The sequence below is a fragment of the Macaca nemestrina genome, chromosome 7, assembly GCF_043159975.1.
Source record: "Macaca nemestrina isolate mMacNem1 chromosome 7, mMacNem.hap1, whole genome shotgun sequence".
In the NCBI taxonomy this organism is placed as follows: Eukaryota; Metazoa; Chordata; class Mammalia; order Primates; family Cercopithecidae; genus Macaca; species Macaca nemestrina.
Window position 1 is genome coordinate 122722435 of NC_092131.1, and position 114817 is coordinate 122837251.

General features: G+C 47.3%; 2 protein-coding genes and 2 long non-coding RNA genes across 6 annotated transcripts; 1 reads left to right on the forward strand and 3 right to left on the reverse strand.

Moving 5' to 3' along the window:
- Positions 1–23680: 23680 nt before the first annotated feature.
- Positions 23681–88334, forward strand: LOC105493145 (acyl-CoA synthetase bubblegum family member 1). Of its 2 annotated transcripts, XM_011760608.2 has the most exons (15): positions 23681–23880; positions 48831–48935; positions 49951–50051; positions 64540–64760; positions 65247–65335; positions 65641–65761; positions 76480–76560; positions 76654–76803; positions 77120–77296; positions 78315–78496; positions 79469–79699; positions 80435–80652; positions 84912–85051; positions 85594–85837; positions 87877–88334. In XM_011760608.2, exons 1-15 carry the CDS (start codon positions 23750–23752, stop codon positions 87960–87962), a joined length of 2277 nt encoding a protein of 758 aa, XP_011758910.2. In that variant the 5' UTR covers positions 23681–23749; the 3' UTR covers positions 87963–88334. The 2 variants fall into 2 exon arrangements, with proteins under 2 accessions (XP_011758910.2, XP_011758912.2); XM_011760610.2 differs by lacking the exon at positions 48831–48935 and having other exon boundaries at positions 23683–23880.
- Positions 54742–76473, reverse strand: LOC139364412 (uncharacterized). Its single transcript, XR_011626301.1, has 3 exons — positions 76110–76473; positions 55342–55459; positions 54742–54876 (listed from the first exon to the last, which is right to left on the reverse strand). It is a non-coding gene; the product is annotated as an uncharacterized lncRNA (long non-coding RNA).
- On the reverse strand, positions 64074–65741 carry LOC139364411 (uncharacterized). Its single transcript, XR_011626300.1, has 3 exons — positions 65606–65741; positions 64979–65059; positions 64074–64230 (listed from the first exon to the last, which is right to left on the reverse strand). It is a non-coding gene; the product is annotated as an uncharacterized lncRNA (long non-coding RNA).
- Positions 88335–88867: 533 nt separating the features above from the next.
- LOC105493148 (isocitrate dehydrogenase (NAD(+)) 3 catalytic subunit alpha) lies at positions 88868–111706 on the reverse strand. Of its 2 annotated transcripts, none has more exons than XM_011760612.2 (11): positions 110600–110738; positions 104397–104459; positions 102020–102103; positions 99236–99350; positions 97670–97857; positions 97075–97208; positions 95847–95949; positions 95678–95742; positions 94249–94333; positions 93047–93199; positions 88868–90470 (listed from the first exon to the last, which is right to left on the reverse strand). In XM_011760612.2, the coding sequence occupies exons 1-11, from the start codon at positions 110624–110626 to the stop codon at positions 90387–90389; spliced, it is 1101 nt and encodes a 366-aa protein (XP_011758914.1). In that variant the 5' UTR covers positions 110627–110738; the 3' UTR covers positions 88868–90386. The 2 variants fall into 2 exon arrangements, with proteins under 2 accessions (XP_011758914.1, XP_070956951.1); XM_071100850.1 differs by lacking the exon at positions 110600–110738 and adding an exon at positions 111665–111706 and having other exon boundaries at positions 89778–90470.
- Between the last annotated feature and the right edge of the window lie 3111 nt (positions 111707–114817).

Consider the following 114817-nt stretch of genomic DNA (forward strand, 5'->3'; position numbering starts at 1 on the left):
TTTTTTTTTTTTTTTTTTTTGCAGGAACATATGTGCCTTATATAGTTAGAAAAGAAAACCATTTAAAATAAGCAGATTTGGATTCTCTGAAAACAAATCAGAGATGAAGAAACACTAGCCTCCACACAAAAGACCAGAAAATCCAGAGAGCCCATTGGATTTGCAAAAGCATGGCCCATGGCCCCTGGGTCTTCTCCGAGCGACTTGGCTTCAACTCCAGCAGTTTATCCAGCTGTTTCTCACGTGTCAAGATCCTTACCCATTTCCCATGTCCTCTCATACTGAGCTGAGTGCAGTGTGAAAGGCTGGACCTCCATTCAGCTCAGCAAGGCTCTCCCGGCACCTGCTGTTCATGCGAGGCAGTGGGAAACCACATGGGAGGGATGACAGGCCCCCAGGGCATTAGCCCAGGCCCCTCGCCAGGGGGCCATAGAGCAGCCCCCTCATGCTGCAATCCCTCCCCAACCCCCACTCTCTGGGCCTCATGGGCAGGGGCAGGCCTGAGGCCCCCCGCAGTCAGGTGAGGCTCTCAGGATACGGTCCCTGTGACCTGTAAAGGTGGGGTCTGCTTTCCCGGGGCTCCCTGCTTCCAACAGCTGGGGGCACTTTTCACTTCATCTTCCCATCCGCCCAGTAGGGTGGGCTTGGCCGCCTGCACTTTACTAGTAACAGAAGGAAGAGTGCGGGAGGTGCACTAACTTGCCCAAGTTCACCAACAACTAAAATGGGGACCTTGCCAGAATTCTAACCTGGACTGAGTGCTCCCAAGCCCACCATGTTCTTTCCAGTCCACCACACACCTGTCTCTGAGGCCAAGGTCAGATAATTGGGCCATTAGTAATGGAGCCAAATCATCGCATGACCACTCTAACAAGGAAGCAGGAAAACGTCTCCAGTTCCAACAAAGTCCTGGGCTCTCTCTCTTTCTGTCTTTCTCTTTAAAATAAGGACTCAGGTTAGCTACAGTTCCAGCATTCTGCTGAATTTCTGCAAAAATCATATAACTCACATATACACCCTTCCAATTCATGGATAGAGGAAACTGAGACCCAAAAACGGGCCACAACTTGCCCAGTGTGCACAGCATCATAGTCCAGGCACATTAAGGCTAGAACCTGGGCCTTCTAACACTAAGCCAATGCCTCCTACATCACATAGCCACCAAAATAACCCCTAACACTGTAGTACATTCATTAGTGATTTAAAAAATAAACATCACAATATAAGGTACCCAAAGAAAATGCACAATCCATATGTGTGTTGTACAATAAATTATTACAAAGCAGACACTCCTATTTAACCCCTGCCCTGAATCAGAAAGAAAACATTGCCAGCACTCCAGAAGGCCCCGTGCCATCTCCCAATCACTATGCCCTCCACCACCGCAGGGGAACCCTATCCCGACTTCCAGCATGCAGATTCATTTTGCCTCTTTGTGAACAATAAGTACACGGAGCCATGTAATAGATCTTTTGTATCTGGCTTCATTGGTTCAATATCAAGTTGGTGAGAATTATCAATGTTGCTGGGTTTCACGATGGCTCATTCATTCTCATTGCTGTTCAGCGTTCCCTTGTAGGAACATATCACACTTTAGCCACCCGTTCTCCTCTTGGTGGACGTTGGGGTTGCTTCTAGTTTGAGGCTATTATGGCTCTGCCACAAACATTCTGGGGTGTATATTTTAGCACATGTATGTTTATACTTCTCTTGGATATACTCTTGGGAGTGGAACTGGGGTATGGGCTGGGGGTGGTGCCTCTTACCTTCTCCCAGCACACTCCTCCCACCAGTGGAGAATCCTGCTTGGTGCTCTGAGAAACCCCAGGTGGCCCCCCACCCCTCACTCCTACGAGACCCTCAGGCAGCCCTGCTGAGAAGGGGCAGTGGACAGCCATAGCATAAATTTGCTGTAGCCACGTGGCTGCTGGGCTGGCTCTGGCACAGCTGTTGAAAAGTGCTCGCCTCTGAGCCCTTCAGATAAGTCTTTTCTCAATTATAAACAAAAGCTCTGCAGCTGCTGGTTAGGAACTGCTTCTGTTCAGGCTGCCAGTTAGTGATAATCTGCTCATCCTGCACCGTCCTCTATCCAGCGTGGCAGTTGGAGTGGCCTCCAATGATGCTATAGTCCCACCCAAGGCAGGGGCTGCACCTCTCTTTTGCACTATCTCCCCTTGGCCTAGCATGGTCCTGGCATGTAGAAAGCTTGGTAAATATTTGAATCCAACTTTCTAAAATGCCAGTCGTACAATGTTGCTTGAAGCCCCATTGCCCACATGGTGCTCAGGTAAAAGTGCTGTGTTAATTTCCTGTAACTGCTCTAGCAAATGACCACACTTAGTGGTTTGAAACAACACACACTTATCACACAGGTCAGAAATCCAAAGCAAGTCTCATTGAGCTAAAAATCAAGGTGTTCACAGGGCTGTGTTCCTCCTGTAGGATCTAGGGGATAGATAATCTGTCTCCTTGCTTTTTCAGCTTCTAGAAGCCACCTGCATTCCTTGGCTTATGGCCTCCTCCCTCCCTCCCTCCCTTCCTTCCTTCCTTCCTTCCTTCCTTCCTTTCTTCCTTCCCTTCTTCCTTCCTTCCCTCCCTCCCTCCCTCCCTTTGAGGTGGAGTCTCGCTCTGTCACCCAGGTTGGAGTGCAGTGATGTGGTCTAGTCTCACTGAAACCTCTGCCTCCCAACTTCAAGTGATTCTCCTGTCTCAGCCTCCCAAGTAGCCGAGATTACAGGCGTGCATCACCACACCCAGCTAATTTTCTTTGTATTTTTAGTAGAGACAGGGTTTCACCATGTTGGTCAGGCTGGTCTCGAACTCCTGACCTCAAATGATGTGCCTACCTCAGCCTCCAAAGTGCTGGGATTAGAGGCGTGAGCCACCGTGCCCAGTCACTCTTCTCCATCTTTAAAGTCAGCAATGTGGCATCTCCAAGTCTCCCTCTCTAACTCTGTGTTCATTGTCACATCTTCTCTCACTCTGAGCCTCCTGCCTCTGTTTTGTAAGGACTCTAGTGATTACCTTGTGCCCCACTGACAATCTAGGATACTCTTCCCGTATCAAAATCTTTAATCATACCTGCAAAATCTCTTTTGACACATAAGCTAACACATGCTCGAGTTTCTTCTTTTCCTTTCTTTCTCTTTTTTTTTTTTTTTTTTTTTTTTTTTTGAGACAGGGTCTCACTCTATCACCCAGGCTGGAGTGCAGTGGGGTGATCGTGGCTCAAGCGATCCTCCCACCTCACCCTTCCAAATACCCAGGACTACAGGTGCGCGCTATCACACCCAGCTCATTTTCTTTTCAAATTTTTTTGTTAAGACGGGGTCTCACTATATTTCCCCGCCTGGTCTTTAATTCCTGGGCTCAATCAATCTTCCCACCCTGGCCTCCCAAAGTGCTGGGATTACAGGTGTGAGCCACTGCACCCAGCCAAACATGGACATCTTTGGGGCCATAATTCTGCCTACCACAAGCCCCAAACTTTAGCCTGGCAGCAAGGCCTCAAGCCTATGAAACTGTGTTTCCCTCCACTCAATCCAGGTCTACACCCTCCTCTCCTGGCCTGGCACTGTCCTCCTTAGTCACTCTATGTGCCTTGCACTTTTCTACCTTTTCTCCTGAGTCCGCAGAGAGGGCTGATCAAAGCTAGAATTATCATGGCCCAAAACTCAGTGCCTTCAGTCTTGGCACCACTGACAAGTCACCTTCACCAGGAAGCCACTCCCAATCCTGCTGGTGAGAGTGGCCTCTTCTCAGTCCCACACACGGCTGGTGGCTCTGACAGGTGGTGTTGCTTGGGTGCAAAGCCTGGCTCTGTCATTTGCTGCCCCTGTGGCCACCTTAGGCAAGTTAATATCTGTGTGTCTTAGTGTCCTGGTCTATAAAAAATGATAATAGTAGTTTTGATAAGGTTGCGTGAGGATTGAATGAGAGAATGTGTATAAAATGCTTTAGCACAGAGCCTGGGACACAAGAAAAACTTGATATACAAAACAGTATTGTTTCATTCGCTGTTGATGTCTAAGGCTCACTTCCTAGCTGGAGTTCCTAGTAACTGCTTATAAGTACACCTGTATTATTCATCCCTGTGCCCCCAAGGTGTTCCCTGCAAATCATAGGTGCTTGTTAATTTGTGTTGGAGGGATGGAGGGATGGATGCATGGTCACATTTATTTTCATGCTCATCTATCTGAGTGTGGTCAGACCACGAGGTCAGCAGAGAAGCCAGGCTCCTGTGGCCCCAAGCTGAGCAGAAGTGGCAGTTTAGCTGAGAGTAGCAGGCAGTGAGGGAGTCTCCATGGACTATGTGAGGAAGTTGGGGGATGCAGGGATGTCTAGAAAGGCTTCCCAGAGGAGATAAATGTGGGAAGTTGGAGTGGGAGGAGGCAGTGGGGCGTCTGCCATCTCTACCTGGGCCTAGCCCTCAAAAGTAGCAACTCAAGGGCTCTCCCCACCCCCTCTCTCTCTCTGTGTCGCTCTCTTCAGCCTCCATGGCCCTGCAGTGTGAATGCTCTTTAACCGAGGTGGTGAGGCCCTGAAGGACGTCAGTTAGAGATGCTGATGGTTCCTGGGGATGGGACGACTCTTCTTGCCAAGGACCCTCCTGAGTCCGCAGAGAGGGCTGATCAAAGCTGACCCCAGCTGTTCCCAAGCAGCCAGGATGGCCGCTCTTCTCCCACCTGTGATAAGGGTTTTGCTCTACCTTCCTGGGAGTGGGGGCAGGGTCTGTCTGGGTTCTGCCTGAGAGAGACCCTCATAAAGAATGAAGCTCCCAAAGTCCTACCAGGCAAGGGTGGTCTATTGAAGTGATCAGATTCCTGTTTGGGAAAAGGGAAAAAAAAAAAAAAAAAAGCTTTTTTAGAGCCTTGGGTAACATGACAGAAAAGAGCACGAATTCATTCAGCTGTAACTGTGCCCTGCACAATGAGTTCCTCTGGGCTTCTTGAGAACAAGCAGAGAAAGCCCCATTCCCACGGTCAATGCAACCACCATGCACTCATCACCCTACGGCTGCACAGCCCTCCTCTGAGCTCCTGCCCCACCCTTGGCCCTGGAGGTAGAGGCCTGGGTCAGAGATCAGCCTGTGTAGGTTCTGAAACTGACTTACTATGGGACATTGGCATGCCCCAGCCCTCTCAGTGTCCCTATTTGCACAATGGAGGGTTATAATAATGCCTCCTGGCAGGACTGTCATGAAGCACACATGAAGCCTTGGAGGTGAATGTCTGGCATGGCTCTGGACACCAGTGTCACCTCCTTCCCCTCTCCTCCTTTGTTTTGAAAGTCCAGGAAGCAGCTCTCACACCTGAGTGCAAACTCACCTGGACACTCCTTTCTTCCCAGCAATTGCCCTCTGGACATCAACAAGGAGGGTGAGGGGAACACTCAGCTAGAATCTCAGAGGGCCCCATCCTGGCTCAGCTGAAGATGCTCCCCTAGCCTCCCATTTCCTGGCCTTAGAAGTCTGTCATTAAGACATGGGGTTTGAGCAGGGGATCAAGTTCTTCATGTTTGGCTGTTCAGCCCCTCAGTGAGCAGCACTGATCCACCCCAGCCTGTGCTGGCCCTGGCTTCTGGCTGTCTGGGCCATTTGCCAGGACTCCTGGGCCTTGGCTCCCCATTTCTAGCCACATCCGCTGCCCCAGGCAGAGGCTGGAGGGGTCCCCAGACTCAGAAAAGATACTGCTTTCTGAGGTTCCTGATGTTGGGTGTCTGTGCCAGAGGAAGCTATTCCCAGGTGTTCCCAGGCCAGCTCTCAGGCGCTGAGAAAGGAATTTGTATATCTCCTCCCCCTGCCACACCTCCTCTGTCCCTGTCTAATCCACAAGCCCTCTCCCTCGCCCTGGCCAAGTTATTTCCTCTCTCAGGGCCCCAGTTTTCTCATGTGTAAAAGGAAGGCAGAAGGCTAGAATTGTCTCTAAGCCCTTCCAGGTGTGATATTCACAGATCCCATCTGGGCTAAGTGCTCACTGGGTTTGTGTTCAATCAATGTAGTCATTTACAGGTGAGGAGACTGGGCTTCTGAGATGTGGAGGCCTCCCCCAGGGTCATGCAAGCTGGAACCAAGTCCTGTTGACTCTCAATCCAGTGTTCCTTCCCCAGCCTCAGGCCACTGCCCCAAGGTCAGGGGCAGCCAGCATGGGAGGTGCAGCCTGGGTAGCTGCGTGGCTCTGTCATTGATGAGAACCCTGGAGAAAGTCATTCAAATCTCCATTTTTTTCCCGATGAGCTGCCTCTGTCCCGATGTCCAGAACATTCTCAGGCCCCAGGGTACTAAAAACAGTGAACACTTTTTTTTTTCTTTTCTTTCTTTTCTTTTTTTTTTTTTGAAATGGGGTCTTACTCTGTCATCCAGGCTGAGTGCAGTGGCACAATCTCAGCTCACTGCAGCCTAAAACTCCCAGGCTCAAGCAATCTTTTCTCTTTCAACCTCCTGAGTAGCTGGGATTATTGGCACATGAAACCATGCCCAACTAATTTTTTTTTTTTTTTTTTTTTTTTTTTTTTTTTTTTTTTTGGTAGAGGCGAGGTCTCACTATGCTGCCTAGGCTGGTCTCAAGTTCCTGGACTCAAGGAAGTGCCAGGCCTCCCAAAGTGCCAGGATTACAGGTGTGAGCTACTGCACCCGACAATGAATTCTAACTTAATGCTTACCTACTGCTCTAAGTGCCTTCAGTAGACTTAACTCACTGCAACCTCATGAGCTAGGAATCATTATGACTCCATTTTACAAATGAGAAAACTAAAGCACAGAGAGGTTAAGTCATGTATCCAAGGTCAAACAGCTTCTAAGCATCTATCTCATCCCAGATGCTCTAGAAAACAGAGCCCAAGGCAAAGCTTATGTCCTAAGGCTTTACTGGAAGTGGAATTCTAGGGCACAAGAGTCAGGAAAAAAAAAAAGGAAATGAGGCAGAAAAGGAAGGAAAGCAAATAGAAGCTAGTTGCATTTCTGAGCTGTTCACAGTTGCACAAGGAAACATAGCTCTTTTCTATGTCATGTAGGTGACCCAGACAGGTCCTGTGCGCTGAACTTTGGACGATTCTGTTGAGGGGAGAAAGCCGGGGAACTTACCGGCTGTCTCCTTCCTATCCCCGGTCTCTCCACAGGAGGGAGCCAGTGCAGAGTGAGCTGTGAGATTCACTCCCTCATAAGGGAGGTGGAGAGAGGGTATCCTTCCCAGTGGCAGAGCACCCCGCCCCTTCCTATTTAGTTGTTAACCCTGTCCTGCATTGCACCCGTCATCTCATGGTCCGTTTTGTCTCTGCTGGTTTCAGTTAGGAGTTCTGCCCCCTGGCAATCGTGACTCTCCATTTTATAGAGGAGGAAACTGAGACTCAGGTGACTTGGCCTGGGTCATGGAGCTAATCCAAAAACGAGTGTGTTCCACCCCTGCCCTATATGGTGCAGATCTGGAGAATACGTGTCACGTGGCCCTTCATCCAGGTCTTTCCAGGTAAGAAAAGAAGGTGCCTCCTCTGCAGAGGTTGCCCAGACATCTGGGTTCCCTCCCTTCCTCCTTCTTCCCTAATGCTCCAAAGGGCTCCATCCTCCGTGATTTCCATTGCCCACTCCCAGTTCAGTCCTGGCACGTTAGACTCCTCTATGTGCTACATTCTTCTGCCCCTGCGCTCAGGAAAGCTCTGCCCTGGTGACCTATAGCTCAGAGAATCTGAGTCCCTGGGAGAAGAGTTTGAATCTCCAAAAATCTCTGGGTTTTACCTATTTTATTTTATTTTATTTATTTTTGAGACAGAGTCTCACTCTGTCACCCAGGCTGGAGTGCAGTGGCGTAACCTTGGCTCACTGCAATCTCCACCCCCCCCCCCCGGGTTCAAGCGATTCTCCTGCCTCAGCCTCCCGAGTAGCTTGGACTACAGGCACCCACCACCATGCCCAGCTAATTTTTGTATTTTTAGTAGACACAGGGCTTAACCACGTTGGTCAGACTGGCCTCGAACTCCTGACCTCAGGTTATCCTCCCACCTTGGCCTCCCAAAGTCGGGTTTTATCTAAAGCTGGTGGACACTCTGATCCCAGGACTCAAACCCCACCCACTCAATGTAGACAGGGCTGGAGGGGACACAAATGCAGAGCCTCAGTGCCTTCCGCAGCACAAGGGTCTCCTAACCAGGCCCCAGACCCGATGTCCAGAGCACACTGCAGTGGCTGACGGAGGCCTTCTAGGGGCAGAGGAGGAAGGATGGCTGTTTCTGGGGATGGAGGTGGTGGCGCAAGACCCCCGTCCTGTGGAGACCAGGGCGGGTGGGAGGCACTGCGGCCAGCAGGGGTCAGCAGAGGCCCATTGTTCTCCTGCTCCTCCTGCACCCAGAGACGACTGCAAGGCCTCAAGCCAGAGCCCCGGGTGCCCTATTTCGTAATTTAAAAAGAAAAAAAAAATTGTCTCCTGGTAATACATACATATGATAACAATAAAGTGGCCCAGAAAAGCTAATGCTGAAAACATACAGCAATGACGCTCCCACCCAAGCCTCCGGGATTTTTTTTTTTTTTTTGAGACGGAGTCGCTCTGTCGCCCAGGCTGGAGTGCAGTGGCGCGATCTCGGCTCACTGCAAACTCCGCCTCCCGGGTTCACGCTCCCGGCACATTTTAAAAACAAAAACAAAACACTTAATATCTCTTTGTTGTGGGAGGCAGGCTAATTGCTTGACCCCAGGAGTTGAAGACCAGCCCCAGAAACAAGATGAGCGCCAGCCAATCTCAGAAAGACAGGAAGGGAGGGAGGGAGGGAGGAAGGGAAGAAAAGGTAGTTTCATATTAATTTTGACATGCATTGGGAAATATCTGTATTTATATAACAAATCCTTCAATTGCTTAGAATAAAGCTATTTCATTTTTAAATTATAAAAGGGAGTTGAAAAATAGTAAATAATGTACAATACCCCAGAGGAAAGCAAATATGGCAAAACTCATGAAGGTGATAAAGAAATTGATTGGAAAATAGTGGTCTTGATTCTTTTTTTTTTTTTTTTTTTTTAAAGAGATGGAGTCTTACGCTGTCGCCCAGGCTGGATCACAGTGGCGTGATCTTGGCTCACTGCAACCTCCACCTCCTGGGTTCTAGCAATTCTCCTGCCTCAGCCTCCCGAGTAGCTAGGATTACAGGTGCACAGCACCATACCGGCTAATTTTTTGTATTTTAGTAGAGATGGGGTTTCACCGTGTTGCCCAGGCTGGTGTCAAATTCCTGAGCTCAGGCAGTCAACCTGCCTCGGCCTCCCAAAGTGCTAGGTGTGAGCCACTGCACCCGGCCAATTCTTGAAGTTGAAAACCAGTGAGGGTAGCAATCACTTCTATGATGGTAGAGGCTGGTGCAGAGGCATTTGGCCTTACACGCATAACAGGCACAAACTTCCACAATGAACAAACTCACGTGGGCAAAACTGCAGTTTTATTTTCTGTAACTCAATGAAAAAAAATTTTTTACAGCTCTCCACCCTTCCTCCTAATGGCAGGACATTTAATCTGTTCATTTTGAGAGACAGGACCTGCTGGATTTCCTAGGCCGACTAAGAATCCCTAAATCTAGCTGGGAAGGTGACCACATCCACTGTTAAGCACGGGGCTTGCAACTTAACTCACACCCCACCAATCAGGTAATAAAGAGAGCTCACTAAAATGCTAATTAGACAAAAACAGGAGGTAAAGAAATAGCCAATCATCTATCGCCTGAGAGCACAGCAGGAGGGACAATGATCGGGATATAAACCCAGGCATTGGAGCCAACAACAGCTACCCTCTTTGGGTCCCCTCCCTTTGTATGGGAGCTCTGTTTTCACTCTATTAAATTTTGCAATTGCACTCTCTTCTAGTCTGTGTTTGTTAGGGCCGTCCATGCCATCCCTCCGGATCCGGCAGGGTGTCCGCTGTGCTCCTGATCCAGCAAGGTGCCCATTGCCACCCCCGATAGGGTTAAAGGCTTGCTATTGTTTCTGCATGGCTAAGTGTCCAGGTTCATCCTAATTGAGCTGAACACTAGTCAGTGGGTTCCATGGTTCTCTTCCATGACCCACAGCTTCTAATAGAGCTATAACCCTCACCGCATGGCCCCAGATTCCATTCCTTGGAATCCGTGAGGCCGAGAACACCAGGTCAGAAAACACGAGGCTTGCCACCATCTTCGAAGCTCTGGGAGCAAGGACTCCCCGCCCCCACCATAACATTTTGGCGACCACAAAGGGACCTCCAAAGCGGTGAGTAATATTGGACCACTTTCACTTGCTATTCTGTCCTATCCTTCCTTAGAATTTGGAGGAGAATACCAGGCATATGTCGGCCGGTTAAAAATGATTATTGTGGCCACCAGACTTAAGACTCAGTTGTGAGGCTATCTGGGGAAGGGCTTTCTAACAACCCCCAATCCTTCTGGGTTGGGAACGTTGGTCTGCCTGGAGCAAGCTTCCACTTTCAATTTTCTTGGGGAAGCCGAGGGCCGACTAGAGGCAGAAAGCTGTCGTCCTGAACTCCCGGCATTAGCCAGTTGAGATCATGGCGCAGCCAGAAGTCTATTTGACAGTCACCCATGAGTGCACCCCTACCTTTTCTTCTGACCCATACCTCCTGGGTCCCCACCACAACTTTCTTGAAAGTGTAGCCCCAAAATTCTCCTTACCTCTGAATCTACTTCCTCTGATCCCTGCCTCTTAGGTAGTAATGGTTCAGGCTTTCATTTCCCTCTAGCAAGTTGTATCTCCAAAGGGATCTAAGGAAGCTCTATGCTGCATCCTTAGGCATCTAGGCTATAAACCCAGGGAGTCTTATCCCTGGTGTCCCTCCCGATTTAGGTTTACAGCTCTCAACATGGGCAGTTATGTGGTACCCATTCCCCACCACCCTTGCCAGGGCCCCAAGTTTGTAATGGCTAAGAAGAGGAGAGAGAGAGACCGAGGAGAGAGACAGAAGAGAGAGAGAGAGAAACACGGAGGAGAGAGAGACACACACATGGAGGAGAGAGAGAGAGGCATGGAGGAGAGAGAGAGACACACACATGGAGGAGAGAGAGAGAGGCACGGAGGAGAGAGAGAGAGATAACGAGGAAGTCAAAGAGAAAAAGATAGAAATAGTAAAAAAAAAAAAAAAAAAAGTGCCCTATTCCTTTAAAAGCCAGGGTAAATTTAAAACCTACAACTGATAATGAAGGTCCTCTCCGTTACCCTATAACACTCCAATACTACCTTGTTCTCACTGTAAACAAGGGCATAACCTAAAAACACTGAGAGCACTGACAACCCATAGCTTTCCTATCAAAAATCCTTAACCCAGTAACCAGCAGATGCATTCAATCTGTAGCGGCAACTGCTCTGCTAACAAAAGAAAGTAAAAAAGTAACTTTTAGAGGAAACCTCATTGTGAGCATACCGCACCAGCTCAGAATTATTCTAAGTCAAAAAAGCAAAAAGGTAGCTTACTAACTCAAAAATCTTAAAGTGTGGGGCTATTCTGTTAGAAAAAGGTAATTTAATACCAACCACTGATAATTCCCTTAACCCAGCAGATTTCCTAACAGGGGATTTAAATCTTATTTACCACACAGAGGTCCAACCAGACCTAGGAGGAACTCCCTTCAGGACAGGACCATAGATGGTTCCTCCCAGGTGATTGAGGAAAAAAACCACAATGGGTATTCAGTAATTGATACGGAGACTCCTGTGGAAGCAGAGTTAGAAATATTGCCTAATAATTGGTCTGCTCAAAAGTGCGAGCTGTTGGCACTCAGCCAAGCCTTAAAGTACTTATAAAATCAAAAAGACTATCTCAACCTTGACTCAAAAAGTTACTTACACCCTTTCTGAAGTGAATTTGCATCAGAACTGTTTATGGGAATGCATCTTGATGGGGCAGCTGGGTTGTTATGAAATACTCAGGAACCCAGCCCAGCTCTAGGACTCACCCCTGAGCACAAAGGCAATGTTGGGTACTCTGGTGAAGGACCACTGGAATCCAGCAGCCTGGACCACTTTCTTTGTGGTCAAATAAAGTGGGAAAAGGGGTGCAGGACTGCTACATCGGTGAGTGTAACTAATCCGATAAGCAGAGGTCCACAGGTGGTTACATACCCTGGAAAGAAATAAGCATTAGGACCATAGAGGACGCTCTAGGAGTAATGCTCATTGGAAAATGACTAGGGGTGCTGGCATCCCTATGTTCTTTTTTCAGATGGGAAATGTTCTCCCCAAGGCAAAAACACCCCTAGAATTGGGACCAATTTGACCCTCAGACGCTAAGAAACGACTTATATTCTTCTGCAGTACTGCCTGGCCACGATATCCTCTTCAAGGGGGAGAAACCTGGCCTCCTGAGGGAAGTATAAATTAATAACACCATCTTACAACTAGACCTCTTTTGTAGAAAAGAAGGCAAATGGATTGAAGTGCCATATGTACAATCTTTCTTTTCATTAAGAGACAACTTGCAATTATGTAAAAATGTGATTTATGCCCTACAGGAAGCCCTCAGAGTCTACCTCCCTACCATAGCGCCCCCCTGACTCCTTCCCCAACTAATAAGGACCCCCCTTCAACCCAAACGGTCCAAAAGGAGATAGTCAAAGGGGTAAACAGTGAACCCAAGAGTGCCAATATTCCCCGATTATGCCCCCTCCAAGCAGTGGGAGGAGGAGAATTCGGCCCAGTCAGAGTGCATGTACCTTTTTCTCTCTCAAACTTAAAGCAAATTAAAATAGGCCTAGGTAAATTATCAGATAACCCTGATGGCTATATTGATGTTTCACAAGGGTTAGGACAATCCTTTGATCTGACATGGAGAGATACAACGTTACTGCTAGATCAGACACTAACCCCAAATGAGAGAAGTGCCGCCATAATTGCAGCCTGAGAGTTTGGCAGGTCAATGACAGGATGACAACAGAGGAAAGAGAACAGTTCCCCACAGGCCAGGAGGCAGTTCCCAGTGTAGATCCTCACTGGGACACAGAATCAGAACAGGGAGATTGGTGCCGGAGACATTTGCTAAGTTGCGTGCTAGAAGGACTAAGGAAAACTAGGAAGAAGCCTATGAATTATTCAGTGATGTCCACTGTAACACAGGGAAAGGAAGAAAATCCTCCTGCCTTTCTGGAGAGACTAAGGAAGCTATTGAGGAAGCACACCTCCTTCTCACCTGACTCTATTGAAGGCCAACGAATCTTAAAGGTAAATTTATCACCCAGTCAGCTGCAGACATTAGAAAAACACTTCAAAAGTCCGCCTTAGGCCCAGAGCAAAACTTAGGAACCCTATTGAACTTGGCAACCTCGGTTTTTTATAACAGAGATTAGGAGGAGCAGGCAGAACGGGACGAACGGGATAAGAAAAGGCCACCGCTTTAGTCACGGCCCTCAGGCAAGCAGACTTTGGAGGCTCTGGAAAAGGGAAAAGCTGGGCAAATCAAATGCCTAATAGGACTTGCTTCCAGTGCAGTCTACAAGGACACTTTAAAAAAAGGGTTGTCCAAGTAGAAGTAAGCTGTACCCTTATCCATGCCCCTTATGTCAAGGGAATCACTGGAAGGCCCACTGCCCCAGGGGATGAAGGTCCTCTGAGCCAGAAGTCACTAAAAGTCCAGCAGCAGGACTGAGGGTGCCCAGGGCAAGTGCCAGCCCATGCCATCACCCTCACAGAGCCCCAGGTATGCTTGACCATTGAGGACCAGGAGGTTAACTGTCTCCTGGACACTGGCGTGGCCTTTTCAGTCCTACTCTCCTGTCCCGGACAACCGTGCTCCAGATCTGTCACTATCCGAGGAGTCCTATGACAGCCAGTCACTAGATACTTCTCCCAGACACTAAGGTGTGACTGGGGAATTTTACTCTTCTCACATGCTTTTCTAATTATTTCTGAAAGCATGTTTAGAAATGTCACTCCCTTGTTAGGGAGAGACATTCTAGCAAAAGCAGAGGCCATTGTACAACTGAACATAGGAGAAGGAACATCCATTTGTTGTCCCCTGTTTGAGGAAGAAATTAATCCTGAAGTCTGGGCAACAGAAGGACAATATGGACAAGCAAAGAATGCCCGTCCTGTTCAAGTTAAACTAAAAGATTCTGCCTCCTTTCCCTACCAAAGGCAGTACCCCCTTAGACCTGAGGCCCAATAAAGCCTCCAAAAGACTGTTAAGGACCTAAAAGTCCAAGGCCTAGTAAAACCATGCAATAGCCCCTGCAATACTCCAATATTAGGAGTACAGAAACCCAATGGACAGTGGAGGTTAGTGCAAGATCTCAGGACTATCAATGAGGCCGTTGTCCCTCTATACCCAGCTGTATCTAACCCTTATGTTCTGCTTTCCCAAATACCAGAGGAAGCAGAGTGGTTTACAGTCCTGGACCTTAAGGATGCCTTTTTCTGCATCCCTGTACATCCTGACTCTCAATTCTTGTTTGCCTTTGAAGATCCTTCGAACCCAACGTCTCAACTCACCTGGATTGTTTTACCCCAAGGGTTCAGGGATTGCCCCCATCTGTTTGGCCAGGCATTAGCCCAACACTTGAGCCAATTTTCATACCTGGACACTCTTGTCCTTCGGTACGTGGATGATTTACTTTTCGCCACCTGTTCAGAAACCTTGTGCCATCAAGCCACCCAAGCATTCTTAAATTTCCTCGCTACCTGTGGCTACAAGGTTTCCAAACCAAAGGCTCAGCTCTGCTCACAGCAGGTTAAATACTTAGGGCTAAAATTATCCAAAGGCACCAGGGCCCTCAGTGAGGAATTTATCCAGCCTATACTGGCTTATCCTTATCCCAAAACCCTAAAGCAACTAAGAGGGTTCCTTGGCATAACAGGTTTCTGCCGAATATGGATTCCCAGGTACGGCGAAATAGCCATGCCATTATATACACTAGTTAAGAAAACTCAGAAAGCCAATGCCCATTTAGTAAGATGGACACCTGAAGCAGAAGCAGCTTTCCAGGCCCTAAGGAAGGCCCTAACCCAAGCCCCAGTGTTAAGCTTGCCAATGGGGCAAGACTTTTCTTTATATGTCACAAAAAACAAAAACAAAAACAAAAACAAAAAAAACAGGAATAGCTCTAGGAGTCCTTACACAGGTCCAAGGGATGAGCTTGCAACCCGTGGCATACCTGAGTAAGGAAATTGATGTAGTGGCAAAGGGTGGCCTCACTATTTATGGGTAGTGGTGGCAGTAGCAGTCTTCGTATCTGAAGCAGTTAAAATAATACAGGGAAGAGATCTTACTGTGTGGACATCTCATGATGTAAACGGCATACTCGCTGCTAAAGGAGACTTGTGGCTGTCAGACAACCGTTTACTTAAATATCAGGCTCTATTACTTGAAGGGTCAGTGCTGTGACTGTGCACTTATGCAACTCTTTTTTTTTTTTTGAAATGGAGTCTCGCTCTGTCGCCCAGGCTGGAGTCCACTGGCACGATCTCGGCTTACTGCAAGCTCCATCTCCCAGGTTCATGCCATTCTCCTGCCTCAGCCTCCCGAGTAGCTGGCAATTCTTAACCCAACCACATTTCGTTCAGACAATAAAGAAAAGATAGAACATAACTGTCAACAGGTAGTTGCTCAAAGCTATGGCACTTGAGGGGACCTTTTAGAGGTTCCCTTGACTGATCCCGACCTCAGCTTGTATACTGACGAAAGTTCCTTTGTAGAAAAAAGACTTCAAGAAACAGGGTATGCAGTGGTCAGTGATAATGAAATACTTGAAAGTAATCCCCTTACTCCAGGAACTAGTGCTTAGCTGTCTGAACTAATAGCCCTCACTCGGGCACCAAAATTAGGAAAAGGAAAAAGGGTAAATATATATACAGACTCTAAGTATGCTGACCTAGTCCTCCATGCCCATGCAGCAATATGGAGAGAAAGAGAATTCCTAACTTCCGAGGAAACACCTATCAAACATCAAAAAGCCATTAGGAGATTATTATTGGCTGTACAGAAACCCAAAGAGGTGGCAGTCTTACACTGCGGGTTCATCAGAAAGGAAAGGGAAATAGAAGGGAACCGCCAAGTGGATATTGAAGCAAAAAGAGCCACAAGGCAGGACCTTCCATTAGAAATGCTTATAGAAGGACCCCTAGAATGGAGTAATCCCCTCTGGGAAACCAGGCCCCAGTACTCAGAAGAAGAAATAGAATGGGGAACCTCATGAGGACATAGTTTCCTCCTCTCAGGATGGCTAGCCACCAAGGAAGGAAAAATACTTTTGCCTGCAGCTAAACAATGAAGATTACTTAAAACTCTTCACCAAACCTTTCACTTAGGCATAAATAGCACCCATCAGATGGCCAAATCATTATTTACTGGACCAGGCCTTTTCAGAACTATCAAGCAGAGAGTCAGGGCCTGTGAAGTGTGCCAAAAAAATAACCCCCTGCCTTATTGCCAAGCTCCTTCAGGAGAACAAAGAACAGGCATTACCCAGGAGAAGACTGACAACTCGATTTTACCCACATGCCCAAATCTCAGGGATTTCAGTATCTACTAGTTTGGGTAGATACTTTCACTGGTTGGGCAGAGGCCTTCCCCTGTAGGACAGAAAAGGCCCAAGAGGTAATAAAGGCACTAGTTCATGAAATAATTCCCAGATTCGGACTTCCCCGAGGCTTACAGAGTGTCAATGGCCTCGCTTTCAAGGCTACAGTAACCCAGGGAGTATCCCAGACATTAGGTATACAATATCACTTACACTGGACCTAGAGGCCACAGTCCTCAGGGAAGGACAAAAAAATGAACAAAACACTCAAACGACATCTAAAAAAGCTAACTCAGGAAACCCACCTTGCATGGCCTGCTCTGTTGCCTATAGCCTTTACTAAGAATACAAAACTCTCCCCAAAAAGTAGGACTTAGCCCATACAAAATGCCATATGGATGGCCCTTCCTAACCCATGACCTGGTGCTTGACTGAGAGATGGCCAACTTAGTTGCAGACATCACCTCCTTAGCTAAATATCAACAAGTTCTTAAAACATTACAAGGAACCTGTCCCTGAGAAGAGGGAAAGGAACTATTCCACCCTGGTGACATGGTATGAGTCAAGTCCCTTCCCTCTAATTCCCCATCCCTAAATACATCCTGGGAAGGACCCTACCCAGTCATTTTATCTACCCAAACCATGGTTAAAAAGGCTGGAGTGGAGTCTTGGATACATCACACTGGAGTCAAATCCTGGATACTGCCAAAGAAACCCAAAAACCAGGAGACGATGCTAGCTTTTCCTGTGAACCTCTAGAGGATCTGCGCCTGCTCTTCAAGCAACAACTGGGAGGAAAGTAACTAAAATCATAAATCCCCATGGCCCTCCCTTATATTTTTCTCTATACTGTTCTCTTACCCCCTTTCACTCTCACTGTACCCTCTCCAGGCCGCTGTATGACCAGTAGCTCTCCTTACCAAGAATTTCTATGGAAAATGTGGCTTCCAGAAAATATTAATGCCCCATATATCTAAGGGAACCCCCACCTTCACTGCCCACACCCATATGCCCCACAGCTGCTATAACTCTGCCACGCTATACATGCATGCAAATACTCATTATTGGACAGGAAAAAGGATTAATCTTAGTTGTCCTGGAGGACTTGCAGCCACCGTCTGTTGGACTTACTTCACCCATACCGGTATGTCTGATGGGAGTGGAGTTCAAGATCAGGCAAGAGAAAAACACGTAAAGGAAGTACTCTCCCAACTGACCTGGGTACATAGCACGCCTAGCCCCTACAAAGGACTACAAAATCTCTCAAAACTACATGAAACCCTCCGTACCCATACTTGCCCGGTGAGCCTATTTAATACCACCTTCACTGGGCTCCATGAGGTCTCGGCCCAAAACCTTACTTACTGTTGGATGTGCCTCTCCCTGCTCTTCAGGCCATATATTTCAATCCCTGTACCTAAACAATGGAACAATTTCAGCACAAAAATAAACACCACTTCCGTTTCAGTAGGACCTCTTGTTTCCAATCTGGAAATAACCCATACCTCAAACCTCACCTGTGTAAAATTTAGCAATACTATAGACACAGCCAACTCCCAATACATCAGGTGGCTGACTCCTCCCACACAAATAGTCTGCCTACCCTCAGGAATATTTTTTGTCTGTGGTACCTCAGCCTATCATTGTTTGAATGGCTCTTCAGAATCTATGTGCTTCCCCTCGTTCTTAGTGCCACCTATGACCATCTACACTGGACAAGATTTATACAATCATGTTGTACCTAAGCCCTGCAACAAAAGAGTACCCATTCTTCCTTTTGCTATCAGAGCAGGAGTGCTAGGTGGACTAGGTACTGGCATTGGTGGTATCACAACCTCTACTCAGTTCTACTACAAACTATCTCAAGAACTAAACGGTGACATGGAATGGGTCGCCGACCCCTCCAGAGGAAATCTTAGCTACACAACCCCTACTATGCCCTAGTTCAGCAGGAGCAGTTAGAGTGGTAGTCGGCCACCTCCCCAACAGCACTTGGGTTTTCCTGTTGAGAGGGGGGACTGGGAGACAGGACTAGCTGGAGTTCCTAGGCCGACTAAGAATCTCTAAGCCTAGCTGGGAAGGTGACTGCATCCACCTTTAAACACGGGGCTTGCAACTTAGCTCACACCCGAAAAATCAGGTAATAAAGAGAGCTCGCTAAAATGCTAATTAGACAAAAAAAGGAGGTAAAGAAATAGCCAATCATCTATCGCCTGAGAGCACAGCAGGAGGGACAATGATCGGGATATAAACCCAGGCATTGGAACCAGCAACAGCTACCCTCTTTGGGTCCCCTCCCTTTGCATGGGAGCTCTGTTTTCATTCTATTAAATCTTGCAACTGCACTCTCTTCTGGTCTGTGTTTGTTATGGCTCAAGCTGAGCTTTCACTCACCATCCACCACTGCTGTTTGTCGCAGTCACAGACCCGCCACTGACTGCCATCCCTCCGGATCCAGCAGGGTGTCCACTGTGCTCCGGATCCAGCTAGGCGCCCTTTGCTGCTCCTGATCGGGCTAAAAGCTGCCATTATTCCTGCACGGCTAAGTGCCCGAGTTCGTCCTAATTGAGCTGAACACTAGTCACTGGTTCTCTTCCGTGACCCACAGCTTCTAATAGAGCTATAACACTCACCACATGGCCCCAGATTCCATTCCTTGGAATCCGTGAGGCCAAGAACCCCAGGTCAGAGAACATGAGGCTTGCCACCATCTTGGAAGGGGCCCGCCGCCATCTTAGGAGCTCTGGGAGCAAGAAGCCCCCGGTTAACAGTTTCACAAAAACTCTGTCATTTTCAAGTTTAAACTTAGTCAAGTCGTAGTGTCCCATTTCTAGGAATTTATCCTAGAGATAGACTAGCTCAAGTACGAACCACGCAAGGATAAGATTATTCATCGCAGCTTCATCTGTAACAGCAAAAGACTGAAAACAACCTAAATGTTCATCCTACAGAGCTGTTGAAATGCATCTCGGGCCAGCCCTTCCATGGAATGCTACACATACCCCCTAAAAAGAGAACCAGGAAGCTCTCCAGGCAAAAATATGAAAAGTTCTCCAGCAAATGTTGTCAAGCATAAGAAGATACGAAACTGTGTATGCCATATGTTAGCATTTGTATATATCCAAGATATTTCTAGAATGATGCAAAAAAAATTTTAACAGTGGTGGCTCTGGAGAAAAGAAATGAGTGAAGAATGGTGAGGAGAGGGACAGAAAAGTGGGAGGAAAATTTAATTTTTACTGTGAAGCCTTTTGTACCTTTCAAAACATTTTATTGAGGTAAAAATCACATAACATTAAATTCACTGTTTTAAAATGTAGGATTCATGGCTGGGCATGGTGGCTCACACCTATAATCCCAGTACCTTGGGAGGCTGAGAGAGAAGGATCCTTTGAGGCCAAGAGTTCAAGACTATCCTGGGAAATATAGCAAGACCTTGTCTCTACAAAAAAATTTAAAAATTAGCCAGGCATGGTGATACATGCCTGTAGTCCCAGTCACTTAGGAGGCTGAAGTGGGAGGATCACTGGACCCTGGGAGTTTGAGGCTGCAGCGAGCTACAGTCACACCACCGCATTCCAGCCTGAGCAACAGAATGAGATCCTGTCTCAAAATAAAAAAAAGAAAATGTACAATTCAGTGACATTTAGTACATTCACAGTGTTGTGCAACCATCATCTCTATCTAGATTCAAAACATGTTCATCACCCCAAAAGGAGACCCCATACTCATCAAGCAGTTAGTCCCCTTTGTACATTTTCATGTTCCACTGTATCAGTCAGGGTTCTGCAAAAAACAGATGGCCCCCTTAAAAGGGGCAGGTGAAGAACTTAATGAAGGGACAAAGAGGTGAGGACAGTGTTAAGGGAACCACAGGGGATGGTAAGGCAGCTGCAGGGAGCTAGACACTTCTGACCTGAAGGAGCTGGGGAGGAACTGCTCCCCCTGAGGCCAGAGCTGGCCGGAGGGGCTGCTGCTAGAAGGACAAGGATGCACCTGCTGCCAAAAGTGTGGCCAGCCAGGAGGGAAGGAGGAGAATAAAAACTCCAACCTTTCTTTCTCTCCACCTTCTGTCCTGCCACCACCTGGCATTGGCCTGACAACCAGAGGCCAGAGGCTGGGAGCCCAAGGGATGCTCACACAGGGCAGCTCTGGGGACAGAGCAAGGGGAGAGAGTAGAGAGGGAATCTGGGGCAAACAGAATAACTGGCATGTTGCTTGTCTTTATTTTTCAAAATGAAATGAGCCATTCAAAAAGTTCAGCTGAATCAGACTCCACTACGGCCTGACCTTTTCAGCACCATGTCCCAGCCTGGAACTTCTGTTGCTATGTTCCCTTTGTCCTGGTTGCCAGGTGGGGTCAGCCCTGTTCTCAGTGACTGCAGAATGACCATGTTCCCATCAGCCTCTGTTGCCAGCCCACCAACTTTCTCCTCCAGCAGCCACTTGACCCTCAGTTCACTGACTGCCCTGGCAAGGCAGTCTGCTAGGCCTTTTTGCTCTTAGTTCCTTGAAGCCATCTTTTCTCTGTGGCCTGTGCTGAGCACTCTGGGGGCCCTGTCGCTTTCTTGGGCCACCTCAGGTCCTTGTTATGCTCAGACCTGGAAGATCTGCCCAAGGAAGGTCTTCTTAAGGCCCTCCCCAGGGCCTTGCCTCTGTTTGAACTATCTTCCCCTTCTTGGTTCCCTGGATCTATAAGAATCTGAGGGAAGGGGAAGGAAGGGGTGTTGGGAATAAAATACTTACACATTTTTCCAAACCTTCCCAGGCTTTCATCTTGACCCAGGCTTTTGAACTTCAGAGCTGAGCATTCTATGTCTTTTTCTCTGATTATGGTTCTCCTCGGGTGGGGAGACACTGACTTGTCACTTACAGTGGTGTCTCACTGGATCCCTCCAATCAGCCCATGGGCAAAGGGCTCCCCATCACCTTCTCACGTCCAGTTGGAGCTGGTGGCCACTTTGGCCCACCCCAGGCCATCACCCTCATGATTCAAGCAGTTAAAACTGAGGCCAGGAGAGGGCAGAGATCTGCCCAAGATCATGGTGGAGGGCGAGTCAGTGGGAGATTCAGGCCTTGCAGCCGGACCCCAGACCTCCCGCTCAGTGTACCTTCAACAGCATTAGGAAGGTAGCATTTGGGGGCCTGTGGCCTGAGACCGCGAGTTTGATAGAAGGCAGCCCAGCTTTTTCTCAGTTACCTGCCTTCACCAGACAGCATCACCTGTGGCCCAGCTGGACCTATTTCTTCTTGGGGACATCTCATATGTATCCTCACTAACACCTCCTGTACACAATGTATATGGAATTGAATTGTGTCCCCAAGCAAATTCATGTCTACCCAGAGCCTCAGAATGTGATCTTTTTTGAAAATAGGGTCTCTGCAGATACAGTTAGTTAAGATGAAGTTCTATGGCATCAGGGAAGGCCCTACTCCAATGACCGGTGTCCATGTAAGAAGAGAAAATAGGAACATAGACTGCTATGGTTGGAAAATTTCCAACAAATTTCATATGTTGGAAACTTAACCTCAAAATTCTTATGTTGATTGGAGGTGGGGCCCTTGGGAGGTAATTAGGATTAGGTAAGGTCATCAGGGTGGGGTCCCATGTTGAAACTGGAAACTACAAGAGGAAGAGAGACCTGAGCTGGCACCACACTCTTGCCCTCTCACCATGTGATGCCCTCCACATTATGATATAGCAAGAAAACCCTCACCAGATGCCAGCACCTTAATATTGGACTTCCAGCCTCCAGAGCTTTAAGAAATCAATTTTTGTGTGTGTGTGTGTGTGTGTGTGTGTGTGTGTGTGTGTGTGTGTTGGTGTTTTTTTAAATTTGTTTGTTTTGTTTTTTGAGGCAGGGTCTCACTCTGGTTGCCCAGGCTGGAGTGCAGTGGTGCAATCATGGCTCACTACAGTCTCAACCTCCCAGACTTGAGTGATCATCCCACCTCAGCCTCCCAAGTGGCTGGGGCCACTGGCCCACACCACGGCGTGGAACCCAGCTAATTTTGTTTTATTTTTTGAAGATACAAAGTCTCACTATGTTGCTCAGGATGGTCTTGAACTCCTAGGCTCGAGCGATCCTCCCACCTTGGCTTTCCAAAGTGCTGAGATTAAAGGCATGAACTTCCATACCCAGCCTATTTTCATTATGAATTACCCAGTCTGAGGTATTCAGTGAGAGCAACAGAAAATGGACCAAGGCTTTGACACAGAGGAAAGACAGCCATGTGAGGACAGAGGCAGAGGCTGGAGAGATGCACATGCAAGCCAAGGAACACCCAGGATGGCCAGTGACCACCAGCAGCTGGGAGAGAGGCAAAGAAGAGTCTGCCCACAGCCCCTAGATGGAGTGTGGCCCTGCGCACATCTTCATTTCCAACATCTGGCCTCCAGAGCCATGAGAGAATATATTTCTGTTGTTGGAAGCCATCCAACTTGTGGAACTTTGTTACAGCAGCCCTGGGGAATGAATACATGGTCTTAAAGGTGAGACTTTTGGTATTCAGAAAAAGGCCTTGTCCTATGTGAATTTCCCATCTCTTTATGGCTGCCTGAAAACCCACCCGTAACATGCTTCCTTCCTTTAGAAGAAGGGGCAGGTCCCGGCTTCTATTCAGATGTCCTTGAAAAGTCACATTCCTCGGTTGCCTCTATCATGTCTTCAGTGCAAATGCTTCTATAGACCATGTGACAGTTCTCAGTGTTGGAAATGTCTCCCTCCTTCCGCCGGGGTGGGCTCCCTCCTCAGATCTCCAGCCTCCACGCAGGACCTGGGGGAGGTGGACTGAGTGGGTGAGATCCCTCCCAGGGCAGCATTCGGCAGACTGCAAGTCAAGAGTGCAGAGTGTATGCAGCCAGGGGTAGCAGCCACTTCAGGATCTGGGTCTGGATTTGTGCTGAGAACCACTATGGCCTTTTAAAGCCAGTGAGGAGGTTTTCTGGGGGCCCAGAAGCCCTGAGCCCATTGGCCAGACCTCCTGGGAGAAGCGGAGCAGATTTGCATCAAAAAGAACACTGGCTTCATTGAAATTCTCCTCATCTTGAGTGAAACAAAACCACAAAGAAGAGGAAAGTTTTAATTCTGAGAAACTTCACTGAGGAGCTTTTTTTTTTTTTTTTTTTTTAACTTCTAAAAATAGAGAGGAAATGAGCCTCTTTGGGTCACTCTAGTTGCCGCCTCCCCCCGCCCCATGCCTGCCCCCGCTGCCCACTCAAGGCCAGCCTCTCACAGTGGGTGACTGAGCTGTCTTCAGTGGAAGCCTGAGGCAGATGCCACGCAATTCTGGAGCTGGATACGGCTGCCCACACGGGGACCCCAGCATGCTGGACAGCAGAGAGACCCAACAGGAGAGCCGGCAGGACATGACTGTGGGGACCACCCAAGAAAAATTGAAAACCAGGTAAGTCGGTGGTTGGGTTTCTGCACACTGCACCTGTGGGCCGAGTTCTAGACTTTACTCTGCTGTGTGAACTTGGGCAAGTTGCTTCTCTCTCTGAGCCTCAGTTTCTTCACCTGGGAAATGAAGGGAAGGATCTGGGCAATCCGTAAGATGGAAGAAGAACCAGTCATTTGGAGGGTTACTTAGCATAGCCAAGAAAGGCTCATCAAAGAATGAGGCACATCCCAGGGGTATGAGCTGGGGCTGCAGTGGGAGACCCGTTGGATCTCAATTGGATGGAGGAGGAATTTTTTAGTCAAGAAGAACATTTCCCTGTCTTCTCAAGGGGGCCTTTTGCCTGCAGGTGTCAAAGACAGACAAGTTTTGTCGAGGAGCCAGAGGTTCTCGCTCCGGTTTGCTGTGTGACCTTGGCAAGTCCCTTTGCCCCTCTGGGCTGTAGCTTCCCTGTCTGAATATGAGTGCAGTGGCTGAGGTTTCCCTAAAGCCCTTCCACTGTGTATATTCCAGTGATCTGTGATTCAGAGGAAGCGGATTCAATGTGTCAGGCATTCACCAATGCCCACCCTGGCCCAGGCCCTATCCATCCAGGGAGTAGGGGATCCTGAGAAGATGGGACTCAGTCCCAGCCCTGGGATGCCCTGGTCAGGAGGCAGGAAGAAGGCAGGCACGCGCGCGCGCACACACACACACACACACACACACACACACACACAACACACACACTGTGATTTGTGTCCAGGAGGGGCACAGGCTAAGGGGCAGAGAGAGGGAGGCTTCTAACTGGGGCGCCTGAGATGGACCTTGACAGTCAGAGTGGAGACAAGAGCAGTCGGCAGAGAGAACGACCTAGCAAAGCAAGATAGGAAGTATGGGGATGGGAGAAGTCTAGATGGTGGGCGCATAGAACCGGGGAGGACAGGAGCTAAATGCCAGGGCCCGAGCCCTCTGTAGTAATGGGGAGGAAATGCCAGTGTCTGAGCTTCCAAGACTATGGCCACTGTCCTGATGGGAGGTTATGGGGAAGGAATATAGAAGGAAATGGGAACAGATGTTAACACACCTCAGAGATGCAGAGGCCCCTCCGAGGGCTGGCAGCTGGGCCGTGCCCTGGGTCTCCGGAGGACCCTGCTAAGCCAAAGTGGACTCCCGTTCTCCCAGAAGCAAGGACTCCTCCCTGCAAAGCCTCCAGGAGCATGAGGGCCAGCCCATCCCTGGGCATAGGTCAGACGCACAGAGGGTCAAAGGCCCCTGGAGGAAAGTTGGACTGACTTCCTCACCCTAGGGCAGATTCAGGATCTCCTCTGGGCCCTGGTATCCTGGCACTTCCACTCCTCCCTGGGGCTTGTGGGCTCAGAGAGCAGGAAGGCCAGGCGAGATGCTCAGAGGAGCACATCGAAATGTGTCCAGAGACCAGGCACAATGGCTCACGCCTGTAATCCCAGCACTTTGGGATGCTGAGTCGGGTGGATTGCCCGGGATCAGGAGTTCGAGACCAGCTTGCCCAATGTGATGAAACTCCGTCTCTACTAAAAATACAAAAATTAACCAGGTGGTGTTACGTGCCTGTAATCCCAGCTACTCAGGAGGCTGAGGCAGAAGAATCGCTTGAACCCGGGAGGTGCAGATTGCAGTGAGCCAAGACCGTGCCACTGCACTCCAGCCTGGGCCACAAGAGCAAAACTCCATCTCATAAAAAAAAAAAAAAAGGAAACAAATGTGTCCAGAGCAGGGGTAGACAGGCATGAGGACAGCCAGGGCCAGGGGAGCTCTTGAAAACAAAAATCAAGGTCTGCAGGATCTCAGGGTCTTCTGCTCGCTATGAGTGAGGGGCCAAGTGGGGCTCAGGAGCCCAGTGGCTTTGACGTCCATGTCTCAGGCCTATGGTGAATAGGGGTGGCAGAGGGTCCTGTGTGCCCTGCAAGGCTCACAGAGGCCCGGGCTTGTTTTGCAGACATCACTGAAGGAAGGTAGGCAAACTTGAGGCAGAACCCTAGGCTTGTGCAGAGGAGGACTCCCTCCTGAAAGGGTAAATGGGTCTTGGGACCCTGTGGGGAAAGAGAAAGGCTAAAAACCCAAGAGTTGGAGTGCCAGTTCGACTACTTTCTTGCTGAGTGACTTTGGATACATTGTTTAACCTCTCTGGGCCTCAATAGCATCCTCTGCGCAAATAAATATAAAATGCCTGAACTTCATTGACACTGCGGAAAAATTGGGTGGATTCCACCAACTGATATGTATGAAAATGTTTTCAAAGCACAAGAGTTACCCATCACGGGCATAGTAACCCTTATAGCGATATCCTGGAACGCTCTTAGCAGCAGGCTGGAGGGCACATGCCTTGGGTTCCAGTCCAGCTCTGCTCCTAACCCATTCTGTGACCCTTGGCAAGACACCTTCTCTGAGCCTCAGTTTCCCCATCTGTCAAACAGGGAAGCCAAACCTGCTCTGACATTCTTGCAGAGCAGCTGTGAGGAAAGAACTTAATTCTTGTTAAACATTGTTCTAAAGTCAGAGAGAGCCAGGTGCAGTGGCTCATGCCTGTAATTCTAGCACTTTGGAAGGCCAAGGAAGGAAGATTGCTTGAGTGCAGGAGTTCAAGACCAGTCTGGGCAACAAAGCAAGACCTTGTCTCTGCTAAAAATTTAAAAATTGGCCAGGCATGATGGTGTGCATCTGTAGTCCCAGCTACTCAGGAGGCTGAGGTGGGAGGATCACTGGAGCTCAGGAGTGTGAGGCTGCAATGAGCTATGGCCACTGCACTCTAGCCTGGACTACAGAGCAAGACTCTGTCTCAAAAAAAACAATAAAAATAAAAAATAGGCTGGGCACAATGGCTCACACCTGTAATTCCAGCACTTTGGTAGGGCAAAACAGGTGGATTGTTTAAGCCCAGAAGTTTAAGACCAGCCTGGGTAACATGGCGAAACCCCGTCTGTACGAAAAATACAAAAATTTGCTTAAAAAAATACAAAAAAGGCCGAGCACAGTGGCTCACGCCTGTAATCCCAGCACTTTGGGAGGCCAAGGTGGGCAGATCACCTGAGGTCGGGAGTTCGAGACCAGCCTGACCAAAATGGAGAAACTCCATCTCTACTAAAAAAATACAAAAAAAAAAAATTAGCCAAGCCTGGTGGCACATGCCTGTAATCCCAGCTACTCGAGAGGCTGAGGCAGGAGAACTGCTTGAACCTCGGAGGCAGAGGTTGTGGTGAGCTGAGATTGCACCATTGCACTCTAGCCTGGGCAACAAGAGTGAAACTCCGTCTCAAAAAAGGAAAAAAAAAAATTAGCCAAATGTGGTGGCACATACCTGTGGTCCCAGCTACTCAGAAGGCTGACGTGGGAGAATCAGTTGAGCCCGGGAGGTCAGGCTATGATGGCACCACTGCACTCCACTTGGGTGACACAGCAAGACCCTGTCTCAAAAAATAGGTAAATAAATAAGGCAGAGAGATCGTTGTTCTTGCCGCCACTGTGATGCCCCTTTCTGCTTCTCTGCTCCTCCAGGCCAACTCCAGGAGGGAAGGTGTATTAGTCTGTTTTCCCGCTGCTGATAAAGACATACCGGAGACAGGGAAGTTTACAAAAGAAAGAGGTTTATCGGACTTACAGTTCCATGTGGCTGGGGCGGCCTCACAATCATGGCAGAAGATGAAAGGCACGTCTCATATGGCAGCAGACAAGACAAGAGAGCTTGAGCAGAAAAACTCCCCCTTATAATGACCATCAGATCTCGTGTGACTTACTATAATGCGAACAGCATGGGAAAGACCTGCCCCCATGATGCAATTACCTCCCACCTGTTCTCTCTCACAACACATGGGAATTCAAGACGAGATTTGGGTGGGGACACAGCCAGACCATATCAGAAGGGCTCTATCTCAGACCTGCCCATTTGCCCTGACCTTGTGGCCATGGCAGCTGCTCCTGGGGAAAGGCGGGTCTGCATTCCTCCATAGCCTGAGAGGGGCTTATCTTCCCCCTGATTCCCAGTGTTGCAGAGGGGAAGACAGAATGTGGAAGAAAGGGGAGGCTGAGAGCCAGAGGAGAGCTTGCACCCTCCCCTGACCACGAGAGTTCCCTTTCCTGCCACACCAGTTGCAGGGCTGGATCCGAGTGATTGGGGCAGGTGTCCGGAGGAAACAGCCAGGCCGGGGCCAGGAGAGGCAAAACCAATGGGGCCTGAGCTGACACTGGCCCTGCTCTGGCAGCTTGTGTTCTGTGCCCTTGAGGCTGTGGCTGTAGACCATGTCCTCCATCAGGGACACCCCTTGAGCCTACCCAGGGCATGGGTCCCGACCCTGGGAAGCCCTCTGTCCAGTGGAGACACCAGTCTCCCTGAGCCTAAGGAAGCCCATTGTGGAGGAAGGGCTTGGGAAGGAACCTACGAAGAGGACAGTCCATCCTGGGTTTGAAAGGCTGTGGATGCCCGGATGGCAAGCAGGGCACTGTGCTGACCAAAGGCATGGTCGTGGAGATGTTACGAGTGGCCATCAGACTGGTCAGGTTGGGGCCCGGCTAACTCCTGTGCCTAGAGAGGTTGACGTGGCCAGACTCAACCTCTTGAGTTGAGTCAGCCAGGCCCAAAGGAGGAGGCACTCAGGAGCTCTGGGAGGGGTGCAAGCAGCAGAAGCCCAGGGAGAGCCTGGTTTGGGGTTTGTGAATCTAGCAGCAGTGAGTACAGGCTGGACTAGGGGTGAGGTGGAGGCAGGAGGCCAGGACTTGGGAGCTCCAAGGGTCCCATCTGGCCCAGGGAGGGCTGTCAGGCTCTGAACTGACCACACTCACTCTGGGCTCCTAGCTGACTCTCCCGGCACTGCCTACCCAAAGACTGGGTGCAGAGAGGAGCCCCCTAAGAGCCAGGGATGTGGAACAGTCACAGGAGGCAGCTACAAGCTGCGTGAGCAAGGCTGTTCCCATGGACAGAGTTTTCTCAGGATGACAGGGAGTGAGCTCTGTGTCTCTGGCGTGTGCTAGCCTAGGAGGGGCAATCGCAAGGCGAATGTCACTGAAAGAACACAGGTGTCCTTAAACATGGACTATCTGGGCTTTCTAGTGCTGAAATTCTTCCCACTCCCACTGCCCACTTCCCGTGATATTGAAACACAGTTGTTGTTTCATGTTTTGGTTTCTTTATTGTTTTTCTCTCTTTTTGATAAGAATACATTCATTTATTCAAAATTATTTATTGTAGAATAAGCAGGCATTGTGCTAAGCACTGAAGAATATAACAGAAAACAAAAACAAGTCTGTACCTTAAGGAGTTTGCATGCTCACAGGGAAGACAGACATTAACAAATAATTGTTCAATTAAACTGTAATTGTGACAGGTGCCATGAAGGAATAAAAAAAAAAAAAGGGAATATAATCAATGCCACTGAATTATACACTTAAAAATATTTCAATGGAAAATTTTATGTTATATGTATTTTACCACAATAAAAACATTTTTAAAAAATGTTGATAATTAAAAAAACAAAAAAAGACAGAGGGAATATAACGAAGATCTGACTTGGTCTTGAGGGTTGGTGCAGGCTCTCCTGGTAAAGCAGTATTTAAACTGAGACCTGAAACAGGAGTAGGAGTTGGTTAGGGGAAGAACTTTCTAGGAAATGGGTGCAGCATGTGCAAAGCCCCCAAGGTGGGATGGAGCTTGTAGTGTTCAAGAAACTAAAAGGCAGTGGGAACAGGGCAGATTTGGGACTATCATGTAAAAGCCACAGGAAATCAAAGTGCTGGTGTCAAGAGCCCAAGATCAAAGGGTCAGGCACATCCGTGGAAAGCGTGAGTCTCTAGGGCAAACGAACACTGGTCCTAGACTTCTGAGTACAGATCTGGATAACTTCCGGATGCAAGTCAGCCCAAGCCAGCTCTAGTCCTTGCAGGAGCTGCAGAGATTTTAGCCAGGGGCAGCAGAGCTCAAACTGACCTGAAATCAGGATCTGGGCCCAAAGCTAACTCACTGTCTCCAGGCAAGCCCCTGAATGGCAGAGTACCAGGCAAGCAGGTTTTTTAGGTCACTAAGTCCAACCCACTGTATTACAGTATTCACATATTATCAATCTACTCTGACTTGATTACCTCCAGGGAAGGGGAACTCACTACTTACCTCTTCATCCCTGCAAAATCACAGTTTCATCTAGGGCCAGTGGTGGTAGAAAAAAAATCCTATCTCACACTGGGTCCTATAAGAGACCCCTGGATCCCAGCTCTGGCCTCCTACCCAGACAATTCTGGCTTCTTGCAAGGGAGCCTGTGAGGAACACTTTAGAACAGGGCTGGGAAGGTCCTTTGGAAACTGTAAAGGTTGTGACCATGTGAAGGCTATCTAGGGCCTAGCTCAAACTCTGGTCCCAAACAGCTGTAAAATAAGAATTTAGATGTTAGCTGGGTGTGGAGGTGCGTGCATCTATAGTCCCAGCTACTCAGGAGGCTAAGGCAGGAGATCAGTCAATTAATCAGTCTTCACCCTCCTTTTCCCATAAGTAACCACTGTTCTGAACAGCCAGCGTTCCAGCTGTTCTTGAGGATGGCATGCATGGGATCACACAGAACATTACTTGTCTGACTCCTTGCACTCATCGAAATGTTTGTGAGATTGATCAGTATTGCTAAGTATCTCAGTAGTTCATTCATCTGTACGTTTAAGTAGAATTCCATTGTATGGCTATACTACAATTTTTTTATCCATTAATCTATTGATGGGCATTTGAGTTGTTTCCAGTTTGAAGATTTTGTGAATAAAGCTGCTATGAAATTCTTGTATAAGGTGTTTCTTTTTTTTTCCTTTGAGACTGAGTCTCGCTCTGTCACCCAGGCTGGGGTGCTCACTGCAAGCTCCGCCTCCCAGGTTTAAGCCATTCTCCTGCCTCAGCCTCCCGAGTAGCTGGGACTACAGGCGCCCACCACCTCGCCCGGCTAGTTGTTTGTATTTTTTAGTAGAGACGGGGTTTCACCGTGTTAGCCAGGATGGTCTCAATCTCCTGACCTCGTGATCCACCCGTCTCGGCCTCCCAAAGTGCTGGGATTACAGGCTTGAGCCACCGCGCCTGGCCTGTATAAGGTGTTTTTGTGGACATATGTTCTCATTTTCTTGGCTAAATCCCTAGGAATAGACTTACTGGGTCAGAAGATAGGTGTGTGCTTAAAGAAGCTGCCAGAAGTTTCCACATCTTTGTCAACACTGGGTATTGTTACTCTTTTTAGTTTCATTCTGGTGGGTGGATAGTGACATCTTGCTGTGGTTTTAACTTACATTTCCCTGATGGTCAGTGACATTGAGCATATTTTCATGTGCTTATTGGTTATTTCCATGTCTTCTTTTGTAAATTATCTTTTCAAATCTGTAGCTCATTTTGTAATTGGGTCCTTAATCCTTTTATTATTGATTTGTAGGCATTCTTTATATATTCTGGTTATATTTTGTCAGATACATGTATTACAAATATTTTTTCCCAGTTTGTGGCTTATCTTCATTTTCTAAATTGTGTGTCTTTTTTTTTTTTTTTTTCTGAGACAGGGTCTCGCTCTGTTGCCCAGGCTAGAGTGCAGTGGTGTGATATTGGCTCACTGCAGCCTCCGCCTCCTGGGTTCAAGCAATTCTTGTGCCTCAGCCTTTGAGCAGCTGGTTCTAAAGGCGTGTGGCACCATGCCCAGCTAAGTTTTGTATTTTTAGTACAGACCGGGTTTCACCATGTTGCCCAGTCTGGTCTTGAACTCCTGACCTCAAGTGATCCACCCACCTCGACCTCCCAAAGTGCTGGGATTACAGGTGTGAGCCACCACCCCTGGCCAATGGTGTGTCTTTTGATGAGCAAATTTTTTTTTTATTTAATAAAGCCCAATTTACCTAGTTTTTTTCTTCTATGGTTAGTGCTATTGTGCCCTCTCTAAGAAATCTTTGCTATTTCAAGGTCATATATACGTGTGTGTGTGTGTATATATATATATATATTTTTTTTTTTTTTCTATGTGTTCTACTATTTCCCACATTAAATTGCTTGGCTCCTTTATCTAAAATTTACCACATTTGTGTCAGCCTATTTCTGGATTTTCTTCCATTTAGCAATTATTTCTCTATATAATACCATACTGTTTTCATTCTATAGCTTTTTAAAAGTTTTTTTTTTTTAAGAGATGGGGTCTTGCTACATTGCCCAGGCTGGCCTTGAACTCCTGGCCTGAAGTGATCTTCCCACCTCGGCCTTCCAAAGTGCTGGGATGAACAGGCCAGAGCCACTGCACCTGGCCCACTACTACAGTCTTATACTAAATCTTGAAATCAGGTAGTGTTGGTCCTCTAACTTTGTGAATTGTTTCCCCCTACAAGATTGTTTTATCTATGCTAGGTGCAGTATGCAGCCTCTAAGATATTGCTCAATGATTCTTGCCCTCTGATATTCTTGACTTTTGAATTCTTGTGTAATCATCTACCCTAGAACATGGGCTGGATCTAGTGATTCATTTCTAACATAGAATATGGCAGAAGTGGTGGGATTTCTTTTTTTTTATTTCTATGTAATTTTTATTATGACCATAAAAATAACCCTGTAGTCAATAACAATTTAATTTTACATTTTAAAAGAACTAAAAGTGTATAATTACAAAAAGTGATGGGATTTCACTTCAGAGATTAGACTACAAAAATACTGTGGCTTTCATTTTGATTGCTCTCTTTCATTTTCTTTCTTGCTCACTCTAAGACAGACTTATGTGTAAGGACCTGAGGGAGACCTCTGGCCAACATTCAGGGAGGGATTGACAACAACCTGCAAAGAACTGAATCCTGCCAACAATCACGAGTCTGCTTTTGGAAGCTTATTCTCCTCCACTGAGCCTTCATATGAAGACTGCAGCCCTGGTTGACAGTTTGACAGTAACCCTAGGAGACACTTTGAGCCAGAGCTAGCCTATACCTAGATTCCTAACCCATAGAAATTGTGAGATAGTGTTTGTTTTTTATAAGCCACTACATTTTGGGATATTTGTTACATAATAATAGATTCCTAATATACTAGATCCTTTGTACTTCTATGTAAAATGTAGAATCATCTTGTCAGTTTACTAAAAAAAGACTGTTTGAAATTTGACTGGGAATAAATTGACTCTATATTTCAAATTGGATGAATCATCTGATCCATGAACATGGTATGCATTTCCATTAATTTAGGTCTTTGATTTGTCTCAACCATGTTTTATACCTTTCAGTGTAGATATCTTGCACATTTTTTTCTTAAACATTTCTAGAAATTTTATGTTTTTGTTGCTATGAGAACTAATTTATTTTATTTTTAAATTTATTTTTATTTATTTATTTATTTATTTTTTGAGACAGAGTTTCACTCTTGTTGCCCAGGTTGTAGTACAATGGTGTGATCTTGGCTCACTGCAACCTCTGCCTCCTAGGTTCAAGCAATTCTCATGCCTCAGCCTCCTAAGCAGCTGAAGTTACAGGTGCCCACCAACATGCCAGGCTAATTTTTTGTAATTTTAGTAGAGACGGGGTTTCACCATGTTGGCCAGGTTGGTCTCAAACTCCTGACTTCAGGTGATCCACCTGCCTTGGCCTCCCAAAGTGCTGGGATTACAGGTGTGTGCCACCGTGCCTAGCCAAAACTGTATTTTAAATTTAATTTTCTAGTCAGTTGCTGTTAGTATAAATATAACTGATTTTTAAATATTGACCATATATCCTGCAACCATACCAAATTTACTTATTAATTCTAACACCTTTTTTTGTAGATTCCCCTAAGACTTTTATGTTCAAAATTTTGGTATCTGTTAATAAAAAGTTTTACTTCTTCCTTTCCAGTCATTTTCCCTTTTAATTCTTGCCTTATTGCATCTTTTAGGATCTCCAAATGTAATGTTGAGTAGAGACAGTAAGAGTGGAGATTCTTCTTTTATTCCCAATATATTTAGCATTTACAGTGATCACCATTCCTTTCTGTAGATTCATGTTTCCATCAGGGCCAAGTCCCTTCAGCCTGAATACATTTCTTTTTTTTCTTTAAAAAAAAAAAAAAAAAGGAGCAACTTAACTGAGTGGTTCTGGCTCAGGTCTCTCATGATGTTTCAGTCCAGGTGTCAGCCAGGGTAACAGCCATCTGGAGTAGTAAGACCTGCTTTCAATCTCACTCATGAAGTTGTTGACAAACCTGTTTCTCACCGGATGTGTGAGTTTCCCACTGCACTATAACAATTACCACAAACTTGGTGGCTTAAGACAACAGATATTTATTCTTTCCCAGTTCTGGAAGACAGAAGTTCAAAATTGGTTTCAGTGGGCTAAAGTCAAGGTGTCAGGAGGACTGCTTTTCCTCCAGAGGCTCTACGGCAGAATCTGCTCCCTGCCTCTTCCAGCTCCTGGAGCTCCAGCATTCCACTCTTGTCTTGTAGTTGCACCACTCCCATCTCTGCCTCTGTGGTCACATTGTTTCTCTTCTGTGCATGTCAAATCTCTCTCTGCTCCCACTTGCAAGAATACATGTGATTGAATTTAGAGCCCAACTGGATAATACGAGGTAATCTTTCGGTCTCAAGATCCTTCATTTAATTACATCTTCAAATCTCTTCCAAGTTTTTGCCATTTAAGTTAATTTTAACAGCTTTCAACTTGCTGGGTCACATGGTAACACTATGTGGATAACTTTTGAGGGACATTTTCAATTTACCACGCTGGCTGTTAGCCAGAGACCTTAGTTCTTTACCAATGGGCCTCTCCATAAGCTCTTTGAGTGTCTGTGACATGGCAGCTGGTGGCTGAGGCTAGGGACAGGTCAAAGTCTTCTTTATCACATCTGGTGCCTGAAATAGGAAGACTCATTAAACTAGGATTTGGAATAGCTGGGCCCTTCAGTGTCTCTATTTTTTTTTTTTAATTTATTTTAATTTTTGGTTCTGTGGTACATGCGCAGATGTGCAGGTTTGTTACATAGGTAAATGTGTGCCGTGGTGGTTTGCTGTACCTATCAAACCAATACTTAAAACCTAGGTATTAAGCCCAGCATGCATTAGCTATTTTTCCTGATGTTGTTTCACCTCCCACCCCACCCCCTAATAGGCCCCAGTGCATGTTGTTCCCCTCCCTACGTCCATGTGCTCTCATTGTCCAGCGCCTCTATTTCTGTGTGGTTTCTTCACATGCTTGTTCATGTAGCATCACTCCAACATCACTCCAACATCACTTGTTCAAGGTAGCCAGACTTCTGATATGGTAGGTCAGGGATCCAAAAAGCATGTGCCCTGAGAGAGTCAGGTGGCAACTGCATTGCTTTTTATGACTTAGCCTTAGAAGTCATATAGGTTACTTCCCGTACATTGTGTTAGTTAGAAGCCAGTGATAAGGCCAGCCCAGATTCTAAGAGAGGGAAATGAGATTCTACCTATTGTTGGGACAAGTGTTAAATAATTTGCAGGTAAGATTTCAAGTAACCTCAGCAGTTTCCTGGTGACAAATCCTCCTATCTTCTATTTAAATAAAAATGTCATTTTTTCACCTTATTTTTTGAGGATATATTTACTGGAAAAGAATTCTGGTTTGATCATTTACTTATTTTAGCACTTTAAAATACTGTTACAATATCTTTTGGTCTTCATTGTTTCTTATGAAAAGTCAGTTATCATTTCTATCAGTTTCCTTTTATGTAATGTGTCCTCCCCACTCCATCCCACCTCACCTCTGCTTTGGTTGCTTTTAAAATATTATCTTTTTTAGATTATTATTTTGAGACAGGATCTCGCTGGGTCACCCAGGCTAGAGTGCAGTGGCATAAACCTGGCTCACTGCCTGGGCTCAAGTGATCTTCCTGCCTCAGCCTCCCAAGTAACTGTGACCACAGGCACCTGCCACCATGTCTGGCTAATTTTTTTTTATGATTTGTAGAGACAAGGTTTCACTGTGTTTCCCAGACTGGTCTTGAACTCCTGCCCTCAAGTGATTCTCCCACTTCAGCTTCCCAAAGTGCTGGAATTACAGGCGTGAGCCACCACATCCAGCCTAACAACCAATTTTAGAATATTTTCATTATCTTAAAAAAGGAACCCTATACCCATTAGTAGTTACTTCCTGTTTCTCCTCAATCCCCCCAGCTCTAAGAAACCACAAACCTACTACAGCTTGTCTCTATAGATTCACTTTTAAGACATTTCATTTAAGTGGACTAATATAATATATGATCTACTGTGACTGACTTCTTTCTCTTAACATAATGTTTTCAAGATTCATCCATGTCGTAGCGTTTATCAGTACTTCATTCTTTGTATGACCAAATAATATTCTATTATGTGGACATACCGCATTTTGTTTACCCGTTCCTCAATTGATGGACATTTGGGTTGTGTGGGTGGAAAAGAAAGAGATATCAGATTATTACTGTGTCTATGTAGAAAAGGTAGACATAAGAAACTCCATTTTGCCCTGTGCTCACAGAAACATGTGCTGTATTGAATCAAGGTTTAAGGGATTTAAGGCTGTGCAGGATGTGACTTGTTAACAATATGTTTGCAGACAGTATGCTTGGCAAAAGTCATCGCCATTCTCCATTCTTTATTAACCAGGGACACGATGCTCTGTGGAAAACTGCAGGCACCTCTGCCCAAGAAAGCCTGGGTATTGTCCAGGGTTTCCCCCCATTGAGACAGCCTGAGATATGGCCTCGTGGGAACGGAAAGACCTAACCATCCCCCAGCCCGACACACGTAAAGGGTCTGTGCTGAGGAGATAGTAGAAGAGGAAGACCTCTTGCAGTTGAGATAAGAGGAAGGCCTCTGTTTCCCGCACATCCCTGGGAACGGAATGTCTCGTGTAAAGTCGACTGTTCCTTCTATTCTGAGATAGGAGAAAACCGCCGAGTGGCTGGAGGAGAGATATGCTGGCAGCAATACTGCTCTGTTACTCTTTGGTACACTGAGATGTTTGGGTAAAGAGAAACATAAATCTAGCCTAAGTGCACATCTGGGCACAGTACCTTCCCTCGAACTTATTTATGACTATTTATGACGCAGATTCTGTTACTCACATGTTTTCCTGCTGATCTTCTCCCCACTATCACCCTGTTCACCCCATTCTGCCGCACTCCCCTTGCCTAGATAGTGAAAATAGTGATCAATAAATACTGAGGGAACTCAGAGACCGGTGCTGGTGCAGGTCCTTGCATGCTGAGTGTACGGGTCCCCTGGGCCCACTGTTCTTTCTCTTTGTCTCTGTGTCTTATTTCTTTTCTCAGTCTCTTATCCCTCCTGAGGAGAAATACTCACAGGTGTGGAGGGGCAGGCCCCCTTCAGGGTTGTTTTAATGTTTAGGCTATTATGAAAAGTGCTGCTGTGAACATTTATGTACAAGTTTTTTGGGTTTTGTTTTTTTGAGGTGGAGTCTCACTCTGTGGCCCAGGCTGTAGAGTGCAGTGGCGCGATCTCAGCTTACCGCAAGCTCCGCCTCCCGGGTTCACGCCATTCTCCTGCTTCAGCCTCCCCAGTAGCTGGGACTACAGGCGCCCGCCACCACGCCCCGCTAATTTTTTGTATTTTTAGTAGAGACGGGGTTTCACCGTGTTAGTCAGGATGGTCTCGATCTCCCGACTTTGTGATCCACCCGTCTCGGCCTCCCAAAGTGCTGGGATTACAGGTGTGAGCCACCGCACTGGGCTATGTACAAGTTTTTGTGTGAACATCTGTTTTCATTTCTCTTGGGTATATACAAAGGAGTGGAATTGCTGGATCATATGGTAACTCTATGCGTAACCTTTCGAGGAACTGCCAGATGGTATTCTAAAGTATCTGCATTCCCACCAGCAGTATAGGAGGGTTCTAATTTCTCCACATTCTTGCCAACACTGTTATTATCTTCTTATTCATAGCCATCCTACCAGGTATGAAGTGCTATCTAACTGTGATTTTGATTTGCATTTTGTGGTGGCTGATGATGTCAGGCATCTTTTAATGTGCTTGTTGTACATTTGCATATCTTCTTTGGAGAAATGTCTATTCAAATCCTTTGCTCAGTTTTAATTGGATTATTTGTCTTCTTATTGATTTGTATGAGTTCTTTATATATTCTAGATATAATTTCCTTATCACATGTATGATTTGCAAATGTTTTCTCCCATTCTGTGGGTTAACTTTTCACTTTCTTGGTGATGTCCTTTGAAGCACATCAGGTTTTAATTTTGATGAAGTCTAATTATTTGTTTTGTTTGTGTGCTTTTTCACCTTATCTAAAAAAGCTCACCTAACACAAGGTCACAAAGATTTATTAATATTTTCTTTTAATATTTTTACAGTTCTAGCATTTACGTTTACATCTTTGCTACATCTAAGGTAATTTTGTCTGTGGTATGAGGAAAGAATCGAACTTTATTTATTTATTTTTGGCATGTGTCCCAGCATTATTTGTTGAAAAGACAATTTTTTCCTATTGGATTGTCTTGGTAGCCTTCTTGAAAATCTGTTCACTGTAAATGTGAATTGATTTCTGAATTCTTAATTCTATTTAATTCACCTATATGTCTGTCCTTATGCCAGTACCTTATTGTCTTAATTACTGTAAGTTTTAAATACGTTTTCAAATCAGGAAGTGCAAATCCTTCAACTTTGTTCTTTTTCAAGAATGTTTTGACTATTTTAGGTCTCTTGAATCTTTTGTTTGTTTTTTGAGACACAGTCTCACTCTGTTACCCAGATTCTGGAGTGCAGTGGCGTGATCTCAGCTCACTGCATGCTCCGCCTTCCGGGTTCACGCCATTCTCCTGCCTCAACCTTCTGAGTAGCTGGGACTACAGGCCCCCGCCACCACGCCCGGCTAATTTTTTGTATTTTTAGTAGAGACAGAGTTTCACCGTGTTAGCCAGGAATGGTCTCGATCTCCTGACCTCGTGATCCACCTGCCTTAGCTTCTCAAAGTGCTGGGATTACAGGCATCAGCCATGGCGCCCAGCCAGGTCTCTTGAATTTTTATACAAATTTTAGGACTAGCTTGTCAATTTCTGCAAAGAAGCCAGCTAGGATTTTGATAAGAATTGTGTTGACCTGTGGATAAATTTGGAGAGCATTACCGTCTTAACAATATTAAGTCTCTTGATCATGAGACATCTTTCCATTTATTTAGGTCTTCCTTAATTTCATTCAACAATGTTTTGTGCTGTTCAAGTTAAAAACAGTTTTTTCTCTCTACCTTTTGGATTGAATAATTTCTACTATTTTGTCTTCAAGTTCACTTTTTTTTTTTTTTTTTTTGAGACAAAGCCTTACTCTGTCACCCAGGCTGGAATGTAGTGGCACAATCTTGGCTCACTGCAACCTCCCCTCCTAGGTTCAAGCGATTCTCCTTCCTCAACCTCCCAAGTAGCTGGGATCACAGGTACACACCACCATGCACAATAACCAAGTAAAAATACACGCACAATAACCAAGTATCTTAGCCACTCTGCTAAGCAATTCCAGTCAATTGCTTCCTAGGAAATCCTGTGTTGCTGAGCTGTATGGAGAGGTGCCAAGGACCTCATAGAGCTTCACCTAAATTTAGGCAGTGCATATGGTAGTGGTTAAGAAGATGCTGCTCAGTGCAGTGGCTCATGCCTGTAATCCCAGCACTTTGGGAGGCCGAGATGGGCAGATCACCTGAGGTCAGGAGTTCGAGACCAGCCTGGCCAACGTAGTGAAACCCCACCTCTACTAAAAATACAAAAATTAGCCAGTCATGATGGTGGGCACCTGTGATCCCAGCTATTTGGGAGGCTGAGGCAGGAGAATTGCTTAAACCTGGGAGGCAGAGGTTGCAGTGAGCCGAGATCGCGCCACTGCACTCCAGCCTAGGCAACAGAGCGATACTCCATCTCAAAAAAAAAAAAAAAGGAGATGCAATCTGAAGTTAGACTGCCTCGATTTGAAACTCAACCATCCCCATTACTAACTGTATAACCTTTAGCAAGTTACTTCATATCTCTATGCTTCCATTTCCCCATAAAATAGGGATTATAATTCAGCACCCACTTGATAGAGATAATCAAATGAATTAATTTGTGTAAAGCAATTGGAACAGTGCCTGGCACATACTAAGTGCCCATCAAATGTTAGTTCTCACTTTTTAAAAAGTGAACTAATATTCCCCTAAAAGGCCAGGCTCCTTCTGCTCTGTGCCCTTTGCCTGCCATGTTCAGAGCTGCCTCTTACTTATACAGGCTGTGGATGTGTTTCTTTATCTTCCTCTTTAAACCCTGGGCTCCTCCATGGCAGGGAGCAAGTCTGCGAGCCAGAACTAGCCCACTGCAGAGCACAATGTCCCCACTGGTGGAAGCCTCACCCCAGCTTCACCCCTACCCTCACCCCCACCCCCATAAAGTTCCTCTGGAGTCTGAGGAATAGGCAGGGTTCTTTCTTCTTCTCATCTACCTGGAAGTAAGGTAGAGAATCACCTATCATGAGAGCTGGGACTTATAGGCCGTCCCATCCACCCTTCCCCCATTTTACAGATGGGTTAAGTAAGGCCCTCCTAGGAGAGGAGTACCTAAAGTCACACTTGTGGTACTTCAAATAAAAATGACAAGCAATGGGGAGATGGTAATTTTCTAGTAGCCTTTGCTTTGGGCTGGAATTATGTCAGCTTTGAGCATCACACTGCCCTTCTTGTGGTGACCAAAACCACCAACTGGCCATTCTCTGTGTCTGTCATCAATACAACATATGAAAACACCTGGATTATGATTTAATATATGCACATTGTTTATATAAAACATTTTCCAAAAGGGTCTGATGGATGAATGGTTGGATGCAGGGGTTTAGAGGACCCTGAAGTGCCTCACTCTCTATACCTCTCCATTCTTTGTCCCTATCCTGCTCCACCCCAGTCACCCAATAGGCCTGAGACTATTGGGTATGGCTGGCTTATTAGGAGCATAAACTCTGGAACCCACTTGCCCAAGTTTATATTCTGACTCTGCTAACCAAAGGACCTTGGCAATTTCCATAATTTTTCTGTATCTCAGTTTCCTCATCTGTAAATCGAGGGTGGTGATAGTACCTCATTGGGCTGTTACAAAGATTGCATGTGTAAGCTGCATGAAACATTGCCTGACACGCAGTGCTGGGTATGTGTTAGTCACTAGCTAGTACTGTGATTATTCCTGTCTGGTTTTCTTCTGCCCCCTTGGGCCTGGGAGCCTGGCAATACCCAACTTTGCAGCCTTGTCCCTACCTGATGCAGCAGGATTCCAGCCTAGAGCCCTAGATGACCAGTCAAGATAGAAAATGACAAGGCCCTTTATCTGTGACATCTGACGAAACAGAGTCCTGGAAAGAACCAGGGACTTGCCCAAGGTCACAAAACTGAAACAGAGCCTGGGCTAGAAGCCAGATGTTCTGATGTTCTGGTGCCCAAAGAACTTTGTCTTGGGTACAGCCAGGCTGCTTACCAACTCCTTTAGGGCTCTGGAGTGGAACTTGATGTCTGACACATTTATTTGTATACAGCAGGCTGTGGGATTTGGCATGACAGAGTTGGACACTATGAGCACTGCCAATTGGGTAAGAAGTGAGCTGGCTGGGCTGCCCCACCCACCCAGGCAGGAGCCAAGGTGGAGCTGAGATGAGCCTTGGGGACTGAGGCCTCTCAGCAAACACACTTCCACTGGGGTCTTGGGCTGGGGGCTTCAGTCAGTCAAGGGCTCCAGGGTACCTGCTCCAAATATGTTCTTTCTGGTGGATTCAAGGGGATATATCTTAAACCACCCCTGCCCTCAACCTTTCTGAAAGATTATACGTCCCTAGCAGATCTCTGCTCACCCAAAACCCCACCCATGTGAGCTGGAAAACCAAGACTGGGGATGGTCTACAGCCCACGTCTATCACCTTGGCCTTGACTCCTCTCCTCCGCACTAGCCTCCCACACTGTCTCCCATGAAATAATCAGACCTTTACTCCTTGCTAGCTTTCTTCCTTTAACATCATTATACCCCCTCCCCAAGCCTGGGCCCAGCAACCCTGCAAAGAATGCATTTTTGTTAATCGATCCCATCATCTCTAAATCTTTGAAGCAGGGACCATTTCCATTTTTGTCACTTTACCCCTTCGTCCCATGCAACATCTGGCACAGAAGAGGTGCTAAATCAATACTCATAGAAGGAGGGAGGATCCTCAGGGAACTGTCAGTCACTGGGGCAGGGAGAAATCAATTCCAACTTTGGGAATAAGGGCTTACTAATATTTTTATTTCATGACAGGCCATTATGTTTTTTAAAAAAACAATATCCAGTTTCTAAATGCTAAGTACCTTGGGAGGAGATCAGCCAGGGCAGCTCCAGGAAGAAGCATGAGGGCTGAGGTCCCTCCCAGAGGAGGTGAGGTCTGAAGAGTGTCATAGGCGGCTCTACCACAGCAGGTCAGCTACTGGGGTTTGTAAGGAGACGAAAAGAGTAGGTAACACATTTCCCAAGCCTTTCTAACCTTGGAATGAGCCATGTGCTGGCGTAATAACTGTTGAGGTTTCCTTCCTTTTTTTTCTTTCTTTTGTTTATTTCTTTCTTTCTGTCTTTCTTTCAAGTTTCGCTCTTTTCGCCCAGGCTGGAGTGCAATGGCACAATCTCGGCTCACTGGAACCTCTGACACCCAGGTTCAAGCAATTTTCCTGCCTCAGCCTCCCAAGTAGCAGGGATTACAGGCATGCACCACCACGCCCAGCTAATTTTGTATTTTTAGTAAAGACAGGGTTTCACCATGTTGGCCAGGCTGGTCTCAAACTCTTGACCTCAGGTGATCTGCCCGCCTCGGCCTCCCAAAATGCTGGGATTACAAGCATGAGCCACCAAGCCCGGCCACTGTTGAGATTTTCAAACCTCATCAATTTGGACACTGTGATTCCAGAGCTAGCCTTGAAGGACATTTGAGGACATTTCTGTTGTCATTCTCTACCAACGTCAAGTATCAGTGACAACTCCATTCATTAACATCATGGCTCAGCCCTCACCAGAAGAGAGGGAGGGGGAGAAGAGAAACAAGTTCATCTTTAACTCTTCAGGACAAAGGAGAGGTCTGAATTCCTTCCTGGGATTCAGTAGGATTGGGGTTGTTAGTATAGCATAGGCTTCCAAAGTCCCATGAGAACGTAAAACAGCAAGAGAGCATTGGGGGTACAAAGTGCCTTGATGGGGGTCTATGGGAGGGCTCCCAGCAGCTTCTCAAAAGGGTTCCTAATGCATCAGAGGCTCAGGACCAGTACTTGAGTCAAACTGTCAGGGTGTCTTGAAGTGGCAACAGGCAAGAATTGCTGAGATGGAATTGAAATTTGGTGAAGGGTAGAATTCTCTTGAAGTTAGAGTGCTGGCATTGACCTACCAGTTTAGGGTAGCAATATGACAGTCATTTGCCATCTGACAGGTGGAGGACCTTGAACAACCCCTGTCCCAATTGCTGCCTCTGTGCCCTGCCCCTTGGCCTTAAAATTAGGGCTGAGGCTGGGTGTGGTGACTCACGCCTGTAATCCCAGAACTTTGGGAGGCCGAGGTGGGCAGATCTCTTGAGGTCAGGAGTTCCAGACCAGCCTAGCCAACATGGCCAAAATCCCATCTCTACTAAAAATACAAAAATTAGCCAAGTGTGGTGGTGCACACCTGTAATCCCAGCTACTCAGGAGGCTGAGGCAGGAGAATCATTTAAAACTAGGAGACGGAGTCTGAAAGAAGCCGAGATTGGGTCACTGCACTCCAGCCTAGGCAACCGAGTGAGACTTTGTCTCAAATAATAATAATAATAATAATTAGGGCTTAAAATTTCCCCCTAACACTGACTAGGGCTGCCTCCATTTGTTCACCTCACCTAACCCCCACTCATGCCAGAGGCAGTTTGGAATTTGGGAGTTGTAGCTTGCAGGTAATAATTAAAGATGAGGGAGTATGTGAGCTCTGTAAGGGGGAAAGGGGGCTGAGAGGTGGGCAGATCAACAGGGACAGCCCCCAGGAAACTCCAGGAAGCAGGAAGGTGCTGGTGGGGGCTGGCTGCTGCCACAGACTGGCTAGTCCCTGTAGTGAAGGACGAGGTAGAGGGTGAAGGGGGTATTAGAAGGCACAGGGCAAGATGCAGGGATATTTGTAACCATGGAATAGGGGCTCTCCAGAGGGAATGGGGGGAGCTGGGGTGGTTAGCTGAGTTTTATGACATGCACATACTGGGTAAACCTTGTGTACATAGCATCTTGGCTTCAGAGCTGGCCATGGAGACCCCTGTTCACAATGCTGGCTCTGCCTTTTGCTGCCTGGGCAACACTGAGCAAGTTTAGTGTTCTATCATCTCTTTTGGAAAATGTGACTATTAATAAAACCTACATTGCAGGACCATGGAGAGAATGGGAGAAGCCAACCCAAGGCACTCAGCATAGTACATGTGCTTAGTAAAGAAAAGTAAAGAACCAAACCAAACAAAAAGACGCACTTCTCACCCAGCCCTGGGGGACCCAGTGGCAGGAGCCATGTCTCCCAAGGCTCTGCCAAGGATGACTGCCAAAAAACTGTGTCTCTTGCCTGCAATGGCAGGTCCTTGTCCTGCCTCCCGCCCTTCTTACGTAAGAGCCACACAGGTGGGCAGCTGGGTCCCTTGCCATGTAGGTCAGAGGTATCTGGGGCCACACCTCGACTGCAGCCCTAAGGCAGGCTGGGGCGGGTCCCCACTCATGCCCAACCCCACTGCCTCATCACCCGGAACCTAGGGCACCCACAGCCTCTGGCTCCCATACTCAGCATGCTTTAGCTGAGGGAGCAGAAGGGATGCTGAGCCCTGTGCCTGCCAGGTGCAAGAAGGAGGAACGTGAGCACCCTGGGGCAGCCAGACCCCCAGGCACACCCTCTACCGTGAGTCCTCTATGGGGGTCCTCAGGCTGGGAATTGGGAATTAGGAGAGAGCTGCCAGAGGCCCGATCTTTGAGGTGAGGCAGTCCATGCAGACTAAAGAGAAGCAGGGGACGCGGAGTCCGCCACACAGGGTGATGGGGAAGCCAGCGTGAATCGCCATTGCAGACTATATTGTTGCTATTGGGAGCACCAGGCTGTTCACAGGCCTGTGTGACTAGCACTATGGGGTTTGGAGGAGGCGTTGTTCTGGGGTTGTTAGGATATGGGGAACTAGTTAGGCAACACCTTCCATGGAGAACATTCTCCAGCCATTGGGGAGTCAGTTCTGCTTTGCCCACCGAGCAGAGAGAGGTGAGAACTACCAGAAGTGACAGAAAGGCTGGTGAATGGTAGCCAGAAGTCTCTGCAAAGCAGGAGTCCTGGAGATTTTAGCTATTTGTTAATTAGTTGGCCATGGGGAATGGAGACCACATCCCCAAGGCAGCCACCTGCTACAAGGTTTTCTCCTTTGAATCTGAAGGTGTGGGCTTATGAGGCCAGGCTGTAAATTACAGCCAGGTGTCCCACCCCAGGAGCAGATGAGTCATGGCCAGGAAAGAGGGCAGCTGTCCCCTCGCCTAGCCAGGCTGCCAGCGGTGACTCACGCTGTATCTCTGTTGCAGGGCGGTCCGGTGGAGCTGGGCCTCTCTGGGGCTGCTGTGGCTCTCCCGGGGGGACTCCGTGACACGTTCTCTGAGGTTCTGGCTCTCTCCTGGGCGAGCTCACAGATTGCAGCCACCCCCCAGGCACCATGCCAGAGGTGTTCCTGCTCAGGTCTGCCAGCTCCATTATGAGGACCGTGTAAGGAACAAGGAGCCCACCTTCCCCCGCCTCCCGGCCCCCAGCCAGTCTCCCAGCGAAAGTAGTTGGCACGGAACCTGGACCCCCAGACTTGGGTTTAGGGTTTTTTCATTCTGTCGGTCACCCTCTCAATCTTGCCAAGTTATCTTTTTCTTCTTGTGCCCCCAAAGGTCCATGAAAGCTCATGAGTAATAATGATGAGAGCTGACTACGTACTAAGCACTTCTTATATATCACCTTCTTGCAATAGCCACAGGATATGGGCAGAAAACCGAGGGCCAGAGAGGATCCGTGACTCGGCCACACAGCTAGTAAAGTGAGTTGTGCCCAAGTAGGCAGACAGACTGGTGAACTTTGATGCTATCCTGTTTCAAGAAAGCATTCATTGAGCACCTACTTCATACACAACAGTGGCCTGGCTGCTAAAGGCTGAGCGAGAAGAAAGGGCAACAGAAATAAATAGGAAACGGATCCTCATCCATGAAGTGTTCACATGGGAAATGAGGGCCCTCCTCAATTTATGTGTCTCACACATAGCGACAACTTGAGAAGGTTTAGGTCCAACCAATATGTGCTGAGCTCCAACAGTGAGTACTCATGGCCAGAGGACAGAGCTGAATCAGAAGTGGCCCCAGCTCTCAAGCCATGTGTGACCATCGAAACCCAAACCTGAGTGTCCAAGGTCCATAGGGGTGAGAGGGTGTTGGGGAAATCTCGGAGGGCTTCCTGGAAGAGGAGCTGAAGGAGGCTTGGGAGGCTCTGTGTGCAGATGGTTCCCATCAGCTCCTCTGGCAAGGTAGGAGTAAGGAGACACCAATCCACCAAGAGATGGTTAAGAGAAAGGCACAGTGCAGACGCTCCCAGGCTCTTCTGCCCCCCACATACATCTTACATCATATTTGCTCAAACATGCCCTTTGTTTTCTTGTTCCCATGCTGCTGGGTAGGTGCTCATAAAGTGTTTTTGTTTTCTGTGAAAGAAAGGAGAGCAAGGCAATGAGCTTAAAGTGTGCTTATGTGAGCTGAGGTCAGAGAATGAATCCTTGTTCTCATCTGGGTGAAAGAGGGCCACCCTTGTGGGCTCTTCTTCCTCTTGGAGATTCAAAATGCAAACAGAAGCCAGTCAGCCTCCTCAGGCCATTCTCCCACCATTATTGTCATTCAATCATGTTAGGTGACTTTTGCCAACCTCTGGAGTACTGCCTTCCAGAAGGAGCATAATTTTCCAGAATGACAGGAATAATATGTTAATCACCTTCGGCATGCTTATGATGATCATGATGACAGTAATATCAACTCACCTGTAGAATCATTTATGGCCACCTGTCGTTCCTAGAATAGCAGGAAGAATTAGGAGTAGGGCCCAAAATGTTTTTGAGGAGTCAAGATAGAGTAGGGGCAGATCCCCAAACCTCAGCTTCTTTTCTTCAAGGAAAACGTGATAGGTTCCATTGTGGAACATGTCCCCCGATATAACCTACAGTTCTAATGAGCTTGGCTGTTTTCTATTCTGCTACAAAAAGAAATGGCAATGTAGGAGTGAGATGAATTGCTAGAAGCCAGCATACTGAAAGTAGCAAGAAGTGACTGCTAGTCACAGAGGAGAGGATGAAAAACTAAAAAATGGCCGAGCATGGTGGCTCACGCCTGTAATCCCAGTATTTTAGGAAGCCAAGGTGGGAGGATTGCTTGAGCCCAGGAGTTGGAGACCAGCCTTGGCAACATAACAAGACCCTGTCTCTACAAAAAATACAAAAATTAGCCAGGTTTGGTGGTGCGGGCCTGTAGTCCCAGCTACTCAGGAAGCTGAGATGAGAGGACTGCTTGAGCCTAGGAGTTTGAGGTTGCAGTGAGTGGTGACTGTGCCCCTGCACTCCAGCCTGGGCAACAGAGCAAGACCCTGTCTGCAAAATATAAATAAATACATATATACAAAACAAAAACTGAAAGACGACCATTACCAACAACAACGAGGGTGAGACAGCAGTCACAATGAGGAGAGGCAGATGGCCTGAGCAGTTTCACTTGTTTCTGTGTGGCAGGTCAGGTCAGGAAAGCCTGTTACTGGTTATAACCCTGAGTGAGCAGGAAGTTACTGGAGGTTTAGCATATTCTATTGTGGATGACATCTCCTCAAAGGGACTACCTCTCAAGGCCCCCATTAAGGAAAAGATCAGGCTTAATTCATTTGGAAAATTAGGTTTTGACATTCTCTTAATCATGTGCCCCAAATTCTGTAAGCATAGGGCATAGAGAGTTGAATCAGTGCCTTGGACCAGCCACAGGGATAAGCAAGATGTTCTTGTTAAACTGATACGGGCAGAGGGCCAGGGTCCACCCTCTCATTGACCATGGCTGCTGGACAAGATCAGTGTCTGAGCAACAAGAAATTTGACACTGCACTGGGTGCTGGCCCTCCAGGAAAAGGCACCCACTCACAGCAAGAAGGTGCTGCCAACAGCCTCAACCTCCCTATAAACAGAAGGTTCTAATCACAATAAGTGCGCTTGACCCTTGACTTCCTTCGGTGGCTGTCTTTTCATTTAGTCTTTGTGTAGCTATTTTAAAACCAGAACCAGTTTACACTAATTTTCTGTGGGGAGAGAAGTGCTGCTCATACCTTTTGATTCGGAGGATTTAAAAACAGGTTTGTTTGTGAGGAAGCAGTTCAGATGGTGGGACATTACAGCCAAGGACAGCCTCCTGCCTGGCTGATGTGGAGGTGGCTGCCCAGCTGGTGATCTCAGAGGCTAATTAGAGCTGCTAACTCTAACCTGGGGTGCTGTCCACCGTCTTCTGAGGACACAGGCCGAGATGGGGCAGGGACATCAACCAAGTTCACAGTCTTCCCCAGATGATCACAGTGTGGGCCCCTGAGCCTAGCAGTGTACGTGTCCCTCGTTTGCCTGAACCCAGAGCTCAGGGGCTGTTTGGTAACATTGCAGCCCAAAGTGGAGGCAGCTTCTATCTGGCTATCCCAGAGAGCTGTAACCAAGGATCCAAAGTCAGGAGGACGAGTTCTGCAGCATTCAGGCGCCTTTGTCTGCCCGGCACAAGAGACCTCGCCCCAGAAGCATGCGTTGCCATCTCTTCAGTTTTTCCACAACCTCCCTGGAGCGGGTCGCCATAGCAATGGAAGGGCTGCTCCAGCCCTGTGGCCCAGGCCTTGCTCACAAATATCCCAAGAGCGGCGCCACCTCGGTTCCCCAATCATCCCCCTTCTCCCCATTGCCCTCCCTTCCTAACCTTCTGATATCTTTCACTTTAAAACCTATCTCAGGTTCTTAAACAGACTGCTGCCAGGTGGGCCTGGGTGTGTTCACAAACTTAGTTTTGTTCGGAACCTGCAGTGCCGACAAGGAGTAAGGCTGAATGTGAGAAGCAGGTAATTGGCCCAGCTTCCTGGGAACTGGGCAGGTACGGGGCTGGCCCCACCCTGACTGACAGACAGACAGGACTCCCTGGAGCCAGGGTCCTTCCCTCAGGGACACCATGACCAGCTGCACAGGTTGCATGCTGCACAACTCCAGTGGATTCTGTTTACATATTTGTTGACCGTGAAATATGTCTCTGGAGTTGTGTAATCTTGCTGCAGTCCTGAAGTGTGTACTGAAATCCATCTGCTCAGCCATGTAGGAGGTTGAGGTCTGGCCAGGTGAGCCCTGAGGAAAAATGATGCTGAAGGGCAGTCAGGCTGAAATGATAATGAAAGCCCGGAAACCCATGAAACTCGGGCTGGCCAGAAGGGTAGACCCTTTAGCCAGGGTCACTGAGCCTGGGAGGCAAAGGGGATCTGGGTCAGGGGTGAAGGTACAAATCCCTGGGCCTCAGGTCTCCCTGGACCTGTTCCTGTCTTCTCCATGGAAGAGGGGAGGCCCTCACTGGGGGCCGGAATAGGGACCCCTGAGAGCACTATGAGCACCTGCAGCCCCACTCAGATTTTTTGGCCATGGGTGGGGACTGGTGGGTCCAGGGAATGACAGGTGGGGGCAGCCCCACCCCAAAAGTCTGCCCTCTCCAGGAGTGGTGTTCAGAATCCTCCAGCGCAGACCTCAGCCCCTTCCTCAACCAGATGGGGGTGCTGAGACCCTGAGAGAGGCATAAACTTGCCCAGGGTCACACCAGGAAGTAGAGCACAGAAGGCCTTGAATTCCCTTTCTCCCAAACCCTCAGAGCCTACAGGGAGGCTGGGTGGGGGCAGGGTTAGCCCCTACAACCACTGGGGTCTTGTCCCCTGACCCACTGGGGTCTCCTCTGTGGATGGCCCCAGCATTTGTGGGAGACAGAGGTGCCAGTGTCCCCCTGGGTGTGCTGAGATGGGTGCCAGGCCAGAGTCCCTGAGCCCAGGCCAGTCCCCCACGTTCTAATGAATGTTTTTCCTGGTCCCCTCACCACCCCAGCTCACTGACTGACAGGCAGCCACTCTCCAAAGAGTCCCTGAACCATGCTCTCAAGCTCTCAGTGCCAGAGAAGGTGAATAATGCCCAGTGGGATGCTCCAGGTAAGCCAGCTGGGGGTTGCCGGGCGGGGCAGGGCGGGAAACTGCACTGTGCTGGGTATGTTGGAGGGGTGGGTGGTGTGGGGGACCACCACACAGAACCGTGGGAAGGGGCAGCTGGGGATCTTGCTGGTCTCCACGCTCCCAGGGACTCCACCAAGCCCCTTCCTTCATGGCCACCATCAGGGCCAGGCGTGATGGAAAGGAATGGGGGTGGGGGGTGGGGAGATTTCTTCTTCAAGAAAGTTGGGAAGAAGAGAGGCCAGAGATAGAGACGGGTAGGACATCATCTGGGGCCAGGCCTTGGGAACTTGTATCTCTAGCACAGGGTTGCTGAGGGACAGGAGAAAGCCCAGATAAGCAATGCCTTGGGATTTTTGGCCTGGTTAACTGGGGCAAGGGGCAGGCAGACAGGTGCAGACTAGAAAGGTTTGTTTTGGAGGCTTGAAACATTACATATTATTTTCTTGATCTTCACCATCAAATAATTGTGCTTTAAGGAAGGCAGAGTTATTTACTCTGACTCTGAAGAGTCATCAAAATGATAACAATAATACAGCTTTTGTGCACTTTTATTGGCTGCACAACAACATTGTGACAACAACAGAAATTTAAAAACAAAAAGAAAACAATAGGTACCCAGCACAGAGGGTCAGTGCCGCCAGGTCAGCTGCCCCTCTCCCAGGCCGAGTGTCTTGGGTGGCTTTGGCAGGGATCTGGCCTGAACTGTGGGGGTGGGTGTTTCCTCTCATGCCCCCCACCCTCGCCTCAGAGATAAAGGAGAAGGGACTGGGCCAAGAAGAGGATCAACTGGTTTCTGAGAATGGTTTGAAAGACACCGGGGAGAGGCCAGGAACAGGGCCAGCTGGGTCCAGGGAGCCTCCCATGCTCATCCTCCCAGGATTCCAAGGCATCTCGCTGACTTGCTGAGCCACGTGGAGCAGGTCCCACCAGCTCGCTTAGGCTCAGACACCCCAGACTTTATAATCCCTTCTCTGGGGTGCTCAAAGAGCAGGTGTTGGCACCAGGGGCCTGGGCCACAGAAAAACCCTGGAGCTCAGCAAGTCCTGAGCATGAGTGATGGCACTGGCATTCCTGCAATTCAAGGGGCAGGAAGAGAGCCAGCGTGGGGGAGGCTCCGTGTCCCTTGGAGCCCCAGAAAAGCATCTGGCATCCCCAGGGAGAAACACATAATCCCCAGCCCTGTGGGCCTCAATGCCTTCATCTGAATGGCTATCGTCTGACAGCCTTGCAGCAGCAGACACGCAGCATGGGCAGGTTTTAAACAAGCAGGGAGGGAGTCCCAGAGAGGGTGCCTTCAGACAGGGCTGGAGTAGAGGCATCTGAGCAGCCAGAGGCCAGATGGGGGGCAGGGAGAAGGCCCTGAGTTTAATGGCGAGGCAGGGCCTGGGTGGGCAACTGCAGGGGAGGCGACAAGGCCATCACGATCTAGTGTATCAGGAATTTGGGAAGCTGACAGGGACGGCCAAGGTAGACATGCCCCAGGATCCTCCATCCTGTGTGCTGGGCTGTGAGGGAGACTGAGATGGACAATCTTCTTTCCTGCCCTCAAAGAACCCCCAGTCTGAGGGCAGACAGGTCCTCTGTAAAGGGCAGGGACAGGCTGAGGAAGGAGGGCTGCTCTCTGGGAGCTGTGGGGCCAAAGTGGGCCTCCTGCATTAGAAGGACCTCCAGCTGTCCTCAGAACCGCAAGCTCCCTCTAGGCCTAGAGGTCTGGACTGAGTGCTCTGCCTTTGGGAGTTCAGCTTCCAGGGCTGGTGACAAGGAGAAAGGGGCGGTTTGGGAGGGGCTAAGAAGGAACCACGGTTGTCAGCAGGCACCCAGAGCGGAGGCCACCGAGGGATCCCAGGTGCTTCCCAGGGCAGTGCTGAGCAGGCATCATGGGCTCCCACAGACCTGGCTCGGGGGCCATGCTCTGCCCAGCACCCTCTCCTGCAGCCCTGGTGTCCTTGGGGGTGGAGGAGGAGCCTTTGCGCTAGAGTGTGGATGAGTTCCAGTTTCTCATGGATGGAGTGTCCACCGCGTGCCAGGCCTGGAGCAGAGCTTGGACTCTTTCTCATTGACTCCCCAGAAGCTTGGGAGCCCTGGGCGCTAGTCTCTGTGCAAGAAGGGGGATTGGGCACAGATTGGGAGGGGTCTTGGGCACAGATTGGGAGGGGTCTTGAAGCTGCCCTTTGACAAAGCACTTTTGATAAGATTGAGAAAAGGCAGCTATCCCTATCAAAGACTGTTGGGGAGGAGGGATTCGTGGGATTAGGAGAGCTGAAAGTCCTCCTTCCCCACACAGTTGTGCCCTGAATAAGAAGATCCAAGTCCTGTGCTAAGAGACTTTCTTGTATTCTTTCATTTTATCTTCATATCAGCAGCAGGGAAAGCATATGTATCATTCCCATTTGGTAGAGGAAATGGAGCTCAGAGAGGGTTAGTGATTTTCTCAGAGTCACACAACCGGTAAGAGGCGGAACTCTTAACTGGCCACACTGCCTCTTTGGGACCTAGATGGCATCACACAGTCTGGTTTTCCAGGTCTGGCCCTCCCAGGTCTGGCCAGCCCCTGCCTCCCTTCCATCTAACTGCAGCCCCTGGCAGCCCCTCTGGGGAGCTCTTGGAGTCTTGTACACAGGAATCAGGGTTCACTCTGGAGCCCTCGGAGGCTCCCAGATCTCTTTGAGCTCCCAAAAAGTTTGAAGTCCTGAGCTCTGGTCCCCAGGCTGAGCTCTGAGCTGCCCTGATGGCTGTACTCACAGGGAGCAGCTGCACAAAGTCCGGCCACAGACACACTGGAATCTGACCTTCACACAAAGGCAGCCTTGTGCTGGGCCCTGGAGACACATGACTTTTTACTTGCTAGGCCTCTCTATATTAAGCATGAAGCCCAGCTGGAGAAGGGCAGCATCAAGACCAAAGAGAGGGAAGGGCACCCGGGGTGAGCAGTTGCTGGGGATGAAACTACTGGAGGTGCTGGCCAGGGCTGGCTCCCCACCCGCTTTCTCCCTAGGAAACTCCCACATGCACTAAGGAGATTTTGAGATTGGGAAGCTAGGTGCTCAGCCCCACTTGTCTCCAGTCCAGTGAAGCCCTTTGTGGGTCAAGGGATTTGCTGGGCCTCCCTCGGTTTGTCACTCCCACCCTTCTCAAACGTCGCAAGGGGTGGTGTTTCAGGCTGGAGCTATGAGCTAGGGAGCCGGAAAGAAGCCCGATACAACCCTTGTCCTCAAGAAGCTCACAGTTTGAGGCCGGGTAGCAGGAGGAGGCCATTGGGATAGTGGAAGGCAGAGGACCTACCTGTCCCGGCAGCCTCTGATGGGGGTGGGAGTGGGGGCCAGCAGGAAAGCTTTCCAAGGCTCAGAGGAAATGCATGCCGGTGATTCCTTCTCCGTGATATGGAAACAGGTAATCCTGGCCCTGCCAGCCGAAACGAGTGGAATCTCTGGGGGTCCTTAGAGAAACATTTTCCACAGGGGTCAAGGCACCCACCCAGCCCCTGCCTGGACAGCCTCAGACACTGCCTGGGTGTCCCCTCCTGGGACCCTGCCATGTGGAACAGGTCTGGGGCAGGTCAGCCCAGGGCTTCTGGCTGGGATGCCCGACTTCTTGCTCAGACCTAGCTTCTCTCCAGTGGATGGAAACCCAGCCTGAGGTCTCCTGCACGTCTCCTGAGCGTGCTCACCTTTACAGGGGCAGGTAAAGCCCATCTTGGGTCCCTTACCCTGGTGGTCCAGGCCTGGACAAGTGGAATCCTAGAGGCAGGATTAAAAAGCTAAAATAATGACCATGGAGGAGCGTATAGAGAATATCTTGTCTACCCCAATTGTAATTCAGATGGGGAAACTGAGGCCCAGGGAGACCAGGGGTCTGCCCAGGGTTACTCTGCTGTGGTGGCCAGAACTCAGAGCTCTTGAGTCCCCGTCGAGAAGGCTGGGAGTGGCAGCTGCAGGGACCCTCTCCCCTCGGGCACAGAGGAACTACTGAACAGCTGACAGACCCTTCTGTGATAGGTCTTGTCCTCATCTCTCTGCATGTCCTGGGGCCAGTGTGGCCTCTTCCTCTTCTGTATCCCCAAGAGTGTCTTGCACTGGGCTGGCCCTCAGCTCAGGGTCCCGTGTTGGAGAGAGGGCCCCTCCTGGGGCTGGTCTCTGCCTGGCCTTTGGAGGAAGGCCTTTGGGGTCGGTGCCCTGCAGGACCATTCTCGGAGAGAGATCTGTTCTAGGTCTGAGATCCACCTCTTCCTCAGGACCAGTTATTCCTCCATCTGCACAATAAGCTACTTTCCTGCAGCCTTTCCCACAGACCACAGAAAACAGCCCCAGCCTCCTGCTCTCTCCTGTTGCGTTGTTCTCCTTCCCGGCTAATTGAGTGACTGCCTTTGCTCTTTAGACGCCTTTATTCCAGAACCCCAGAGAACACAGCTCCCTGCCTGCCCAGTGGCCCCCAGCATAAAGGGTGGATGGATAAGATACAAGCCAGGGTCAGGCCAAGACAAGTGGCAGAGGGAGGAAGGGGGAGAGGGAGAGGGAGGTGGCAGAGAGTACCAGCCTTGCCTGGGAAAGCCCACCCCCGGCTCTCAGCTGACTTGGCACTTGGTGGGCGGGCAGTGTGCTGGTGGTGCTGCCTTGGCAGCAGGCTGTGAGCTTTCTGGGGTCTCCACTGTGCTCTGGATCTAGTCATTGGTTGCCTTTTGGAGTCAGCTGCTGCTGGGATCTGGATGCCTTGCTGGGCAACAGAGACCTTGATTGTGTCCTGGCCTCATTCTTGGCTGATAGTGCAGCAGTGATCTTAGTTTGGGACAGAGCTGATAGTTGCACCCCTGTTGATGGGGCACAAAGGGGAGATGAGGACTATGTTAAGGACTGGCAATCATCCTGATTTCCTAAGTCCCTCCTACCCACAGGAAACCACCTTCAGAGAGGCAGGCTGAGAGGTGCCACAGCAGACCTGGGCCCACTCATATCCCTCCCTCATGCTTGGTTCTGAGCTGCCCAGAATGTGGCAGAGTCAGGGGACTGGGGCACACTCTCCACCCCCGCACCATCCAGGGGAGAGTAGATTTTGGACTCCCAAGCTTCCATTCACTGAACAGCCTGCCAGCTACTGACATAAGGCAGCTGCCGGAACCAACTGAGGCCTAGTCCCAACTCTGCCCTTAACTCTGCCATGACCTTGGCCATCCCTGCCCACTCTGGGACTCAGTTTTCTCATCTGTAAAAGGACCATCTACCTCTGATATGCTGCGTGTGGGAACTCCCTGCCCCAGCTTCCCAAGATGACCCACCTGGCTGAGGTCTCTGCCTGTATTCCTGATGCAGCTAGAAGCATCACATGTTCAATGTGATTTATTCTTTCAGCAAACACTTATTGCAAGGTCAGTGCTTGCATCAGAAGCTCAGAGTCTAGGTACAAAGGGGAGAGAGAGATGTCTTGAATACCTACAATGTGCTAAGCCTTTTTTTTTTTTTTTTTTTTTTTTTTTTTGAGACGGAGTCTCGCTGTGTCTCCCAGGCTGGAGTGCAGTGGCGTGATCTCGGCTCACTGCAAGCTCCGCCTCCCGGGTTCACGCCATTCTCCCGCCTCAGCCTCCCAAGTAGGTGAGACTACAGGCGCCCGCCACCACGCCCGGCTAGTTTTTTGTATTTTTAGTAGAGACGGGGTTTCACCATGTTAGCCAGGATAGTCTCGATCTCCTGACCTCGTGATCCACCCGCCTCGGCCTCCCAAAGTGCTGGGATTACAGGCTTGAGCCACCGCGCCCGGCCGCTAAGCCTTTTAATACTAATACGTTAACACAGATCTTTTCAGTGTGGTCTATGCATTTCCGTATGCACATTTTTTGGTCCTCTTTTCACTCAGTGTTATACTGTGAACATTTCCACATGTCATTAAATATTCTTTTAGTACTTTATTTTAATGACTGCATAGGAATCCATGATATGGCTCTACCATAATGAACCGAATAGGAGACCAGTCCCCTGTTGGACATTTGGGTTGTTTCCAATGGCTTTGCTAATAGATACGGAGCTGTACAGATATCCATCTCCACATTCTCGCTGTACATGTCTATGATTGCTTCCCTTGAGTAACTTCCGGAAAGTATGATTGCTAAGTGCAAGGATGTTTCTGTTTTAAACCTTTGGATATATATTGCCAGTTGTCCCCAAGAAAGTTGTACCAGTTCATGTTCTGCACTGCACTGCACCTTCCAGACAGTGGATATTGTCTATTTGCCTGATTGTATCTTTGTTGCTTCAGGTTCTTTCCTTTTAGGAGAAACCCAGGGAGAGAGGGAGGTTAGGAGATGAGTTCAGATGGCTTCAGGAGATGTGGGTTATTGTGAGGAAAGGCAGGGAAGAAAAGAAGCTTAGAAAGAGGCTAGGAGGAGGTCAGGAGTGGTGGCTCACGCCTGTAATCCCACCACTTTGGGAGGCTGAGGTGGGCAGATCACGAGGTCAGGAGATCAAGACCAGCCTGGCCAACATGGTGATACCCTGTCTCTACTAAAATACAAAAAATTAGCTGGGCATGGTGCTGCACGCCTGTAGTCCCAGCTACTCGGGAGGCTGAGGCAGGGGAATCACTTAAACCCAGGAGGCAGGGGTTGCAGTGAACCAAGATCGTGCCGCAGCACTCCAACCTGGCGACAGAGCAAGACTCTGTCTCAAAAAAAAAGAAAAAATAGTAATAGTAATAGGAAAGAAAATAAAAGAAAAAAGAAAGAGGTAGCAGGGAATGGGAAGAATGGACCTTCCTGGCTCCCTGCTCAGGTGACAACCAGCATTGTTGCAATTCAGCTCCTCCCTGCCTTGCTGCCACCACCTGCTTCTGTGCACTGCACTCACTATGCTGTGACTTCCACCACCCCATTATCTCAGCTTGGCTATCCTGATCTCTGCAAGTCACTTCCAAACTCTGCAACAGAGAGGCTCTAATTGTCTGTCACCACCTACAGGGAGCACTCCCACTGAGCAATGCTCCCGCAGGCAACCTTACGTGCCTCTGGCCAGGGCTTGCAGCTCCAGCCTCATGCATGTGGTCAGGGTCGCAGGGCCAGTGTCCAAGGCTCAACAGCTGTGGGCAACCCTTTCTGACTGTTCTGTCCTGCATTTGGCACACCTTGCCAGTAGCTAAAACCCAGGCCCAGCCCTTCTAAGTCATTGTCCAGAGACTTCTCCTTCTTCTATAGAGAGGGATATTGGCAGAGGACACAGTGTGAGCAGAGCCCACAAGTGGGAACACATGGATGTGAGAAGATGGGGGAGGATTGTGCAACCCAGGGTAGGAGACGCATCTGTCTTCCCTTCTTTCAGCTCTCAAGGGCGGGAGTGAGCTTGGCAGCTGGCACCCAAGGCTGAGGCCACTGAACTGTAGTGGGCCCAGGTCAGAAGGACACTGAGCAGGGCAGGCCCTACCTAGGTCTCTCAGGGGTGCAGGATGGGAAAGCAGGCTGGTGTGTCCCGCTGGAGGAGATACCTGCTCTGTGAGCCTGCTTAAGCACAACGTGTCCTGCCTCCTCATTGGCCACCCTGGGGGGCAAGGGTGAGGTAGGGGAGAGATGAAGGCCTGGGTCCTCCAGACACAGTCACTGGGTCTCCAGCCCTCCTGGGACTAGGGTTGGGCAGAGGTCAGCTCGTTCTTCCCAAAGAAGAGGGCCCTGGCCTCTGCTCGGGGCTAGGTTGCTGCTGGTAGCCAGGACTCAGAGAGGAGGGAACCTGACTTCCAGAGCTCCAAGCTGGTGGAAGAAGCAGCCCCGACCATGACCCCATCCTCCATTAGGCTCAAGGATGGAAGTCTTTAGTGAGGAGGCAACGCATAGTCCTTGAAGGGTGGTAAAGTATGGACGTGTGAGGAGGGAAGGGCATTGCAGGCAGAGTCACAGCACGGGCAAAGACACAGAGACGGGAAACCAAAGGGAACTGGGAGCAGTTCAGGTTGGCTCTAAGGAAAGGTGTGTGTTGAGGCTGGGAAAGGTAAGCGAGCCCCTTGGGGAGGGCCTGCCTTAGAAGCCATGGTATAGACATCTCCCTGTGGTCAATGAGAGTTGTTGGGGGCTTTTGAGCAGGTCAGACCTGGGTTTAGCAAGGTCACTCTGGGAACCTCAGGAAGGTGGGAAAAGGCTGGCGGCTGGAGGTCATGGCTGCCCAAGATCACCCAGCCTGAGTCTGGCACAGGACTTGGCGGGAGACATGATAGTCCTTTCCCAGAGGAAATGGGAGATGTGGTGCCGGGGTCTTCCTTGAAGTTCACCATGAGAGGCAGCACCCCCATGGGAACAGAGCAGACTTGGGTATGGAACTGTGGGGGTCTGGATGCCAGCTCTGCCACTCAACTCTTTTGGGAGATGACAGTGGTGATGGTCAAAGAATGACATGGCACATGGCAGGGGCTCAGTAAGCAGTAAGCAAGAGATGATGGGGGCCTCAGTGAGGCCAGGGGCAGCCCCTTTCCCACCAGGATCTCCTCTTCCAGTTGGTCTAGGGGCTCAGACAGGCCCTGCTGGCTCAGCTGAGCTTGTGCAGAGAAAGGGCTGGGTCACGCAGCTGGCTAGGAGGCCTTGTCACCCTTCCCAAGAGTGACAAGGGGTCCTCCAGGGCCAGGGCTCTTGTCCCTGTCAGGAAACAGCTGGGCTAATAGGAGACTGACCTTGCAGATCTATGAACCTTCCTTCCCTTCCCATGCCTCATTCCCCCCTTCCAAGAAGGATGTGAGATGACCTGACACAAAAGCACAGGCTCCATGGAAGAAGAAACAGGAAAAAGAACCATGTAGCTGATGAGAGAGGAGAAATTAGGTGAAGAAATCTGTCCAAAATGTCCATCAAGATTTTAAACACTCTTTTCCCTTGATCCGGTAAACCTCCTTCTAATAATCTAAACGTAAAAAGAGGGCTGGAGGCTGGATATCACTTGAGCATCCTTCAGTGGAGAGTGGCAGAGTCAATTATGATAGGGCCCAACCGTGCAGTACGACACAGCCACACAGCATGCACACAATAGGGCAGGCATGCTAACATTAAAGATGGATGATTTGGCTAATGGCTAGGTTTGATTTGAGTCATATGATTTAAAACATACATTTGACTGGATGCAGTGACTCACACCTATAATCCCAACACTTTGGGAGGCCAAGGTAGGAAGATTGCTTGAGACTAGGAGTTCAAGACCAGCCTGGGCAACATAGCAAGACCTTGTCTCTACTAAAATTTAAAAAAAAAAAAAAAAAAATTAGCTGGGAATGGTGGCATGCACCTAGGGTCCCAGTTATTTAGGAGGCTAAGGTGGCAGGATCATTTGAGCCCAGGAATTGGGAGCTCCAATGACCTGTGATCACGCCTCCGCACTCCAGCTTGGGCAACAGAGCAAGACTTTGTCTCAAAAAAAAATTAAATTAAAATTATTAAATTTATTTAAAACACACCCAGATTTCTGGTAACTTTTGGTCTCCATTCCTACTGGGTACTAAATCCTAGAGTTGAGGAGCGGCCACCCCATTTGGATGAAGTATGAATTCTTCCACCTCCACAGTCCCCTTTGGATGGCAACCACTCCTTGCTGCCTCCTTGATACTGAGGCTGCAGTCGGTACGATTATCATTGCCCTTGCACTGCAGCTTTTCTTTCTTTTTAAAAAACTTTACTTTTTAAATTGACAAAAATTGTACACATTTATTGTGTACAATATGTTGTTTTAAAATATGTATACATTGTGGAATGGCTAAATCGATCTAATTAGAATACACATTACTTTACATACTTCACAAGCGTGAGCCACTGCACTTGGCCTGTAGTTTTTCATATAATGCAAAAATATGGTCAGGCACAGTGGCTTATGCCTGTAATCCTAGCACTTTGGGAGGCCAAGGCTGGAGGATCATTTGAACTCGGGAGTTTGATACCAGCCTGGGCAACATGGCTAACCCCTCCGTCTCTACCAAAAATGCAAAAAATTAGCTGGGCTTAGTGCTGCACACCTATGGTCTCAGCTACTCAGGAGACTGAGATTGGAGGATCTTTTGAGCCCTGGGTGACAGAGTGAGACCCTGTCCCCCGCCGACCCCGGCAAAAAAAAAAAAAAGAAAAGAAAAGAAAAGAAAAATATTGCACTGTTCCATGTCTCTATCAAAAGCAGAGAAACAAAAGGTGGACTCCAAGGTCCATGTGTCTCAAGGAAAGTAAGAGGGAGCTCATTTCTTCCTGGAAAAGAAGACTGCCTCTGGTTTCACTTGCAAATCCTGGGGCACTTCATTCATTTATTATGTATTACAATACATTATTTACTATGATGCTGATACACTACCCACCTGGTCCCAGGAGCATTTTGGGTTTGCTACAGGTGATTAATACATTAATAACATGACCTCCCCCCTCTGCCACCTTATTTTTCATAAAAAGCAATTGCAACAACAAAATAAAACCTAAGTCCTTGCATGTGTATTTGTAGAAAGAGGGCCTATCACTTTTTCTGTCATAGACTGCTAAATTGTTTTGTATTTCTTGGAACAAGTATGCACATTTTTGTCATTAAAAAGAGATTATAGGCCAGGCACGGTGGTTCATGCCTGTAATACCAGCACTTTGGGGGACCGAGGCAGGCAGATGACCTGAGGTCAGGAGTTCGAGACCAGCCTGGCCAACGTGGCAAAACCCCATCTCTACTAAAAATACAAAAATTAGCCAGGCATGGTGGCACGCGCCTGTAATCCCAGCTACTCAGAAGGCTGAGGCAGGAGAGTTACTTGAACCCAGGAGGCAGAGGTTGCAGTGAGCCAAGATCGTGCCACTGCATTCTAGCCCGGGTGACAGAGTGAGACTTTGTCTCAAAAACAAAAAAAGAGATTATAGTGGCTGGGCATGGCGGCTCACGCCTGTCATCCCAGCACTTTGGGAGGCCAAGGCAGGCTGATCACTTGAGGCCAGGAGTTCGAGACCAGCCTGGCCAACACAGTGAAACCCTGTCTCCACCAAAAAATACAAAAAAATTAGCCAGGCATGGTGGTACATGACTGTAGTCCCAGCTACTCGGGAGGCTGAGACAGGAGAATTGCTTGAAACCAGGAGGTGGAGGTTGCAGTGAGCCGAGATAGCACCACTGCACTCCAGGCTGGTCAATATAGTGAGTGAGACTCCATGTCAAAAAAAAAAAAAAAAAAAAGGAAAGAAAGAAAGAAAAAAGAAAAAAGAGAGAGATTATAAATGCTCAAGTTAAAACGTTTGGCTAGGAGATCCCAAGACTCACCTCTGCTCTTCTTGGCAACCTGGGTGAACAGGTGAATACAGAGGAGCGTGAGCTTCTAGAGGTGAAAGTCACCTTTTCTCTGGTCCAGGCCTAGGAGGAATCTCCGCCAGGGGAGGGAAGAGAAGTAATAACCACTGAGTGGCAACTGGATGCCAGGCCCTGGGCATGCTCTGAGGGCCATTGCACAGGACCCTTGCACCACTTTGTGGGGGGGTCAACATTCTCTCTCTATATATATATTTTTGACAGAGTCTTGCTCTATCACCCAGGCTGGAGGGCAGCGGTGTGATCTCAGCTCACTGCAACCTCCACCTCCCAGGTTCAAGCAATTCTCATGCCTCAACTTCCCAAGTAGCTGGGATTACAGGTGTGCACCACCATGACCAGCAAATTTTTGTATTTTTAGTAGAGACAGGGTTTCACCATGTTGCTCAGGCTGGTCTTTAACTCCTGGCCTCAAGCGATCTGCTCGCTTCGGCCTCCCAAAGTGCTAGGATTATAGGCATGAGCCACCATGCCCGGCCCTCTGTGTTTTTCTTAAGTAGCTTTATTGAGCTATAACTTATATGCCATGAAATTTACCCATTTTAAGTGCACAATTTGATTATTTTTAGCAAGTTTATGGAGTTGCAAAACATCCCCACAATCCAATGTTGGGACATTGCCATCACCCCAAAAAGATCTCCTGTGCTTATTCCATGGTCACTCCCCACTCCCACCTCTAGCCTGGGGCAACCACTAATCTGCTACTATCTTTTCTGCCTTTCCTTTTTCGTACCTGGCTTCTTTCATTGAACATGTTTTTGAGTTTCATCCATGTTGTAGCCTCTATCCGTACTTTATTCCTTTTTTATCTATTTTTAATTTATTATTTAATTTGATTTTTTTTTTTTTGAGTCAGAGTCTCACTCTGTTGCCCAGGCTGGAGTGCAGTGGTGCGATCATGGCTCACTGCAGCCTTGACCTCCCACACTCAAACGATCCTCCCACTTCAGCCTCCCAAGTAGCTGGGAATACAGGCACACACCACCATGCCCTGCTAATTTTTATTTTTTGAAGAGATGGGGTCTCACTATGTTGCCCTGGCTGGTCTTGAACTCCTGGGCTCAAGTGATCCGCCCGCCTTGGTGTCCTCATGTGTTTACAGGTGTGAGCCACTGCCCCAGGCCACTTTGGTCCTTTTCAGAGCTGAATAGCATGCTACTCTCTGACCACATTTTGTTTTTCACTTACAAGTCAGTGGACATTTGGATTGTTTCAATTTTTTGACTCATAAACAATGCTGTGAAGAACATCCATATGTAAGTCTCCGTGGGGGACATGTGTTTTTATTTCTCTTGGGTAGATACCTAAGAGTGCAGTTGCTGGATCGCGCTGTAGTTTTATGTTTAACTCTTTAAGAAACTGCTAACCTGTTTTCCTACATGGCTGTACCATCTCATTCCCACCAGCACTGTATGAGGGCTTCTGTGTCCCCATGTCCTCGCCAACCCCTCACATTTGCAGGTGATGAAGATGCGGCTGACAGAACGGTTTGTTAGGTCAAACAGCACACAGAGGCAAAATTAAGGTTTTTGAACCCAGGTGTACCTGACTTTCTGGTCTGGGCATGGACTTTAGCAAAATGCAACAGTTAGAGGCTCTGAAGAGGCAGATCAGCAGGATCCACCATGCTGGCATCCCGGGATATGGGGCAAGGCTTGGAGAGGGCTGAGGAGTGATTGGACAGGGCTCAGTAGCCCTTGGCTCACGCCACTACTTGAGGGCTCGGGGCTCCTGCATGGCCAGTGGCAGAGGCGTTCATCCCAGGAGGTCTTGGCCTCTGCCATACATAAGATCTTCTCTCTGGCACCCTCCCCTGCCCCGCCTGCATTTCCTGCAGGCTGCCATGTATCCCGTTTGGGTCTGGATATGTCCTTGTCATCCCCACTTCTGGTGCTCCACAGGAGGAGGAATGGGCTTTCCTGTCCCAGCCCCCAGATCTTTACCTCTTTCTGCCAACCTCAGAGTCTGCATGCAACCTAAGAGTGTCAAAGAGGAGGAACAAGCTCATCTTGTTCATCTGTCTGCCTCAGGGAAGGACCGGTGACAGGACAATGGGCGAGGTGGGTCTGGCCAGCAGGTGGCAGAGCAGCCCACGTGTCCTGGCCAGCCCTCATCCCTTCCCACCATCATCATGGAACCACCACCTTTGCCCCAAGGAAAGGAGGTCTCACGGGACCAAAAGGTCCAGACCACCCATTCAAGCTTCGTTTGCAAATTTGGAAAAAAAGAGGAAGAAGGAAAACGTGCATTTATGGAGCACCAGCCATAGGTCAAAGCTTCTTCATATACACCCTTTCTCTTGATTCTCATGTCCACCCTGAGAACTGAGTCCTCATCTTTCCCCTGAAACCGATTCAGTGGTTCAGTGGCTTGCCCAAGTCTTGCATACTAAGTAGTAAACCTCTGTTCCCACCCACCACACACGGAGTAAGCCTCCGACTCTTAAAGGCGGGGTGGTACCCCCGACAATGTCCTAAGTGTGAGCTGTGGGATCAGGTACACCTAAATTCAAATCCTGACCCTGCACTTTCTCGATGTGTGATCTTGGGTACATGACTGAAACTCTCTGAGTTGCAGCTGCCCCATCTGTGCAATGGAGCTCTCCAAACCCATGCTGTGAAGACTAAATGAGACACCTCATTTGTGAGGGAGAGTGAGCAAAGACTGTTGTTATTTCCCGAGACTGGGAGACTGGAGAGCAGGGCTGATGGTTTTCAGGCTCCTCCAGACTCTCGAGAGGGTCGTTCTCTTTGGTGCTTTGACCTTCTGTCTAGTTGGGTCTGTCCCCAGCCGGTTCACAGGAGGGCAGGGAAAGCCAGACACCCTGAAGGAGATCTGGAGTTCTGGAGATCTGACAGTTCCACTGTCCAACCTTGGGAGGCAAATTCCAGCTGGGATAAAAGAAGGAACAGAGTGTCTAGGACTTCCGTCTTTCCTCCAGTTATTTCCTCTCATCTTCTTTGCTGCATCCCTAAACTTTGCTCTTCCTTCAAGGCTGAGTCAGACCTCCTCCTCTAGGCGGTCTCCCAGCCTACCCCAGCCTACCCCAGCCTACCCTTGCCTGCCAGCCTCAAGGCCCAGTATCCAAGGCATTTTCAGCACCAGAAGGACTGCGAGCTCCGCCCAGGGCAGGACAAGGGTCCCCTGGGGAAAACCTCAGGCTGGCGTGATCCAAGCTGTGGTCTCCCCCCACCCCGCAGAGGAGGCACTGTGGACGACTCGGGCCGATGGGCGAGTGCGCCTACGCATAGACCCCAGCTGCCCACAGCTTCCCTACACTGTGCATCGGATGTTCTACGAGGCCCTGGACAAGTACGGGGACTTCAGCGCTCTGGGTTTCAAGTGCCAGGACAAGTGGGAGCACATCTCCTACTCCCAATACTACCTGCTCGCCCGCAGAGCCGCCAAGGGCTTCCTGAAGGTAAGGGGGCCCTTCATGGCAAGGCCTTGCCCCTCCCCAGATGTGCCTGCCAGCTCTGGGCCTCACAGGCCTCCTCTCCAACTGCCCACTGGGCAAGGCTCTTAGGAACAATAACTATAAAAGCCATCACTGTGCGTGGAGCTGATACTCCACGCTGGGCCGCGTACTAAGCTTTTATTTGCTGAGCCCCTACCATGTGCCAAGCACTTGATACTCACTTTTCATTTGTGATCACATTCAGGGCAGGCTGGAAGTCCAGTGTGCTGGGCTGAGGGACCGGACAGACTCCTTGGGAAGGCCTTGGGAGGGGCAGGGAGGGCTGTTCAGTGACCAACCCCTTCTCCTCCAAGGAGATTCTCTGACTGAGGGGACCCTGGGAGGGTGGAGCCTGCCGGGTCCCCTGCAGTCTCGGTGGGGGCTCTGAGAGGGGCATGAGGGTCCCAGTCCCTGCCTGGCTGACCTGGCCTGTCTGCCTTTGGCCTGGAGCTCGGCCTGGAGCGGGCCCACAGTGTGGCCATCCTCGGCTTCAACTCCCCGGAGTGGTTCTTCTCGGCAGTGGGCACAGTATTTGCAGGGTGAGTGGCGGGGGCAGGGACGGGGTCTCCAGTGGGTTGGCGGTGGGTAGAGGGTAGGGGAGGGTCCTTATCTCTTTTTAGCAGCCCCCACCCATTCCCCACCATCATGCCTCCTCCCTGGGGCCTTCTGGTGGACCTGCATCTGGCGCCCTCTCTGCAGGGGCAGAGGTGTTGAGGTGCCTTGGGAGCCCCTCCTGCCAGGCTATGGGAGCTCTCTGGGTCTGGGGGCTACAGATGTGGGGGTGGGGGAAGGGGGTGGCCCCTCTGCACCTCCCCTAAGGTGAATCTTCCTGGGTCTCCTACAGTGGCATCGTCACCGGCATCTACACCACCAGCTCCCCCGAGGCCTGCCAGTACATTGCTTATGACTGCTGCGCCAATGTCATCATGGTCGACACGCAGAAGCAGCTGGAAAAGATCCTGAAGGTTTGGGGAAGGGGCAGTGGGCATGCGGTCAGAGGCTGGGTATCTCCATGCGCCTTCACTTCAACTCACACAGGACCTTCCTGCCCTCCATCCAGAGTGTCCTCATCCTCAACAGCAACCCTCTAACTCACACACAGCAAGCAAGGCAGGGCAACAGCTATTTATCCATTTGACAGGCAAGGAAATGGAGGCTTAAGGGACATGCCCCAGAAGTGGTGATAAAGCCTTGGATAGGACTCCTGTCCAGCCACGGCCTCCCAAGGCTTTCTCTTTGGGACAGGATCTCCCCTAAGGGAGAGCAAGAGCTGTGGGGGCCGGGGTCCTCCGGCAGTGGAAGGGTTATGTGCAGGTGAGTGGCTTAGGGCTCTGACATCTTGAGCACTCGAGTCTAGATGAGAAACGGGGTGATGGGGGTGGCGAGGGCTGCCACAGGGTGAGGGTTGAGCCAAGTCAGAGACAGTGAGGGCAGAGCAGGAGCTCAGAGTGCCTCTAGAGCCAGCAGGGTCTTTTCCGGAGTGTTGATGATGCCTCCTGATCTAAGGCCCACCCCTGACTGGCTCTGTCCCCTCATGCACCATACTGGGGTGTGGTAGTCTGGGGACACCTCTGTGTCTCAGCTGAACCCAACAGGCTTTGAGGCGTTCAAGGGCTCCCTGCATCCCAAAGGAGGCCCCAGAGACTGACTTGTTGGCTTGCCTCTGATTCTGGAGATGTCACCTGGGCCACAGCTTCCATCTGTACCTGAGGGTGGGACAAATGGTCTCCAACCTTCCATGACTATGGGATCTGGATCCCCAGAGGTGCCAGAGCAGATGCCTACCCTCATTTCTAGTGGAGAAGTTTCCTGAAGCCTGAAAGAGAAAAGCAAGTGGGGCCAGTGGTTCCCAGCAGGGCAGTGCCAGAATCCTTGGGGGAGACCCAGGCTGCAGCCCAGACCCTTGAGGCAGAACCTCTTGGAGGGCTTTGTGACTTTGAAAATAGCCAAATCAGAGTGACTTTGAAAATAGCCTCAGCTGAGGCTGTGGGCAGCCCAGGCCAAGAATTTCTGGCTCACAGCAAAATAAAATGAAGCCCCAGGAAGACCTCAGAGCTGCCCTGGCTGGATGAACAAAGGCCTCTGAGCAGGGTTTAAACCCAGAGGTGGTGTAGAGAAGCAGGTGAACACACACACTTGGGCTGGACCTGCCAGAGCTCAAATGCAGTGTGGCCTAGGGGAGGATGGTGACAGGCGCAGAGGTCAACTGGAAGGGCTGGTGTAAAGGTAACTCTTAGACCAGCGTCTGGCTCTTGGTGGGCGCCTGCGTTCATTTGCCAAGGCTACTGGAACGGGGTGGCTTCTGGGGTTGGCTGGCGATCTTTGTGCTCCTTGGCTTGTAGACACATCACCCAGGCCTCTACCTTCATCCTCACCTGGCATTCTCCCAGTGTCTTCACATTGTCGTCCTTCTGTATCTGTCTCTGTGTCCCAATTTCCCATTTCTATCAGGACACCAGGAATATTGGATTCGAGCCCACCTTAATGACTTTGTTTTAATTTCATTATCTCCCTAAAGACCCTGTCTCCAAATAAGGTCACACTTAGAGGTACCAGGGGTGAGGACTTTGGGATATCTCTTTGTGGGCATGGGGACACAATTCAAGCCATGGCAGCACCATATAAGTGCTTTTAAATCATCACGTTGTCATAGTCTTCACTTGTAAGACAAGAAAGAAAGGGGTTCTGTCTAAGACTTAGGGAGTTTTCAGAACCTGGAGGGACTGGAAAAGGCATTCCATCCAACACCTACCCTCTGTCCATTTCACACATGAAGAAACAGACCCAGAGTGGAAAAGGAGAGTCCCAGGTGGTGGCACCACAGCCCACAGTAGCAGTGGATAGAAACTGTTCATGGCACACTGGCTCCACTGAGTGCCCTGCAGACATTGCAGCAGCCCGAGAGATGGGTCTTCTCACTCATTTTACAGGCAAGGAAACCAAGGGCCAGAGCAGTGAAGTATGGCTTCCATCCCTGGCAGGTGGCAGTTGAGTGACTCTGTGCTGCAGCTTCTTAAGAGGACGCCATAAGAACCATTTGTGAGAGAAATCAAGGGGACCACATCTCTCCACAAAGCATCATTTATGGAGAGCTTATAAAGTGCCAGAGCCTGCTCTGAATACCCTAAATCAGCAACTGAGGCAGAGCGAGCCCCTCCTCTTCCAGCGAGGACAAGAAGGAAATATATAGCTGTGGCCAGCTCCTTACAGCCCTTGGAGGCCAGAGGCACTGTGAGACAAGGCTGAGGGAGGCCCCCACTCCCATTAATGTCTGGGCTGGGAATGTCAGCAACCTTAGGGTTTCAACCCTCAGCCTATGGCAGCAGGGCTGGCTTCAAAGGGGTGTGGCCCATGCTTCACCTCACACAAAGTCCGAGTTTACGAAATTCTCTTTCTTTTCCTTCCTTCTCTTCTCTTCTCCTCTCCTCTCCTTTCCTCTCTTTTCTCTTCTTTTCTTTTCTTTTTCTTTTTTCTTTTCTTTTCTTTCTGGCAGAGTCTCACTGTGCCACCCAGGCTAAAGTGAAGTAGCTCAATCATAGCTCACTGCAGCCTTGATATCCTGGGCTCAAGTGATCCTCTCACCTCAGCCTCCCAAGTAGCTGGAACTACAGGCATGGGGCTCTACACCTGGCTAATTTTGTGTAGAGATGAGGTCTTGCTCTGTTGCCCAGGCTGGTCTCAAACACCTGGCTTCAAGCAATCCTGTCTTAGCCTCCCAAAGTGCTGGGCTTACAGGCATGAACCACCTCACCCAGCCTTGAAACTCTTAATAAGGTTTGAACAAGGGGTCCCACATTTGCATTTTGCACCTGGCCAGTTCTGCCTTCGGGTTCCAGACCCCTCCAAGGGTTTGCTCCAGTCCATGAGAGTGTACCCAGTTTTATCCCATTTTAGGATTATTTTGAAACCCCTTTTTTAAATGGGCACTTGGGCCTACTTGTGTTTTACTCAGAAGGATGTATCAAATGGGCCCACTTCCTGAATGAGGGGCTTGTCTTGCCTCCGTGGGGGATCCTTTCCTGTCTCAGCTCCTTTTGACCTTGTGTTTTCAGGATCTCGCATTCTGAACATCTCCATCCTGTCTGACTTGAATCAATACTTGAGATTGGTTTGGATTATGCCACCTAAGATGAATTGCTCAGAGAGAATGAGAAGCGCCTTCTCCTTTGGCTCCTGGCAGGGATGCTCTGTCGCTGGCCCTTCCAGGCACCTTGGCCTTGCTGTGACTCAATTTCTTCAGGTTTGGCGGCTTCATAGACCCCCGTGACGTGGAGGCAAAGGGGTCATTGGACTAGTTCCTGAGCTCCACTCCTCACAGCCCCACCGAAGCACTGATCCAGCCTCTCCCAGGACAGGCTTAAGATTTGCTTGAGGGCCGGGCTGGCAGATGCCTGAGCTACCTGTACCACTTGTACCCAGTAGTCATCCCTTCTCAGCCTCACCTGAGGGAGTCACACTGGCCCCACCATTCCCTCTCTTATCAGAATCCGGGGTAGGAAGGGTGGAAGACATTAAAAAGCCTCCCCACCCAGCAGGTTTTGCCAGGCCCCTCAGGGAGGCCAACCCCCTGTGTAAGTTGTTGGTCTAATCCAAATACCATCTCCCATCCCCATTTTGCAGTTGAAGAAACTGAGGTCCAGAGTTAGGAAATGACCACCCCAGGTCAATATTTAAAAGAAAGCTTGGTTTTTTAAATGTTTGAGACAAAGTCTCACTTTGTCACCAAGGCTGGAGTGCAGTAGCATGATCATGGCTCACTGCAGCCTCGACCTCCTGGACTCAAGCAATCCTCCCACCTCAGCCTCCTGAGTAGCTGGGACAACAGGTGCCTGCAGCACCATTCCTGGCTAACTTTTGTACTTTTTCTTTAGAGAGACAGGGTCTCACTATGTTGCCCAGGCTGGTCTCAAATTTCTGGCTCAAGCAATCCAAAATCCTGGAATTACAGGCATGAGACACCATGCTTGGTAATATGGTTAGGCTTTGTGTCTCCACCCAAATCTCATCTTGAATTGTAATCTCCAGATATTTAGGGAGCGACCTGGTGGGAAGTGATTGGATTATGGGGGTGGTTCCCCCGTACTGTTCTCATGATAGTGAGTGAATTCTCATGAGATCTGATGACTTTATAAATGGTAGTTTTTCCTGCACTAATACACACTCGCTCTCTTTCTCCTACCGCCATGTAAGACATGCTCGCTTCCCCTTCTGCCATGATTGTAAGTTTTCTGAGGCTTCCCCGGCCATGCAGAACTGTGAGCCAATTAAACCTCTTTTCTTTGTAAATTACCCAGTCTTGGCCAGTATCTTTATAGCAGTGTGAGAACATACTAATACACCTGGCATAAAATAAAATTTGTATTATGAAAGTTTTCAAACAAAAAAGTAGAGAGAATCCCCATATATCTATCATCAGATCCAATCATTGTCAATGTGTTTTCATCACACTTGCTTCTTCAATTCACCTTTTTGCTGAAGTGTGTGAAGGAAAATCTCTGATATCATGTCACTTCATTATCTGAATACTTTAATATGCATCTCTAAAAAATATGAAATAAGCTCTTTCTCAAATAAGCTCTGTAACTTTATCACACCTAGCACAAGTAAAATAATTCTATCATATCATCTAATACACATATGATGTCTGTTTTCCAATTTTTTGTTGTATTAGACACATATGACATAAAAACATACCATCTTAACCATTTTTAAGTGTCCAGTGGTAAGTGCATTCAGATTGTTGTACAATCTCCACCACCATTCATCTCCAGAACTCTTGTCATCTTACAAAACTGAAATGTTGTACTCATTAAACAACTCCCTATTCCCTCCTGGCAACCATCATTCTACTTTCTGTCTCTATACCCACGATGTCATCGCATCATTGGTTTATTTGAATCAGGATCTAAACCAGGCCCACGTGTTGCATGTGGTGGTGTCTCTTAAGTGTCTTCTAATTTAGAACAAAGCTCTACCCTTGACCAGTGTGGTCCCCAAATTAGCATCATCTGGGAACTTAGAAATGCAAATTCTCAGGCTTCACGCCAGTCTCACTGAATCATAAACTTAGTGTGGTTGTGCCCAGCATTCACATTTAACAAGCCCTCTGGCGATTATGACGCACATTCAGGTGTGAGAACTTCTGCCATAGACCCTGCAGTAACTAGGCAAGTCATCTTGTACAGGGTCTCATGTTCTGTGGTTGTCTGACTGCTTGCTTTTGCTATCAATTAACTTGTCCCTCTAACTTCTGTATTTCCTGTTAGATCTAAAGGCTTGATGCATTTCAGATTGGACTTTTTTGGCAAGAACACCCCATAGGTGGTACCATGTCCTTCATAGAGCACCTATGCTCAAGAGGCACATGATGATAGGCAGTACCACTTTCAGTGATGTTGGGCTTCAGGTCATGACCACCTTCTCTTCTTCCACTGTGAAATTCCCCATCAACCTTTCTCCTAATGGTTTTAGCATCCCTTGATGATGTTTGCCTGAATTAATTATTTTATTAGGGGTAGCAAAATATTGATTTTCTAATTCATTGGCTGGAATTCTCCAAAGAAAGTACTTTCCCTCATTACCTGGGGCTCTTTGGTACTTGAGACACTCTGTTTGTACAGAGTAGGTGTGATAGAATAATGATCAATTTTGGTGAATGTTCCATGCATATTTGAAAGAATGTGTACTCTGCAGTTGTTGGCTAGAAGGTTCTACAAATGTTAATTAAATCAAGTTGGTTGATAGTGTTTTAATTTTGTCTTCCGTGTCTCTGTTGATTTTCTGTCTTCTTGCTCTATCAAATACTAAGAAAGGGAATGTGGAAATCTCCAATTATTATTGTAGACTTATCTATTTTTCCTTCCAGTTCTATTAGGTTTTGCTTTATGTATTTTGGAGCTCTGTTATTAGGCATATACATGTTTAGATTATTATGTTTTCTTGATAAATTAACCCTTTATCATTAAGAAATGTCCCTCCTTATCCCTGGTAATAATTCTTGTTCCAAAACTACTGTGCCTCAAATTAATGTAGGCACTCCAGGTTTCTGATAATTAATGTTTGCATGTATATATTTTTGTATTCTTTTAATTTTAACCTATCTGTGTCTTTATATTTAAAGTGAGTTTCTCATAGACAGCACATAGTTGAGTCTTGCCTTTTATCCAATCTGACAAAATTATGTATAAATCCACCATTTGGCTATTTTTTTTATTTGTCCCATCTATTCTTTGTCCCTTTTCTTTTCTTTCCTGACTTTTTTGCATTTTTTATCTTGTTTTGCTTTGGTATTCCATTTGATCTCCACTGGCTTATTAGTTATCCTTTATTACTATATCAGTGTTTGCTCTGATTTTACAATGTGCATCTTTAACTTATCACAGTGTACTCTCAAATATAGCAGTTCCCATGAAATGTGGAACCGTACAACAGTATACTTCCACTTCCCCTCCCATCCTTTCAGCTGTTGTCATCCATTTTACTTCTATAGAGGTTATAAACCCCACAAACATTGTTATTACTCTTGCTTTCAACAGTTGAGTATCTTTCTTTCTTTTTTCTTTTTTTTTTAAGACAGGGTCTCACTCTGTCACCCAGACTGGAGTGCAATGGTGCAATCATGGCTCACTGCAGCCTCAACCTCCTGGGCTCAAGCAATCCTCCCACCTCAGCCTCCCAAGTAGCTGGGACTACGGCCATGTGAGGCTGCAGTGAGCCGTGATTGCAACACTACACTCCAGCCTGGGTGACAGAGTTAGACCCTGTCTTAAAAACAAAAAAAAAAAAAAAAGAAAAAGAAAAAGAAATAATGAAAGACACTCAACTGTTGAAATCAAGAGTAATACCAATGTATTGTGGGGTTTATAACCTCTATAGAAGTAAAATGGATGACAACAGCTGAATTTTTGTATTTTTTGTAGAGACAGAGTCTTGCTATGTTACCCAGGCTGGTCTCAAATTCCTGGGCTCAAGCAATTTGCCTACCTCGGCCTCCCAAAGTACTAATATTACAGGCATGAGCCACTGCACCCAGCCCAGATGGGTATCTTTCAGAGAAATTTTTAAAGAAGGAAATAATATGTTTCATATTTACCCACATTTTTTGCCATTTCTGATACTCTGTCTTCCTTTATGTAGATCCAAGTTTTTATCTGATATCATCTTTTCAGCCTTAAGAACTTTTCTTTAATATTTCTTATAGTACAGGTCTGATGGCAATACATTCTCTCAGCTTATCTTTGTCTGAAAAGGTGCTTGTTTTTCTGCTCATTTTTTAAGAGTCATTTTATCTGATTTAGATTTATGGGTTCACAGGGCTTTTTTTTTTTTTTTTTCTTTCAGCACTTTAAAGATTTCATTTCAATGTTTTCCATTTGCATCTGGTTTTTTTTTTTGAGACGGCGTCTTGCTCTATCACTCAGGCTGGAGTGCGGTGGCATGATCTCGGTTCACTGCAACCTCCGCCTCTCGGGTTCACACCATTCTCCTGCCTCATCCTCCCGAGTAGCTGGGACTACAGGCGCCCACCACCACGCCCAGCTAATTTTTTGTATTTTTTAGTAGAGACGGGGTTTCACCGTGTTAGCCAGGATGGTCTCAATCTCCTGACCTCATGATTGCCTGCCTCGGCCTCCCAAAGTGCTGGGATTACAGGCGTGAGCCACTGCACCCAGCCCATTTACATCATTTCTAACAAGAAGTCTGTGATATCTTATTTTCGTTCCTCTCCACATAGTGTTTTGTTTTTCTGGCTGCTTTTAAGATTTTTTTCCTTTTTCGCTGATTTTCAGCAATTTGGTTATGTTGTATCTTAAGGTGGTTTTCTTTGTGTTTATTCTGCTCAGGAGTCATTGAGCTTCTGAAATTGGTGGATTTACAGTTTTAATCCACCAATTTAAATTTGAAAATTTCTCAGACTGTTTTTCAATTAAAACAATTTTCTGGGACTCCAATTACATGTATGTTTGATTTCTTGATATTGTCCCACAGGCAATTTTTTTTCCTTTTTTTTCTCTCTGAACTTTATTTTGAGACTATGTTTAAGGCTTTTTAGGCCAGGCATTTAGATAGCCTTTACTTTAATGCCAATTTAGCCCCATCACTAAGACGTGACCCTTCTGGGTCTCTGCTTAATGACTGATGGGGTCCCTCCATGCTGGTGGGAGAAAACGAGCAATTCCTACATCAGCTGCTGTTTGACTTCCAGCCCTGGTCATTGGTCTTCCTCCAGCTTCACGGAGTTTCACCCTACGCATGTGCAGATGGAGAGCCAATCAAAGACCCTAAAATAATTTCTAGAACTCTTTCTCTATATAGTTCTCTCCTCTCTGGTATTCTGTCTCACAAATTCTAGCCACCTCAGCTTTCCTGAGTTCTGATCTTGGTCACCTCAACCCAGTAAGACAACTGGGTTCTGTATTCTCCTCTCTCTCTCCCTCTCTCTCTGTCTCTCCCCATCTCTGTCTCTCCCATAGCCCAAAAATTGCCCCTGGGCAGAAAGCTGGGGCACACTTAGAGGCTGACCTCATCTGTTTCCCTCTCTCAGGGATATCAGTCCTGAGCTGTCTGTAGTCCAGTATCTGAAATAAATTACTTTCTCTCCAAACAAGATGGCCAATGTGTACACGGTATGGGCACTGGGACCCTGGGTGCCAGCTGGGGCCTGCTGGGCCCACCCAACTATTCTATTTGTCCAGTTTCCTAGTATTTACAGTGCAATGATGGATGTTACTCCCTTGTGATCAGAATCAGAAGTCTCAGGAATATATATTTTAGCAAAAAATCATGAGTTCACACTGATATTTCTGTTATTTCTATAACATTTCAAATATTATATTGTGAAGTTTTAGCTTACTTTTTAAATTTTATTCTTGTATTTCTTTTATTTTACCTTAAAATCTTAGTTCCTAATAGGATTAACATAATCCTATAGTATACATCAAATAATTTTGAAATAGTAGTATCAATATTATTACCAACAATAAGGCTGGGCACAGGAGCTCATTCCTATAATCCCAGCACTTTGGGAGGCCAAGGCAGAAGGATCTCTTGAACCCAGGAGTTCAAGATCAGCCTGGGCAACATAGTGAGACCCTGTCTCTACAAAAAAAATGTAATCATCCAGATGTGGTGGTATGAACATGTAGTCCCAGCTACTCGGGAGGTGGAGGCAGGATCATGGGAGCCCAGGGGTTTGAGGCTGCAGTGGGCCATGATCATGCCACAGAGTGAGAACCTGTCTCCAAAACAAAACCAACAAAACGAAACTCCAGAAACCAATAAGACTATTGCATATAATTTGAAATTCCTTTTTGCCTTTAGAGTAAGTACCACTAAAAAAGAGGAATCAAAGTACACTATTATAAAATTCCTTGATCTTGATGTAATTCTGTGTGTGTGTGGTTATGTTACTAACTTAGTATGTGGTCTAATTCATTTCTTTCTTTTTTTCTGCTGGTTCCTTGATCTTGGGCTAATTCATTTATTTCAGAGTGTTTTCAAGTTTTAGGAACTCATTTTTTCCCTTTCTAAAAATCTTTTAGTGATCCCCCCCCCACACACACAAAGGTACGGCCTCACTATATTTCCCAGGCTGGTCTCAAACTCCTGGCCTCAAGCAATCCTTCTGCTGCCTCAGCCTCCCAAGTAGCTGGGATCACAGGCATATGAACCACCACACCTGGCTTCCTTTTACATATAACTTTATTTTTCAAATGGTTGAGACATTTACATGATTCCAAAGTCAAAATCATGTGAGATAACACTCAAAGAATTTTTGCTTCCATCCCTTTCTTCTTACCTTTATTCCCTCTTTGCCTATACATAGTGAATTCAATCAGGTTTTGGTTTAACCTTCCAGAGTTTCTTTTTTTGTTTGTTTGTTTTGAGACAGAGTCTCTCTCTGGAGTGCCGAGGCGCGATTTCTGCTCACTGCAACCTCTGCCTCCCGGGCTCAAGCGAGTCTCGTGCCTCAGTCTCCCGAGTCGCTGGGATTACAGGCATGCGCCACCACACCTGGCTAATTTTTGTATTTTCAGTAGAGACGGGGTTTCACCATGTTGACCAGGCTGGTCTCGAACTCCTGACCTCAAATGACCCTCCCGCCCTCAAATGACCCTCCCGCATTGGCTTCCCAAAGTGCCAGGATTACAGGCATGAGCCACCGCACCCGGCCTCTTTTTGTAAATATAAGTAAATACATGTTTGCATACATATATTTACATTACACCCCTTTCTTACACAAATATAGTATACTATATGCAGATTGTAAACATTCCTTTTTTCACTTAATAATATATCCTAGAAACCACTCACTCTCTGCACGTAGAATTCTCTCCCTCTTTCCTCTGTGCTCTGCTCCTCTCCCTCTCTCTCCTACAGTCACATAGCACTACTCCATTGTGTGGCTGGGTCATGGTTTGTTCAACCGAGCCCCAGCTCGTTTGGTGGTTTTCCTCCAATGAGGAGCCATCCCCAGCCCCTTGGCTATCCCCACCTTTACTGTGCCCAAGTTCTTAGGTGGGAAACTACGGATGAAGAGTGGCAGTTGTCCTGCTGGGGTCAAAGGTCAGAGACGGGGCACCCAGAGACATTGGCTAAGCAGACTCACACAGGGAGATGGGGTACTTTTTAGAAGGTGACATTTCTCTTGCTGAAACCTGCTCTATTTTTCCTGTCAATATAGGTCTGGAAACAGTTGCCACATCTAAAGGCAGTCGTGATATATAAAGAACCTCCTCCAAACAAGATGGCCAATGTGTACACGGTATGGGCAGTGGGGCCCTGGGCACCAGGTGGGTGGGGTCTGTTGGGCCCACCCAGCTGACCTAGCCTGCCTGTTCCCTGCATCTGGCTACAGATGGAGGAATTCATGGAGCTGGGGAATGAAGTGCCCGAGGAAGCCCTGGACGCCATCATTGACACCCAGCAGCCCAACCAGTGCTGTGTGCTAGTCTACACTTCCGGCACCACTGGGAACCCCAAGGGCGTGATGCTGAGTCAAGACAATGTAGGACAGACGCCTGGTGTGGGGGTGGGCAAGGGGGTTATGGGTGAATCTGGGCCATGGCTCTGCCCCAGTAGCCCCTGGGAAAGCTCCTTGGGCCCCTCTGCTCTAGGAGCTGGGATAGGTAGAACAGCCCATCAGTCTGTGGCCCAGACTGAGCCCAGCAAGGGGGAGGGGAGGCCTGCCCTAGGGTTTTCAGAGCCTGCAGAGATGCCACAGGGGGCACCACACTGGGGCTGGCCCTCAGGGTGGCCACAGTTGTGAGCACCGCCAGGGCTGGCTTGTGGACACTGCTGGGATCCATCTACTTGTCCTCCAGATCACTTGGACAGCAAGGTACGGCAGCCAGGCCGGTGACATCCGGCCGGCAGAAGTCCAGCAGGAGGTGGTAGTCAGCTACCTGCCCCTCAGCCACATTGCTGCCCAGATCTACGACTTGTGGACAGGCATCCAGTGGGGGGCCCAGGTCTGCTTTGCCGAACCCGACGCCCTGAAGGTCAGTCTGCCTTTACTGTGCATCCATCCCAGCCCGTGTGCCAGGCCACGTCCACGTGTGTCCATGGGCCCTGAGTGTGCATTTGTGTGTGTGCTGTTCCTGTGCATGTATCAGTCAGAATTCTGTCAGCTGCAATGGGCACAGCCTGACTCAAATGACCAAACAAAAAGGTAAACTGGGCTGGACGTGGTGGTTCATGCCTGTAATCCCAGCACTTTGGGAGGCCGAGGTGGGCAGATCACAAGGTCAGGAGATCGAGACCATCCTGGCTAACACGGTGAAAACCTGTCTCTACTAAAAATACAAAAAATTAGCCGGGCATGGTGGTGCGCGCCTGTAGTCCCAGCTACTTGGGCGGCTGAGGCAGGAGAATGGGGTGAACCCAGGAGGCGGAGCTTGCAGTGAGCGGAGATCGTGCCACTGCACTGCAGCCTGGGCGACAAAGCGGGAACCTGATGCCATTACATAAAGTGGAGTGAGAGTGGTTCATGGGACTTGTAACACGATCAAGGACGGGTGTCCTCAGACTATCACCAGATGGCTACAGCCCTTCCCTGAATCCCAGCCTCACAGGATATACCTGTTCTTGGGACCCTTATTTTAACTGTGAGGAAAACGTTCTCAGAAACCCCCCAGCCAGTTTCCCTCCACCAGCATCTCAGTGTCCCAAAGTGTCACCTGTCTATTCTCAAACCAAATGCTGCCTAGGGGAATGGGATTCTTGTGTCTGAGTTAGACTCATGGAGAGTCGCCACGCTCAGGGCTGGGATGAGACTGAGGTCCTTCTGAAGCACTGGCTGCCTGACGGCTGCCTGACCACTGCCTGCCACCAGGGTTCTGTGAGCAAAAAGCGAGGCGACAACCATTGAGGAAACAGTATGTGCCATACCTTGTGTGCAGGTGTGTGCGGGTGCCCGTTGAGCATGTGTGTGCTGCCGGCATGCCTGGCTGGTGAGAGGGGGCCCCTGGGCCCCAGCTGCCCCGGACCCAACAGGGCTGCCTCTTCCGGTGTGAACAGGGGAGCCTGGTGAACACGCTGCGGGAGGTGGAGCCCACATCGCACATGGGGGTGCCCCGGGTGTGGGAGAAGATCATGGAGCGCATCCAGGAGGTGGCGGCTCAGTCTGGCTTCATCCGGCGCAAGATGCTGCTGTGGGCCATGTCGGTGACCTTGGAGCAGAACCTCACCTGCCCTGGCAGGTACAGAGGGCCCACGGGCGGGAGGCCTGGGGAGGCAGTGCACTGGGTCATAACCCAAAACACAGTGAGGGTCTGATAGGCCATGCCTGTCCCGGCTCCAGTGGGCCGGCAGCTCTGGAGACCCCATGCAGATGCCCCATCAATGACTGGGCTTGAGCTCCTATGCATTTCCCAGGGCCTGCTGGGGAGAGTCGCTCCACCTTTGGATTCTGACTGGGAGGACTAACTTGCTTTCTCTGAAGTGAAATTCACCTCCCTTGGAGCAGCTCCTGGCACAGTCTCCTGAGGTCTTCTGTCCTCAGTAGGTGGCCGGAGAAGGGGCCACAGTGATGAGGACTTAGCCTTTCCAGCCTTTTCAGCATCCCAAGTAACCCCTCAAATGTCTCACCCTTTCTTTCTTTCTATAGCTTTTAAAATTCCCACATAGTTCTATGGAGGGTCAGTGACAAAAATCTGGCTTGGTTTCAATTTAGAAGTAGTTTCCATTCCCCATGTGTCTGTGAAACGGTATGTTTCATGAGATGTGTGTACATATCTGAGCATCCACAGTTTCATTTGCACAGACATGAAACATGAACATGCATGAACAAAGCAATTGTGGGCTTCACTGGGGTCCGACGTTTGTACATGTGTATACACGAATACATACTTCAAGTCTCTGTGCATGTGTATTTTGTATGCAAAATGGCATGTGTCTTTGTTGTTGCCTGTACACCTGTACACAGCTGAATCTGTTTGGCTTCCTGGTTCAAGACACATTTGCACACAACCATGTGCCTGCATACCTACATCTGCCTGCATGTTCATGGGCAAGTTCAATATTCAAACCAACCAAGTGGAACAGACAACTGGAATGGCCGAGCCAGGGTGTTCTCACTGAATACCACCCTTTTAGTGTGTGTGTGTGTGTGTGTATGTGTGTGTTTGTGTGTGTGTGATTTCTTCCATGAACCATTCTCCCTGTCCCACCAGCGACCTGAAGCCCTTCACAACCAGACTGGCAGATTACCTGGTGCTAGCCAAGGTCCGCCAGGCACTGGGCTTTGCCAAGTGTCAGAAGAACTTCTATGGAGCAGCCCCCATGACAGCAGAGACACAGCACTTCTTCCTGGGCCTCAACATACGCTTGTATGCGGGCTACGGCCTCAGTGAGACCTCAGGCCCCCACTTCATGTCCAGCCCCTGCAACTACCGGCTGTACAGGTGAGGCTCAAGGCTGCCGCACACATGCACACCCATGCGCCCTTGCTGGTACTCCTTTGTGTCTGCCTGCTGAGTGCCCTGGGGACCACCTTCTCTTTGCAAGCCAGTTGGGTCCCAGAGACCTGGCCACTGGGCTATGGAGCCCCTGAGAGCCAACATTGCCCTCTTGGGCCAAGTCCCTAGCTTATCCTCCTCAGTCTAGTGGGAGTGGCCTCGGCCACTTTGTTGTGTGAGTCTGTGGTTGAAAACAGCCTGCACAGCCCAGGTGCCCCCTGAGCAGGGGTCTACCTCTGGAGCAGTTTTCCTCTGGCCCCTCCCTCTCATGGCGTGGGGTATGCTCCAGCATGTTCTAGGAGAGTGGATGGCCCAGGGGCCAGCTAAGGTAGGAGTTGGGGGGACCAGGCCAGCCTCCTAATGGGCGGTGAGGGCAGTCAGTTCTGGGGAGTGATTTGCAGGATCATCAGTTATGATTAAATATCTCCTCTCCCTGCCAGCCTATCACAGTGCTCCAAGTTCTACATTACCATTTCATTTGTTCCTTCCTTCCTTCATTCCCTAAAACTCTTAAATTGGCTCTATCTTTCAGCTGTAAGTCCCCTGTTAAAATACAAAAGCCCTGTGAGGGGATACCTTCTAGCCATCAGTGAAGACTGAGCTGTTGGGACCCCGGCTCCCCAGTAGGGGCTTGAAGGAGACAGCTCCCTCTGACCAGTCTCCCGGCCCCTCCCTCGACAGCTCAGGAAAGTTGGTGCCTGGCTGTCGGGTGAAGCTGGTGAACCAGGACACAGAGGGCATTGGCGAGATCTGCCTGTGGGGCCGCACCATCTTCATGGGCTACCTGAACATGGAGGACAAGACGTGCGAGGCCATTGATGAGGAAGGCTGGCTGCACACGGGCGACGCTGGCCGACTGGATGCCGATGGCTTCCTCTACATCACTGGGCGCCTCAAAGGTGAGCACCCCAGGCCAGGCACGGTGGCTTATGCCTGTAATCCCAGCACTTTGGGAGGCTGAGGCAGGCAGATTGCCTGAGCTCAGGAGTTCAAGACCACTCTGGGCAGCACAGCGAAACCCCATCTTTACTAAAAACACACACAAAATTAGCTGGGCGTGGTGGCATGCACCTATAATCCCAGCTATTCAGGAGGCTGAGGCACGAGAATTGCTTGAACTCGGGAGGCAGAGGTTGCAGTGAGCTGAGATCGCCTCACTGCACACCAGCCTGGGAGACAGAGTTAGACTCTGTCTCCAAAAACAAAACCAAAACAAACAAACAAAAAAAGGCAAGCGCCCTGGACAGCTGCAGTGGGGTGGGGGCAGGAATTCCACTGCCACCACTGTTTATACCAGCTGCTGGTCTTGAGCCTTTATTAAGTGTCACGCACCTTTAGTGACATCATTTTATTTACTCCACTCTCCTATGGGGCACGTACTATTAACCTTAACTTGTTAATGAGGACATCCAGAGAGGTTAAGTAACTTGCCCAATGTCACCCAGCTAGTAAATGGTGGAGTTGGAAATCAGACCCCTAGAGAAACAAGGCAAGTCTTTCCAGAAGATTCAAGAGCATACATATTATGTATTTTTATATGCAACACAGATGTGATGGGGAATAGCATGCGAATTGGATATAAAATTTAAAATAAGACAAACTTCCCACAGAGACAGGTGTAGTTGGGGATGCCTCTGTGGAAGGATGTTCTGCCTGCTTCACCCAAGTTGGTGTCATGCCCGCAGCACCCACGTGGGAATCCCGCACCAGGGCTTCATGGGGGAAACTGAAGCTGAGTGAGTGGGGAAACTACTTTGTGGACGTCATGCAGGCAGTGTGAGACCGTGCCCAGGCCCCAGCTAATGGCCATGGAGGCTCGGTAACCCCAGGGAGGGACAAAAGTTCGCGGTGGCGTTTGGGCCCTGGGATGTGCAGGCTGGTGAGCCCTGGCAGGTACCCTCCAGTGAGACCCCAGGAGTGACAGGTGGCTGCTTGGATGTGCCATGGGCGCCGCCTAGTGTGCCTCTTTGTGATGGCAGATGAGGGGGACCCACATCCCTGCACGGGGGAGGATAGTAGCCAGAAAACCAAATTCAACCAGAGCCGGCCCTCCTTTCAGAACTAGTATAGTGAGAGGTAAGGGTCCAAATAGTTTTTCTCCAAATACATATCCAACTGACATGGCATCCTTTCCCCATTGCCTTGCAGTGATACCTTTGTCCTTTATGAAGTGACTGTCTATGAGAGAGGTCTATGTGTGGACTCTATTCTGTTCCCTTAGTCTATTTGCCTATCTGTGCACCAATACCCAGTGTCTTAATTTCTATAGCTTTATGACAGGGCTAGATATCTGGCTTAGCCCTACAACCTTGGTTGTCTTCTTCAAGATGACCTTGGCTATTCTTGGCCATTTTCATTCCCATATGAATTTTAGAATTATTATATGTTTCTTCAAAAACTGGGTGGAATTTTGATTTTGATTTCATTGAATCTATAGATCAATTTGGTGAGGAAAATACATCTTTATAGTATTGTCTCTTCCAATTCACAAATATGATAAATCTCTCCATTTACTTGTCTTTTTTAAAATTTGTTATTACTATTATTATTATTTTTGAGATGGAGTCTCGCTCTGTCGCCCAGGCAGGAGTGCAGTGATGCGATCTCGGCTCACTGCAAGCTCCACCTCCCGGGTTCACGCCATTCTCCTGCCTCAGCCTCCCGATTATTTAGGTCTTTTTAAGTTTCTCTCAATAATGTGTTATTTATTTATTTATTTATTTATTTATTTATTTATTTATTTTTGAGACAGTGTCTCGCTTTGTTGCCCAGGCTGGAGTGCACTGGTATGATCTCAGATCACTGCAACTTCTACCTCCTGGGCTCAAGTGATCCTCTGGTCCAGCTTCACCCTCCTAAGTAGCTGGGACCACAAGTGCGAGCCACCACACCTGGCTAACTTTTTATTTTTGTAGAGAGGGGGTTTTGCCATGTTGCCCAGGCTGGTCTTGAGTTCCTGAGCTCAAGCCATCCTCCTGTCTCAGCTTCCTAAAGTGCTGGGATTATAGGTGTGAGCCACTGCCTCCATCCTATGTTTTCTAGCATAGAGATTTTTGCACATCTTTCCTTATATTTACTTCTAAGAATTTTTATGGTATTTTAAATAATATCACTTAAAAGTTTTTTTCAGCTCAGATGTTGCTGCAAAAACATTTTTTGTCTTCTATTTGTTTGCTGCTGGTATATAGAAATACAACTGCTTTTTGCATATTGGCTTTGTATCAAATGACCTTTTGTGGATCATTTGATCAGACCACATATTCAATCCAGTAGTGTGTGTATTCTTTTGAATTTTCTATGGACACAACGATATCATCTGCAAATGACAGATGAATTTTTTTCTTGCCGTATTGCACAGGTTAGGACCTCCAGGACAGTGTTGAATAGAAGTGGTGATAGTGGTCATCCTTGTTTTGTTCCTGATTTCAGGGGAGAAGCATTCACTATCTTATCATTAGTATGTTTGGCTGGGCACAGTGGCTTACACCTACAGTCCCAGTACTTTGGGAGGCTGAGGCAGGAGGATTGCTTGAGCTCAGGAACTCGAGACCAGCCTGGGAAACATAGTGAGATCCTGTCTCTATTTATTTAAAAAAAATTACTAAATCTTAAAAAAAGTATGTTTGCTGTAAAAATTTTTAGATGTTCTTTATCAGATTAAAGATGTTCCTTTCTAGGCTTAGTTTGCTAAGGGTTTTTAAAAATCATTTACTAATGGTAAAAGATGCTGGTGAGAATGCAGAGGGCGGTGGTGAGGAGAAGAGGGCAGGAATGAGGTAGCAATGATGAGGCATATGTGAGGGAGGCTGGGTTTTTGTCTTCCCACATTTCCAGAGTCTGTCTTTTCCTCTTCACCTGACTTCTGCTGTCCTAGACAAACCCTGATCATCTAGACACTTGCCATGGCTTCCTCTCTAGCCAGCCTGCCCCCTGAATAACCACTCTTCACCCCAGCTACCACAGTATCCTAAAACTTTGATCTCACACCATTCAGTGATTCCCACCTACCTGCCCACAATCCAGCTCCTGAGCCAGCACTGGAAGCCTCTGAGATCTGCCCTGCTACTCTCCAGCCTCTGCCTCACTTGCTACCTGCAGTTCCCTTAAGGCCTGTGAGCTTCTGCTTCTGTCCTGCCCTCTGCCTGCCAACCCCATTCATGTTCACCATACAGCTGGGCCTGATGCTTCCCTGCCCTGGCCCTGCAGCCCCTGTGCCTCCCTCTGTCTCGCTGCCCCCCTGCACTGTGGGCTCCTTGCAGCCATGGACAGCCTTGTTCTATTCTGTGCCTGATGTCAGCACAAGACCTGTGCACAGAATGTGGCCAACTAATCTTTGTTGAATTAGATAGAAATGAGGGACAGGAGTACAGTCTCACTAAAATTAGTCAATGTGCATTCGTTAAATTTATTTTATTTAATTTATTGCCATCTAGCCTAGAAGTAAGCCATCATTACTATCAGAGAACAGCAGGCTAGGGCACTGAGTGCCTGGCAGTCTGTTGGACAGAAGGAAAGAAGGGGAGAGGACCTTCCAGGGAGAAGGGCGCAAGCAAGGGGAGAGGCATCCTAGCAGGGCAGGTGAGAGCATGGGCTCTGGAACTGGACTGGATTTAAAATCTTAGCTCTGCCACTTACTAGCATGTGAGCTTGGACAAGTTACTGAACGTCTCTGTGCCTCAGTTTCCTCATCTGCAAAACAAGAGTGTCTGCTTCATTATAGGTTTATTGTGACAATTAAATGAATTACTGTATGTGAAGTGCTTAGCATGGTGGTGAGTGCTGTGTGAGTGACAGGGATGGTCACTTTGCTTAAGCAAAGGCAGGGAAGGGAAATGACATGGGCTATTTGGGGGCAGGAACTGGGGCTGGCAGAAGGGGACATGGATGAGATGCCTGAGCAGGCTGAGTCTTGGATGACAAGCTGAGGAGAGGGAACCCTGGATGAGCATTTGTCGTTGGGGTGCTGCCAGCAGCCCCCCAGCAGGTGTGAGTTGCTTTGGAGGGCCTGCCACTGCTTCTTGGCTCCCAGAGAGGGGGCGTCTCCAGCTGTGCTGCCTGCTGTGCTGAGGTTTCTGGGCTGTGGCTAAGGCTTGGGTTGTGGTTCAACTGGGGCACCTGGACTACATTCTGTGCCGGGGGCCTGGCCTTGCCTCCCCAGAATTAATCATCACAGCTGGTGGGGAGAATGTGCCCCCTGTGCCCATCGAGGAGGCCGTGAAGATGGAGCTACCCATCATTAGCAACGCCATGCTGATTGGGGACCAGAGGAAGTTCCTGTCCATGCTGCTCACCTTGAAGGTGTGTCTGGGGGGCTCCGGCTCAGAAGGAGCAGCCAGTGAGGGGGTCTGTGGGTCTGGCTGGCAGCCACATTCAGCACAGGGGACATCCAGATCTCATGGCTTCATTTTGGAATGACTCAAGTCCATGCTGCCTGCACTGTTGGAGCAACTGTGGCATGCGGAAATTCCTTCTGTCCCACATAAGCCACCGTGATGATCCTTTACATGTTACTGGCACTTTCCCGTTTACAAAGTGCTGCTGCCCTCCCTCGTTGCTCTCTGCAGGTACTTGAGCCCCAGGGTTGTAGACAGGCAGGAGTTATGGTCCCTGCTTTACAGACAATAACGTCACTGACCGAGCCCTTCTAATTATCAGACCACTGCTCCTTCCACAATAACACGAGGCTCAACACAGTAGCAGCTACTCATTCTAGAACCGTCTCTTTGAAACAGAGCTCACATGATTCACACCCTTGCCGACAGCAGTAAGACCTCCTCTAGGACCAGGGCTTACATCTTGTAGGGTAAGGCTTGGTCCTCATCTGATCTCTGGCTTTTCAGTGCACTCTGGACCCAGACACCTCTGACCCGACTGATAATCTGACTGAACAAGCTGTGGAGTTCTGCCAGAGGGTGGGCAGCAGAGCCACCACAGTGTCTGAGATCGTAGGGAAGGATGAGGCCGTGTACCAGGCCATCGAAGAGGGGATCCGGAGAGTCAACATGAATGCTGCAGCCCGGCCCTACCACATCCAGAAGTGGGCCATTCTCGAGAGAGACTTCTCCATTTCCGGTGGAGAATTGGGTAGGTTTTTTTCTCTTCACCGTTGCAACGGCTGTGTGGGAAGGCAGAGGCCAAGGCAGTGCCTAGGAGGTGCCCGTTATGAAGCAGCCATGGCAAGAAGGTCATGGCAGGAATCTGGGTGACACCCATCTACTTCCTGTTGGAGGACACTGACGGCTCCATGCATGGGCTTGTGGTTATGTGGAACCTGTTGAATGTTTAAGATATGTGCTAGAACTTTCTTTTTTTTCTTGAGATGGAGTCTCGCTCTGTCACCCAGGCTGGAGTGCAATGGCATGACCTCGGCTCACTGCAACCTCCACCTCGTGGGTTCAAGTAATTCTCCTGCCTCAGCCTCCTGAGTAGCTGGGATTATAGGCGTGGGCCACCATGCCCGGCTAATTCTGTATTTTTAGGAGAGACGTGGTTTTTCCGTGTTGGTCAGGCTGGTCTCGAACTCCCGACCTCAGGTGATCTGCCGGCCTCGGCCTCCCAAAGTGCTGGGATTACAGGCATGAGCCACTGCGCCCAGCTGATATGTGCTAGAACTAATCTGAACATGACATTTAACTTGGCCTTGACTATGGGACTATTTTCCCCTAAAATCACAATGGAACTACCAGGCCAACACTAAGGCCCTGTTAGTGTTCAGGCTGGAGTCATGTGGTTCTAGGGGTGAGACTACTGTGATCTTCTGGAAAGTCAGCTTGTGTGATAAAGGGATAAGGCTGTTCCGGAGCACTGCCTACAGAACCCGGAGAGGGCTCTGGTGCAGCCTCAGCTGAAGTCACTCTTGGCTGTAGCCAAGAGATGTTCATGGGGTGTTCATGGAACAGGGGAGGTAGAAATGGTTATGCCAGTGTGATTCCCTCAAATTCATTAAGGCTGAACCCAGATGCAATTGTCTACAGCAATGCTGAGCTGCAATTAAAGACCTTGAGCTTATCTGGCTGTCTGCTGCCAGCACACTGAATGCAAGGTCAGACAGAGATGTCCTCGCTAAGTAGTTAATACAATGATTTTAACGCAGAAAGTTTCCAGTTACACAGTCAAGAGTGAGTTAGGCACTTTAAGCTACCCAGGACCTCAAATCAGAGCTCTTTCAACCTTGTTTTTGATGTGGTAAATCAAGTGCAAGAAAAGGAATTAGGGGAAGACCTCTCACAAAGACCACAGCAGAGGCTCCCCATAACCTGGACGTCCCCTGGCCCCGTCACAACCATCAAAGCATAATGTTGTATGAACATTCACAAAAATGCAGAGGTGATGTGTACTAGTTATCTAATACATTGCTGTGTAACAAATGACCCCAAAAATGTAGCCGCCTAAAGCAATAAACATTTATTATCCACATTTCTGTAGCTCAGGAATCCAGGAACAGCTTAGCTGAGTGGTTCTGGCTTGGCTCTCATGGGATTACAGTCACTATGAGCCGGGTGCAGTCACTTGCAGCTGAGGGTCCACCTCCGTGCTCACTTACATGGCTGTTGGCAGGCCTCAGCTCCTTGCTGGCTGCTGGCCAGAAACCTGTGTGTGGGCAGTGGGCCTCTCATGGCTTCCTGTGTGTCCTCACAACATGGCAGCCGGCTTGCCCAGGAAGAGTGGTCCAAGAGAAAGCCCAAGACAGAAACTTAGTCTATTTTTTTTATTGCTTCAACAATTTATTCATTCAAGAGACGGAACAAATAAATCCATTTCAGAGAAAATGGACTGAGGATCAAAACTGGGTGCAGGTCAAGGATAAGGCAGATGTAGCTTATACCACCTTCCTATGTATATAAAAGAAACTGCAGTCTTTTATAACCTATTCTCAGAAATGACATACCAATCCTTCATCTATACTCCACTGCCCACAACCAGCGGTATAACACAGGAGACTACACACAAGCCATGTGAATACCAGGAGCCATCACTGTCTTGGAGGCTGGCCACTGACTGTCCTGATTATCTGGCTTAATTCCTGAGTTATATATAGGACTCACTGAGTGTGAGTCTTTACCACACACATTCTCAGAATTCTCAGAGAATTTCTCACTCATTTCTTCTCATTTCCCTTTTAGGTCCCACGATGAAACTGAAACGGCTCACAGTTTTGGAGAAGTACAAAGATACCATTGACTCCTTTTACCGAGAGCAAAAAATGTAGTCAGGGCCCATGCTTGCAGTTTCTACAGAATAGAGGGCAGGCGTTCCGAGCCTCTTCCTGAGCCCCAGGTCTCTTCAGTCTGGACACAGGCATTTCTGGCAAGTCTGTTAGATCTCCAGGTCAGGGCACAGCACTGGCTCCACATTTACCAGGTCTTACGCCAACAATAGCTGACAATTCCGACAAGCTTCACGTGTGGGTAGTTTTAATTCAGTTTAAGTATTGCTTTTTGTTCAGGTGACAAATGAGGTCAACTCTCCTTCCAGAACGAAAGGGCTGATAATTTTTGGCCTTAGTTCCAGGTAGATTAAAAAGCTGCTAGCTCACATACAGGACAGCCAGCAGCAGGCTGTGGAGGGGGTGGGAGGGAGATGGCTGATACTGCTCGTGTGCGCTGCAGGAAAAGAATCAGTTACAACTTACCTAGCGACCTGACTTACTCTGGAATCGCGGTGGACATCGCCAACCTGTTATTCCATTACCAGGCACTCCTCTGCCACACACATGCCAACTGACTTGATGCTTAATAAAACTGCTGCTGCCGATTTGATTCTATTTAATGTATAATTTGAATATTAAACCTTTTAACAGAACTGTCAACAAGGACCTGATTTTTTTGTCAATTGAGCAGGTGGGACCAGTGCAGACAGTAGTGGGTATTTAACTCATAGGACTGTGCACAGCAGGCGTGCGAGTGACCATTAGTGCCCTGGAATAAACAAAGGTGCAGGATGGCGTCAAGTGGAGCATTCTCATAAAAACAGCCAACTCTACGTTAGCCTGTCGCCACCAGACCACCCCACTTCCACTCTAAATATGAGAAGCAGCCATTCTCAGTAGCAAGCTGAGCCAAAATGACTGAAGGCATCTGAACAGGAAACAGGTAGAGAAAGCAAACATCTCAATCAGTTTTGGAATTCTTTATTACTTTGAACCCAAGAGCCACTGATAAATAGCTCAAGCCAATGAAACAGAGAAAGCAGCAGCTTAAACAAAGGAAAATACATTTAAGATTATAAGTCTGCTTACAAGCTTAAAAAGTGACCCAGACAGGAATATCATTGCTAAAAAAAAAAAAAATCCCCTTGTGACCTGGGTACATTTTGCAAAGCCACAGGTTTGCAATGTTACACAAGGGCCAAGGGAGGTCATGAGTTGTCTTTGGTTGTGGGGCCAGAGGGTAACTGTTCATGAAAATAGTGAGTGTCTGAAGATTAAGAAAATCATGCTGCAGCGGAGGATAAGGGAGAGGAAGGCAGGAAGGGAAAGGAGACACCTGAAGGTCAAAAGCTGAGCCCAAGCCTAAGCCCAAGCTCAGGCCCCAGCATGGCACAATTTTGTGAATTAACTCAGGCTGAGTCGCCTCCAGTCTTTGGAATGTCATCTTGTACCGCTGAGGCAGAGGGCAGTAATTGGTGCTCTGGGATAGGAGAAGGGGCAGTTGCTGAAATACAAAATTAATAGTCAGCATCCCGAGTTCCTCAATTGCAGCCAAAATACATGTGTTCAGGCCTTTGGGCAGTATCACCCCCAGAACTACCAGCTGTAGTGTGGTCCATTCCCAAACAGCAACGTGCAAGAATAAGTTTACAATACACTCAGCCCTTCTGGCTTAAGATCAGGGGCTCAGAGGCTGTGACAACTCATGATGCTGAAAATGTATCCAATGAAAACGAAGTACTAGCTCTCTGCTTCATTAAAAGCTCTTGGAAAGAATATTAAATCTCAAGACAACAAAATAATTGAATGCGCAATACATTTGTGTTTTTGTATCCAATATATTACCTTTGTCATTAACAAAAATTATATCTCTCATTATATATTTCTCGGATCTGAAGTTTTTATTCATAATCAGTAATTTCTGTAAAGGACAAATCTGTCTCTATTTTCCATATCATTTAGAAATATACCACATTCACTCTTTGATGTGAACTTTCCCAGGAAATTTCTCTTGTGCCCATTTAGTTTTATAAGAGTGTCATTTTGTGCTATTACATCAATATCCTGTTTTATTTCCATTATGTTTTTCAACAACCAAAGAAAATAAGGTTTTTCTTAAAAAGTTAGACATTTTCTCTTATTAATTCTGTATCCTGATATTTACAGCTGAAGATAAACTATTTTAACTTAAGTGTAAAATGGTTTAGAAGAGCAAATGATACAGTCCACTCAGAGTTTACAAAAAAACACATTTACCAGGTAGACACTTAATAAATAAAACAAGCACTTGGAAAAAGTTCTTTGAAAACAGACCTAGGGACATCCACCTGCATCTTTTGCGCAGATTTCATTAAGAAAAGGCCAGATCTAAAAATGTACTGTCAAGAAACAAGTAAACCAATGCATACATACGTAGGTATTCTAAATAGAGGTTTATGTGGTGTCCATTTAGAGTGACTGATGCAAATACCAGTCGTAGAAGCATTAATCTAAATCTTTCACTCGGCGACAGATTTCCTCTGTGAAGTCTGAGCATTTTGCATTGCCTCCCAAATCTTTTGTCAAGCTCTGAGAAAAGGAAAAAGCAAAAATAAAAGATGTATCCACAAACTAAACTAAACCAAGAAGATTTTAAAGCCCTCAGTGAGATGCCACCTGGGCAAGTTACTTGGCTGCTCTTTCATTTAGTTCCTCATTTCCAAGTGAGGAACCACTCCACCACCATCTACCCAGCCCAGGAGGATCGGGATCCAATCTCATAGTGTATACAACACACTCCGCAAAGAATAAGGCGCTCTCGATGCAAAGGGAGCTTTACCAAAATTTTCCCTTTGTTCACACAATGGACCCTAATACAGATTAGTTGGTCATGGATATTTAAATAAGAGCAAATCTAAACAAGAAGTTTCATAAAAATCCTTGGGAAATATGTCTCAGGAATAGACCTGAGACATATTTTGATCTATTTTTGTTTTTATTATTTTTTGAGATGGAGTCTCACTCTGTTGCCCAGGCTGGAGTGCAGTGGCACGATCCCAGCTCACCACAACCTCTGCCTCCTGGGTTCAAGCGATTCTCCTGCCTCAACCTCCCGAATAGCTGGGATTACAAGTGCATGCCACTATACCCAACTAATTTTTGTATCTGATCTATTTTTGGAGGCTGGGAAACAAATACGAAGGAAATATTTAAATCACTAACTCTTCTTTTTTAAAAAAGAGATGGGGTCTCATTATGTGGCCCAGTCTGGTCTTGAACTCGGAGGCTAAGGTGATCCTCCTGCCTCAGCCTATAGCTGCAACTATAGGCATGCACCACCACAGCTGCCTAAATCATTAACTCTTAAACCTCCCTCTTTAGGAAAGAAAGCCTCCCATACAACCGATCTGTTCTACCAACTTATCCTTTCTTTCCTGCATACAGACCCCAATATATTTAGTTCTCTTTATCTTTCCATCCTACACAATAAAAGGGCTCACTGTGTAATTCAGGCACCTCCCTACTGGGCTGTAGATTATAACTTCCCAAATATAACTTTAAAGAATAAGAAAATCATATGACCTCCAATGTGACTATCACGATATAATTTCAAATTATAGAATTCTTTTTAAAAGAAGGGACCAACTTTGAAGATACTATGCTAAGTGAAATAAGCCAGACTTAAAGGACAAATGCTGTATGATTCCACTTACATGAGGTACCTAGAGTAGTCAAATTCATAGAGACAGGAAGCAGAACGGCGGGTGCCAGAGGATGGGAGGGGGAAGGGAAAGCTACTGTTTAATGGGTGCAGAGTCTCAGTTTGAGAAAATGAAACTGATCTGGAGATGACTGACAGTGATGGTTACATTACAATGTGAATGTACTTAACATTATTGAACTGTATACCTAAATATGGCTAAAATGGTAAATTTTATGTTATGCATATTTTTCACAACTTTTGTTAAAAAGGACCTCAAATTAGGGATGAGTCTTCAAGTGCATTATCTCCTCTCACTTCGGAAATAACCCACCACACTTCTTCCACGGGCCACAGTTGCTTACGGAGGCAGAGAAGCTTGTTGGGTAAGACCCAGACTGGGTGTTAATACCAACTTGGTCATTTAGGAGCTGTAAAACCTTGGACAAATTATTTAATCTCTCTGTACCTCAGTTTCCTCATCTATAAAATGGAATTATAGCATCTATTTCAAAGAGTTATAGAAAAACTTTGCTGAGATATATAAAGAACTTGAAAGTTGTGTAAGTATTCAATTAATATTAGTTATTACTTTTATAAAACTTCTGGATTGCTTTTGTATTATAGATGCACATAGTGTGACATATAAGACTATTGTATTAGAGGCACATCTGCATCTGTATCTGCCACTAGATTCCCAGCTCCTTGAGGCTCAGCATGTTACCCTATTCATCATGTTATTCTTCACACCTTATAAGGTACACTCAATAGACGTTTGTTATGAAGAGGAAAAAGTCGTCTATAAAAATCAATGAACCTGGCTGGGTGCAGTGGCTCAGGCCTGTAATCCCAGCACTTTGGGAGGCTGGGCGGGAGGATCACTTGAGGTCAGGAGTTCGAAACCAGCCTGGCCAGCATGGTGAAACCCCATCTCTACTAAAAGTACAAAAATTAGTTGAGCGTGGTGGCACACGCCTATCATCCCAGCTACTAGGGAGGCTGAGGCAGGAGAATCACTTGAACCAGGGAGGTGGAGGTTGCAGTGAGCCAAGATTGTGACACCGCACCCCAGCCTGGGAGACAGAGCAAGACTCTGTCTCAAAAAAAAAAAGAAAAAAAAAAAAAATCAATGCACCTTGCCAAGGTCACACAGCTAATAATAGGATAATTGGGCATGTACCTGATGCTGGCTCCCAAACCACTGACCTTTCCACTGTACACTGATGTCTTGATGTCAGTGCTTCTTAACTTTTTTTGGATGAAATATCTAGATCCTCACCTCAGAAAATGCACACATATGCACACATACCCCATTCAATCTGGGACTCACATTAAGAATCCTTGTTCAACATCAAATGCTTGGGTCCGCGTGAGAACTATTATCTGTCACTGTCCCTTTTACTCAGATAAAACACATGGAAGCAATGCATTTTACCCAGCACAAGTAAATCAAGATTCCTGTTACCTTTCCATCCTTAATTGTAGCAAAACATGCAGCCTCAATTCTTGCAGCATGGTCAAAAAGTCCCATGTGGCGCAACATCATCACGGCACTGAGCAGCAGGGCTGTGGGATTCGCCATGTCCTTGCCTGCAATGTCTGGAGCTGTCCCATGAACCTACACATTGGGAAAAGTAGCATCATCAGGGGAGAGACAAGAACTAACAGTCCTCTTCTGGGGAAGCTGGAGTCTTAATCATCTTTCCTCAGCAATAGAAAACATGCACTGAAAGCTACTGCGTGCAATTCATCTGATACGGACAGAAGAAATAAAGTCTGGGTTGGGCGTGATAGCTCACACCTGTAATCGCAACACTTTGATAGGCCAGGAGGATCACTTGAGGTCAGGAGTTCAAGACCAGCCTGGGAAACATAGTGAGACCCCATTTCTACAAAAAAATTAGAAATTAGCCAAGTGTGGTGGTGTGTGACTACAGTGCCAGCTACTTGGGAGGCTGAGGCAGGAGGATTGCTTAAGCCTAGCAGTTCAAGCCTGCAGTGAGCTATGATCACACCATTGTACTCCAGCCTGGGTGACAGAACAAGGCCCCAACTCAAAAATAAATAAATAAATAAAGACTTGGAGAAATAAAGAGCTAAACTAATTTTTTTTAAGCATAAAAATATAGACCAACAATCTTTTTCAGTCAATTTTTGGTAAAATATTTTAAGGAAGGAAGGATACATAACAAATATCTGGAGGGAAATGAAGAGATAAACCAAACATATATATATGTACATATAACAAACACAGGCTGGGCGCAATGGCTCACACCTGTAATCCCAGCACTTTGGGAGGCCAAGGCGGATGGATCATCTGAGATCAGGAGTTCAAGAACAGCCTGGCCAACATGGTGAAACCCCATCTCTACTAAAAATATAAAAATTAGCCAGGTGTGGTGGCACACACCTGTAATCCCAGCTACTTGAGAGGCTGAGGCAGGAGAATCACTTGAACCTGGGAGGCAGAGGTTGTAGCGAGCCAAGATCGCACCACTGCACTCCAGCCTGGGTGATGGAGCGAGACTCCGTCTCAAGAAAAAAAAAAAAGCATCATTTTGTTTTGACAATTTGAAAAATGAATTAAAGTGTACTTATACAGATAACTCCTCCTGAGTTCACATGCTGTTCTGACCTGAATTCTGTTTCAGGTGTCAGGGTCCTTACCGACTCAAAAATTGCAACCCCATTGGCTCCAATGTTGCCACTTGGTGTCACACCAAGACCTCCGATCAATCCTGCACACAGGTCACTAGGGGAAAAAAAGCATTTCAAAGAATGTTTTGAAAAATAAAACATCTCACCTAGCACCCAGATTTTAGTTTTTAATTATCATTCTCCACTAAAAGGAACTAGCGTTTCTTGGATAAATGGCTGATTCCAGGGCTAAGGTTAGGAAAATACAGATGAGCTCGAGCAGCTTACTATGTCAGAAAGCAAGGCAAGGTTCAAAGAACAAAGGGCCGTGTCAAAAGGACACAGGAGACATGGTGAAGGGATCCCCACCAGCCAAGTTAGGACAACCTAGGCATCAATATTCATGATTATGATGATGGATATATCACTGAATAAAACAGAAAACCATGTCCACAGCCAGGCTCAGTGGCTCACACCTGTAATCCCAGCACTTTGGGAGGCCAAGGTGGGCAGATCACTTGAGGTCAGGAGTTTGAGACCAGCCTGGCCAACATCGCGAAACGCCATCTCTACTAAAAATACAAAAATTAGCCAGGTGTGGTGGTGTGCACCTGTAATAATACCAACTACTCAGGGGGCTGAGGCAGGAGAAACACTCGAACCTGGGAGGTGGAGGTTGCAGTGAGCCAAGATCATGCCACTGCACTCCAGCCTGAGAGACAGAGCAAGACTCTATCATAAAAAAAAAAAAAAAAAAGAAAGAAAAACAAAACCATGTCCATATTGACAGATAAACAAGAAGGCAAAACATTCTTACAGTTATGTGCCAACTCATAAATACAGAAAAAATGGCCTTAGAAAATCATCATTTGGCCAACATCTTATCTCTCTCTCTCACTGTGTGTGTGTGTGTGTGTGTGTGTGTAAAAGAGAGAGAGAGAGAGAGGCACAAAGGAGGAGAGGAGGAAGAGGAAGGGAGGAAGGAGGAAGGGAGGGAAAATGGGAAGGAGTAATAAAGTAAATGTGATAAAATGCTGACATCTGGGGAATGTGGAATCTGGGTGTTGAGTACAAGGGAATTCTTTGTGCCATTCTTACAACTTTTCTGTAAGTCTGAAACGATGTCAAAAGTTACCAAAAAATAGTAACAATGACCACCCACCTACCTAGCTATACATAACAAAACCTTGAAATCAGTCAATCAATGAAACATTTAAAAACTGGGAAGAGTGAGCTAATGATTAGGGAGAAAGAGCCCAGTGATGATTTGGCAAATAAATGAAGGAACAAGCCACCCAACATGTAATAATTCATATCACAACCTGAATTGTTAGAATTCAATTCATACGTTGTAACACTTTATTTTATAATACTCAATTGAAAATGTTAAGCCATAATTATGTTAGGATGTTTATAAGTAAATTATAGGCTAAAATAAAAAGGTTGCAGCCAGACTCACCTAAGGATGTCTCCATACAAATTTGGCATAACAAGAACATCAAATTGGGAAGGATCTTGTACCATCTACAAGGAATACATTTGTGCATTTAGTAATCAAAATCTGCATCCCCACAACACACACACTATTCACCACAAAAAGTAGCAGGTAAGTGTGAATATATACTTACATTCAAACATACTGTATCAAGGTACATCTCATTAAATTTAATATCTTTACAGTTTTCTGCAACTTCCCTGCATTTTTGTAGAAAAAGCCCATCTGACATCCGCCTGTATTTAATCAAATAAAAACTGCTGAAAAAAAAGTCTTACAGAAAGAAAAGAATCAAATCAAAGAAGTAAAGTAAGTTCGAGAAATTTAAGTTCCAGAAGCCAAGCTACCTGATCTCAATTACAATAAAATTATTTCTTAGGTAGTTAATAAAATATAAGCTGAAAATGTCTTAGGATCCTTCTGAAAGTATAAAAGGGTAAAAATATAAAATAGTTTGATGATAATAGAGAAGACTATATTTTTATAGTGTTGTCTAACAAGAATGAAGAAATATCCACTAATATGATTAAAACTGCTTTCAAAGGTTAACATAATAATTTAAATAGTTTTACTGTTTTGCATGTTCAATGCTTCTCTTAGGTTAGGAAAACTGTTAACATATTCAGAGGACTTTAATAGCCTCTGAATGAGAATTTAAATGGCCAAAGTAACACATCAGGTATTGTTAGCACTACTTTAAGCCTCCCACTATTCCACTTCTAAAACGTATGCTATGTGGCCTCTGCTGATGGCCACAGCATCTGGGGACCCAGAGGCTCCAGCTTCCTTTCCTGATAACCCTCAGTCCCTCCTTGAGCTTCCAGGACCTGAATCACTATCCCCTCCTCATTTGCTCCTGTCATTCGCCCAGTGAGGCACAGTAAACAGGAGACTCCAGGCCGGGCACAGTGGCTCATGCCTGTGATCCTAGCACTTTGGGAGCCCAAGGCAATTGGATCAACTAAGGTCAGGAGTTTGAGACCAGCCTGGCCAACATGGTGAAACCCCGTCTCTACTGAAAATACAAAAATTAGCCAGGCATGGTGGCATGGGCCTGTAGTCCCAGCTACTCAGGGAGCTGAGGCAGGAGAATTGCTGGAACCTGGGAGGCGGAGGTTGTAGGGAGCCAAGATCGCGCCACCGCACTCCAGCCTGGGCAACACAAAGAGACTCCGTCTCAAAAAAAAAAAAAAGGGGGAGTAGACTGACAGAAGAAAGATGCCAGATCTTTGGATTGTTACAAGGTTCTTTTTCAAAGATATTAGGAATCAAGGAGCAAGCTGAAGAGGAGAAAGGGAAGCCCTGTCACTGCTCTCCCACAACAAAGCAAGATGGGGTGCCGGTCCCCGCAAGGAGCTCACATGATGTTGGCTTTGTGCACCGCCGTGACGTTGCTCCGGTGGTTATTCCGGGCATACTCAAAGGCAAATTCAGCAATGCGCTTGCTCGCCCCCTCGGTGATGAGCTTGATACTCTGCACAACTCCATCAACGATCTGCAAGAGAGGAAGTCCCGCCTCGCTGGAAAGCGTGTGACAGCAACGCCGTGGGAGACAGAGGGTGGGGAGTAGACAGTAACATTTGTGGCAGGCCTGCACAGTGCCAGCTAGCATGAGTAATCACACACACTGCTATGTCAATGGGGTTCATATTAATTCCAGCCATAAGAGGGATTATGAGCCCCACTGCACAGATGAAGAAAGCTGAGATGCAGGGACAGTCACCTGCGGAACAGCATACCTGTGAAGTGAGGGATTCAAAATTCAGAGGGCATATTCCCAAGCTTGTGACCTGAACCACCATGCCTTACATCTGTTTGAGTACTGTCAGCCAGACACCTGGTACCAAGACAAACACCCACAACTCCTCACAGAGATAAAGCAGTTCTGTCTCTGGGGTCCCAGATGCACAGAAAGCAGTCCAAGCAGGAATAAAAAGGAATCTGGAGTGAACATACCACATGCTCGATTCCACTGTATTCTCCTTCTGTGTTCTCTCGAATGGTCACAATATTTACATCAGTGTAAGGGGTTTTATAGCCTTCGATAGAGACACATGGTCGAACATTTGCATAAAGGTCAAATGTTTTGCGCAGCAGTAAATTCATAGATGGGTGACCGGCTGCTATTGGGGTCTTCAAAGGGCCTGTTATACAGAAGAAAACTCAGATGACACTAGAAGGCATTCTGGTCTCAGGTGTGACCTACTAACCCACCTAGGCTACCTTGTGAAATGTGTTCTGCCTCTAATTCACTCTCTACCTGAGACTCAAATGAAGGAGGAAAACTTCCTCATGGGAGCTTTCTGAAACATGAACTGCATTTCTCATCTTAAGAACTTCCTGAGGATCAAGCATTGTAATCATGTGCTTGACATGATCTAATCTTTACCATCAACCTGTACAACAGCAACTCTGTTACTGTCATTTGAAAATGAAGAAAAAAGAAAAAAGAAACTAAGAATAAAAAATTTGCCCAAGCCTTCTAGCCAGTAAGTAGCAGAGATGAGATTCAATGTTGGTTCTGTCTGTGGTTTTAAAGCCTATGCTTGCCGGGCGCGGTGGCTCAGGCCTGTAATCCTAGCACTTTGGGAAGCCAAGGCAGGCGGATCACTTGAGGTCAGGAGTCCAAGAGCAGCCTGGCCAACATGGGGAAACCCTGTCTCTACTAAAAATACAAAAATTAGCTGGGCATTGTTGTGCGTGCCTGTAGTCCCAGCTACTTGGAGGCTGAGGCAGGAGAATAGCTTGAACCTGGGAGGCGGAGGTTATAGTGAGCCGAGATCACGCCACTGCACTCCAGCCTGGGCGACAGAGCAAGACTCTCAAAAAATATAAAAATAAAGCTTATGCTGAATTTAAATCTACCCCATGCTAATATTTTTGAATCATGGCCTTAAACATGTATTAATTAAAATAATGATAAAAATGTAGGCCAGGCACAGTGGCTCAGTCAGGCCTGTAAACCCAGCACTTTGGGAGGCAGAGGCAGAAGGATTGCTTGAGCTTAGGTATTCCAGATCAGCCTGGGAAACATAATGAGACCGAATCTCTAAAAAAACTTTTTTAAAAATTAGCTGGGCATGGTGGCACACCTGTAGTCCCATCTACTCAGGAGGCTCAGGTGAGAGGATTGCTTGAGCTCAGGAGGTCAAGGCTGCAGTGAGCTGTGATCACACCACTGCACTCCAGCCCGGGCGACAGAGCGAGACTCTGTCGCAAAAAATAATTAAAATAAATAAATAAATATACAAATGTAAAAATTAAGCAAAAGATACATATAGTTCAAGATTAAATAGAGATACTGTTACTTGGCATCATCCAGTAATACTTTAATGCTTTTACTGGGGGAAAAAAATATCCCAAATGAATAAAGCATCTTACTGTGAGTAGTTTCTTCATAAAAGAATGGCTTTACTTTCACAGAAGGCCAGGCCTTATTCAGTTTAAATGCATAAATTTTCAAAACTATGTAACCCCTGTAGCGGAAATCTGTAAAAACCCCGGTCTCTACTTCAGTGCTACCTTTCAAGCCCATCTTGTTCTTATCCATGGACTCTTTAGCCTCTGAAGGGATCATCCACTTTCCTCCGGGTCCTTGAATGGCAGTGACGTTCCGCTCCTCCCACTGAATAGGTGCCTAGATGCCACATTACAGAGCACAGTGAGCTGGAGAGACTTAAAGGAAACTGACATTCATACTGCAATGATGAACAAACTTATTCAACTTTCAACTTTGTTTTTGAGACAGAGTCCCGCTCTGTTGACCAGGCTAGAGTGCAGTGGCATGATCTTGGCTCACTGTAACCTCCGCCTCCCAGGTTCAAGCGATTCTCTTGCCTCAGCCTCCCAAGTAGCTGGGATTACAGGCGCACGTCACCACACCCAGCTAACATTTTTTGTATTTTTTTTTTTAGAGACGGGGTCTTGCCAGGCTGGTCTCGAACTACTGACCTCAGGTGATCTGCCCACCTCAGCCTCCCAAAGTGCTGGGATTACAGATGTGAGCTACCATGCTCAGCCCTTTTTCAACTTTGGATGCGACTGCTAAAAACAGTAAAGGTCCAGAAAGTTCCTGGCATGCAAGAAGAGATGTCATTCTCTAGCAGGCCCAGAGGAATTCTCCACATTACCTGTGCCCAGTCATCACTCCCAGCCACCACCTGCCCACTTATTTGTTTTTCACAAGGGCTCTTAAGAGTGGCTATAATTAGAGTATCATAAAGAACAGAGGAATATGGTTCACAGAAACATTATATAGTACTGATACATGGATGAAACTTAAAAACATCATGCTAAGTGAAAGAAGCCAATCATAAAAGACCATATAAGATTCTATTTATATGAAATGTCCCAAATAGGCAAACCTATAGATATAGAAAGTAGATGAGTGGTTGGCTGCCTAGGGCTGGGGAGGAAAAAGGGGGAGGAGGTAGGGAGGGAGAGAGACGAAATGGGGAGCGACTGCATAGGGTATGGGGTTTCTTTTCGGGTGAGGAAAATGGTCCAAAATTAGATTGTGGTGATGGCTGCATGACTCTGTGAATGTACTAAAAACCACTGGACTGAAAGGTGCACTTTATAAGGATGAATTAGGCCCGGCGTGGTGGCTCAATGCCTGTAATCCCTGTACTTTGGGAAGCCAAGGTGGGTAGATCACCTGAGGTCAGGAGTTCTAGCCCAGCCTGGCCAACATGGTGAAACCCCGCCTCTACTAAAAATACAAAAATTAGCTGGGTGTGGTCGCGGGCACCTGTAATCCCAGCTACTCGGGAGGCTGAGGCAGGAGAATAGCTTGAACCTGGGAGACAGAGGTTGCAGTGAGCCAAGATCACGCCATTGCACCCCAGCCTGTGCATTAAGAGTGAAACAATGTCTCAAAACAAATGAAAAATAAAAATAAAAAATAAATAAAAGGATGAATTGTATCTTGATAAAGCCGTTTTTAAAAAACAATATTATATTTTTAAAAATATATATATAGGCCAGGCCCAGTGGCTCACACCTGTAATCCTGGAGGCCAAGGTGGGCAGATCACCTGAGGTCAGGAGTTCGAGATCATCCTGACCGATATGATGAAACCCATCTCTACTAAAAATACAAAAATTAGCCAGGTGTGGTGACATGTGCCTGTAATCCCAGCTATTTGGGAAGTTGAGACAGAAGAATCACTTGAACCCAGGAGGTAGAGGTTGCAGTGAGCCAAGATCGCTCCACTGCACTTCAACCTGGGCAACAAGAGCAAAACTCTGTCTCAAAAAAAAAAAAAATTTTATATATATATATATATATATATATATATATATGAAGTATAGAAATATATATATGAAGTATAAGAATATATATATAGGAATATAGGAATTATGAAATCCAAATCAGATCCCATATATATATATATGTATTGCATAACCTATGAATGTATCAGTTGAAGGTATAAACAAACATCCCTTTCTCTCTACCTACATCCTTCATGTGTGTACACACACATTTAACAGCCAGCACACTGAGCATGTCCTAGGACAGAAGTTCAGAGACAGACACAGTGCTGGTCACAAGCAGCTTACAGCTGAATCCACTTCCAGAATTTTAAAATTATCTACCTGTATCAAAGGCTCAGCTGTTAGAAGTAATAACACTCCATTCTTGATAACACATCAAAAACTTTATTTTAAAGAGATTATTTCAAAAGCGCCTATATAGATTTTTGAAACATCAATTCTAGTCTTTTTTTTTTTTTTTTTTTGCAAAAAGGTGGGTGATTTGGCAGGGCTTAAAAGCAGGACTTAAAGATCCACAAATACTACAGTACTACTTTGATTACTTTACATATAACTGATGCCAACGCAGGAGTTTAAACTATCAACAATAGGAGCAGCCAGCCAGGTGCGGTGGCTCACGCCTATAATCCAAACACTTTGGGAGGTGAAGGTGGGAGGATCGCTTGAGCCCTAGAGTTCAAGACCAGCCTGGGGAATACAGCGAGACCTCATCGAAAGAGAGGAAGGAAGGAAGGAAGGAAGGAAGGAAGGAAGGAAGGAAGGAAGGAAGGAAGGAAGGAAGGAAGGAAGGAAGGACGGACGGACGGACGGAAGGAAGGAAGGAAGGAAGGAAGGAAGGAAGGAAGGAAGGAAAGGCAGTAGCAAACACTGAGATACACACTGTTAAAGTGACAATCTGTGGAGATGAACAACAGACCTTACTAAATTTCATAGAAATGTGTACAATGCATCCTAAAAGTTCACAGAATCCAACTGGCTAAGAAAACTTTTCAGTGAATCATCATTAAATGTATTTTTTAAGCCCACTTACTTTGGCAGCATCAAAAATCTTCATAACTGCAGCTGAAATTTCTGGGCCAATACCATCTCCTGGAATTAAAGTTACCGTCTGAACCTGAACATAAGAAATCATCAAAGAAGACAGTAAGAATTTTTATTTTTGAAGGCTTAAAAAAGAATATTTTGACAGAGAAATCCACTTTATGAGATGTCTCAGAGAGATTCAAATGTTGTTAAGAAAACAGATATACCTCCCCCAGGGTCATCAAAGGGGAGGCAGGAATCAACAGACAGAGACTCTGCAATCCTGCTCTTACCTGAGCTCAGAGGTTTTAAAAAGAACCCAAATGATACTCTTTACTTAAACAAAAATAAATTAAACTATCAAGTAGATTTCCTAATTGCTATTTCTTTTCAGACAAGCTGCAAAGAGACCAATTAATTCAAACCTTTAAAACCAAAGACAACAACAACAAAAAATTAACCATGTTCTCTCACTAAAATTTAGAGGGTTTCTCATGAAGGCAAGTGTTTTCCTTTCCTTTTCATTGTGATCCCGGAAAGCTTCTCATGCAACTTCTTCTTCAGTCTTGCAAAACACTTTCAGACACATTTCTAAAATATTACTGAGGTCTGTTTTGGTACTCAGGGAAAATCAGACTTTTTATCAAGAGAGCTTCCATTTTTTTTCTTAGTTCCTCTATAAAACTGTCTGCTTAAATCTAAGAGTAATCTACATAAGCTTGGCAAAGTTGATCTGCAACTAAAAAGAATAGTATCCGTCATCATACCTGCAAAGCCTGAGTCACACTTAGAATGACAATTATTGTTTTTATAATGTAACAGCAATGATTTACTCTAAGGCTTCAGGCAAAACGAAGCCAGCATTTCAAACGCAGAAATAAAAATATGTAAGGAGAAGATCAGCACCTCTTTTTCCATTTGGGAACCATATATTTTATTTTCTTGGGACTTCACCCCACCTAGGGGCTTGGCTTTTTATCAATTCTAGTTGCTTGAACTGCATTTAAAAAAAATCACTAATTCAAGTTTCCTTGGTCCTTTGCTTCCAATGATTGTCTGCCCAGATTGGTGGACTAATTATTTCTGATTTTTTTCTGTACAACTGAAGAGACATTTTTATTTTTTTCATCTTTCTAATTTTCAGTTTTTATGTTTTAGAGATGAGGACTCACTACATTGCCAGGCAAGAGCGCAGTGGCTACTCACAGGTGTGACCACAGCTCACTGCAGCCTCGAACTCCTGGCCTTAAGCAAGTCTCCCACCTCAGTCTCCCACCTCAGTCTTAGCCAGGGCTAAGGCTCATACCAGTTTTCTCAGGTTGAAGAAATCTTTAAAAAAATAAATATATTCTCTTATTTCTTCAAAAATAATCTCCTCCATCAAGCAAATTTTTTTTTTCAAATAAATAGCCTGAAAATTAAATAATAGCAGACAGCAATGATCATCTTATTCGCTTTCAGAATGCGTTTGAAATGCTAGCATGGCTACCCTCGAGCCTGAAGTGCAAGCCCTATCCTGCATTCTTGGCATAAGCAGAGTCAAAAGAACGCTTTGGCTGCTTCTTCCTGTTCTCCCAACATGTAATAATAAATGTCATCAAGTCAACAGAAAATCTACTTTTCTTCCACAATACAGAAAGTAAATGGGGGAAAAAAAGTACTATGGTCTTATAAATCTTACATGGCATAGATGTTATATGGGAGTATAGGAATTATGAAATCCAAATCAGATTCCGTAAAAGGCAGGGGTGGGAATTAAAAACAAATAGGAAGTCACTGACCCACAGTCTTAGAATGTTCCAAAAATGTGGTATCAGCTTTTAAAGCACAGAACTCTGATGCTGGGAATTCTAAAAGCAGCAGATTTAATGAACAACAGATGATCTACTACTGCGATAGTCTACAAAGCCTATATAAGGAAAGTACAAGCCTATAGGGCTTATAGATGTTCGAGGCATTCCTAATTGGCATTCCATCTACTGGGTTTAGGGAAGCTCATAAAATAACAACGCAAAGCAGGTTTTGAAGCTTCTCAACAATTTTCTCTCAACTTGTACAAGTTTTGAAAAAAGCTGTCTCACCGAAACAAGATTGTGAAATAAAATAACAGGCTCAAGGGTACTTTCTATCTATTTTTAATAAGGCTCCTTCAAGATATTAATGTGACAAACTTACATAGCCAGCTGTCAGACAATTCTTTCAAATGTGCAAGTAACCTAATAGATTTGTGCATGTCAGTCAATAATTTCAACATACATTATAAATATGGCCAATTTTCCCTAATTTTAAATGAATGGAGATAAAATGCTATGTAATAAATATATTAGAGCATCTTTCTTGAGAAACTTCTAAAAGGAAAAAATAAAAGACATAATTATACTCACACCACCAGTAAAACCTCTGGTCACCTGTTTTGGGTTGTGGAATGCCCCCAGCAGCCGAGAGACCTATATTAATATCAACAGAGAGACATCATGCACAGAATTAAACCACACACAGTAAAGAAGAGCGAGGAAGTCCTGATGGTTGGTAATGCTGCAACTTGGCACAGATATATTCAGTAGCTTCCCAGGAATACAAATCTCATGTATTAGCTCAATGTGGCAAGCTAACTCAGATTTGAAAGCCTAAATACCCAAATTTTTATTTTAGATTGACAACCTAAGTACTATATATTTCAAAGTCAATTTAACTAATATAAGTTGTCAAATAAAAGATGTTGAAGGTAGAATAAAACTACTTTTTCAGCTCAAACATACGGACTTTTCTCAGATGAGTGGATCATTTTGTGCCAACATTCTTGACCATCAGGTCAATTTAAGGGTAACATATACTCTAAGAAAATAACTATTAATTTTAGAGCCAGGATGTTCCTCATGAAATCCAGAGCACAACTCACTTATTTCTTGTTGTTTTAGGCTTTTTGAGACGGAGTCTCCCTAGGTTGCCCAGGATGGAGTGCAGTGACTATTCAAAGGCACAATCATAACTCGCTACAGCCTCCAGCTCCCGGGCTCAGGTGACCCTCTTGCTTCAGCCTCCTGAGTAGGTGGGATTACAGGTGTGCACCACGACACCTGGCAACTTGCTTATTTCATAAGGGAAGACACTGGTCCCAAAGAAGAGGATTTGCCTAAGGTCACACAGCGAATAATTGGCAAAATGGAAACCCACATACAGGTCTTCTGACTTCTGACTCCAGTGCTCCTTCAATTATACATTGTATCTATTCTGTGAATATTAAGAAATTACACTTTATAGTAAAATCTAAGAAAGTTTATTTAATACCATCTGATGCCCATGCCATACAGAATAAAGATTTTAAATAAATTATTGTTTCTTCTGATAATATAGGTAATGTGGTCATTACTGTCAGTTTGCTGGGACTAGGAAAAGATACAAAAAATAAAATAAAAGTTACCCAGTAATCCCACCACACCAAGATATTACCACTGGTACGTGTTTTGTTTTGTTTTTTCTCTCCAATTAACATTATCATATACCAGAAATATAAATTTTAAAGGTTTATTATAAACTTTAATAACTTAGTCCTTGAGAACAGGTACAAAGTCATACTACATTACTATAAACAATATAAAAAAAGAATCTACATAGACCAAAGGTATTAAAATGCATTAATTTTTTTTTTTTTTTTTTTTTTGAGACAGAGTTTCACTCTTGTTGCCCAGGCTGGAGTGCAATGGTGCAACCTCGGCTCACTGCAACCTCCACCTCCCGGGTTCAAGCGATTCTCCTGCCTCAGCCTCCCGAAAGTAGGTGGGATTACAGGCATGCACCACCACGCCCAGCTAAGCTTTTTGTATTTTTAGTAGAGATGCGGTTTCTCCATGTTGGCCAGGCTGGTCTCAAACTCCTGACCTCAGGTGATCCACCCACCTTGGACACCCAGGAGTGCTGGGGAATTACAGGCATGAGCCACCGCAGCCAGCCGCATTAAATTTTTTTAAAAGCAACTTTTTCTCCTGCTAGATACATGAGCAAAGACACATTTGTTGTATCCTGTCTTGATATTTTTTTCTGGGGTCCAAACCTTTGCTGAAATATTTATTGGCATCTAACAACCAATAGCCAAAAAAGGTATGAATGAATTTTATTCTCTAATCTTCTGGTATCTATAGTGATGACTCTGCGTTGAAAATAAGACACGGCCAAATCCAAAAGAATACTCTATGCCAAAACCATTGGCCAAAATGTTAATCCTAGGGCATGATTCATCCACCAGCGAGTGGGCTATTAGAAGGGAGGCCATTTAAAGGCTACTTTGTGACAAGAAAATGGGCACGTGTCCTTTCTTCTCTCCCTGAACAAAAAAGAAGGAAAAGACATTCACACAAAACTCATGTCCTTGTGACAGAAGACCCAACCAACCAGCCTGGGCAACAAAGTGAGACCCTGTCTCTACAAAATTAGCCAGGTATGGTGGCGCACACCAATGGTCTCAGCTACGTGGGAGGCTGAGTCGGCTTGAGCTCAGGACTGCCTGAGCCCAGGAGTTTGAGGTTTCTGTGAGCTATGAAAATCAGCCTCTGCACTCCAGCCTGGGTAACGGATCAAAAAAAAAAAAAAAAAAAGGAAAGAATGAAAAGGACCAGACCAAAATGACTGATTTTAACATGTAAACCCATCCTACCTGCGTATGCTGGGGGCAGCAATGGAAACCCAGGAGCGTAAGGATTTGTGTTTTGTTCACTGTTGTATCTAGTGTCTAGAACAGTCCCTGGCTCATAGAAGGTAATCAATAATTAAAAACAAAAGAAACTGAGTCCAGCCTCAGTCACATCTCTACCTGAAGAGTTTCCAACCCAGCAAAGAGCATTAATACTTGCAATGATCTTCTTTTCCATGTTTGTCATCACTCTTGCATGATCTTAGAATAAAGTAGTACTGCACCTAAGTCATCACAACGACCCAGAACTTTAAGTAAAATAAAATTTCCCAAACCACCCTTTAAAGGTTACTTTGTGACAGACAGAGAATAAAACTGACATGAGGCTGGGTGCCGTGGCTCACGCCTGTAATCCCAGCACTTTGCGAGGCTGAGGCGGGCAGATCACCTGAGGTCAGGAGTTCAAGACCAGCCTGACCAACATGAAGAAACCCTGTCTCTACTAAAAATACAAAATTAGCCGGGCGTGGTGGCACATGCCTGTAATCCCAGCTACTCAGGAGGCTGCGGGAGGAGAATCACTTGAACCCGGGAGGCAGACGTTGCAGTGAGCCAAGATCGCGCCATTGCACTCCAGCCTGGGCGACAAGAGCAAAACTCTATTTAAAAAAAAAAAAAAAAAAAAAAAAAAGAAGGCCGGGTGCAGTGGCTCAGGCTTGTAATCCCAGCACTTTGGGAGGCTGAGGCGGGTGGATCACCTGAGGTCAGGAGTTCAAGACCAGCCTGGCCAATGTGGTGAAACCCTGTCTCTACTAAAAACACAAATATCAGCCGGGTGTGATGGTGGGCGCCTGTAATCCCAGCTACTTGGGAGGCTGAGGCAGGAGAATCACTTGAACCTGGGAGGTGGAGGTTGCAGTGAGCCAAGATCATGCCATTCCACTCCAGCCTGGGCAACAGGATCGAAACTCTGTCTCAAAAAAAAAAAAAAAAAAAAAAGTGACATGAGTTCTTTCTCCTCTCCCAGCCCAAAAAAGAGGAAAAAGACATTCACACAAAACTAGCTTATGTCTTTGTGACAGAAGATCTGACCAATCAGCCTAGGCAACAGAGTGAGACCCCTACCTCTACAAAAAAATTTTAAATATTAGCCGGTATGGTGGCACACACCAGTAGTCCCAGCTCCATGGAAGGCTGAGACGGCAGGATTTCTACTGTATAGAATACTCATATACTCATATACATATATATATATATATATATATATCTCACATCATTTTATTTATATAAAACCTGTAGAGATAGGCATTAGTGGCACTTTTCAGATGAGGAAACTGAAGCCAGGTTGATGGAGCCTGGACCAAAACCCTGAACTTTGGACTTCAGGTCGTGGGCCATCTTAATCCGTAACTCATTTCCTTTTTTTACCTCCGGGCTCCAACTTAAAAACATGTAAATAATGTTGTACACAGGTTCTGAGATGCGTTTAAAAAAAAAAAACCTTTTTTTTTTTTTTTTTTTTTTTTAAAGACAGAGTCTTGCTGTTACCCAGGTAAGAGCATGATCTCCACTTACCACAGCCTCCACATCCTGGGTTCAAGCGATTCTCCTGCCTCAGCCTCCTGAGTAGCTGGGATTACAGGAGCATGCCACCACACCCAGCAAATTTTTGTATTTTTAGTAGAGATGGGGTTCCAACATGTTGGCCAGGCTGGTCTTGAATTCTCCACCTCAAGTGATCCGCCCGCCTTGGCCTCCCAAAGTGCTAGAGTTACAGGCATGAGCCACCATGCCTGGCCACAAACAATCAATCTTAAATGTAAACTCAACAGAGGAACTGTCCTGATTGAAACCGGCATCCAGTTCTGCACCTCCACCATCTTGGGGTCAGCCTCTGAGCCACCTTCTGCTCCAATCCCTAAAGTGAGAAGCTGGCCCAGTAGTCAAATGACTCTGCCAAAGGTCACACAGGGAGTACATGTCAGAGAACCTCATCGTCTGACTCCACAACCCAACACTTTCTGAATACCTACTATGAGGGTTTTTTCGTGCAGATCACACTAAAGGCAAAACAAATTTACCAGCACAATCATTATCAAGTGTTGCTTTAGTGCCTCACTGTGAAGGCAAATGTACCTACCAAAGATGAATTGGGTATTTAATGTAAGTTCAGAGATTAAAGGACTGAGTTCAGTTTTCACAGTGACACAGAAGTTGCTTTACTTTTAGGAGCAAATGTGACATAAGCCTTATCAACACAAGCAAATCTGGGTCTGAAGAGCGTGACAAAGTAGAATCTAGTTATTGAACAAAAAAGCCAGTTAACGCCGGGCGCGGTGGCTCACGCCTGTAATCCCAGCACTTTGGGAGGCCGAGGCGGGCGGATCACGAGGTCAGAAAATCAAGACCATCCTAACACAGTGAAACCCCGTCTCTACTAAAACTACAAAAAATTAGCCGGGCGTGGTGGTGCGCGACTGTAGTCCCAGCTACTCGGAGGCTGAGGCAGGAGAATGGCGTGAACTCGGGAGGCGGAGCTTGCAGTGAGCAGAGATCGCGACACTGCACTCTAGCCTGGGCGACAGAGCGAGACTCCGTCTCAAAAACAAAAAACAAAAAACAAAAAACAAAAAACAGTTAATGATGCCCATGAAAACCACTGTCTGTTGGATGACAGATAAACATATTGATAAGAAAGCTTCAGATTTTTGTGTTCCTTCCGTAAATACCAAGTGCTTTCGCATACATTATTTTATTTAATACTCAAACGACTCCGTGATGTTAAGTATAGATATTCACAGATGGGCATATTAAGGCTTAGAGATGTTTAGCAATTTACTTAGGGTCACATAGTCAATCAGTGGCATTGCTAGGATTTAAATCTGGGACTCCTAAATTCCAGTACAGAGATCTTTTCATTAAATAACAGTGCATCTCTGGACCTCTCTTTAAACCGAAAAAAAAAGAGAAAAGTAGTATCAAACTTATAGAAAAACGTTAAATTGCTTATGGATTTCTAGGGGACCACCCTTTCGTAGCAACAGGAGACTTGAGGCCTGATGGCCTGTACCCATAATTTGTTATGTGACCTTGGGAAATGGGAACCAAGACACCTAGGTTCCTCTCCCAGCTGACACCGACCTCCTGTGTGACCTTGAGCAAGTTCTTCTTCAGGCACAGGTTAGGTCCACTGAGAAGCTAAGGAACCGCATAGATGATCTAAAACCCTTTCCAGCTCCGGCATCTGAGCTGTCAAGGAGAGCTAAAGCGTTCCAGATTGCAGAATTCCCACCAATGAAAGGTAAAAGGAAGGCTCTCCTGGTCTCTCTCTGAAGGTTCAGATGGTAATTCCAAGGTGTAAGATGCCCTATATCCTCTGAAGGGGAAATAGCTACAAGAGCACTAGAGGTCTGACTGGGATGAGCGCCAAAGGGAAAACAATCTGATAGGGAAAAGGGCCCCAGGATTCTCTCACCTGGGAAAACCTCCCAAGCTCAACGCCAGTGCCCGTGGCACCTGCGGTTCCCCGGCCAAGAGCCGCAGAGACAGCGGATGAGAGGTCTGGGCGTTGCTGAGAGGATCAGTCCGGCAGCAGGGCCGCAGCCAGGGCAGAGGTTCCCGTGACTTTCCCGGGCTCGGCGCGAAGCCTGGACTCTGGCCCGGGAGGATGCGGGTGACGGCAGCCGGGTCTCGGCAGGAGCAGGACCGGCGCCCCCCGCCTTGACCTTGATGCCGTCCCCGCCTCTGCGCTGCTGACCGGGCCCGGGGCGGCCCATAAACTGCGAGCCGGCCACGGAGCGCGGGGCACGGGCGGCCAGGACCGGCTCCCAAGCTGACCCCGCGGGCCGCCACCGCCACCCTGTCTGGCCTGCGCGCCCGCCCACACCCGGCACGCGGCCGGCTCTCCTGCCAGCCCTTGCGACCAGCCTCCCTGCCACACGCCGGCCTGCCAGCGCTCACCTTGGAGATCCACGCGGGCCCAGCCATCGCTTTCCCTCCTGGCTCCGCGGCGACAGCGGCAGCAGCAGTGCGCAAGCGCCCTCCCCACCCTCGGAGCCCGCCCCTGCACGGCCACGCCCCTTAGGAGCCCCGCCCCCGAGACCGCCTCAGGATTGCTTCGCGCTCGCTCGCTGCCCCGCCCCTGGACATTCCACTGGCCAATGGCCGGGCTCGTCTCTCTGTGACTTTCCTGGCTGAGCGCCAGGCGGACCCGGAAACTGCCTAGCCGGGATCTCAGGGAAAGCTTCCTCCTCTACTCCCTGGTTCATTGACTCGCTGTTTAGGTAAGACGTTTGTTCCACACCTACTAGGTGCTGATTAATCTTCTAGGATCTTGGGGATATAGCGCTTCTCATAGAGTTTACAATCCCGTGGAGGAAGACACATAATTTTCTCATTCCACAAATTTTGATTTTTTTTTTTTTGAGACTGGGTCTCGCTCTCTCGCCCAAGCTGGAGTGCAGTAGCGCGAAGAGGTTCACTACAAAGCCTCGACCTCCTGGGATCAAATAATTACTAAGCCCAGCGATCTGCTCGCCCCAGGCTCACAAAATGAGCCACTGTGCCTGGCCGAATTTTATTTTTTACCAGCTTTATTGAAGTACAATTTATATATCATAACGTTTACTCACTCTAAATGTACAGTTCGATGATTTTTAGTAAATGTAAACAGTTGCACAACCATCACCACAATCCAGTTTTTGAGCATATAAAAATGTTCCTTGTGTCCATTTATAGTCAATCCCGCTCCTGTCCTCAATCCCAGGCAACTACTAATCTGTCTTTTTAGCTCTACAAATATTTCTGAGGGTCAACTAGATGCCAGCCACTGTTTTAAGTGCTGGGGCTTAGTGTCCAGTAGGAAAGACAGGCATCAATCAAGTGTCACACACATATGTCATTAAAACTGTTGTGCCAAGAAGCAAAAGAGCAAGGAGCTATGGCAAGGCAAAATCAGGCAACCTGATTCAAACCTAACCTGGAGATCAGGGAATGCTTCTCTGAAGAAATAACATCCATACTTACCTTTCCCCTCGTCCTCTCCCTGTCCATCACAAACTCCTGAGCTCCTGCTGATGGCCAGGCCTCTAGCTGGGTGCCAAGGGAGGTCAGGTGTTTAAACCAGTCTCTGCTACCCTACCCTGGGAAGGGTTCTATCCAGAGAGGAGCTGCCCACCCACCCAGAGAGGTGATGAGTGCAGTAGAGGAGTGATCCCAAGCGCTTTTATGACCTAAATAATAAACTGCAGCTAAGTCTGTGGCCTTGTCAGGAAGGAGGGCTTTTATCAGCCCCTTTCCATTGGGCCTCTCCCCCTCATCAGGCCCTGACAGTCCCATCCTAAAGTGTTCTCCCACAGTTCCTCCATCCCCAGTGTGTCACCCCTGCCCTCCTTCAGGTCTGAGCACCTCGGGCACAGGCTCTTATAACAGCCTCTTCACCCGCCAAGCTGCCCTCCCGGTCTTCCCCTTCAGGCACAGCTCTGACCAGGGCTCGCCCTGGCTCTGAAACCCCCTGGCTCTCCCTTGCACTCTCCTCTCACACCACTGTCTTTTTTCAGCCTGATTTCCCACCACCCCTTCCAGCCCCAAAGACCTGGAGCGCCAGCCAACTAGGACTGCTGGCCAGCCCCCAAATACTTCCCATATTTTACCTCTCTGTGCCTATGGTCATGCCATTCCCTCAGCTTCAATGCCCTGTTGCCCCACTTCTACTGGCTGAAATTCCAGCTCCTTGTCAAGACTCAGCTTACATGTTCGGAAGTAGTAAAAGTTGTAAAAGCTCCCAGGACCCACAAATGTGTCCCCCGCTCCCTACTCAGAGCCCTCTAGCACTTGGCTCCCACCTCTCCTGGGAAACATCACATTCTCTTCTGCTGTGTGCCATTGAGAAGATATGCTTTGGGCCAGGCGTGGTGGCTCATGCCTGTAATCCCAGCACTTTGGGTGGCCGATGCAGGTGGAACACTTGAAGTCAGGAGTTGGAGACCAGCCTGACCAACATGGCGAAACCCTGTCTCTACTGAAAATACAAAAATTAGCTGGGCGTGGTGGCACATGCCTGTAATCCCAGCGACTCAGGAGACTGAGGCATCAGAATCGCTTGAACCCAGGTGGCAGAGGTTGCAGTGAGCCGAGATCATGGCACTGCACTCCAGTCTGGGTGACAGAGCGAGACTCTTTCAAAAAAAAAAGAGAGAGAGAGAAGATATGCCTTAAGTCCAGAGATAATCTTGATGATCTCTTATGACTTCGTTTCTGGAACAGACACTGGTACACAAGGAATACTTGCTGCTCAGTGATTGTGAAATAAACATTGATTGACTTTGTCCAATCTTCATTTAATCTTCACAACAATCCTATGAGAAAACTGAAGTACAGCTAGTAAGTGATGATGCTGGCATTCACACTAGGAAGCTTCCTAAGTATTAAGGCAGTTCTCCTACCTGCTAAACTTCTTCTGAGGGCCAGTCCAATCCTACGAAGGCTTCCCAAGCCAGTCTCTATCAAGTGCACTGTGAGAACAAAAAATGAACAAGACCCACCACTGCCCTCCAGATCTAGTGAGGGAGAAACTCAGAAGTCTCAGAGGGAGGTTGGGTGGTGATCAAGGAAGATGCCACAATGGAGATGGCATTTGAGTCAGTCCTTGAAGAGGTAAAATGTCAGCAGCTAGAGGGACATGCAGGAGAAAAAAATGACCTCACCTTGAGCTGAGATCTGTTCCCTGAGTCAGCCCTTGGCTCCAGAAGCCCCAGTCACCATTCCTCGAACATGTTCTAGAATTCCTCCAAGATGCAGATCACTCTCCTCTGGAAAAGCCCTTTTTCCCTGTCCCTTGCACTGTGTAGTGCCCAGAGATACCATCAGCAAGGTATGTTTGGATAAGATGGTGGGAAAACTTTGCCACTCAGGAGAAGAATCTGGAAAGTGCACCCTTATCTGTAATAACAAGCACTATCTAATCCAGGTGTGCTTCACTCTAAGGGAAAAAAAAGATTTTAAAATCAAGAGGCCAGGCGTGGTGGCTCACTCCTGTAATCCCAGAACTTTGGGAGGCCGAGGCGGGTGGATCGCCTGAGGTCAGGAGTTCGAGACCAGCCTGGCCAGTATGGTGAAACCCTATCTCTAAATTAGCCAGGCGTGGTGGTGTGCGCCTGTAGTCCTAGCTACTCAGGAGACTGAGGCAGGAGAATCATTTAAACCTGGGAGGCAGAGGTTGCAGTTATTCAAGTTCGCGCCACTGCATTCCAACCTGGGTGACAAAGCGAGACTCTGCCGCAAATAAATAAATAAATAAATAAATAAATAATAAAATCAAGATAGCCATTTTTAAGTGAACAAATCAGCAAAACAGAATATAAGTATTCACATACCAAGTGTTTCTTTTTTGGTACAAAAGAAATTCATTTCAACAGTTTTCCTACTTGATTTAAAATATTATTTTCATTAAAGATATGATTGGCAAAGGGTTCATCCCTTTCTCTAAGTTAGGAAAAGACCCAACAAATTGGTGAAGAAGGTATGAGGACTTTAGTAAATAAATGGGAAAGGGGGGCCGGGCGCGGTGGCTCACGCCTGTAATCCCAGCACTTTGGGAGGCAGAGGTGGGTGGATCACAAGGTCAGGAGTTCAAGACCAGCCTGGCCAAGATGGTGAAATACAAAAAATTACTACTAAAATACAAAAAATTAGCCGGGCGTGGTGGCGGGCACCTGTATTCCCAGCTACTGAGGAGGCTGAGGCAGAGAACTGCTTGAACCCGGGAGGTGGAGGTTGCAGTGAGCTGAGATCACGCCACTGCACTCCAGCCTGGGCGACAGAGCAAGACTCCGTCTCAAACAAAACAAAACAAAAAACATAGGCCTGGTGCGGTGGCTCATGCCTGTAATCCCAGCACTTTGGGAGGCTGAAGCGGGCAGATCATAAGGTCAGGAGTTCAAGACCAGCCTGGTCAACATAGTGAAACCCCCTCTCTACTTAAAATAGCCAGGCATGGTAGTGCACGCCTGTAGTCCCAGCTACTGGGGAGGCTGAGGCGGGAGAATCACTTGAACCTGGGAGGTGGAGGTTGCAGTGAGGCGAGATTGCACCACTGCACTCCAGCCTGGGTGACTGAGTGAGACTCCATCTCGGGAAAACAAAAAAGGGAAAAGGACCTGAATAATCAATACACAGCCA

Excerpts from the sequence above, each read along its gene's own strand:
- LOC105493148 (XM_011760612.2), bottom strand. The coding sequence starts at position 110,626 with ATGGCTGGGCCCGCGTGGATCTCCAAG. Across the intron at positions 95,950-97,074 it reads GTGCACAAAGCCAACATCAT|GCGGATGTCAGATGGGCTTT; the intron begins GTGAGCTCCTTG and ends GATTAAATACAG. Across the intron at positions 94,334-95,677 it reads TTGTATGGAGACATCCTTAG|TGACCTGTGTGCAGGATTGA; the intron begins GTGAGTCTGGCT and ends TTTTTCCCCTAG.
- LOC105493145 (XM_011760608.2), top strand. The coding sequence starts at position 23,750 with ATGCCACGCAATTCTGGAGCTGGATACGGCTGCCCACACGGGGACCCC. Across the intron at positions 76,561-76,653 it reads AGATGGCCAATGTGTACACG|ATGGAGGAATTCATGGAGCT; the intron begins GTATGGGCAGTG and ends ATCTGGCTACAG. Across the intron at positions 85,838-87,876 it reads CATTTCCGGTGGAGAATTGG|GTCCCACGATGAAACTGAAA; the intron begins GTAGGTTTTTTT and ends TTTCCCTTTTAG.